The following is a 137,634-nucleotide window of genomic DNA, read 5'->3' as shown; positions in this document are numbered from 1 at the left end:
TAGTTTTTCCACCCTGGAGGGTGATTCCAGCCCCCAGAAGTGACGCTGGTGGGCACCCATGTGTGGGATTTCAGCTGAGAACAGTGGCCAGGTCCAACATCACCCAAGTGGGGCCTGGAACTGGAGTTGTAGAAATGCATGATCTGACACCCTGTGAACCCTGGAAATGATGATGGTGCCTCTTACCTTGCGTCCTCTGCCTTGAGGGAGGTGAGGTAGGCAGGGTAAATCAAGAGCTGATACGCTTCACTTGCCCTAAATCATCAACTCACCCGCCTCCAAAGTTTTAGGGCCAGGAATACAGAGCAAAGGTCAAGCTTTACTCTACTTGTAGTTGTCTGTTGGGCATCTGCAAACCCAGGAAGAGTCACAGGTTTTAGCAAAAGCTACTTTTAAGCCCCTGTTTATCCCCCAGAGAAAATACAAAACAGGTTTTTAATGAGTTACAGGGCCAGGCCCAGGAATTTGTCCTTTGTTCCCGCAGGAGTCCTGAAGAACAAGCACCTAGCTCTGTGGAGGGGGCCTGCAATGCAGCCACTGTGGAGAACAGGCTGGGAGCCCCTGTGCCCTCCCAGCTCCCCTCCGTCTGTGCTGTCCAAATCACGTGCTGCTGGCAGCAGCTCCCAAAGCCCTCCCCAAACAATCTAGGGAGGAGAGAGCCCACAGACTAGGGGGACACATGCCCAGAGGCCTCCTAGGAATCTGAGCTGAGTCTCCTTTCAGGGTCCAGGAAAAGCCTGAGCCCCAAGGGGCCTTCTGGAAGCTTCTATCTGGCAATGAACGGCCACTCCAGGGAACACCTCAGAATTCCCAGGTCGTAGCTTGGGGCACTCATCTGATCAGAGTCCACATGGCTGAGTGGGTCACAAACACTCCAAGGCAGCATCTATACAGAGAGAAACGCTCACAGACAAGAAGAAAGTGTGTGACCTGTGCTTTTGTGGCCATGTGCCCTTGAACCCTGGGGCAAGCTGCCACCCCCAGGATGAGACCCCTTCACCTCAACAGGAAGTCAGCACCTCAAGCCACGGATGGGTCCAGGGAACTCACCCACCTGGCCTAGAGCCCCTCTGGTGGACAGACTTTGGGATAGGGGTGGAGTCTTGTTTCTCCCACCTCTGACCCCAGCACTCCCAGGAAGATGACCAGGCTAAGAGCACAGCTTCCCCAGGGGGTCATGGCTTCCTCCTTGTAGTCCCTTCCTCCTGCCCCAGGCTACCTGTCAAGGCCCCGAAGTCAGGCAGGTGGCAGGGAGGGGACAGGTTCTTCCCCTCACCTGGGAAAGAGTCTTAATGCTGGTGAGGCCATCACTATGACCTGCAGGGAACACAGAGGCCGAGTATGTCCCCCACCTCCGGGTCCTCTGATCAACCCTGGAGAGTGTCAACCCAGCACCCACCCTAGATGCAGGGTGCTGTGTACTACGGAGCAGGTAGCACCTCACCTACGGCCCTCCCCATGCTGCCTGAATGTGCCAGACCCCCGCCCACAGCCCTGGACTGGGACCTGGTACAGGAAGACAGCTCAATACACCTCATCCTGGGCATCTTTCCTGCTTTTGCTGATAATTTTTAAAAATACATGAAACTAAATTACAAAAACATAAATCACAGAGATAATGTTAAAAGCCTCTGTAAATTTCTCCCAATAACAGTTGAAATATCTGAAATGATTCTAATTAAAAACAAAATTTGCCAAGCATGGCACACGCCTATAATCCCAGCACTTGGGAAACTTGGGCAGGAGGATTACAGTGAGTTCAAGACCAGCCTGGGCTAAATAAACGAGTTCCAGGGCAGCCTGAACTACATAGTGAAGACAGTCTCAAATAAATAAATAGATAAATAAATAAATAAATAAATAAATAAAATGCTGAGTAGTTTTCCTCCCCTCTGGTCTCTGGCCTTTCTTCTCTGTCCCTGTCTGTCCTCAGTGACTTGCTGTCTCTGGGTACCAGCTGTTCCCTGACCCACATCTGCGAGCTCCTGGGGTGGCCACAGGAACTGCAGTCCACCCCCAGGGTCAGCAGCTCTGGATTCTGCCAACGTCCTCCGACAACGTCCCTGGGACTCACAGGCTTCAGGATGATAGATACCCTCACTGCCCTGGCCACTTCCTGCTCTACTTCCTGCTGACTCCAGAAGTTCCCCAGAAACCCTAAACCACAGGGTTTCAGGGTGACCGCAGGGACACATGGGGACGTGAGACTTGGCATCGAAGAGGGGAGACCCTCCTGCCAAACCTTATTCACTGGATCTGGGACTATATTTTCTGGCTCTTCCCAAAGTCAAAACGACCATGAAAAATTTTGAATCCATTCAGGACCTCGAGGCAGCATTGCTAAGGATGCTCAGGAAAGAGGACTTCAGAGCAGGAAATGCCAGCCCCCTAGCCCGTCCCTTCCACCTCCCCACCTGTCAGGGACCAGCTGTTTGCAACTGGAATGACCCACAAAGGGTGAACATGAGGACAGAAACCAAATGTTGCTTCTCCAGCCAGGCACGGAAGGCTGAGTCAGGCCAGATGCCCAGGCAAAGCAGTCACTGGGTGCTGGCCCTTTCTTGCCCAAGGCCGTCCAGCTGTGTCCTCAGTTCCCCGCCCTCTCAGGTGAAGTCTGGGGCCTGGAGTGTGGCTCAGTGGTAGCCACCTATGTAGCATACACAGGGCCCTGAGTTCCATTCCCAGCACCAAAAACTGTTTTAAAGATTTTAAAAAGTACCACAGGAACATGGGGTAAGGAAAATGGCCTCAGTATCCAGAAGCCACATCCGGAAGGTGAGGGGCAACCAGGCCCTCCTGAACAGGGACACAGGCGCCCCCAGTGTGAGGGGTGAGGCAGGCTTGGCAGTCAGGTGTGGCAGCCAGGCTCCAGCAAGTCTGTGACACTGAGACCCCATTGCCATTGCCCTGTGACACCTGACAGCTGCTTCATGGACTGAGGAGAAAGGAGCCCAGGCTCCCACCCGAGGCCTCGACACTATTTTCCATGACTGGCTTCCCTTTGCTGGCCTCAGTTTCTCCATTTGAGAGTCAGAGGCCCTGAGATCAAAGGAGAGATGTGCCCGAAGGGAAGAGGACTGGCAGGTGGCCTGACTTGGTCCCCACCACTGCCCTGAGGGACCTGCAACCTGGGAAGTAGGGCTCCAACAGGGCCAGCCAGGGATGGGACGGGACATCAAAGGACAGGCTGGAGCAGGGCCACCTCTTCCCAGCGTCTGCCTGTTGGGCGGCCAAGAGGGAGGGCTGACCCCATCCGTCAGGGGACACACAGGCCCAGGGAGGCACAGAGGCCTCTGGGAAGGCCCCGAGTGGGATACGGACTGCTGCTGGCATGTTTGCAGGCTGTCCTCTCCAGCGTATTCAAAGGGAGCGGCTGGGGAGCTGCACAGCTCTCTACACCCCGTCCTTGGGATGCCCTGAACCCCAGCCCTGACTGTGCACACTGTGCACACCCAAGACAATCAAGGGTCAACTGTGAAACTCTGACCCCAGACCTCAAGTGCCTAAGTTTGAGCCACATCCTGGGGCAAGGGAGAGGACCCAAAGGAGTCCAGCTGGGAGCAGGGGGACAGGGGACTTGGCAGCAGTTCCCTACAGGCATCCCGCCTCCTCCCTGGGAGAATGCTTGGGCAGCCCCTGAACAGATGTCCCTTGGCTTGAGACATCCCTTACCAGGAGGAGGGTCTGAGCCAGAGGAGGCCCTGCTATATTGGGAGCAAAGGACAGAATCAAGAGGCCTGGCCAGGGACAGCTGGACACAGAAAGCAAGGAAGGCCAGGCTATGGCCACCACCTCCACGTTAGGCCTCCTGCCATCCACAACCATGAGAAACAGACTCATGAGGCTGTGATCCACTAGCTTGGGGGTGACAGGTTACTGCAGCCCCAGAGACTGAGACTCAGACGATGACCACGGAGGACGACCAAGCCCCATCAGGCTAGTGGAGAGCATCCACTTCTCAGGGACAGGTGGCGCCAGCCACACATATGGGGGACACAGAGGCCCGTCCTGGGAATCCACAGGGCTGGGCCAGGCATCCTGACTCCGAGTGCCCACCACAGAGACACACATACTCTTTGGGCTTAAATCCACAGAGCTGCACAGAGGCATCTCCATGCTGTTGGAATTTGCTATTAATCACTAGAAAAAGCAACACGAATTTCGCCTTAAAAGAAAAAGGCTGTGGGGGCCCAAGGACCCAGCACTTTATCATATCTTTATTCATACCTGCCTGCTAGGACACTGTGGCCTGTACCATAAGAAGCTGAACTCTCATTTTTTGTGGCTTCATGAAACTGTCATCTGCACCCCACAAAGCTCACCTGTGGAAGTGCTCAGCTCAGCGATTTCTGACCCATCTGCAGAGTGATGCAGCCACTTGCCCAGTCCGACCTCGGATTATTGTCAGCATCTGGTGAAGGAGCTTGGAGACAGTAGCACCCGTGCTTGTGCCTGGTGCTGAGCACCCAATGCTCCAGGCTGAGCCCCAGCTTTGTCTGATCGGGATGCGTCACAGGACTCTGTGGCTGCCTTACCCCACACTTGGCCTGCTGAGGCCCTGCCAAGTCGTGCTGGTGCTATGCTCCCGGTCACACCTGCCAGCAGCGTCTGCACACCAGACAAGCATGCTCCAGGATCTCAGCCCCAAGTGCCAGCGGCTCTACTGTCAGACCCATTACCTACCTCAGTGGCCATGAAAGTGCTTGGCACAAGCAGGTAAGACATTATCTACTGACAGAGCAGTAATGGAAACCGAACAACCTTTCATTTGCTCTCACCCAGTGTCTTCTGGTCCCGGCCCTCACCACCCAGCACCAGGCAGAGGCCACGCCACCGGGGAGGCTGAGAAGGCAGATGGGGCCTTGCTGAGGCACTGAGGCCACAGCTCGGCAGAGCCTCCTGTGAAAGGGAAGATCTGCCCACAGAGACTGGGTAACACTCAAGGGCAGTGTGCCAGGCTGGGGCTACAGACCAAGAGCAGCAGGAGAGAAGACACCACCCAAATACAAGCAGCTCAAGTCTCGGCTGTGCCCACAGACCCTGGGGGACACTGCCATCAGCACGACAGTGACACTCATCTCTAGTTACCACTGTCACAAAACAGATAGAATCCTGCCAAGACCTGGCCCTCCTGGAAAACTCACAAAGGTGGATGGTGCACTGAGCTGCCTAGGAAGCTCCAGCAAATCCCTGAGGCAGGAAGTTGTGCGGAGAACTTTGTGCTCTTGAGTCCTAAACTGGAAATCACCGACAGCACCAAAAATCAGAACCACCTCCCCTGGGAAGAGACTCCTTCCCCATTGAGTCCAGGAGAGAGGCCATGACTTAGAGTCTAAAAATAAGTAGTGAGCAAATAATACATATAATGAAAGCAAAAAAGTAGCAAAATCTCTGCTTTTTGAGTCTATAGGGTACATTTAAAGCTGTTCTTACAAAAAGAGTAGACTTCAATGTTAATTTTAAAACAGTCAGAGTTAATTATAAATAAAGGCAAATTAGTGTGACATGTACTCAATTCAGGAATTTTAAAAGAACAAACATGCTAGAGGGAAGCAAGAAAAATACAACTTTTAACTTCCTAAGTGGAATTAATGATATCTTAAATGGTAGAAAAAAATTAGGAAACAGATCAAAAGCTAGCAATGCATAAAAGGAAATATGGAGAACTAATAGAAATAAGAAAACATAAGGTGATAACAAGAGTAATTTAGGGGGCTGGGGATTTAGCTCAGCACCATAAGCGCCTGCCTTGCAAGCAGACAGTCGTGAGTTCAATCCCCAGTACCAATAAAAAGGAAAAAGACAAAAAAAAAAAACCAAGAGTAATTTAGAAGAAACTTAAGTAACTGAGAAACTGAATTCTGTCTTCAACCTTATGCAAATAAATGTGAAACCCCGGATGAAATGGATATTCTCCTAGGAAACATAATTTACCAAGACTAACTAGAGAGAGAGATCCAGAAAGAACAATTACCAGAGAAAAAATAGAGAAACTTGACAAGCAGCCAACTTCCCAAAGGGACCAGGCTCCGACACGGTAACAAAGGAATTCACCCAAACCCTCAAAGAACAGATCATTCCAAAGGCTTCCAAAGTTCTTTCACGAGGTAAGCGCAAGACTGACACCAAAACCCAACAAATGTTGTAGAAGATCAGTGTCTTCTGGGAAACCCCATGCAGAGCTCCTGAGCAAAAACAGCAGCAGCTTGGGGAAATCACCTCCCGGGGCTGCCTGGCCTCCTGAGCCACTCCCAGCGGGTGAAGGGAGGAGCTGATGAAGCTCAATCCTTTTCCTCCCTGAAAAGTAGAAAGGCTTGCAGATCAGAAGCAGATAGGGAGCACCCTTGTGGGATACAGAGGCCAACATGGCCCCAAACCAGCATTGTATTTAATCGAGGAGCCCACCTTCAGTCCCACAAGACATAAGCAAAACCATGCATGATGGCACAAGCCTGTGGTCCCTATCACTCAGGAGGCTGAGGCAGGAGGATCATCTCAGTCGAGGATTCTGAGGCCAGCCTGGGCAACACAGTAGGAAAAAAACAACAGAACAAGATGAGGAACGGATGTCAGCACTACTATTTCACTTTGTGGCCAAGGGGCATGAGAAAATCATCAGAGTTGATGTACCCATGACAGGGCTTTGTGTAAAGACTGAGTGTAGAAGGGCTGGGGATTTAGCTCAGCAGCAATAAGCGCCTGCCTTGCAAGCAAGCAGTTGTGAGTTCAATCCCCGATAAAAAGGAAAAAGACAAAAACAAAAACAAAAAAGACTGAGTGCAGAAAGCACATGAGCAAAGACCGTCGCTTTCATAAACACGACAGAAAACATGGCACAGGGTGGACTGGAAGTCCCCTCGTGAGTCGGCAGTAAGACCATAAAATCCCAAGCAATAAAACAAAAAGAAAGGTGAAAATTCTGCTTGGAGAAATTTGTGGACTGCCTCTTCAAGACACAGACGGACCTTGAAGGAAACAGAAAACAAGTCTCACAGATCTGATCCCATGATGATGTCCCCTCTCCACAGCCTGGTGGACAGCACTGCACGAGACTACAGTAGAAATGCCAGTGAGACACTGAAGGTGGAAGGAGAGAAGTTTAACAACTCAGCAGGAAGCACCATGGGTTCCCCGAGAGCACTCAGCCCCGAGCCAGGATCGCAGCCCTGAGGCCAAGCCAAGCGCACGAAAGGAGTGTGGACATAGAGCATCTCAGAGATGGGAAAGGAAGTGTCCAGCAGGAATGGGGTGGGGATACCCACAAGGCCAGAGCAGAACTACGACAGCCCTCCAGAGAGAGGGGAGGTAGGGTGCAGCCCACACCCGCCCAGAAGAGCAGAGAAAGAAAGGCGCAGACACATCTGCCCTAATCACACCTCTGATTGACAGGGCCCTGTGTGGGGCGTAGGGGAGGGGGGGACCCCAACCCTGCTGGACCAATGATCTGGGAAGATAACATGCCCAGGGGTAAAAGCAACCTCATCTCTGCCTTCCGGAGCTCTGGGGCCTGGGGAGCAAAACCCAGAGGAGCTCTGGGTGAGAGCAGACACCAGAGTCCTCTTGGCCGAGCGCAAAGCAGCTACACAGAAAGCTCAGCAGCAAGCTCAGTCCAGCAAAGTCTGTGCCACCCGTCGTGGGTGACAGAAAGAGCATCCCCAATCGGGAGGCACAAGCATTGGCTAGGAGGCAAGGGTAACCCCCCCATGGAGGTCCATGCTAAAAGAGGGCAGCAGAGCCCCACGTCTGCACCTGTGGTCAGCTCAGGGCCCATGAGAACATGGGCCTGGGATGGCTCTGTCCCTGGACCCACAGGGACCCTGCCCCAGACCACATCACCCACCCATAGGAGAAATCTCCCCTCCGCATCCCCCTCTGCCCTGCAGGCCCCCAGTGGGCAGCTGCACTTGGGGTCCAAGGCCTGTCCCCTCCCCACGCATGCCTCCCAGGCACCCTCAGGTCAGCTCCACAGGGTGTGGCAGGCCCTGCCCCTGTGCCAAGGCAAGTAGGTGTTCCCTAGGGGCAAGTACCTGCCCAGGGAAACCTCCGAAGGCAATGGCACCCCAAGACCTGTCCCCATATCCATCAGGACCCAGAATGCCCCTGCCCCCCGCTGCCCAGCTCAGGCTGGGTTGGGCCAGGGCCATTGAGGGAGGGGTAGAGAGGCAGGAACAGGGCGGAACCAGACAGGGAGGGAGAGACCCTGCAGCTGCTCTGGCCCCAGTGAGTGGCTGCTGAGCTCAGGAATCCAGGCCCAGGCAGGGGTGGGCAGATTTGGAGCAACTGCAGAAGTGCTGAACCCCAGGCCCAAAGCCCATGTGTAGCCCCACTTGGGGCAGGGATTGGGGCTGATGGGGAGGCCTGACAGGAAGGCAGAGGGGCAAGTTTGAGCCAGAGAGAATGCCCCAGCCTGTGCTCTGCAACTCCGGGCCAGGACAGCAGGGTCCACTGGAGGATACCCGTCCTCCCGCAGTCCCAGGATCCCCACACCCAGATACAGAGGCCTCCTCACCCCAGCACCACTCAGCACAGCCGTAGAACCACATCAAACCCAGTGGGATGGGTGGGACACGGACCCTGCAGCTCTCAGTTGGGCTGGGCCATGGGAAGGGCACTGTGAAAGGGAAGAGTCCTGAGGGATTACACTGGGGCTATAGGTGGTCACATCATCACGCCCACCAAGCTCGCTGTAGGACCCACAGTGCCAACCTCAGACTTCAGGCCGAATCAAAGCCTTTTGAGAGACTCTGCAAAAATCCTCTGATTTTTTTTTTCAAATAGTTGGGGCTTGGCAAGTCCCACTCAGTGCCCTGCCAAGCCCTCCATCCTCCTGTAATTTATAGGAGCAGAAGCACAAGAAGCAAAACCACTACACATTCCGAGGAGATGTGTCTGCTGCTGCGCCCGCTGCCCAGTCACCGGACGGCCCAGCAGCCTCAAGGGCCGGCTCCAGATTTGTCAGCTCCAATTCTATCTTAGTTCAAGTTGTCCCTGCCAATGAGGGGGCCAATGAAGGAAATCAGCATCAGTCTGGCCCCAGAGAGGTCTGCAGAGACCCCGAGCCACTGGCTGGGGTTTGTGTGGCCAGCACACCCTGCTGAGCCTCACGGTGCCTGCGCCTGGACCTTAGACCCCCAGAACCCTGGGCACATGGGGAGGAGCTGAGCATGAAGAGGCCTTGAGAGCATGGCCGAGGCTTGGCCTGGGCTGGCTCAGAGGAGGTGGGATACAGGAGGAAGGGATGGAGGGGTCAGCAGAGAAGCAGATGGTAAACAGTGCAGGGCAGTGGGCTGTGAGTTGGCCGGGCCTGGGGGCGCCCCGTTGGGCTCTCAGGCACACAGGGTTGACCACCCTCCCGAGATGTACAGGCCTCAGCCTGGGCACTTCCTGCAGCCTGCAGTGGGGCCGGGCTGCTGCGGATGAGTACCACACCCTGTGCGGCTGCTGAACCGCACACCCACATGTAATGACAAGGCTGTCCGTCCTGTTCCCAGGGCCAGCAGCCAAGCGTCAACAATCCTGGGCAGCGGTTCATGCTCAGTTTCTGAGAGGCTCGCGGGGTGGGCGTCTGCTTCCGCTGCCTGTGCTGCCCAGCAGCAGAGCCACGGGACCAAGGCCCGCGGGGCTTACAGGCCTGGAGAGGCAGCACCGTACCTGCGCCTGCACACTAAGCACAGGCTGCCAAGGATGCCACAGGGCTCGATGCAGGTCTCTGGACCTCGACAGCTGGGTGTGGCAGGACAGGATGAAGAGGGAGATGCTCGGGATACTTCGTAGGGTCACAAGTCCCCAGTGTGGGAGCCTTCCTCCCACGTAGGCCAGGATGCACTGTCCACCGAAGTAGCCCACATCCAGGAAACCCCAGGGAGGCCGTGGCCAGCAGGTGTCCAGACAAAAAGGCAGAGCTGACCAGGGTGGCCAAGCTGCCCAAGGACTCTGAGCACCTCGGCACCAGGGCACAAGCAGGCTGAGCATGTCCAGGCTAGAAGGAGCCGCTGGCCATGCTGAGCTGCAGCCAGAGCAGGGCAGGGCAACCTACAGTGTGTGGGCGGGTGGGGCCTTGGGACATGGTGCAGGAAGGCCTGGGCTCACCCAAGTGAGCTGCCCAGTGAGAGCTAGAAAATCATTCCCAAGGGGTCAGAAGCTAGCTCAACCACAGCGAACCCCGAGTAACTCCCCACTCCGAGGTGTGCAGGGCTGAGCACAGGAAAAGGGCATTGAGAGACTCGAGTTTTTCTACCCTGGAAAACTTTGGCCAAGCAGCTCATGGCAGGGAAGGGGTCGAAGGTTCTCCAACCCTACAAAGGCTTTCCCTGGAAACCATCTGTCACAGCACACCGAATGGTAAAATTTCAAAAGGTCAAGAGAAAAGACAATGGCAGGTGTCATCATTACCAGTGCTAGAAATTTTTTTGCTAGATAAATTTTGCTAGCTAAATAGATTTTGCTAGAAATCCTAGTGGAAGCAATCATGTTATGAAAGAAAGAAAGAAAGAAAGAAAGAAAGAAAGAAAGAAAGAAAGAAAGAAAGAAAGAAAGAAAAGAAAGACAGAGGGATAGGCAAGGCAAGGCAAAAATATTGGGAGATAAAAAGATCAAGTTAGAATCAGTGTGGTGCTGTGACCCTCCACCCAACCACCAGAAAGCGTCAACTGGGAAACTATTAGAAAGAATTTTAAAAGGTACTGACATTGTGAGGTGAAAAAAGACTCAATAGCGAATAATCTTCCTGTTCACAGCAGTGACCAATGAACACGTCAGAAACACTTCTCATCACAGCTAAAATCTTTTTTAAAACACTGAACATAAACTGGGAAAATGTAGACAGGCCGAGATGATGAAAACTGTTAGACTGCATAAAGCAACAAAAAGCACAAGGAGAGACTTGAAATGCAGTCAGGACTCATTCTGAGATCAGCCCTCTCAGCACACATCTGCAGATTCAGGGTTACCCTCGCCCGTTCTTTATGGGTCTGGACAGATTGAATCTAACTTTGAGACAGAGGGAAACATTTAAAGAACAGCCAAGACACTTTGAAAAATAAGAAATACATATCATCCGGAAAAAGTGGTAAAATGACCAGCGTGAGGGTGTGGGAAAAGGTCCTGGGGGCGGAATATTCATGGGTGACCCCCAGGAAGCAGGGAGGGGAGTATGGGCAGCACATTCCAGGCAAAGAACCTGATCTTTGATCCTTGAAGAGTTTCTCAAAAATCAGTACCAAAAAAACACAAAATGGCAAAGGGCGTGAGCACAGGGCGCCCTGGAACAGCCAAAAGTGGTGAGTAGGAAAACGCGTGACAGATATTCACTGTCGTGGTCAGCAGAGACAGCGGGGATACTCGGGAGGGGCCTGCTCATCCCTGGACTCCAGTGACCTTGACCATTGAGGGCACAGTGACAGCTTGGCCAAATCCACCTCGAGGGCTGAATATTCCAGCATCCCAGCAACCTCTCTCACCGATTCTGTGCACATACAGGGGCCCCAGTGGAGCCTTCACACCATTTGGTTAGAGGTGAGGGTACCCTCAAACAGAGGTGAGGTGTGATCCAGGAGCTCAGCTCTTTCTGGAGATTAACGCAGAGAGGCTGGCGGGTGAGACAGAGACTCCAGGCCTGACCTGGGGTTCGTTTAGATTGGGAGTTCTTTTGTTTTGTTTTGCTTTGCTTTGCTTTGTTTTTTGGATTTTTGTACCAGGAATCAAACTCAGGACCTTGGGGCTTGCCAGGCAGGTGAGATTCAGTTAGGGGGGAGAAAAAAACCACTACCTAACAGTGTGTCTAATTCACCCCATTTTTCCAGAAGTAGTCTTTCCCTCACCTCTGCTAAAAGAGTAAGATGAGGCACTGTAGACTTTGGCCCATTTGAACAAATTGCCACTGCTGAACTGGGCAGCTCCAATCTTAAAGTGACTGAGGAACTCCAGCAAAGAAACCAAGGGCTGGCCACAGACGCTAAGCAAGGCAGGTCTACCTCCTAGGAAACTCCAGGTCACATAATTATGTTCATTTCTTGGCTACTTCTGATTGGTAAGTTTTAACTTCTGTTGTTCTTCAAAGTAGAGATTTTTCAGAACTAGCTCGAGTTTTGCTTCTGTGCGCAAGGTCGAGGCATCTTCAGCGGCCACCTGGCTTTGTCTGCTCAGGGGTTCCGCTGGCCCAGTCCCTTTGATCCATTCCTCCCTTTGGTCATCTTCTCGAGAATGTGACAAAACAAGATAGCACTGGTCTTGGTCACCACCACCAGCACTGCCACTGGGATAAAGAACTATGTAGATACTATCGGTATCACATGTGCATCGGTATGAAAGGTCTCATGGCCACCGCTCTAGGCGTCAGCTGTGGGTCCCCCAGCTGCCTCATGTCCAGGGCAGCTCTGTGATGTGAACTCTGCCAAGAGGCGAGAAAACTAACCATGTGCGGAATACAGGAGAACACTGGGGGCCCACAGGGGCCCAGGTCCACCCATCAGGTGAGCAATGGTGGAAGCAGCACCTATCCAGGAAGACTCTTGTGATGAGGGCAACCACTTCTCACACGTTATCATGGAGTGCTGGGATTACAGACATGTGCCACCATGCCCAGGGACCATATCTAGTTTACAGTGGAACTGCATTGCTTAAGAATTCTATGAAAATAAAGTAAAAAGGATGGTTGATATTCGAAACAAGTTGTGGTCTCAGCGTTTGAGTCTGGTGGACAGCAGGGCAGGATTTCCAGCTCTGAGTCTAAGAATTTACCAACAGTGGGACAGAAGCATCGACTAAGTCTCGGGGGTCAGGGGTACTGGCAAGCTCTCCAGACCCAATCAGTAGGAAGTGGAGAGACTGTCCACACCCCATCCAACCTCCTGCTTTTTCTGAGATGTAGACTCTCAGCTTCAACTCGAGGGATTGGGAAAACAGCAGTTTTCATTTTTAGTGAAACTAGAAAAACTCCAGCTTCCATCCAGTTTGCAGAAAGATAAAACCTCAGAGAAAATGCAAAGCAGCCATATTTGACAGAGGGTGAATGAAGGCCTCCCGGTAGAATACAATTTTTACATTCCTACATGTACCAGACATAATCTCAGAATCCCCTCCTTTAGGGGTAACTCACCGGCACCGACCAGAGTATGCAAAAGCACAGTGAGAAAAGGGATTCGACATTTGCCGCCTTGGCCTGAGCTGTGGAGACATCCATGGTGCTTTATTGACTCCATATCAATCAAGCTCAGCTTTCAGACACTAACTGGTGATAAGAAATCTCAGATCAGATCGCAGAAACCTCCCTCGGCTAAGAAGCCACACAGGGCCTCACCAAATCCCGTGCCATCACAGCATGGCTGGGACCTGTCAGCAGGCACCCAATGGTTCCTGCACTGCTGCCTGTGCCCACTATACAGATAAGGTTTAAAGAGGGCTTCCCAACTCTGGAGCTGCCAGGTAAGACGTGTTTAGAGAAATGTTTCATCATTGTTGTTAGATGTACATAGCTTAAATTTTAAAAAGACGGAGAGCTTTCTTAACTCTAAATAGCAAGATTTGACTTCAGATCCAGCAGTGTTCCAAATAAAAATGTCATAAAAATCACAATGATTCTCATCGTAAATTCATCTCGTAATACATTCGTTTTACCTGATACTTGGTTATCAGCACTAGGACTCCATCAGTTCCCCATTACAGTCTTGGAAATTCTTACTCAGACTAGTGGCATGATTTCCAAGTTACCACAAACATGTATTGGTCAAGGGTCTTTCTGTGACTATTTTGTAATTTTCTATCAGAGCTTCCTTCAAAGTGTTTCAGGAAGGAAATCCCTTTGTTTTTAGCCTTACAGCATTTTAAAGTAATAACACTTAGGACTGATAACATTGTATCGGAATGTATCAGCTTCCTGGGACTCATATACTTCCCCCAACACTCAAATCCACAGCACTGTAACCTAAGAAAGCTGAGCATTGCTTGTTACCAACAATGCTTCTCACGCATTTTGTACCTGAAATAAGTATCTTGGTTTAACAACTCTCTTTTTCTAACAAGAGGGAATAAAATGTTTTGAGGTACTCCAAGGGCCCTTCTGGAAACTTCAGGAGTTAATTCAAGGCTAAAAAGACATTATTTTGAATGTAACTTGAAGAAGCTATCAAAAATGTCAAAACGTTAAAAACCTTTTGTTAAACAGAATCACAACCAGAGACAAACCAAATGACAAAAGATTTCACAAGCAAATATAAAAAGCTATATACTGGTACAAAAAAACCCATAGTTTTTGTGTGTGCACACATAGGGAGGGGTACTAGGGATTGAACCAAGGACTTTTTCCCTTCATTTTTTTTTTTAGTTTTGTCACAGGGTCTTGCTAAGATGCCAAATTGTTCAGACTGTGCTTGAAGTTTTGATTTCCTACTTCAGCCTCTCGGAGGGCTGGGATTACAGGCATGTACCAATAAACCCATCTTTAATCCTTTTAATATAGAAAATATTCTCTCTCTCTCTCTCTCTCTCTCTCTCTCTCTCTCTCTCTCTCTCTCTCAATTTGAGAAAGTTCTTACTATGTAGCTCAGGCTGGCCTCAAACTCACAGCAATTCTCCTGCCTCGGTCTCCTGCCTCAGTCTCCAGAGTGCTGGGATTACTTTTCTTAAATGACCAAAGACCCAATAAGGAAATAACTTGGTAAAATAGAAAAATCTTAGGTCTCTAGGCTAATCACTTCATATTCAAAAACTGTCATTTTCAAGGTCAGACCAATACTCCAATAAATCTTTATCCTGTTATCAAATGGAGAGAAAACCCAATTCTCACTTTGTATCAGTAGATTCCTGAATTTACTTTTATAAAACATAAACACAATCTACCTAATTTTAGTACTTTGACCATAAATAAAATTCCCTCTTCATAGACGTAATACTTTGTGTATCTGTTCACGTTTTATCTTGCTTTTATTCTTTTATTTTGCTTTAAGATAAAAATGCATTGCTTGTACATATTCCCTTACTAAAAGCATGTCCTACTTTGTCTGTATGCTTTTTATATGCTGAATGCCACAGAATCTTAGCCCTAGTTTTGCTTTCCTTGGTTTCAGTTACCCACAGTACAAAAAATATTACAAGGGAAGTTCCAGAAATAAAAAAAAAAATCATAGTTCAAGATGCATGCCATTCTGGGTAATTCAAAGTAGTCCTTCTGTCTCACTCTGTCCACCCAGTACTTAAGTATCTACCTTTGCCAATGTATCTACACTGTATACACCACCCTCCCACTAGTCACACAGTAGCCATCTCAATTATCAGAACATCTGTCACGATGTGGAGATAGGGGAAGAAAGAGACCATATTTACAAAACTTTTATTATAGTACATTGTTATAATTGTTCTATTTTATTAGTAGTACTGTTATTAAACTCTTACTGGGACTAGTTAATAAATCATATTTTATCCTAGATACAAATTATGTTGTAGTCAGGAGTTTCAAGGAGAACAAGACAATATAGGACACACAATTTATAGTATTATTTATAATGGTCATTCAAGGAGTCAAATACAAAGAAAGTACAAGAAATCTGTCCACACACTAAAGAGCTAGAAAATCCAGCTGAGAGCCTAGATCCCATGGCAATGACCTGCATGAGTTCAGCTGAAAACCTAGAGCCCACGACAATGACTCATGCAAGTCATGGATCTGTGCTGGGAAAGCCCAAAGGTCAGCAGAGGAAGCTAGAAAGTCTGTGCCAGCAGCTAAGGGTTCTGCACTGGAGACAAGACTCAAAATAAAGACCAGGGCTCCCCTGAAAAGTACCACAGCCATCTTCAGCAACAGTGAGGTCTTGAGCTCCTCCGACAATAACAGCCCAGTTCTTATCAGGAAACCAATGCGACAAACTTCTCCAGAACCAATGGCTTTTTAAAACAATGATAACACTTAGGAGAACCTGCTTCTATTCCTTTCCAGGTCTCCTTTTGATGCTGGCAGCAGCACTCTGGTGGGCCATCCGCGCTCAGCAACATGATGCTTTGGTTCAGCTGGTGTTTAAGTTGACCACCAGTTACCAATCCACTACAATATGTATAGGAAAAACTATACCTAAATCTAATCATATATGCATTTTTGTTAGGTATTGATGGTTCAAGGCATGGGTTACTGTGTGATCATTTCCTTTCATCCCTATTATTTGAATGACATGTATTAATTAGAATTCTCAACCCCTAGTAAATTTACTGCCTAGTGAAAACTAGGATATGCATGATTTCATGGATTTAATCACTATTTGCTTTCCTGTAGCCCAGGACATGCTTTGCAGGCACTGGAATAGCATTAGTTCCTTTTCAACAAGCAGCAGGGAAGTTCTTTTTTAAAAGGACAGTCTTCAGGAGCCGGGGATATAGCTCAGCGGTATAAGCACATGCCTGACAAGGGCTAGGTCCTGAGTTTGATCTCTGGTACCAAAAAACAGGATAGTCACTGCACAGACATGGCCCAGGGACAATCACAAACAGCAGCACACCCTGATCAAATGCGCTTGAGTTCCTCGGTCTTCTACCTCGAGCACTGACACGCACGAGTTTAGCTTCTGTTTGCAAATTGCATGAGACTGGGCCATTGCTTGGCCTGACTGGTCAGGCCTGATCTACAGCACCATTCCTCACCGCTGTCCATGTCCAGCGCTGTCTGTGACCTCGAACCCCTAGTGCCCTGATGGAAGGCCATGCCTCAGCAATGTACAAAGCATGAGAGTGCACCTCCCACATGGTGCACAAACCGAAGCCCAGGCTCCAGCCACCCCCAGGCCTGGAATCTGCTGAGGGTTGAGGGCTGAAGGCTGTGTCTCCCTCAATGGTGGCTTGGACACTGCGTCCTCCAGTAGGCACAGTTCCGTGTCCTCACAAGACACAAAAAAGAGGACAAAGCCACTCTCACAAGCTCTTTGCAGAGCAGCACTGAGCCGGTTCCAACATGACTGCCGTGGGGATTGAGTTCTAAGGGGACACAAGCGTTCGAGCCACAGCTGAGCCTTGATGGCAATCTGACTCTGCTCCTTTTGCTGGTCATGAAAGTGTGGATTTACCCCCAGCAGAGCAGAAGCCAAACACAGCCTGGCCCTGTCCTGCAGCCTGGAAGGCTGTACCTGAGCTCAGCGCTCCTGTCTCCCTCTCCAAGAAGAAAGCTGCAGGAGCCCGCAGGGCTCATGCACAGCCTGGCCAAGTGTCCAAGGCAGACTCTGGCTAGGCGCCGAAGTCCACATATGGATACTCCCCACTGGATAGTGCCTCTCCACTGCCGCCCAGCAGGTTCACTACCCTGAGACACAGAAGGCAATACCACGGCACAAGTATTTATAAATGCAGAGCTTTACTGTAGGCAGACTGGCCAGAAGGCAGGAGGCAGGCTGACTCTGTCTCATGGATCCTCACCGACTCCCACAGCCAGGAGACTTAGTACCCGTGGAGGGGAGGAGAGACGCGGGGCCAGGTGGCGCCCAGTTAATTCTGGCCCAGTCTGCAGAGGTAGGCAGTGCCCTCACTTCTGATCCAAGCCCAGGGCCCCACTGTGCTCCCCAAGTGCCACTCTAAGGAGGCATTCTGCTGCCCTACACTCTTAGGGCATCTGAGGCCAGGCCCAGGGCTCCGTGCCTCAGTTCCCAAGAACAGCTCGCTCTGCAACATTTAGGAACAGGGAAACTGCCACTTCCTGACTCCAACTCACCTCTTTCTTTCCCTGTAGCTCCAGGATTCTGTGCCATGCCAGCTCTGGAGGGACAGGGCTGTCACCAAGGCTCCACACCAGGCTGTCTTGGGCACCATGCGAAATACCAGTCAGGCCTGATCATAGCACTACTTGTTAAGTTTTTATTGAGGAAAAATTCACACAATAAAAAGAGCCACTTGAAAGCCATTCATAAGACATCTTTGGGGGAACTATTTAAATATTCTATCTTTTCTAAAATAGGCTTTTTTTTTCCTGTTGTATTGCAAAAATTCTTTTCACAGCCTGCAAGCCAGACTTTTATCAGAGTTGATTTGTAAAATTCTTTTCCCCTCCTGTGGGCGGTCTTTCCACTCTCCTGACAGGACACCTTGCTGCAGATTTTAAGTGTGATGAAGTTCAACTCATCTACTTTTTCCTTTTGTTGCCGAGACTTTTGGAGTCACAGCCAAGGATGCTCTGCCAACTTCAGAGTCACAAAGGTTTCCTCACGAGTCTCCTGGCTTTCACTTTTGAAGCATTTGGTCCACCTTGAGTTAACCCATGGGGAGGGGCTGACTTCAGTTAGTTCATAGTCCCAGCATTATGTGTTGAAGAGACTCCCCCCGCCCACTAAATGGACTTGGCACCCTCATCGATGGCAACTGACCACAGATACGTGGGTTCTGTGTCCATGACCTCTATTTCATGGATCTCTATGTCTGACTCCATGCCAGTACCACACTGTTTTGATTACTATAGGTTTGTGGTGAGTTTTGAAATTAGGACATGTGAGTCCTCCAATGTTTTCTCTTTTTAAAGATTATTTGGTTATTCAGGGAACAGTCTGTCTGAAGATACCCTCCATCTGCCTGTGATCCATGAGATTCTCTGAAATGAAGCCCAAAGCCCTGCTGCTACCACCCCCAAGGCTCCCATCCCACCTCAGGGCAAAGCTGGCCCATCTGTAACTTCTGCCAGACTCTTGAGGGAGGGCAGGAGCCAGGTCCAGGCCCACCCCTGCGTGCTGTCGGCCCCTCTAGGATGACCCCTCCGTCTCCTGTGCTGGTTCGCCCCAGCAAAGGTGACCACAGCTCTTCCTACCCACACAGAACTGGGCCAGGGCTGGCCCATGTGGCTGGGCTTAGCCACAGGGCTGACCCAGAGCCAGGTCACAGTGACAGGCATGGCCCTCCCTTTTCCCTTCCTGCTGAATTCTTTGCTGTGCCTTCTTGCCCCAGCCCAGCTCCTCCCTCTGTCTGTCCATCCCTGCCCCTGCCTGGAGCCACTGTGACTGCCTGGGATGTGGGGGCTGGGCTCCCACCCTCCCCCACCCAACCCACTCCACAGCAGCTTGAGGACCCCCAGACCCCTTCAGGCACAGTGGTCAGGAAAGAACCTCTCTCGGGTCAGAGGCCACAGTCTTTACTCAGCCTCTCTGCACATGGTCCAGGGCTGCTGCCCACTCTGGGCTCAGTGTTCCTTGCCCAGCTGAGGACCTGCTCCCTGGTCCCTCAGAACACTCTTCCCTGATGCCTCACCCAGCCAGCATCATACGGATGCCACAGCCACCTCCCCAATGGTGCAGAACTGCTGGCCCCAGCCAGGAAGGATGGACTTCAGTCCTTGCTCCTTCATGGCTGGCTGACCAGGGTGTCTTCACCTGGCTCTGGGCTCTACCCTGCTCAGCTCCTTCCTTGGGGAAAAGGCTGGGAGTGACAGGCCCATACCCCATGACACCCTGTGAGGAGTAGCAACCTCTGGGCTGGCCATGGGTAGGGGCGACTCCCACCTCTCCCCGTGTGTTGTCATCCGTTTCAGCATCTCAGCCCAGAAGTATGGGGCTCAGAAAACTCTGGGGCTGGTCGGTCTGTGACACACGGTGAAATGACTGGCACGGTGGCACTATCTGGGCACCTCGGGGAAAATGTGGGCTCAGGTGTCACTGGTCGCCCAGCCTATAGCAGGGGCAGGGAGCCCCAAACAACCACAAGGACTGAGAAGGACTCAAGCTAACGTAACCTGCCAAACTGCAACAGCGTCACTCCCCACAGCCAGGTGGAAAATGGTGAGTGGAGCCCAGACTCTCTCTCAGCCATATGCTGGACACTGCTCACCACAGCGGGCATCCCACACCAGTCCTTTGTCACCAGCTCTAGCCAAGGCAGACCCTCCCGCCAAGGCATCATGGAGAAAAGTGGTCAGTCGGCCTCACCCTGGAAACTGCTTTGGGGACAAAGCCAGCCCCGAAGCCAGGCTGCTGACAGCCCTGTCCACTGCCTGGAAGTGAGGAAGGCTCCGGAAGCACCGAAAAGGTCCTACACAGGCTCTGAACCCACCACTGCACACCCCTGAGCTGGAGGCAGCAGCAGGCTTCCCAGGTTTCCCAGGGAAGCCAGAGCCTGAGCAGGGTCCAGCAGAGCTGGGTTAGTGGAATAGACACTCTGCACCCCAGCGGCACAGTCCTTGCCAGCCTCTGACCAATGCGGGTTGCAGGAGGCTCAGTCAGGAAAGGCCCGGAAGCTGGCAGCAGCCCAGGTGTAAAAGGTACAAGAGAACAGACAGCAGGAACCCACACACATCCGATCAGGCCCGAGGCTGCCTGCACACAGTCCGCAAGCACCCATCGGTGTGTGGAGCACTTTGTCCTGGCTCGCTAGGCCTGTCTGAGCACTTGAGTCCAGGCAGGTTTCTTTACAGAGACCAGAAGCAGGAAATCTGTCCCAAGCAGGCCTGGCCTGGCCACCCCAAAGCCAGGTGTTTGAGGTCAGCTCCTGTGGTGAGGGGCTTGGACCAGAGGGGTAGGGGCCAAAGGTGTGGCCACATGGGTGGCCCAGCTGGGCTCTGAGCAGGCCTGCCCGCCACTGGCCTGCTGAGGCAGCCTTGCTCAGACTTCCAGCGGATCAAAGGGACGTGCTGGGGAGAGTGGAGCAGCTGCCAACTCGCTCTGCCTTGAAGTTGAGCGCCCCAGGCAGGGGCTTTGGAGAGCGAGGGTGGATACAGATAGGACCACCCTTGATGAGGAGGGGGCTATGGTCTCTCTGCCTTGCAAACCCAGGTGTCCCCATGACTACTCCTAGTCTGGAGAAGCAGATTTGGGAAGTGTCAGAGCCCTCGTAAGTGCCACCAGAGACCAGCACCCTACTTCCCACAGCCCACACAGGGGCCACCCTGAGGGTAAGTGGCAGTTTCAGGCTGGGAGCCTCTCGAAGGACCTAACACCAGAATGAGACTTGATGTGTCTCCCCAAGCAGTGAAGGAGAGGCTGGGACCCTCACTGCATTCCCAGAAAGATCTCTGTCTCAGGAGGTAACCGCCCTGCCCCTGTGCTACCCAGGCTGCCAACCACTCCTTGGAACTCTTTTTCTCTCCATCAGGCTGCTACCAACCCCTGCAGAGGTGTGGGGACCTGACATGGCCCTCCTACTGCCCCAGGTCAGAGGGTTGAAGTCTGACCTCACAGCCATCTGCTCCAAGCCCAGCTCCCTGTACAGGTCCATGCAGCCTCTGTCCACAGAGGCTGGCGCTGCTGGTCACAAACAGTTCATCATGGGACTTAAACTGCTCGATCTCACTGGAAACATGCCCTTGCAGCTGCCAAAAAAGGAGCACAAAGAACAGACAGCGAAGCCCACCATGCTCAAACAGTGGGGGGGCTGTCCACAGACAAGGCTGCACTGACCCAAAGACTGGTCAGCAGGCCTGTGCCTGAGCCCAGGATCCCGACCCAAGCATCTCCCCTCCTCTGTGCTTTCCATGACTCCCAGAAGCCTGAACAGGGGGATTGCCCACTCAGAACATTGTGGTAGCACCTGTGACCCTTTCTTCCCAGTGCCTTACTCCATGGGGGCAGCAGGGCAGTACCCAGCTCTGCCCAGGGCAGTTTCTCCCTTCCACTTGCTTGCCACTTTGTGTCATACATCTGGGCCACCACTGCCTGGACAGCTAAGGGCTCCAAGGCAGGACAGGTGATCTCGGTTGGAGTCACATGGGTCACAGCATCAACCCACCCACATGTCCAGCATGTATACATACCTTCCCCGGGCAGCCACTTCAACTCCTGACCCAGGCTGCAACCCACCCCGGTAGAGTGCTAGCCTCAGTCCCATATCTCAGCAGTCCTGGTCTGGCTGGACACAGCCCTCATCCTAGACTGTCCCAAGTGGAGGCTGCAGCCAGTGGCCCATGGCAAGCAGCAGCTCCCATCACAGCCATGAGGACTGTCCTGCTCCATCCTGAGCTCCCTGTCAGTCATGCACTGGCAGTATGGCTGGACACCTCAGTGCTTCTCCCCAGTTAAGCAAGGCTTCTGTTCTCAGTGCCTCTCCTCTCTGGTCCTTATGGGATGGAGGACACGAGGCTGACAGCCAATCATTCCTGTGCTGGGGAGTGTGGCCACCACAAATGGGCCTGGGCTTCCTTTGCCCTGTGGACAGGAAGCAGTGAGCCCAGGAGCCCCGCCCCATGTTTGACACCTCATGGACAGAGCTTTCCCCTGTGGTCCCTCTCCAGCGCAAGCTCCTGCAGTGCCAGCCCGAGCCAGGCAAGGCAGGGTGGCAGTGGGAGCCTGAGCTGCCCATACACACACCCCAGAGGTCCCAGTACCACCTCCACAGGGGCCCTGTGTTCCTCAGACCTGGTCCACTTGATGTCACTGGACCTGGCAGAACACTTCCTCTCCAGAGTCCTGCAGACCAGGATGACAGGGATCATGTGGTCACCTGCAAGGTACAGCTCAGGCTTTCTGCAGGAGAGGCAGCCAAGGGCACAAGGGGTAACCTGGGCAGTGGCTGTCATGACTGCCATCACAAGCCCCAGGGACAGCCTAGGCTCTGAACAGAGGTCACACAGTCTTCCAGGCTGAAAACAGGCCTGGAGAGCCACCACCTCCTACAGCGGAAAGCCACAGCAACGACCCTACCCAGCCTCAGCCCAGGTCTGATTCCAAGTCAAGATTCGGAGCCCCCTGGCCCTGCCTGTGGTGCAGACGAGACTGCACAGGGGGAGCAGGCCAGGTGCAGCTGGCAGGACTGCAGGAGGCAGGGCCAGGCAGGCCCAGAACAGGTGCAAGCAGCCAGCAGGCCAGGCCCAGGCAAGAAGGAGCTAGCCCATCCCGAGCTGGGACACAGTGGAGGCGCATAAGGGAGGGAGGAGAGCCCAGCCCAGTCCTGTGCCTCAAAGAAGAGCCCAGCCCTCAGCGCCTGTGGCACCCGGATTATCAGTATGGACCTCTGCTCTCTTCCCATTCCAGCTATCGGCCATCCAGTGCTGAGTTCGTAGCTTGGCCAGCTGCGGTGGTCTCAGCTCTGCCCTCATGGCAGAAGGGGAGGGACCAGGGGACAGCTCTGTAATAGCCACCCGATGCCAGCGGCAGCGTGGAGCCCGCTCCCACACCTCCCCTCCCTCTCCACAGACCTCCCAGCAACACTGTAGGGTCGGGAGCTGAGAGGGCCCACTTCGCACCATGCCCTGCACCCTTCTCCTGCGCAGCATCTCCAGAGGTCACTGTTACTACCCGACCAGTGGCCAAACCCACAGCCCGCCTCTGACCCACACTCCTGTTTCTGAGCATCCACAGTCACGTGGAGTGAAGCAAACACGGCTAGCGATGCCAACTACTAAGCCGCTTGTCCGCCCAGCAGGGTTTGGGGGTCCAGAGATTTCCTGGCTAGTTTGCCGATACGGACTCACTCCTGGAGGGAGATCAGGTGCAGCCAGAGACACCAGGAAGGGCTCGGAATACAGGCGCAGTTCTGAGGCTGGGGGTACTAGAGGCTAAAGCTAGATGGAGGGTGCTCGGCTGGGGTGCGCACTGGGGCACAGAGGCGCGGGACCGTGCGGGCTCCGGCGGGGGGCGGGGAGGACCCGGATTGGCGCGAGCGGGGCGTGATGTCACGTCCGGCGGGGGAAGCCCTGCCTCAGCGGCCCCTGCCCCCGCCCCACAGGTGGCGCCGCCGCCCCGGGCGCTGGGCGTGTGGGTACCCCCTGGTGGACCCCGGACGCTGTCCTCGCGGTCCGGACTTCTACAGCTTCGCCGAGAGCGCGATCCTTAGCGCAGGCCGGGGGCCCTGCGCGCGCCCCGGCAGCCGGGCAGCACCCCCCTAGCGCCCCGCGCCGCCATCCTCCGCCCCGCCCCGGCTCCCGCCCCCTCCTCTGCCCCGCCCCGCCCCGCGCCGCGGCCTCCGAGGGGCCGGGCGGGCGCGGGGGAGGTGCCGAGCCGGGCTGCGCGCTCTGGGCGGCCCGACCAAGCGGCCGCACCTCGCGCCCCGCGCCGCCGCTTTGTTGTCTCCGCCGCTTGGCCGCGCCGCCCGCGCACCGCGCCCCGGGCCTGGGCGCTGCCCTCGGGCGGCGGCATCGGGGAGGCGCGGGCCGCCATGGAGCTCCGGGCCCGCGGCTGGTGGCTGCTGTGCGCGGCCACCGCGCTCGCCGCCTGCGCCCGCGGGGACGCTGCCAGCAAGAGTCGGAGCTGCGGCGAGGTCCGCCAGATCTACGGCGCCAAGGGCTTCAGCCTGAGCGACGTGCCCCAGGCGGAGATCTCGGGTGAGTGGGGCGCCGACCGCCTCTCGGCCGGGGTCTGCGTCTGCCCCGCGACCGCTCGTCTGCGCCCCGTCCCTGCGCGCGCCCCAGCCCCTTGGGCACGCAGAACGGCTGACTGGGTCCCGGGGCAGGGGCCTCTCCCGGAGGTCCTAAGGTCCTTCCCGAGTTTCCCTGTTCCCCAGCAGCGCCCATACGGGGTTCGTGGGTTGCTCTCACGCCTGCTGGTGGAGCACCGGGGACGAGCGGCCGCGCTTCTTCCGTGTGCCACGACCGTCCCTGCCCGGGAACTTGTGCCCGCACGCCCGCCCCCGGCCCGCCTGGCATTCGGGGCCGAGCTGCAGGTGGTCTGCGCCCTGGACCCCGCCTAGGGCCGAGTCATCTCTTTGTAAGCCGAGCGGCCCTCCTGGCGGCAGCCTCGGCCCTGCAGCTGCCTGAGAGCGCCCAGCCCCTCCCTTCCCCACCCGCGGAACCCGGAGGACAGAACCTCGTGAGCCTGGTCCCCGCACCTGTCCTGAGGACCCCCTCCCCGACGGCTTCTCCCTTAGGTGTGGGAGGAACGAGGGAGGCGTGCTACCCAGGCCAGATTCCGCTCCCCGGGTCTCCCTGCAGGAGGGTCGTGTAGGGTAGGGCGGGGCGGACGCACATGGTGGCCTGCGACTGTGGAGTGACTCTGAGGCATCACTGTGAAGGTTGTAGGGGTTGGCCAGGCTCAGAACTCTACCTCCAGGAGCCTGGACCTCTGCACAGGGCCACCTCAGGTGCCTGTGGGGTGATAGGGCTGGGACTTGGCCCCTAACTGTTGGCTCAGTGCCCTGCCCGTACCTCCTCCTCCGCCAGGCAAACAGGAGCTGGTGCCCAGGCTCCTGGCCTCTTTACTGCGTCCCTCTCCAGTGTCGGGGTGGCTGAGTAGCCAAGCCCGAGCAGCACACAGTCCCCCGGAGTGCTGGCTCTCCTGCGCTCTCCTGCACTAACACCTGCAGCCTGCTGTTCCCAGCTGGCAGAGTCAGAGTGGGCTGCACCAGAGCGCAATCTGCAGATGGAGAGGTCGAGACAGGGCCTGGCCAGAGTCCCGTCACCCTCAGGGTAGGAGCGCAGGGCTGGGGGACTCAGGACACACATGTCACCTTGGCATCTCAGCAGAGGGTGGAGGTACAGTCTGCCAGCTGGGTGTGTGGATGTCCCTGGCAGAGTGTCCTGCCGGCCACAGTCAGGTGCCACTCTCCCTGGGGCATGTGAGACTGAGAACAGGGCTGCCCCACACACAAAGTATCCCTATCAGAGATGCCACTTTCCCAGAGCCCCTTGGGCTGCACCCCAGGCCTCCAGAATGAAAGAGCAGCCTACGGAGCCCAGGTCATTGGTGAGAATGTGGGTACCACAGGGACTAGGGAAACAAGATGACCTCCCAGGGGAGCAGCGGCCCTAGGGGCAGCCAAGCAGGGCATCCTCTCTTGTTCTGACCAACCAGGACTGGCCGCCAAGCACTGGGCGCCCTCTGGTGGTCCTTGGAGGCACGGTCCTCCAGGAGCCATGGCTCTCCGTGCCTTGGAGCCACTACTGAAGACTCCTGTCCTGCAGGCACCTGTGGGGTACAGATTTTTAAAAGAGGTTCCCCTGAGAGGGCACCTGCACAGCCAGGTGGGGCGGACACCCAGTGCTTCTTTGGGGTTGAGAGGGCGGGAGGAAGCCCTAGATGGAGAGGTGGCCCTTCCACCTCAGCCTGCGTCAGTGTGTGTTCTGGACAGCTGGGCCAGGCAGTGGCAAAATGGGACAGTTGTCCCATTTTACAGGTGAGGGAACAGGCAGTGGTGAAGCCCTGGCTTGTGCAGCAGGCTGTCCCTTTCTCCGAGGTACTGCACATAGAGCTGCCTGTTAAGTCACAGCCTACCAGTCCCGGGGCTTCTGCCTCTGCCTGAGGGGCTGGTTAGGCCACAGGGGTGCCCTGGCCCCCCAGCCCGTGGTGCAGCTACCAGGTGCCCACCTATCCACGGGGTGCATGGGGACAAGGACCACTACTACCTGGTTCTGTGTCACCACAGATGGCCTGGCTGCTGGCCTGAAGTGGCTTCTCAGTGAACACCCATGGGTGGACCTATGCTTGCGCCACCTCATGACCACAATGCCAGGGTGGAGAGCAAGAGGCCCAGGGTAGGGGTTGGGTCGGGGCCCATGAAGCTCTGTCCTTGGAGACTTCCAGCCTGGGGCAGGGTTTGGGCATCTTGTGTGGGGAGTTGGAAGTCAGGGGGTCCAGAACCATGCCCTAACAGGAGTTGCCCAGCCACTCCTGAACTCTGAGCCCCAGCCTGCCAGGCAGGATGGGCACTGCAGGCACTGGAGCAGTGCCCTTAGCAAAAAAAAACAAAAAACAAAAAACAGAACCAGAGCAGAGTACTTGGAGGCCCATGTGCCCTGCCCATGTCCTGGAAAGGTTGTCCTGGCCCAGAACCACCATATGCAGACTATAGTTGAGGTCAACTACAAGGCCATGTGGGGCCTGCCCAGAGGGACTGTGGATCTGTCCTTTCCAGGAGGCAGAAGCCCCTGTGTGGCTCCATGCGGGTCCCCAGGGTGGTCCTCAGCCTCCGGCTAGTGATGAGAACCTGAGATTTCATCATCCCCAGCAGAAGACTGGGCTTTGGGTGCCCAAGGGAACTGTGATCCAACAGGGCCACCCAAGTGATGCAATGGCCTGGGGCCTGCTGTCACACGGTCTCCCTGCTAGACCCGCCACTCTCCTGCTCTGGGTGAGGAGCCTTTGCACACCTTCCTATGAGAATGGGAAAACCATGGCCTGGAGCTTGCTGGGAGAGGAGGGTACTGGCACTGCAAAGCGGCCTTGGGCCCTGCACTGCTCACCCTGGGTGCCCACTGTGATGCATGCACACCTCTTGGGTAGTAGTGTCCACAAACAGAGCACCAACCACATTTTTCTGTCACTCAAAAGAGGGAGTCTGTCGGATCTACTGGACAGATGAAGACACTGAGGCCCTGGAAAGATGCGTCATTTTCTTAGGGCCCAATCTAGTTGGTACCAGCTATCACTGCTGCCCCACAGAGCCAGCTCAGGCTGCCCCTTCCCAGGGCTGATGCCTTCATCTTGGTTTGGAGGCCTGAGACAGGATTTATAGCCCCCAGCTGCCTTGCGCCGTGCTCCCAGCCCTTACGCCCTGAGGTCCGTGCCTTAACATCAAGAATGTCTTAGGTGACACTCCTTGCCTTGCCTCCACCTGGCTCTGCCACCCTTGGGCTCTTTCCTGGCTCTAGGGCAGGAAGCAGTGGCCCCAGGGTGTGCTATGGAGCTGCTAGTTGGCCATGGAGCCCCCTGTGTATCTTCCGCTGAGAATACAAATGTCCCCCATTGGGCCAGGTTCTGCGGGATGGTGCCAAAGCATGCAGACAGGGACCAATCAGTCTGTCGGGCAGCAGTGTTCCATGCTGGTGCCCAGCACCCCACAGGCCTCCTTGGAGTGGGTTGGGGCATCCTAGCCTGGTGGCTGGGCAGCAGAGTTTAGCTCCAGAGCCAGGAGGAAGCATCTACAAGTAGGAAGCACCTGGTACCCATGCCACGTACCCACAGCACAGGTGTTACCACAAGCAAGTGCCACTAGGGGAGGTGACCAGGAGGGGGCTGATGACCTGGGCCCGCTGCCTGCCTGGGTAGGACCTCTTTCCTCACACCAGGCTGTCCACCACCTGGCTCTGTATAAACTCAAGTCAAGACTCAGGGCTGGAGGTGGTGCTCCTTTATGGAGGACTCTGTCCAGCCCAGATCTTGCCCTGTCACTGGCACAGCACACTAGTGTGTGGGCTGCTGCCCCAGCTCCACAAGGGGCCACCTGCCTGGAGTCCCACACCTGCCTTGCTGCCTGCTGTCCCTGCATGCGACCCGTCTCAGCAGCTGTGTCTCGGAACAGGCCTGGGCAGGTCATGGGCAGCTGGAAGGGCTGGTGGGGGTGTTGAGGCCTTCAGCCTCAGCTCTTGCTGTGCAGAGCACCGATGCGGCCCAGACCCAGCGACTGCTAGGAATACTGTGACGTGTCTTTTGCTTCCTAGCACAAACTCCCCTCCCTCCAAGCAGGTCTGCTCTGTGCCCACCCATCGTGGAAGCCTGGCACCATCCTTCTGGGTGCACAGTGTGGCCAGCATCCCAGGCTCACATCTCAGCGTCCACAGCTAGATAGCTTCAGCTCTGTCCCATACACTGGGCAAGGACTGGGTGGCAGAAGCAGGAATATGTTGAGTGCCATCACAGGTGCTGCAGACAGGCAAAGGAAGGCGTTTATTGTCCCGTGGTTGTGAGCTGGGACTCTGAGGCAAGGTGCCGGCGGGCCGTCCTTTGAGGCCGTAAAAGACGACTGCTCTGGTCCTCACCTAGCTTCTGCAGTTTGCTAGCGTCCTGGGCTTGTAAGTCTCTACCTTCATTTTCACACAGCTCTGGCCATCTCCAGGTTCCCCTTTTTATGGGGATGGCAGCCTTGGATGAGGGCCCACAGGATGGTCTCACTTGAGCCAGGTTCATCTGCAGACTCCACAAGGGGTCCCTTCTCGTCCTGGGCTGGGACTGCAGTGTGTGGGCTTGGGGACACCTTGGAGCTTGCAGCAGAAGCCATCCTGCCCTGGTATTCACCGTGTGACCCCCTGAGGACAGGCTGTGCTGTGCTGCTTCGTATTCCTGGTGATGACCTGGGGACTCCTCCCTGTCTGCTGGCCTCCCCTCCCCTTGGGCAGTGCAGCCGCAGCCTGAAGAACCTTGGTGGGCAGAGTCACAACTCACTGCACCAGTGCAACCTGAACAGCCTTAGGGTCCCCAGTGACAGCGGTACAGCCTCCAGGTGACAGCGAACCTGCTCCCAGGTGGACTTTTGGGGGAAGCAGTGGGGTGGGGAGGGCAGCAGAGGAGCCCCGGGTGCTGTGTAGCTGCCTCTGCTGAGCCCGGGCAGCCAGGTGAGCCACTGCTCATTTGCACGGAGGGCTTGGCCAGGTGACAGGGCAGCCCCCAGGAGCTCCATCAGCTCTGAATCCTCGACATCCAGCTCGGCCCCCAGAGGCCCAGCTGTCCCTCAGCTGCACCACATCTTGAACAAGGCATTTTCATGGGCTTGGCAGGGAGGAGACCAGCAGAGGGACCAAGCCAGGCTGGGGTAGGAGCAGACAGAAGAGTAGGACCCATGCTCGAAGCTGGGGCTCATTTAGTGCCAGGTCAGTCTTAAAGGGTATGCCATGCAGGGTGAGGCAGGGCCTGGCGGAGGCAGCTGAGATGCCCACAGCAGCATAAGTTGAGGCCCTGCCTTATCCCTCCTCCACCTACCGTGGAAGCTCCTACAGCCAGACTGGCCAAGTGCCATTTAGTATAGAGATGGAAAAGCTGAGTCCCAGAGATAGGTTCCCAGGGCTCAAGGCAGAGCTGCCCAGCCTAGACTTGCCTCTGGGCCTGTGTGGGCACCCCCTGAAGACACAGTACAGGCCTCCAAGTGGGTCTGTCCCACAGGCCTTGTGGTTAGATCAGGTCAGGAGGTGGACAGCTAAACCCCAGGTCAGTCTCTCCCCGTGCAGTGAGGGGACCAGGGGCTGAAGGGCCCCAAGGCTAGGAACAGGAGGGCATGGGGCCATGAGGACGGGGCCACCTGGAGACTCATGGGCAGGATGGCCTGGCCTCTGCCAGCCACACCCAGCTGGGACTCCTAAGGTCAGTGCTGGCCCTTCCACTGGCCACCCAGCACCTGAGCACTGTGCTGCCTCCTTGCATGGGTCAGGGAGAGCTGGCCAGGCAAGGAGCTTGGGGCCTTGGTCCTTCCTCTCTCGTCCTTCTTACTCTGGCAACCACTGAGAACTCCAGGGCTTAGCAGGCTCTGCCCACATCTTGACCCTCACCAGCCCAAGGGTACAGTTTGGGCCGACCCACATGTCTCCCTCCTGGGGGGCAGTTGGCGGACAGGTGGCTCCACCTAGCAAAGCCATTTCCTGGGCTCAGTCTCAGCACCTGAAATACCTCAGACTGCTGCAGTGTGGCCTGAGGGTGGCTGTTCCTCCTGTCCTCTGCTGTAGCCTCAGAGTCAGGGGCCACCTGTGTGGTCCTCTAAGCCGATCCCTGTGCAGAACCTCATGTGATGTTCAAGTGTGTCCCCAAGCTTCTCAGCCACAAGTGTTGGTCAGACCCTGGGCCGCAGGGAGCACATCCCATCCCCTCACCTGTGACCACTGCCTGCCCTGGGGAGAAAGCTGATGCCATCTGCCACAAGGATTGCTCAGTGTTCACACATCAGCTGTCACCATGGAGTTCAGGACACACTGGACTGTGTGGTGCTCTAAAGGGACGAGGCCATAGTGTAACTCAGTGCCAGTCCTGCCCCAGCCTCCTCCCATCCAGCAGCACCAACCCGTCTAGTGCACCTGCTGAGCCAGGCACAGAAGTCAGTGTGCAAACCTAATGGGAAGGGGCCTCACCTCCAGCCCACAGCATGTCCTCTACCATACACCCCAGCAGCCCGGGGCCTGGGGCTCAGCACCTGTGGGAGTCAATGGTATCTTGCGCCCTGTTTGTGGCCCAGCACTTGAGGTGCCAGGGTGCCCCCAACAACTCGGAAGCTCCAGTCAGTGCTTGACTGGCTACCACGTGCTGGGGCAGGGATGCCCATGGGCAGCTTTTCTCACAATGGCCTACTCGCTTCAAGGGCAGGTGGCGGACCCTGTCTGAGAAGGTCTGCAGCCTCCGCCAGGTGACAGAGTTGGCCTCTGGCATGTAGCATGACTTCTGCCTGGAGAGAGCCAGGGTGTAGTCTCCAGAGCCTCCCTGAGGGGTGCAGTTGGTGCCGACCAGAGATGGGGCAAATAGAGTAGCCTCGAAGGGCCACAGACCATGTGCTCTAGCCTCGTGTAAAGGTGAAGGGAAGTGGTGGGAAGTCTGCCCGCTTATCTCCCCAGCGGACCCCAGGCTGACCAGGCAGACCTGCCTGGCAAGACCACTTGTGGCTGTCTCTGAAGTCACAGCACAAAGGCTCTAGCTCCCGTGCTGCCCTTGTAGGGCCCTGCTGTGGGGACACTCGTGCTCCCTGCCAACAGAGCCACCACCACACTTCCTGCCACCACCAGCAGCCAAGACCAGGAGGGCACCACTTGCTGTTGTGAGGACCCAAGGGGACATGGGGCAGGATGGGGAGGGCTGGGTTCTTGAATGCCCCTTGGCAGCAGCAAACAGGGCCCAGCAGAGCTGGCTAAGGGCCAGTGGCTGGCACCAGCACCCCACTGCAAGGTCCTGTCCAGCTTGAAGGGTGTCTGCCCTCCTGCTGAGTCTGAAGCCCTCAGCGTGGCCAGCAGCCAGGCTGCCCTGAAGGGAGTGGCTACCACAGAGCAGGCAAGGATAGGCTGCTCTGGGGGTGGGCCTGACTTAAGAGCAGGGTGGGCAGGTGTAAGCCAGCTGTGGGGTGCCCTCAGGAGCCCCCATGTGTCTTCTTCCTTGGAGCAAAGACCCTGGAGCTGTCGTCCAAGATAGAGACTGCCCTGGGAACCACCGTGAGCCTCAGTATGGGACAACAGGGCAGCTCAGTGCTAGTCTGAAGCCTGCCAGGGTTTGGCATCTGCACAGTAGGCAATCAGGGCTAGACCTGGGGGTGACAGCTGATTTTCAGGAAAGGAACCAAGAACAGGCCCCTGGGAGAGAGGTAGGAGGGCACAGGAGACAGTGCCAGGGGACCAGCCTGTGCTGAGCCTATGGCTTTGCCACCAGGTGGGGCCTCATCCCCAGAACCCAGGGGCCAGCACTGTCACTGTGACCACTCTGAGAATGTGGCTGGCTCCTCTCCGAAGCCACAGACCTCTGGTGTTTCATTGTACCTGCCTTGGGCCATAGGGTATTCCCATCCCTGCCCAAAGCTGTCACTGAGTCCTGGTGTAGACAGGGGAGGCTGAAATTCCAGGAACCCAGGGCTAGCTCCCTTCCTCTGGGGAGATCCTGACATAACCACCTGACTCAGGACAGGATGGAGCCCACAGAGGCCATGTCCACAGCCTGCTCTCAGGGCAGAAAGGGTCCTGAAGGCCAGCGGCAGGTGTCCTTCCCCACAGGGTCTTCAGGCTGCCCCTGGCTGCCTGAGGTGCTCTAGGTCCCTGCAGCATCTGGCCAGGGGCAGGCTAGAGGGTGGCCACACTGGCTCCAGGGACAGTCCCCTGGGCCCTGACTTTTGCAAGAGGCTTCTCCACACCAGGGGCCACTGGACCTGAGTGGCTTGGGTACCTCGGTGCTGGCCAGACCTAGGTCATCTTCTCCCTTTTGGGGGAACCACAAAGACCTTGGGGTGTGGAGATCAGGGTCAGCTGGGAGGCCTGAGGCAGTCAGTGTCCAGGCCATCCACATTGGAAGCCTCAGTCTCCCACTGTCAGCAGGAATCCAGGAGAGTCATATTCACCTGCTGACTGTGGAGAGACCACAGCACACCAGGGCAAGGAAAACCCCCGGTGACAGGTGTGTGACCAGAGACCTTTGTGACCTTGGGCCCCACAAAGGAATGCAGGATGTGGCAGATAAAATATAGAATGCCTAGTTATGTGGGAAATTCTAACTCAGTCGGTCCGCAGTATTTTCATTTCAGATAAATCACAAGTTCTTGGTGTAAACACGCATGCATATTTAGTACAAGTGTGTTGCAAATATTTTTGAGGGAAGGGTGGTTTTGTTTTTATTTCTGTAGTGCATTACATGTAAAGCCTACTGTCCGCACTGTCTTAGCACATGGCCTGAAGGCGCTGAGCACACTCACTTTGCTGGGTATCTCCTCTGCCACCCTCCCCCAGTAGCCTGTCTGTCCTGTGCTATTCGAGCTCTGTCCCCTGCAGTGCCCAACCCCAGCAGCCACCATACGCCAGCAGGCCCGGACTGGACTCTGAGGGGACCTTGTGCATGCAGGAGGGCTGTGTAGGGTTCCTGCCGCAGGTTCACACCATAAGTCGGAGTCTCCCCACCGCTGGGTCCTGTGAGTGCCTGCTTTCCCATCTTCCAATAGCTGTGAATGTTGGGGACCCAGCAGCTCAGGTATCCGTTCCGGTTCCTGCGGTATCACCGTGTCTGCTGCCCTCACATGATGGCGCCTGCAGGACCAGCAGGGCACAGCTAGAAGCACCCCCTGGCTCCCAGGCAGGCAGGTGGGGGTGCTGTCTGGGCGAGGTGTGGCAGCAGGGACCCCAAAGACCACCCACTGAGCGCAGGACCTCAGCACACAGTGCAGGCTGGCTTCTGCTCAGCCTCTGCCCAGCTGCTGAGGAACTGTTCCAGGGGAACCCAGGGAGGCTGGGTGCTCCAGACTAAGGACTTTGGGCACGTCATATCCGCTCCTGCCTGTCCCTGTCAGTGACAATATGAGACAGTACAGCTGCCGCGAAGATTAAATGATTCTCAGCCCTGCAGAGGGCTCCAGCTCCGTGTGACACAGAGTGCTGGCGCTGTCACAAGGGGGCAGATTCTCCAGGCTGTAGACTCCCCTGCCTCCTGGAGAGCCCTAAGTCCACAATGGCAGTGGGCCTTGACCTCTCATCACTGGACCACCGAGGTCCTGCCCGCTATCTGGATTGGTACCCGCTGTGTACTCAGCACCTGGTCTGCCTGGGTGCTTGGCAGAAGTGACAGAAAGCAGTGCTTCCCCGGCAGAGTTGCCCGCCACCTGGTAGGGAAGGTGGCCACTTGTGACTCAGGAAGCCCCAAAGCCAGACAGTGGCTGTGCCAAGGGGACTGGGGAGCTTCCTGGGAAGGCAAAATGAGTGGGTGCTGAGGGCAGGCCAGGAGGCGGGGCAGAGGGAACAAGTCGCAGGCCTGAGGGGCAGAGAAGGTCCCACAGGTGCAGCCTGGGGAGGTGGTCCCCACACAGTTCTGGGTCTGCCTTTGTGCTGGCCCAGCGTTACATGTCTATGCCACCTGTGTGATGGGCACTTGGCTTGCAGTGTGTCCCCTTCACAAGTCCAGGGCATAGTATAGATACGGCAGAGAGAGCGGGACCCCTCAATCTCATGGGCCTCATCAGCTCACCATGACTCCAGAGATAGGAGGGCCATGTAGACCCTCAGGAGGACAGCAGGGTCCCCTGCGCAGCTGTTGGACATGAATGTGGGTGGACCCCAGGTGAATGTTCACAGCAGCCAATGTGCTGGGGATGGGAAGTCAGGATTGAGCTTGGCTAGTGGTCAGGGTTGCTGGGAGTGAGCTAGGTGTGAGCCCTGCCCCACAGCCAGGATACAAGGCCAAGGACACAGCATACACAACTCGAGGTCCTATTCATCCCCGTGGGTGCACCACGGCCACAGCACGAGCTTGGGACACTGAAGCAGGCTGTCGTGGGGAAGGCCGGCTTGGGGGACCCAGCCATCAGGATGCCATCAGGACTCTCACAGTGCCAAGACATCCCCAGACGGGCATTTACGGCAGAGCTGCCGGCTCCAGCATCCCCAAACAGAGCGGCCAGCTAAAAGAGCACCTCTCACCTCACCCCTTAGGGCCTCCCAGCCGGAAAACCTGTGGGTGCTTTCCGTATGCAGCTGCAGACTGGCTAAGGACTGAGGAGGCCCAGACCTGCTGAGCTAAGACTGAGAAGGTGGTTTGGGGCAGGGCCGGCAGGGCAGAGTGAGGGTGTTACTGGGGAAGCTGCCTGTGCCCAGGAGGAGGGGCAGCCTTGACTTCAGGCTGGAGGGTGACCCCAGGAGGAGGTTAGGCCCAGTGCAGACTGAAGCTCCGCATGTCCTGAGGACCATGGGGACCTTGGGAACAGGTGGTTGTAGAGATGGAGTTCCAGGGGCTCAAGACTGGGAACTGGAGGGACAGGATGACCAAGGCAGCCTTTGAATGACCCAGACATCGGTGTGGATCTGACGTTAAGTGGGAGAGGGTTTTCCAGATCCGTGATCCGCAGCCCCTCTCTATTACCCACCTCCCCCATTACGTCTAAGACAGCTCTGCTACCCTGTGCGCCCCGCCCTGAGCTGGCTCAAGAGGAGGGATTGGTGGGGGTCTGCCGCTGCGGTTCCCATGGAGACGGGGGAGGGAAGGCGCGTGCGCGGCGCGGAAGCCGTCCTCTGCCATGCTACCCAGTGCGGCTGCAGTGTCTCCTCCTCCCGCCCGGTTCCCGTGGTCCGCGGTCCCTTCCGTCGGTGCAAAGGAGGCTCCGAAGGACCCGGAGCAGGCAGCCAAGCTGGATGAGCATCCCTTGCCCCGCGCTCGCCACGATCGCCTCGCCAGCCCCATCCGTTCAGCATCGGTTCCCTCTTTGGCCTGCTGTCCTGTGCCCTCTCCGCCCCTTGTGCCGCACCTCATCCGCTCCCCGCCCCCTCCCGCGTGCCGCAGCCCCCGCCTGCGCACCCCCCGCAGCCGCGCCCACTGCGGCAGCCCCTTCCCCGCCAATCGCGTCGCCTTCGCCCCGCCCCCGCCTGCCGCAGCCCCCCGCCCGCCCGCCGGGCCGCGCCCACTGCGCAGCGCCCCCTCCCCGCGCTGGGTGCGCGGCGGTGCGGACCCTGCGCGCTTCTCTGCAGCCTTTGTGCTGCCGCGAGCTGCACCGCGTCCCCTGCGGGCAGGCAGCGGCCTGAGCGGCGGACGGCTCCTTGGTGACGCTGTCACTTGGGTGAAGTGGAGGCAGGGGCTCGGGTGTCGTGAGGCTGGGGGTGCGAATCGGTAACGAGGCCTGCCTCGTGGGTGCTGGCTGATGCGTGAATGGGGAGCCGAGATGTTATGTGTCTTAGCGTGGGTCCGAGGCCCCCTTCCTGGCGAGCCATTAGGTGCTCAAGTGTGGTCCTGCTGCGGTCCCTGGCCTGGATGCAGGCTGCTTGGGAAGAGGGATGACCGCAGGAAGGAAGACCCCGGGAGTCTGGGCGGTGGACAGTGGTCTGTCCCCAGGAAAGCCGGGCAACCAGGTTTGTTCAGCAGGAGGACCCGGCGGCCACTGCAGCTTGCCGAAGCAGGCAGCAAGGTGGGCGCGGTTGGGGGTAGGGGGCACTGCTGCTGAGAGGGCCCCCATCGGCAGTGAGGCGGAGGGCCCTCCGGGAGTCCAGAGCGAGGTGGGGGGCGGGAGCGCCATCCTGCATCCCGCCGGTTGTTCTTACTTCGTTGTGGAGCTGTCTACGCTGAAGTGGGGTGATTTTGGGGCGGTGGGCCTGTTGGTACAGAGCACGTCCCAGGAGACTTAAGGGGGGTGCAGGCTTTCCAGTCTGCACCTCCCGCAAGCACAGAGGTTTGTGACGGGCCCCACGCAGCGCCGTCCCTGCACTCTCCTGAGGAGTCGCCGGATAAACAAGGTCTGTGCAGCGCTCCGGGAGAAGACACTGTCTGAATGCGGGTCTTGGCCAAGGATGGCTTTGGGATGCCTGCTGTGGGGGCGTTCATGCCCGAGGACAGGGGAGCTGCGGCTCTGTCAGCAGGTGGCAGGAGGGTGTGAACGCGAAGGTGACGCCACAGCTACTGAAGGACTCAGTGGGAAGCCATCAAGGCACCCCCAGGGAGATGCAGTGCCTGAGAGTTGGGGGAGGCTTTGGATGGTGACAGAGAAAGTACCCCAAGAAAACCTGAGAGCACCAGGACAGGGACGCGACCTAAGCCTGGGAGGGAACATTCTGGAAAGTGAAATCAGATCTAGGGAATTCAGCCAAGAGATCAGGAGAGAAGGGCACTTGAAGCGGGTGTGGCTGAGGGGCAGAGCGCTCCCCAGCAGCATGAGTTTGGCCCAGCACTGTGAGAAAAAGAAGAGGATGGGACAGACAAGTTCTGCAAGGGGCTGGTGGGGGGCACTGGCCAGTGCAGGAAGGAGGATGCTGGCACAGGGAGCTGCTGAGGGGATCACCCCCGTAGAACAGAAAAGCCCTCCCCAGGTTCCCTCCCTGGAGAAGGCAAAGGAAAGAGGAGAGCAGTGTGCACACTCGCACACACGCGTGCTGCAGGGCACAGGGACAGGCTCTCCAGGCACTGCTGGTTAAGGGCGGGGCTTGGGGCAGGAAGGTCCAGGTCAGTGGTGCCTCCAGCCCTGTCTAGGCAGCCCTCCCCCGCCTCGGGGCCCCTTTACTTTCCAGCACCGCAGTGCTGCCAGCCCAGCCAGCCCCGTGCCCCGGACAGCCAGCAAGCAGCACGGCACAGGCCTGCAGCAGGCCCCAGGGGGCAGCCTGACCCAGCCTGCCCGGTCCTCGGGCCGGTGCCCGGGCTCTGGCTCCGTGTCTTCACTCCCGTGTCTGTCCGAGGAGGGAGGGAGGGACGGGGGCTGTGCTGGGGCAGCCGGAAAGGCACAGGTCACCGGGCCGGCTGGGCGAGGCAGCCAGGCAGGGCGGGGTGGGCTGCAGGGAAGCTGGCGGAGGACCCCACCAAAATGAGCCTGCACGGCTTTGGGGACACACAGTTTCTAGTTTCCCCTAGCGACACACCCACCCCTGTCTCTTTCCTTTCAAAGGCCTGCAAGCGAAGGGGGAGTGGGGGGGGTGAAACAGTGCGCCCCCCACCGGTCGCCTCTTGCCTTTGCAGCTCAGAGGCTTAGACAGGGCCACAGGCTTCCCTCCCCCTGCTGCCCATGCCCAGCAAGCCTGGCCTGGGTCCCGCTGTCCCTGGTGAGCCATGGTGTCCCCTGCAGCCCTTCCCAGGACACACACCCAAGCACCCTCGAAACCTCAGCCATGGGTATGAGGAGGGAAGGCCACCCCCTGGGCAGCCCTGCAGGGCCCCCACTGCTGGACAGGTGTCTCCTGCTCCCATCACAGCCCTCCCCATCTGCAGCACCTGAGAGCCAAAAGTCCATCCTGCCAGGCTGCAGGGTCCACCCCTCACCCCCAGCAGGCCCTAGCCCCTAGCCTGTGTGTCCAGGGTCAACCCTGTCCAGCTGTGTACCCATAGCCTTGGGGAGGACAGGCACCCTGGGCAAGAGAAGGGACATCAGGCAGAGGGAGCAGGTGCTCAGGCTGGGCTTCCTGGGGATGAGGATGCCATGCTTGCCTCCAGCCTCCCCTTCTTCCCCTGTGCAACACTCAGGGCCCTTTGGGGAGACGCTCAAGCTTGAAAATGCCTGGGTGAGACCCAGCTTGAGACTGGAAAGCTGAAGTGTCCCCTCCCATCCCATGCCAAACCTGCTCCCTGCATGGGGTCCCTCCGTCCCTACATCTGGGCAGGTGTCCTCTGTGTCAGGCCCAAGGGCACTGAGGCTACAGCACCATCTTGAGCTCCCAGCCCAGACCGTGGGGTTCTGCCTCCCCAGGTGCTTGCATTTCTATTTCTGGGTGCTGAGAACACAGTTGCTTGGCTCTGACTGGCTCCATCCATCAGACTGTGGGCAAATTCAGCTCCAGACCTCTGTATCCCACCGAGGCCCATTTCTAGGGCCTGCATATCACCATGCAGTGCTGTCTGGAGCCAGTGACTGAGCAGAGCAGCCTGTGAGTGGCACAGAGGAGGGGACACGGTGTGTCCCATTGGGTGGGGTCACAGGTCACTGCCAGGGCCTGTGGTCAACAGCTGAGCATGTACCCCAATTTATGCCCCCAGGACTTGGACTAAGTGCTGGGTTCCTAGCATGGGCCTGGTCAGGGACACTGGTGTCCAGTGGCACCCAGCCCCCACATGCAGCACCCATGGCCATTCTACTCTGGGTCCCAGGCCAGGGCTAAGTCAGGACAGTTATGCAACACCCTCCCCTGAGCTCAGCCCTCTGCCTGCCCCACACTGGGGCTCTGCCTCTTTTCAGGCCCTGACCCCCAGGGCCCTGCCCTCTCTCACACTGTACTCCCCACAGGTGAGCACCTGCGCATCTGCCCCCAGGGCTACACCTGCTGCACCAGTGAGATGGAGGAGAACCTGGCCAACCGCAGCCGTGCTGAGCTGGAGAGCGCACTTCGAGACAGCAGCCGTGCTCTGCAGGCCGTGCTGGCCGCCCAACTGCAGGGCGTAGATGGTGAGTCTGGGGCTGAGCACGGTGGACAGGGACCCCAACGCTGCAGAGCAACAGAAGGAAAACAGTGGGCAGGGAAAGTGGAGACCCCAAGACATCCAGCAGGTCACTGAGTCACAGGGCATCTGCCACCCATGGCCCAGCTCAGAAAGGGCTCTTGGAAGCCAGGCGTGGTGCACAAACCTGTAATTCTAGCACTTGGGAGGCCAACAGAAGATCACAGAACTTCAAGGCCAGCTTGAGCTACGTAAGCAGTTCAAAGCCAACCTGTCTCAAAAACAGTGAGATCAAAAAACAAACAAAAAAGAAAGAAATTAATGGGATGAAGGGCAGATTACTGGACCCCTGTTGACAACCTAAGGCCAGAGGGCCCTGTGACCTGAGAGGGAACCCACAATCTCTGGGCCTCTGCCTCCCATCAGGAGGCTGAGGTCTTAGGGTGCTGGTGGGGCCATGTAGGGCCCATCTAGCCTCTACTTCAGCTCTGCTGACCACAGGAGCAGACCTGTACAGAGCATGGGTCTCCCTACCCACTATCCTGGTCTGCTGCCCCAGTATCCAGGAGAAGGTGGAAAAATGGGGTCCCCCAGAGTCTCACACTGCTCCCTCTGTGCTCAGACTATTTCCAGCAGCTGCTGAACAACTCAGAGCGGGCCCTACAGGACACCTTCCCTGGCGCCTTTGGGGAGCTGTACACACAGAATGCCCGGGCCTTCCGGGACCTGTACAGTGAGCTACGCCTCTACTACCATGGGGCCAACCTGCATCTGGAGGAGACTTTGGCAGAGTTCTGGGCTCGTCTATTGGAGCGCCTCTTCCGGCAGCTGCAACCCCAGCTGCTGCTGCCAGATGACTATTTGGACTGCCTGGGCAAGCAGGCCGAGGCGCTTCGACCCTTTGGAGATGCCCCGAGGGAGCTGCGCCTGCGGGCCACCCGGGCTTTTGTGGCTGCCCGAGCCTTTGTGCAGGGCCTGGGTGTGGCTGGTGATGTGGTCCGGAAGGTGGCCCAGGTGTGATGGGAACAGCCAGGGGTGGGCTGCTGAGGCACACACGGACTGGAGACAAGGGAATGAGTGAAGTACTTGGGGCTGAAGCAAATTGGGGTTCCGGAGGCCTAGCAGGGCAAGGGGCACAGGGGGTGCTCCCCGGATATGAGCTTCAAGACCTTAGTAAGTCTCCTCTCTAGCCCCTGGGTCTCAGTTTCCTCATCTTCGTGGCGTGGCGTTCCTATGTCCTAGTGGGTGGTGGCTAAGACCCTCATGGTTGTAGAATGAGTGCCCAGGGTCAGCAGGCCATCTCCAGTATCCACTTCAAGCTCCACACTGGGGCTTCAGGTGGGCTGAGGCTGCCCTCACTCCCCAGGTGCCCCTGGGTGCGGAGTGCTCAAGGGCCGTCATGAAGCTGGTGTACTGTGCCCACTGTCTGGGGGTTCCCGGTGCCCGGCCCTGCCCCGACTACTGCCGGAATGTGCTCAAGGGCTGCCTTGCCAACCAGGCCGACCTGGACGCCGAGTGGAGAAACCTCCTGGGTGAGCCCAGACCCATGCCCGGGGAGCAGACCCTGGGGTCCTGGGAAGCAGGTGGTCTCGGGTTTAGGCCTGATGGGGCCTAAGCAGGGCCACCTGGACCAGGGCCACATCTGAGGGACTGCAAGGTTGGGATAGGTTTTTTTTAATGCCCTAGGCAGTATGTGGTTTGCTTGGGGTATGTGCCCCAGGGAGCCCTGTGGGATTCTAGTTCCTTGTCCTGCCCAAATAGCCAGAGCCCCAACATGTATACATGCTAACGCATGTGACATGGGCTGCCAGCACATGCATGAGCTAATACGCATGCATTGGCATGTGGACATGTGTTAGTTGACATGTGTGCCATGTACAGTGGCCAGCATGCGTTCACACTGATGTAAGTGCACCTACACATACAACTGGCATATATACATGCCAACCCATATGTATTAACATTTGTGTCTTTTGGCATGAGATCAGTGTGTATAGATGATAGGCATGTACTTAAGTACGGTGTGAGTCAGCATGCTTGTATGACAACATGTGAAAGTTACATGCTGACCCTGAGGGCCAATATATGCATACTAGCATTGTGTGCTAATATATATTCAATGGCATGATGTGAACTGGTGAGAAAATTTAAATGTGTGAGCTTCATATATGTGTGTACAACACATGCTGTGTTATCTACGTGTAGACACACGTATGTGTTCATGGGCTGGCAGATGCAAGCCAACATGCATTCCCTGGAGCTCACAGGGGCTGGCATGTAGATGAACAGTTCATAGAGGGTGATTGTGTGTCCACATCAACACTGCATGAGCTAATGTCTAACATACGTGTGTGGACATAAGACTACAGCATGCACACACGGGTGGGTGTGTACTGTGGCTACACACAGCATGAGCTGGGCTGGCTTGAATGTGTGCACTTGGGGCCCCCTATTGGCTGCATCTTTGACTGAGGCTGCAAGATCATGTTACTAACATGGACATGTGATGTGTTTGCATGTGCGCATGTTAACGCCCATGCCAGACTCCATGGTACTCATCACTGACAAGTTCTGGGGCCCATCGGGCGCAGAGAGCGTCATCGGCAGTGTACACATGTGGCTGGCAGAGGCCATCAACGCCCTGCAGGACAACCGGGACTCGCTCACAGCTAAGGTGCGGCTGGAGGTCCTGGTGGGCATGGAGGGGCTGCCCCAACACCATCCTGGCTGGCTTAAGGGGCCCTGCTGCCCCCCAGGATCCCTGTGGTATCTCCCCAGGTCATCCAGGGCTGCGGGAACCCCAAAGTCAACCCCCAGAGCCCAGGCCAAGATGAAAAGCCAAACAGGGGCAAGCTGGTGCTGCAGGAGAAGCCCTCCACAGGTGCCCTGGAGACACTGGTGAGTGCCTGCCACCGTCCTGCTGTCCACCCCATGCCTGCATGTGGGGAGGGCAGGTGGCCAGACCACCCAGGGCTCTGAACGCTGCCCACAGGTCTCTGAGGCCAAGACCCAGCTCCTCGACATGCAGGACTTCTGGATCAGCCTCCCTGGAACACTATGCAGTGAGAAGATGGCCATGAGTGCCTCCAGTGATGACCGCTGCTGGAATGGCATGGCCAAGGGCCGGTGGGTGCTGCTGCTGTGTCCCAGTGTCACTTGTAGTAGGACTGGGGAGTGGATATAGAGGTCACGCCCTCGCCTGGGCCAGCTCCCGAAATGTTCCCCACCATGGCAGGTGAAGCCTGCTATGCGGCCCGTGGGCTGCTGTGAGCCCCCTGCAAGGGCTAGCACAGTGACCAGCGCTGCCTGTCCCACCCCCAGGTACCTGCCCGAGGTGATGGGTGATGGCCTGGCCAACCAGATCAACAACCCCGAGGTAGAGGTGGACATCACCAAGCCAGACATGACCATTCGGCAGCAGATCATGCAGCTGAAGATTATGACCAACCGGCTCCGCGGAGCCTATGGTGGCAACGATGTGGACTTTCAGGATGCCAGTGAGCACCGCTAGGGCTGGGCTTGAGCGGGCACCTTGGTGCAGAGAACCATGGGGGCCCTGTGGGGCCCTCTGCTCCCCACCCAGGGCCTGCAGCCCTGCAACCTTCACAGGCCAAGCTGCTGCTGGGCAGTGTTACTGAGCTGTGTCTGGATGGCACAGAGGAGGCCCATGCAGGTTGCCCCTCTGGGGAACCCTGGGCCTCCTGCCTATCCAGGATGCAGCAGGACCAGGGCACAGGAAGGACCTTGGGGTCCTCCGCTGGGGATGAGCTGCTGGAACCTCTTGTCCTCCACAGGTGATGATGGCAGCGGCTCAGGCAGCGGTGGCGGCTGCCTGGACGACATCTGCGGCCGCAGGGTCAGCAAGAAGAGCTCCAGCTCTCGGACACCCTTGACCCATGCCCTCCCCGGCCTCTCAGAGCATGAGGGACAAAAGAACTCAGCCGCTGGCTGCCTCAGTGCCCACACCTTCCTCCTGCTCCTCCTTCTGGCCCTGGCCCTCGCAGTGGCTGGGCCTCGGTGGCGGTAACTACCCCCCAGCCCCAGGAACAGGCCAAGGACAGACTTTGCCAAAACTCATAACAGACGATCTTTAATCCCCCATGGCCTACAGAGGCTCAGGGCAGGATGGGGGACCATGGCTCTATGTGCTGGGCAGGGTGTGAGGGGGCCCTGGCCCCCTGGGGTGAGCCTCACCTGCCACCCTGGCTTTTTTGTAATGAGGTCCTCAGGTCAGCTGTGAGCCAGTGTCCCCAAAAGCCATGTATTTCAGAGACCTCAGGGGCACCTCCTGCTACCCACCCCTAGCTCCCTTCCCCACCAAGAGCCAGCCCACCTGAGGCCTGTGAGAAGGTAGCCCTTGGCAGTGTCCCGCTGGAGACCTTGCACGAGCCTGTGCCTTCCTCTCCTGCTCCTCCTGGCTTCCGACGCCAGAAAGGGAGGCCCAGTCTCATTCTCCAGGAGCCTGCGAGCACCACTGGGATCATGCCTAGGGCTCTGGGCTTATGCATGCTGCCTTCCACTCGGCAGGGGCTCCACAGCCAGGCTGCCCCTCCTGGGTTCCCAGGGGGTGTACAGGGGTAGCACCTGGCCCAGCCATTCATGCTCTACCACTGCACTTCTGTTTGGGGTGGGGCACAATCCCCAGCACCCAGGGAAGCAGTGTGGCACTCTGCATTTGGGGGCTCACACAGGCAGGCTGGCAGTCTGCACCAGGGACCCCACTTTTGGGAAGCAGCCAGCCCCCTGACCCTATCCCACAAGACAGGGTGACCCAAACAAGGCTGTCACCCAGCCACAGGTCGGGGCTGGCTGGTGAAACTTCAGCTCAGGACTGGTGCTATCTGGCGTTGCAGGCCAGGGGACACCTGGGCTCTCCTGACCCTGCCCAGTGCAAGGGACATGGGAGTGTGACAGTCAAGGGCTTATAGATATGCGCACATGCACTCTCCCTGTCCCTATGCCCTCCTGCACAGCATCAGCAAGGCCTGAGCCCCCTGGGCTCCTGGTGCTATTTCAGGCTTTGGGACCTGGTACACCCAGCAGACCAAGGCTGTCAGGGACCTCCCCACACCCAGGCCAGCCTCCCTGCTCAGCCCAGCACTGTAGGCCCTGGGGAGGGGGTTGGAGTCAGAAGGACCTGGAGACCACTGAGCTGCTGTGGCCAGGAAACAGTGGTCTTGACCTCAAGAGGCCAGAAAGCCGCTTAGTGCTTTGCTTTGCTCGCCGTGTTGGAAAGGCCTTCCTTCAGGGGTGTCTGGCATAGCAGACCAGGGCTCTAGCCGCTCGTCAATCCCCAGCACAAGGCCGTGTTTGCTGAAATAGTTCTTAGACGTGCGGGGCCTAGACAGTTGGCTAGAGCCCTTGCTGGAGCCATGCAGGCTGGGGGCAGGAGCCAGCCGGTCACTGGTCAGAGCCCTGAGTGGACCCGCTGTATCCTTCCTCCACAACAGCTTGGCTGCCAGTGCCAGAGGTAATGTGTTGAATCCTTGTATCAATAAACAGCTGGAGACCTACAGCAGAAAGAGCTATGTGGCTGCTCTGACCCCAGCAGTATGTGTGCACGTATGTGAATGTGAGACATTCTATTTGGTGTTTGTGTGTCTGCACTGGACTGCTGAGGCCTAGCCAGGCTGCACCCTGGCTTCTCGGGGGTGGTGTAGGAGCCCAGCATAGGCTTCTTTGGGGACACCTACCCAAACCAGGCCCCCAGAGCAGCCATGGTGGCTGTTGTATCCTCATGCACATGCCCCTCCCTGAGTTCCAGGAAGCTGGTGGCCTGGCTTCTCTTGTGGGAGACAAGACAGGTGTGAGTAGGGTACCCATTCCTGGGGAGGCCCTGAGGAACAAGCAGCCTCGGGGACATAGCCGACCCCATGGGAACAGATGGGTGGCCAGGGACTCACTGTCAGGGCTTCTGGGAGGAACACGCTCAGCTGCTGAAAGTTCTTCCCAAGTAGGGATGTCTTTCCTGTCCAGGAAAGGCTGCTGCCTCGGTTCTGGCAGGATGCCAGGTCCTGTGCTTAGGCCCAACCCAGGTGGCCCCAGCCTTTAAGGGCAATCCAAGGGGCAGGCCAGGGCAAGCTGCTCCCCACGGTCACCAACTCTTCAGACCCTCATCCTCACAGGAATTTGGGAGCCACAGACCTGCTGGACAGATACCAGCCAGTTCAGCACTTTCCCAGAGCATCCCACGTTACTCGGTGGTCCTGGCTGCCCAGCACGGTGTCTGCAACACACATGCAAATGCATGGCTTGTTCATGGATGTGTGCAAACTTGCACACTCATTCACACATATGAGGTGTAGTGTTTGAATCTTTAGGGAAGTGCAAATCGAACCTTGACACCTGCTGGATGTTAGGGTGGCCACTGTACAGGGGTAGTGCAATGATCCAGGGTGACACAGGTGGGGAGGAAAGGGGACCTTGCACACTTATTGAGACTACAAACTGCCTTTGAGGCAAGTTCCTCAAAGTTTAAAACTAGCGCTGCCATGTGACCCACAACCCAACAGTGGAAGGACACGAGGTGGGCAGCCTAAGCACATGTCTACCGTCCTCTTAGGCTCACTGCAGAGTCCTTTCCTACGGCCAGATGCAGACTCCACCTACAGGTCTGTTGATGGATGAATGGCTGAGAGCATGCACTCTGTATCTGATGGAAATTTCCCAGAAGAAATTTCTCAGTTTGCAGCACAGATGAAGCTGGAGGGCGCAAAGGGAAGTCAGCCAGACACGGAGACGAGTGCTATGGGAGCTCACTCACTCACAGGCCCTAACCCACTAGTGCTCAGGAGCTGACAGGGTGGCTGCCAAGCCCGGGGGTGGTAGGAAGCAGATGTGCTGGGCGAAGGGGGCCAAACTTTCATTTCTAGTGGTCAGGTGCTGGGGATCTGGGATGCAGCGTGGGGACTCTGGTTGGTAACACATTAATATTCACTTGAAATTTGTTGAGAGAAGCCAGAGGTGGTGGCGCATGCCTGTAATCACAGCATTGGGGAGGCTGAGGCAGGTTGGAGGCCAGCCGGGGCTATGGAGTGAGTTCAAGTCCAGCTGAACTACATGGCGAGACCTTGTCTCTAGAAGACAGTGGAAAAAGTAGCAGCTGAGAGGAGGCTACACTGGTTTGCATGTGGTCACTGTGCCTCAGGCTCCCAGCAAACTAAGCACAAAGCAGGTGGGACTTCCCAAAAGATCTGGACCCTACTTGACAGGAAAGAGTCTCCCATGAGAAGAGCAGAGAAAGACAAAGACCACCTCAGCACATGCACAATGTGGAACCGTCACACGCACAGACGGATTCCCCTGCTTGGTGCTGTGCTGGCCACTAGAACTGCAAGACCTCCTGGGAGCGCCAGACATGGAATATAAAGCACAATGCGCTCAAGGACACACAGTTGACTTACTGGAATTTAACCAGAGGGATGGACAGGCCCTGTGTGTGCAGCCTCCTTTAGACCAAACCATTCAGCTGGGCCTCGACCTACAACACTGGAAGGTACACTTGGCCACCCCGAGGGGCACTCAGGCACTATGCACTGAGAGCAACAGGGCAGGTGGAGGGCATAGGGCTGTACCAACTGGATGTCAGGATCTCGGAGAAGGTGCAAGTATGTGCCATGCTGAGGCACACACGTGCAGATGTGGATGACAGCAGTATGTGCCCCAAGACACTCTGAGTGCCCATCCTCAAATACAGAGACAAAGATGATGTTCAGGATTATTTTTGCCTTCATGTACTTTCCCAGCACTGAGCACGTGTTCCATACATACTCGGAACACAAAGGAAGACAGCACTTTTCATCTGGGAGGTGTGATGCCACAGAACAGGGCACTGGAGGCTGCTCGCCGCCGCCTTTAGGGCCTGCGAAGCACATCTCCGAGTTTAGATTTACGCGTGGCTGTCTGCCCGTGTGCCTGTGAGCCAAGACAGGAGGGTGGCGATAGAGCACGTGGAGATGGGTGACTCAGGTCTGCGTCTGCTTGCTTTGCTGTGCACATATTCCTGGCTTTTAGTAAAAATGAAGGATAACCTGAAACTCGAAGCGCCGGGAGCAGGGCATGGGTGGACACAGCGGTGGCTCTGCAGCTGCGTCTCCGCCTGAGTCCTTGCCAGCATAGCCTGGCTGGGCAGCAGCTCTCCTATGGTGACGGCAGTTACACCAGGGCACAGGCTGGCTCCAGCTCTGCGTGGAGCCCCCATGTGAGGAAAGCCATCCAGCTCAGGGCGGCACCCTCTCCTGTGAGCAACTCCCTCTCCTTCTGGGGCCCTGCCCAGGGCACCCCAGCACTCACTGCCTGGGCTATACTCTGCCCTGGCCCACCTTCCTCTCAGGTGTGCTGTCCCCAACACACCCCTTGGTTGGGGGAACCCTACTGCCCCTCACTGCCTCCTCCCTCCTCCAAGGAAGGACTCTGAGTCTCTGTCTTCACAGCTCCGCCCCAGTCCTCTCCCCTCCCCATCCCAGCATTTCTGCATACCCAGTGCCCCCAGGACACATGAGGTACATGAGGAAAGGGACATGGACCCTGCGAGGAGCCAGGAGCCCGGGAAGGCACAGGACAGCAAGAAAGAAAAGGCACCCATGACGAGAGCCCCTGCATGGCTCTGGGAACATCCCGGAACCCACCCCAGTGGTCACCACGTGTGCACAGAGCCCTGATCCTTCATCTGCTTTTACCTGAAGGACAGTGCATAGCCAGGCCAATGGGAAGCCAGCGAGGTGGGCAGCCAGTGCTGGGCCTCAACCCCAGTAGGGACAGGATAGGGCACAGACCTTAGGGCACACACCATGACCACTTTATTTCATGGGAGGTGGGAGATCCTGCCATACAGCCACAGGGTGCAGAGGATTCCTGCCTAGGTCCTGCAAGGCCAGAGATGACCAGTGCACAGGTGAGACATGGACAGGGTTCAGGCCCTCCCTAGGCCCCAGCATCAGGCACTGCTCCTTCACTGAGAGTCTCCTGCCCTCCCGTTGGTATTCTCAGGAAAGCCGGGCACTGCACGAGAGAGGCACAGGGAGGAGGAGGGTCAGGCCTTGTTCTCTGTGCCCTGCACACCCCAGCACCCATGATGAGAGCCCCAAGGCTGGGCTAAGGGTGCACCCACGTGTGCAGTAGCCCCATCCTGGGGCACCTGGGAGAGCGCCATGGGCAGGTCCCCGGTACACAGGGCCTGTGTTAGAAGCTCACTTCCCAGAGGCTGAGGTGGAGGTGCATGGCCAGCAAACTCAGGTCAGGGCCTCCACCCACAGGGGGCTCTGAGGAGGCCCTGTGCCCCTCCACATTTCCATCCTCAGGCCACTCCCACTGCACAGGATGCCTGCTGTGGCTCAGGGTAGAGGAGGTCAAGGGGAGTCTGGGGCTCCACACACCAGCCCTGTCAACCCTGCACAATGGGGCCAAGAGTCAGGCTGTGGATGGTTCCCACATCAGCCATGGGGCCACAAGCTGCAGCCTGGGGACAGCAAAGCCCACAGGTGGCTGTAGAGCCTGTGGCACCTTCGCCCCAGTGGCCCAGCTGGAGCCTGAGAAGGACGTGTGTGCCCCCTGCCCCTGATGCCCCTTGCCTGACTCCTGCAGACCCATGCTCATCTTCTGCCGGCCCGGCCCACCCATGGCCATCATTTCATTGCAGTCCTTCTTGTGGAACTCTGTCCAGGCTCTGGACTTGCAGTTCTTGCTGCAGGTCAGGATGCCGTAGCAGCGGGCACAGGGAGTGAGGCGGACACCAATGGAGCGGCCACACTGGTAGCAGAACTTGAAGAAGGGCGCCCTGCATGTGACAGACAGGCAGTCATGTGGGGGCTCGACCAACTCTGCCCTGAGCTCCCAGAGGATCACTGCTGTCCCCAAGTCGGGCAGCCACCACATGTGGACAGAGGGCCAGTCGGTCAGCGTGGCCCCTGAGTCATGGAACAGTGGTCAGGGCTGGCCCTGGGACTGTATCTGTCCCTTTGGGACCACCATGGGGCACACTGGGGGGCTTAGAGGTTTCCCAAGCACATGGGGCAGCCACGTGGTTCTGGTGGGGAACCTGGTACTCATGACAGAAGAGCCCCAGTCTCCGCCCATCTGGCCCTGTCATCCTTCCTGTCCCTTCACTGGGTTCCCCAGAATGAATAGTTTGGATGTTCCCAGGAGACGGGCTCCCTCTGCCCCTCACATGTGGAGGCTACTCCCCAGCCAGACCCCAGGAGAAGCTCTGTTCTCCACGGGTTGCCCTCTCACATGGGTGTGAAGCCTGCCTGTGGGCCGTGCGTGGAACCACCTGGGTGAGAGAGCAGGACTGTCCCGGTAGGGGGTGCTGGACCAGACCCAACGGCACCATCCAAGCCACAAGTGGCCAGCACCACTGCATCACACCCCAAGGACCTGGCTGCACACTCACATCTCCTGTCCCTCTGTGTCCAGGGCCTTGGCCAGGCTGGAGCTTCTCTTCTTCATCCTCTGTCCAGGGTACAGCTCCGCTGCAGCAGAGGGAGGCAGCGTCAGCAGCCACAGCAGGGCCATGCACTTGGTCTGAGCCCCTGGGGATTCCTGCAGCCCCTTAGGGATCACCTTCACATCCCCAGGGCTCTCTACTGTCCCCCCAGGATTGCCAATGTCTCTCGCATCTCTCTGCTCCTTCCCCACTGCTCTCAGAGCTGGCCACATTGCTGCTGGCTCCAGTGTGCATCCTCCATCCTCCATGGGACTGGCCTTGGCTCCTGCTTGCTCCTGTTCACCTCCATCCCGAACAGCCGGGCCTCTCCCAAATGGCTTCCTTCCGGGACTATACTGAGTTTGCAATCCAGAATTAGATTTGGTGCTTTCCTGCTAACTTCTGCTCCCTCGTGGATATCTTCTGCGTGACAAGGCCTTGCCCTCCTGTCTTCCTTTTCTTCTCTAAGTGCTGGTTCCCTTCATTCTTTGAACACATTAACAGCTCCTCCACAGTCTCTTCCTCTCAAGCCTGGCCCCTGCTGTCCCTCGACAGATTGTCCTGCCCCCATCCTGCCACCCCACGCTTGGATCACACTCTCCTAAGATGCGTGGAAGTGACACTGGAGAAAGTCCACTGGGTGCTTCCGGTCCTGTCTCCTCGATGCCCCGGGCACTGGTGGAGTGCCACCTTTCCTCCCCACCCCAGTGTGGCCTCTGGGCGCTGTTCCCCAGGCCTGCAGCCTGGTCAGCCTGGACTACAGTGCTTGGGAGATCACTCTGTCTCTGCTCACAACCACAGGGGGATGCAGATATGATCTGCTGACCAAGGGCAGCCATTGCCATGGCTTTATAAACTGTTCTGGAACGCACACCCCTCCTCAGACAGAGCTGAACAAACCACACACTTTCAAGGGCAAAGTCCAACAGGTCATGTTTGCAATTTGTTCTGATCTTGGCCCTGCCCCACCTCACTCCTTCCCTGGTCCTCTCCAGCCATGCCTCCAACAGATCTACCATCTCTTCCCAACTGCTTGCACCAGTGAGCATGCACTATATTCACTATGTCAGAACAAAGCGTGTTTCTGTGTCAGACTCTCAATTCCATCAGGCGGCTGTCAGAGCAGAGGTTGTGGAGGTGGCAGGGATATGGTAGTGCCTCCAGGAGGGGTGGGGAGAAGGGGGCAGTCAGTACAAGTCTTCCCAGAGTGCCCACTTGGCCTGGACTTGAGCCACTGCAGGGAATACAAAGCCTGGTGCCCTTGGGCCCATCACACCCCAGCAGAGCCCAGGTCCCACCAGTGGGAACCGTGGGTGACACGGTTTAGAAAGTGGGTTAGAAAGTTCCTGTCTTGGCCACTTTCTTCATCACCAAGATATAAAACTAACACCCACGACTCCAGGAAGGAGAGGTTTATTTTGGCTCATGGATATAACTGCAATCAGCAGCTCTGAGGCAGGACAACACGGCAGAGGGTCTGGCGGAGGGGAGCCACTTGGGGCATGGTGAACAGGAAGCACAGAGCAGAGGGAGGAGCTGGGAGGGAGAGGACCCCTTCCAGGCCACACCCCCAGCAAGTCAGCTATGGGCCTCCCGTGATTCCCCGACTTCTGAGTTCCTGAGGTTTTGTAGGGGACACCCAGATAGAAACCCTAGCAATCCCCTGAAAGCACATGTGCCCAAGGCCTGGCACCAGTGTGGCAACATTCAGAGTGGGGCCTTGGGAAGGCAATGGGGTCATGAGGGCTGACTCAAAATATATTAATCCATTTAGGGAGCCACAATTTATGGGCTTGGGGCAGGGCGTGCATAAAAGGGATCTCCCTCTCCCTCTCCCTCTCCCTCTCTCTCCTCTCCCCTCCTCCACCCCTGCTCTCACCACTCCGTTCTTCTCCCTCCCCCTCCCCCCACTCCTTTCTCTCCCTGGACCCTCTCACCTCCCCTCCACTTTCCCCTCTCCTTCCCAAGCACAAGGTGAGCCCCTCAGCCTCACCAGTTGCTCCCCACCCACCGCCAGCCTCACCACAGAGCCAGTGACAGGGACTAAAGCCTCTGAAACCATGGGAATCTGTCTTCTAGGTTGGTTTCTCAGTGACAAGAAGTTACACAGAACCCCCACCTCTCAGCCAGCAGGGGATGCAGAAGGCCACACACCCCAGGATGCAGGGCATAGCTATGTGGAGCGGAGCAGGGTTTCCACAGGGAGGCAGAGGGGAAAAGTGTACCTGTGGTACAGTAGCACAGGGTGTGACATGGCTGCGGAGGATGTGGGGTAGGGGCAGCTGGGTGTGCAGGGAGGTGCATGTGGCCTATGCGAGTGGTGGGCACACAGATAGCTATGCATGGGCTAAGAGCAAGCATGCGTGTGCTTGTGTATGCATGCATGTGTGGCGGGCAGTGTACATGGGACCTGGGGCCCGCCTGTGGGGAGGGTGCCAGAAGAAGCACAGGTTTCTGCAGGGCATGCACATGGTGAGAGGGCTAGGGGAGAAAAGCGCTGTCCATGCAGATGTGAAGGGTGGCAGGTGATGCGATGGCAGGTGATGCCCACACGGGTGGATGTGCTCAGGGTGGGCAGTGGAGGTGGGGGTTTCGGGGGGGAAAGGAAGCAGAATTGGGTGCACTGTGGAGCGTGTAGGGGCTGCATGCTGGGGCACATGCCTGGAAGTGCACCCTGCACATATACGTACCTTTCCTGCTCTGGCACATCACCTTCCTGTCCCACTCCTGTTCCTTGGCAAGCACAGCACGCCGCAGCTGCAAGCCCATGTGCTCCAGGAGCCTCTTCCGGGCCAGGAGGGTCTCCCGTTCAGATGGCAGCAGCGCATGAAAGGGGAAGTGGGCAATCTTCCGGTCCTGTGGGGCACCACAGGGCCTCAGCACTGCCCCCAGCCCTGCGGGTGCATCCCCAGGGTCACCCCAGCCTGTACTGTGCTGTCTCCATCCTTGGTAACCATAAGGACACCATGAGACACATGCCCACAAGACATGTTTACCATGCCAGGGTGGCTGCAGGGCCCCCAGCTCTGCCCAAGAGAACTCCAGGTCCCCATAGGCCCCGCTCAGGACCAGGCCATACCTGGAAAAACTTGAAGTAGCCATAGTCCACTGCTGTGCCCACTGCGGTCTTGTCACCCTGTGTGAGCATCACTGGCTTCAGGATGTCGGCCCCGTGGTCCAGGAGCCGGTCAATCTGAGGGGACAGAGCCTGTCAAACAAACAGGGCCACCCAGGAAGCCAAGGAGTCACCCTAGTCATGGGGCTGGTGCACAGGTCACAAGGCTTATGGCTTCCAAGTCCTGAAGACAAAATCACTATAGAGGGCAGCCTGGGGCCCCGCCCCACTGGAAGCAGGATGTCCAGGAGGGGGTCTGCAGGAGTACATCTCTAGGAGTGTGGGACAGTTGGAGATAAACAGACTAAAGGGGTGAGAAACCAGGGCCCTCACCTTACCAGATAATCCCAAACCCATTGTCTGCCTCCGCCCAGTGCTGAGGTCCAGGCTCCCACCCTGCCCTCCTCATCTGTCAGCCATGAAGCAAAGGTCAGGGGAGTCCTAGGCTTCATCTTGCCTTGAAGGTGCTCAGAGAGCCCATGTATGCATGCATGTATGGGTTCATATATGCACCCACATCTGTGGGTGTGCACAAGTGGTGTGTCGACCATAAGCATGCATGTGTGTGCAGTCATATGGGTGTGACATCCAGCAAACTCTCCCCAGCAGTGGCGGAGCACTGACTGCACAGAGCACAGGGCACCACAGACACCCTGCTGGCAGCTGGCACGGCAGGAAGCAGGCTCTGCCCAGCCCAGTGCAAGAACTAAGCTGCATGGAGGACAGACACTGAGATTGCATCCCCCAGTGGGAGCCCCAACCCCAGAGAGAACAGTCATCACGGGGGACCAAGCTGCCCCTCAGAACGGAAGGAACCTGCAGGGCATGGAAGCACAATTAAGATACTGACCACCTGGTCCGCCCGCCTCGGCTAATCCTGAGACAGCCATGTGCTTCTGTGGGTGCAGTCAGAACCCGTATGCCATAGTGAACCCTGAGCCACTCCAGTGGGCTCAGCCCCTTTACCCTCTCTTCTGACCAGTGGCTCTGCCGGTGCCTCACCCCCAACACATTCTGGAATTTTTTTTCAATGACAGAGTCAAGAATCTACCTGAGGGCTGAGTTGAGGTCCCTGTCTCCTCTTTGGGGGCCCCCTCAGGCCCTGACTGGTGACAGTGTCATTGCTTAGTGTCCCTTAGGTGGGACAGGCTCCGTGGGTGGTCCAGCCTGCTGCCCCCAGCCCCATGGGCCCTGCTGTGCCCCTCACCAGGGTGATCTTGTTGTCTGTGCTCCTCTGATGCTCATAGGCCAGGTCGCAGACGACACATAGGGCAGTGCCCAAGCCTCTGGTCAAGGGCAGGTTGGGGTCAGCTCCGCAGGACAGAAGCTCCTTCACGATCTGGATAGGCAGGCTCCTCAGCAGCTGGCCTGTCACCTCCCTCACAGGTCTCCCTGAGGCCACCCCAGGCAATGATGCCCAGTGCTGCTGAGGACCACCCAAGGACAGGAGGGGTCATGCGGTCAGCCCCAAGGCAGACCCAGTTCCTGCACTTCCTCTGGGCATTTCCCAAGGGTGCAGTGCTCTGAGGGTCCTGGCCCCTCTTGCTCTTCAGCATGGGGCAGAGCCAGGTCCAAGGGCGGCTCCTCTCCTCACGGGATCAGGACATCCTCACTGGCCCCTTGGGCAACTCTGCTTCACTGAGCTCTTTTGTCTTCCTGACATCTCCTGCTGCCTGAGATTGCCTTGCACACTGGTTACTGGCTGGCTTCCTCAGCTAAGATGTGTAGGGCCTTGCTCTATTCCAAACCTGCCCACAGTGGTGCCTGCCTGACACAGGTGCACAGTGAGTGACAGTTAAACAAAAGGAGGGATGAGCGAGTGGAATGTGGGTGATGGGAATGGATGAGTGCAGCAGGTGGGAGGGTGGGTGGGTGATGGCTGAGGGGACCTGAGCCTGGGATGATGCCTACCTGCCCACATAGCTGCTTAACAGATAATTAAGTGAAAGGAAGGTTGGGCAAATGGATCACAGGTGGGTGGATGCGGAATGGATGAGTGAAAAGATGGTGGTGTTCCAGTGGCTGAACAGCTGGATGAAAGAACAGACGAGGGGAGGAAGGAGGGTGCAAACAAGGTTGGGCACATCTGTGGCTGGAAGGAGTGAGTGGATGAATGGATGGATAGATGGATGAATGGATGGATGGATGCCTGGACAGAGTAGATGCATGGATGGATAGAATGCAACCAAATGGGCAGACGGGCTAAAGGACAGGAGGGTGGCTGGGCAGATGAACAAGCCACACAGGCCCAGGTCCCTGGGCACAGAACACACTCACCAGGTCGTTCCCACTGGCGATGGACAGGGAGAGAGGGGAGTGGCCACTCCACAGCAAGTTGGGGTTCGCCCCGTGGGAGAGAAGGAGCTGCACGACATCTCTGGCACACTATGGGAGTGGGGGCAGAAATCTGTCAGGTTAGAGAGGCCCCGTGCTGAGGAATACTGAAGGGCAGTTAATGCAAAGGCCACGCAACCCACAGAGCCATGTCGATGCCTGCCAGGGCACGGAACTGTCCAGGTGTGGTGACCTCAGAAGAAGAAAGATGTCCCCTGAGGAGTGGAAGCCAGGAAGGAGGCCAGGGACAGGCAGGATTGCAGGGCTGCATCAGAACAGCTGACCCCGTAGGCGCCAAGGGGAGGAATGTCCCTCACCAGGGTCCGAGGTCCTGTGTGATGACCCCACCTGGGCTGCCAGGCACCGCCCACATGGGGTGGGGGTGTCCCCAGCCTCAACCCCAGTCCTGGCCTGGAAGTTTCTGCCTTCTCCTGCCCCCTCAGGACCACCCATCTTGCTGCCCTTTCCCCTTCCTCTTATCCCCTGAAGTACTCATGGCAAGTGGCCCCACCAGCTCTCCCGCTGCAGGGATACTCTCTAGGTTCCACCAGGAGCCCTCCACTGGGCCCACTCCCCCTGGAGAGCAGACACTGGGGCCCAGAGACCAGCCTGCATCTCACTCTTGTTCCCACAGCCTCACAGGAGAAAAGCTGCCCTTCTCCTCTCCTTGCTGAGATGCAAATGTGATGACTGGGCAGACTGCAGCCTCCCTACCTTCACAACCAGCATCTCATGTGGCTCCTGCACACATGTGCACACACATGTGGGCACTCATGCATCTCCCAGGCACACACACATACCCATGCTGCTGTGCACACAACAGCTCACACAGACACAGGACACCAGGCTTCACTTGCTGCCAGGCCAAGAATCCTCTGACCCAGGAACGCCTGGGGCTCAGCACATCAGTCCCCCTGGCCCGGCCCCTTTCACCCTCCTCACCCATACTGGCCATGGCTCAACTTTAACAGGAGAACACCCCTCCCTCCTGACAGGCAGCCCACCAGCCCAGCCCAGCCACTCACCTTATTATTGTCCTCCCGCTCGCAGGCCACGTGCAGGGCCGTCCTGCCGCCCTCTTCCACAACTTGAGTGCTTGCCGTGTAGTAGATGCTGGGTGGACCTGGCTCATTGCTGAGCTTCAGGCTTGAGGGCAGCAGCTCCATCTGTGGGCAGCGTAGAGCTCGTCAGCCACAGCCACAGGCCCTGCCACTTACATGCTTCCACCTCATGCTGCAGGGAGCTTCCCGAATTGTGGCCACTCTGTCCCTGCCCTGAACCACCCTGAGGCCACCCTGCGACCTCCTCTCAAGCCTCACACACGTGGGTGTTCCCAATACTGTGGCATACTCAGGGGGCTCCATGAGGCTCTGTGGCCAGAGTAGAAATAAGGTGTGGTTCACAGGACGGCACACAACTGGGACACAGCTGAGGGACTGGGAAGTCCCTGTCAGCACCAGAGCTGCCCTTGCAGGTGGCATGTGAATGAGGGGCACATGTTCCCCATGTGTACTTGTGCCAAAGCCCCACCTGTGGCCTCCCAGCAGCACCCAGGGAGCCTCGAGGCTGTGGTTGTCCTGCCTGAATCCTTCCCAGGCCACCTGCAGGCAGTGGGTATCAGCCCTACTGCAGTCTGCCTGCCCTACTGCCCAGTGACCACAGTTCTTGGGGTCTCTCCCCAATGACAGGGACCCAGGCTGAGGCTGTAGCAAGGTCCTGGCCACCGCTTCCCCTGCCCAGGGGCCCTTGAAGCTCAGGCCCCTCTTCTGAGAGCCACAGGTCAAGGACAGGGACAAAGTGGTGGCAAGAGGCCTGCCCCACTGCAAAGGGAGTCAGGAGCAGCAGCAGGGCTGGCCAGGACAACCCCACCCAGTGGACAGCAGGGCTTCTGCACAAGGCCAGTCTTGGGGACACGCTGGAAATGATCTAGCCATGATGGTCCCCTTCCAAGATATACTGTGGGACCCCCTAGCCCAGCAAGGACTCTCAAGCTCTGCTGAGCTGCCTGTTCCACAGATCCCTCGGCTGCTGGCTCCTGTCAGGTATCTCTGCCCTTGACTTCCCCACAGGCATGCAGCTAAGCTAAGCTCTCTCAGGCCTGCCCAGCCCAGACTGTTCCCCTACCCTCGAGCCACAGGAGCACACCTTGCCCAGCTTATACACCTCATCCTGGTCAGCCGCCTTGGCATCCACGTCGGTGATGGCATGGAGTAGCAGCTCTGTGATCTTGATGCCCTCTTCCCCTGGGAGGGCGGCAGCAATGTGGAGCGGGGTCAGGGCCCCCAGCTGCAGAGGAAGCACAGGTGGGTGAGGCAGGCAACCCTGGAGCAAGGCAGTTGAGAGCTCAGGACCCCAGATAAGGGCAGATGCCAGGGGCACTGCAGCACAGCCTGAAGGGGAGGATGCGGCCCTTCTAGCCCCTGTCTGAGGTTCCCACAGCACAGCCCCACAAAGTACAGGACAAGAAGCCTACAAGGAAGAGACAGGAGAATACCCTACTTGAGAATGATGGACCAAAAGTTCTCAACACACCATGCCAGCCACACATGCCCAGAGCCACATAGCCAAATGCTAGGCCTGAATCAGAATGACTTACACCTTCCACTAAGAAAAGTTCCCTCCGGTCCCTGCCAGAGCCTGGCTCAGACGCCACCACTGTGCCAGTCATGTAGGTCCTGACCTGCCCACTCTCACCCACAGCATCCTCTGGCCATCAGTTGGGCATCTGCAGGACCATGCCCAGGTCCATGTGACATTAGCTGTGGAAATGCTGAGACCTACAAGCTACCACACACCAGCCAGTGTGCAGGGGGGTGGCAGAGAGGAGCTGGGGTTCTTGTATGGCTTTAGGGGTTTTTTTCTCATTGTCTTAGAGTAAGTGCATAGTCAGTCTAGAAAACTCGTGCTCTGCCTCCATCTCTGCCAGCCAGAGCACTGACACTCAGCATGTCATCAGACAGACACACCACACTCCACTGCCACTTCAGGGGTCCGAGTAGAGGTCTGTACCCTCACAATTCTTTGGAATTCCTGCTCCACATAAATGGGAAGGAGCTCCCACCTTGCCACAACCAAGATCACCACCCTGCTGTCCAAAAGCCTGGCAAGGCACTGCAGGAGGAGTGGCCCCCTGCCACACCTACAAGAGCACAGTGGGTGGTATTTGGGCCTTCCACAAAAGGGGACATAGAGATGACCAGCAATGCTATGGTGTGAAGATAGGGTCCCCTGAAAGCCCATGTGATGAAGGCTGGTCCTCAGGGTGGTGCCACTGGGCGAGGTAGCCTTTGAGAAGTGAGGCCAGGAGAAGTCCTCAGGTTCTGCTGTGGGTGTGGGTAAACACCCTGCTGTGGGTGTTGTGGCACAGATCCACAGGCTTGTAGCCTGGATGGGTAGAAAGGGGAAAGGAAAGCAGGCTTGCTGCTGCTCGCTGCCTCCTTCCTGCCCTACCATAGACTATTTTCCCTCTTCGATGCCCCTCTCTCATGCCACCCTGCCTTGGAGCCAGTCAACAATGGACTGAGACCTCTACCAACTGTGATCTACAATAAACCTTTCCCCCTCTACCTCTGGATGTCAGCTATTTTGTCTCAGCAATGAGAAAAGTAACCAAGATAGTAAAACCTTCTCCCTTTACAGGTTAGTTCTATTATGAAGGTCTAACATGGTTGCTAACATGAAGGTCAAACAAGGAGCTCAACTTCACCACCACCAGAAGAAATACAAAATTAAGCCATACTGAGGTGCCAATCTCTGCCCCCAGGAGGGGATGGGCTGTGAGGAACAAAGGACACCTGCCTTGCTGGGGGGTGGGTAACAAACACAAGTCCCAGCAGGGATACACTCAGCCAACAGGACCACTGGGAACTTGCTCACCTAGCAGTAACTGCCAGTGGGCTAGGTCTCAGTTGGTTTATTCATGACAATTTTACTTCAGCAAAGATGCAGGCAATGTCAGATACCACCCAGGCGGAGGAACTGCCCAAAACTGTGGGGTGACTTTCTATGCTCTGCCACAAAAAGTTCCCCTAGAACAGTTACATAAAGAAATAAATGCTGGAGGTACAGGTCGCCAGCATACCGGGGAGATGGGACACGGCACAGCCTGCACAAGCAGCCCTGGCCTGCTCCATGGGCAGAGTCCCAAGGTTCTCAGCCTGAGATTTTCTCTCCAACATTTTTCAAGTTGGGTTCCGACAAGCCCTAGTCTAGCAGTCAGTGAACCGACACAAGGCCTTCTTGCTTATCCTACAGGGACCTGCAGGGGATCTTGCTCCAGCCTAGATGTTTCTCCTCCAGACTTCAAACAGCCAACTACTATCAGGATTCGGGCAAATGGTAAAACGCTAAAGTGAATGAAGACCATCAGTGCGAGCCTTTACTTGTCGGCACACCTGTTTCCTCTCCCCACCACCAGAGCAGCTAACAAGGGACCTGGGGACAGACACCAAAGCTCAGCCTCCGCTACTTCTCTCCAGAAGGAAAAAGGAGCCGGGCCAGGGCTGCACACACCCCACCCCAGAGCAGGGAAATTCAAGGGAGCCAGGCCCTGTGCCCAACGTAGGTGCTTGCAGAGCCACATCCCAGAAGATGGAAAAGACATGGGCCAGGCAGGAGGTGCTGCTGCCCCAGGGGACAGCGCAGGAGCCGGAAGAAGTTTGAACAAGCAAAGTCCACAGAGTCAGGAGACCACAAAAAAAGCCTATGGAACCGAACTTCCTCCTTTAGGGGGCACTTTCTCTAAGCGTGAATCACCACGTAGCAGCGCCCATATGGGGCAAGTCCACCAGGAGGTGGGTGCTGAAGCAGCCCTGCCAGACACAGTCTCCAGGCTGGGCAGGAGCAACAGAGGACAGTGTGGAGGAACCGCAGAGATGTCCCCAAAGGAAGCGTAAGTCAGACACACACAGTTCCCTTGACAGTAGGAAATCTGTGGCTTTTCTCAACTAAGGGTGTTACTGGCTGCATCTGCCAGGTCAAAGACAGAACCTTCAGGCTGAGAATTGTGCTCAGCAACACCTGTCTCTCCACCTGCTAAGCCAGAGCCCTTGCTCCCCTGTGTGAGGCTCCTTAGGAAGCTCCTCCCTGAGCCTGCCTCAAGTCCTCAGAAGTCACTGACACCTTCCCACCAAGAAGTCCTAGTGCATGGGCCCTGCAGGCTGAGTGGGAAGGGCCCGGGGCCTCGTCAGTCCTGGATGACTGTGCCTCCCAGGGTGAGTGCCTACGTGGGGTGGGTACCGGATGTCAGTCCTGGCCCCTCTCTCCAGCAGCAACTGCACCCCATCCACATCCCCGGCCTTCACAGCGAAGAACAGGGCTCGCATGGGCACTTGGCACAGGTTGGGGTCCGCGCCTCGGTGCAGAAGCAGCTTGATGGTCAGCCACCGGCATCTGTGTCTGTGGAGATGGGGTGGGGGATGCTATCATCTCCTTGCATGGCCCAGGGCAGGTGCTTTCCGAGGGGAAGGTTGACCAGGAAGAGCACTGGCCCTACAAACAGCTGAACTCAGCACTCACAGCATTGTCTGGAAATGCCTAGGTCACCTCCTTCCAGAGGCCCTGGTTCCTACCCCAGGGGAAACAGCAAAACTGCTGTTACCAGCCAGTCCCTGCTGTGCTCCAGACCTGGAAGGGGGGGATCACTCATGAGCAGGGGCACAGGGTGAGTGCCCTATGTGAGACCATGATCATCCAGTGCGGAGTAGCACCCAGCCCCATCTGGGAAGTCACACCCCATATGCTCCACATACACATCATGCACACATCCGCACACCCCACATGCCACACACATGCCTGAACACACTGCCCGGTTGTTGCAGGGCAAGGAAGGGTGTCCACCAAGCTCAGACTGCCCTCGGGCTGCAGTGGCTTACTCGACCATGGACCACGCCATCCTCCTCACAGTCCCCTGGTCTGGGGTGGTGGGGCCTTGCAGTGTGCTATAAGTCTGGGCACTCTTCTCCAGCAGGCCCCTGGTCAGCTGAATGGAGTAGTTGTGCACACAGACATTGGAGTCAAAGCGCATCTCGCTGCATGTGGGGGACGTGTCCAGGCCTTCTGGCACAGCCTCCAGCCTTCTCTCCCTGTCACTGACGATGCCTTGCCCTGAAGGGAAACTGGACTCTGAAGACTGCAGAGTGCCCAGGGCCGGCTCATCCTCCTGGCTGCCAGAGGTGTGTGACAGCAGCTTCTGCTCCCTGCTGTCTGGGCCAAGTTCCACCACCTCGTAGGTGGACTCCACATTTGTCTCCACAACCAGAGGTGAAGGTTTGGGAATGAGGAAGGGCTTCAGGTTTTCCTTGAAAAATACCCAAAAGAGTACCATTAGGAGAAAGAAGAAATGGTAGTAGCTCATCCAACAACTGTCATCAGCAGCCCCAGCACCGTCTTGGAAGGGGATGGAAGTGGCTTTGAGGTGTGCCTCTCTCACCCTCAGAGAGGAAAGGGAAACCTGGGCAGCCACCACCCAAAACCTGAGGCTCAGCCAGTCACAGGCTTTGGACTGAGGTGCCCCCACTCTTTCCCTGGCCCCTGGCACAGCCCATCCAGTACCAAGCAGTGCTGTCCCTGTCACAGAGAGCCCCGGGCAAACATCTCACTAGCATTCTTCTTATACTGATTACCAGAAGACAGGACCTTATTTTGGATTCTTTAAGCTGAATAAAACACACTATTAAAATTATTGTCAGCTGATTTACTTTTTAGTGTAGCTTCAGGAAACGGCTGAGGGGGGGGGCTCGTGTTGTGGTTTGTGCAGCGTTTCTTTCAAATGCACAGTGCTCGGGGTGCTGTTGCTGTGAGCCACCACCCTCAGAGCTCAGTCCTGTTAAATGGTATCAGTGCCACCAAGGACTTGTGAGAAGGCACATTCCAAGGACCTGCTTGGGGATCATCATGGATACTGCACCTTCTGGCACGCTGTGGCCCCCAAGGTGCCGTGCCAGAAGCTTTAAGAGACACAAGTGGCTCAGCCGGTGGCATGGCACATGGGATGCTATGACCAGTGCTCTTAACCCTCCCCACCAGCCTGGCCTTTTCACTCACCCTGTGTGAGCCTGGTTCTCAGGAGGAGGTGACTGGTGGACATTAGAGTCCAAAGGACAGGTAGGGGCAGCGAGTGGACCAGTGGCCGAGGAGGACTTACCTGGGTCATGGTCCTCTCAGCAACATTGAGCTTGAAGGACTCGCTGGGGTAGTAGAGGATGAAGCACATGTTGAGTGCTGTGAGGCCCTCATCTGTGAACTTGTTCACATTGGCCCCGTGGTCCAGGAGAAGGCTGACGATGTCATTGTGACAATGTACCTAGAGGGAGACAGGCCAGGCTCAGGGGACAGCAGCTGGCTCTCACTGAGGGCTGAGGAGATGCTTATGCTGGTGAGGACCTGCCACCACGGCCTGCCTGCAGGGCAGACACAGCACTCCCACTGGAGCAGAGGGGGACAAGGGCAGAGAGCAGCAGCACATAGAGAGCGACATGCCCAGCTCTTCTCCTCCGTAGGACCTTGTCAGTGCTCAGGAGGGAGGACAGTGTGGACCCCTCAGCACCCCAGGGACTGAGGACCCCCACCACGAGCAGGGATTTCCCCCCCCCCCCCAGTTCAGCATTCCTTAGCTCCCGACACGTGGGGCTAGGAGCTTACAGCAGCTGCAGCAAGCGCAGTGTAACCCTTTGCATCAGCCACGTCAGCACAGGCGAGATTGTCCTTCAGAACCCCATAAATCCAGCCGTAGTCCCCTTCCTCAGCCTTCAGGATCATCTCCTGGGAATACTGCTCCTTGGGCCCACTGCACGCAAAGCCACTGCGGTTCCCCTCCAGGATGGCGCCCATGTTCCAGCTGGTATGAGCTTTCTTATTCCTGGCAACACAGCAGGCCTCAGTGGTGGTGAAGCCTCCAGGCTGTGCAACATCTTCCAAGGGCCCAAGGAGAGCACCCCCTTGGCCCCGTGACATCACTCCTGAGGCCCCTACATTGCCCAGGGCCCTCTTTGCTCCAAGAGTCCACTCCTTGGGCACCCTGAGCCCTGGCAGCTGCATCACCAGCAAGTCACAATCAGCATGGAGTGCATAGTGGTGGGGACTGGGTAAGAAGGACTGGGCCAAGTGCCTGCCCCAGCAGGAAGTGCTGGCTACACACAGACCCTATGCATCTCCGACTTGTCTGAATCACATCATGTCTGCTGGAAAATGGGCTCTCAGAGCAGGAGGCCTGTGGAGGGATGGGGCCAAGACACGCCTCAGTGCACTACTCAACACCAAATACCCACATCCTACCCTCTGCTCATTCACTTTTCTGTTTGAACACATATTTTTCATGGTTTCTAGGCTATTCACCAAACAACACTGATGCCTCCTCTGTACACAGAAGTTTCACTCACCATCAAGAGCTCATAGATTTATGACAATTTCTGTACCCAGCAGTTGTCAGTAAGGTTCAGGTAATGTTCGCAGGACAAATGGATGGATGGATGGGTTGCTGGGTCCTGGCTTGGATGAGTAGGCGAGTAGATGAGAGTGTGTGAATGGCTGGAATGATGTTACAAGGATGGATAATGGATGAAATGTTGATTGCATGGATGGATGCAGCCTATCAGGGGGTGGCTGAATGATGAATGGCTAGATAAATGGAATGATGGTTTGTTTCATGGATGGATGCATGGCTGTATCAATGGATGGATGACTAGATGGATGAAGGGATAGATGGATGGATGACTATCTAGATACAAGAAATGATGGCTGCTTGGATGGCTGAAAAAGTAACCACCTGCAGTCATAAAATATCTATTCTTTTTTTTTTTTTTTTTTTTGTCTTTTTCCTTTTTATCGGTACCAGGGATCGAACTCACCACTGCCTGCTTGCAAGGCAGGCACTTATGCCACTGAGCTAAATCCCCAGCCCCAAAATATCTATTCTTAACAGTTTAATCTTGCCTAAGGCCAATGTTTAGAAAATGGATTAGGAATTTCCTGATTCTCTTAACTTATGGGAGGAAAAACAAGAGATGGAGGGACAGGGGCTAGAGGAAGGGAAAATGGGAAGTAAAAAAATTAAGATGTGTTATGCTCATGTGCCAACTCCCTACAATAAATGTAATCATTATGCATGGCATATGCTAGTAAAAATTTTAAAGAAAAAGTTACCACACCTGTAATCCCAGCACTTGGAGAGGCTAAGGCAGGAGGATTGTTACAAGTTTGAGACCAGTCTGGGCTACAAAGTGAGCTCAAGGCAGTCTGAACAGGATAGTGACACCGTTCTTCAAAAAGACATAATAAATACATACATACAAAATATAAAATTTTTTAAAAGGAAGAAAGAAAAACAAAACAAAAAGTAAACAGTTTCCCTTAAGTGGGTACAGATTTTCCTACAGACTCTGTGTGTCACTGCCATCCTTGGGGGCCAGGGTTCCAGTCAGCCTGCACATCCATCTTCCCTGGACCTCAGATCCCTCCTTTTGCTCTTGGTCAGATCCTGCACTAACATAACGATAATAACCTTCTCTCCATGTCCATCCTGACCAAGGCCTTGACCCATGGCACACCTAATCACCACTCAGAGTGGGGTCAGGGCGCACTGGCTTAGACTTAGAGTAAATGTCCACAGGTCCAAAAACCAGCATCTGCCCTCACGAGTATATCCTTCCAAGGGTCCACACCAGCTTTTGAACTGCCCTAGCTGCCAGTTCACCACATTACCTCCCAACCACACCTTTCCTAGAATGGGGACACACAGGGCCTGGGAAGCCCATTCCTCTGTGCAGATCGCCAGCCCTCTCCACTCAGGGCACCCAATCACAAGCACGGTGGGGGCCATGTCTCTCCCCACTCCTGGACTGCATCTGTCACTGCAGCAAGAGCTCACATCCATGTCCTGATGTGCAAGGCTGCTAACCGGTCAGTCAGCCTCAGGGACAGCCCAGCACTAAGGACCCTGGGAACCTGCCTGAAAGGGACGTCTGTCCCCTGAGGGACAAAGGCACAGAGGAGCAAGACCAGACCAATCACCTGAACTTGTAAGCCTGCTTCTGGATTTTGACCAATAAAGGAGTTTCATTCGTTATAAACCAGGGTTCTCCATCGTCGACAAATGGCGGGATTTCATTGGCAAAAATCTGGGCATCCAACTCTCTGCGGAAAGAACCTGTCATGGGCAGGTGGCAGTAGTCTGTTGAATAGAGCTGTATGTCCGGGGGCAGTGTGAGGTTCTCGTTCAGGAGGAACCTCTTGTACTCATAGAAGAAGGGGTCCTGTGCCTCAGATGGGCCCTTTGCCGTGCTCTCTGGCTCTACGAGGCTGATTCTGTCCCTCGAGCATGAGAGGAAGGCCGAGAACTCCGGGTAGCTGAGCACTGAGAAGCTGCCGGGGGTCTTTGTGGCCAGCTTGATGAGGTGCTCACGAAACCAGAGCCCCACGTCCTGGCTACCATCAGGGTAGGTCTCCACACCCGGTCCAAACCGCACGTCTGCCTTGTATAGGCCCTGGGGAGAACCATGAGAGGCAGCTCAGCGCAGCTGCACACCTATGACCAGACAGACCCCTGCAGGTAGAGGAGAGAGCCCCCCGCCGCAGGGGACACAGGATCACAAGGGGGTCCTCAGAGAGGCTGGGAGGGCAGGAAAGGTGACAAGGCAGGGTGCTGGGAGGTGCACTTCTGGAAGCCTCTGCAGCTGGCTCAGGCTCCAGCACTTTCAGGGACAACTGGAGAGTTAGGGAGGAAGAGAGTAAGAGGGAGGAGAGGAGAGGAGTCCAGCCCAGCTCCTGATCTTCCTTGATCCTAACAGAGAGGACAGTTCCCAGGTTTTTCCAGATGCTTCCACTCCTTGGAGCAGCCCTTCTCTCACACTCTCTCCCTGTGTCTGTCCATCTCTCTCTTCCCTCCCTCCCTCCTTCCTTCCAGTCATTCCTCCCCTATCTATCCATCCATCTATCTATCATCTATCTCTGTGTCTATTATCTATCAATCTCTGTATCTATCATCTATCAATCTATCATCTATTTAGCTGTGTATCTATCATCTATCTGTCTTTATCATCTACCTGTCGCTATATCTACCATTTGTCTGTCGATCTATCTCCTTTTCTTCTCTGTATCTCTCTGAGAAGAAAGAATAGTCCAGGAAGTTCTCAGACAAGAAACTGGGCACTCAGGGAAGTGCCCAGCTCCCCGAGAAAGTGACTCTCCTGAGATGGCACTGAAGGAAGCCTAGAGGTCAAGGAGAGGGCGGAGAGGACAGCACAGTGCAGGTGCAGGGGCCTGAAAGCAGCGGGACCTTGGCTCCCTCACCGGGAAGAAGACAACTGCTGTCTCAGTTCTGCACCCGACCCGCACACTCCTCTAGGGAGAGTAGCTTGGGCCAGGTGGCACTGAGAACAGAAGCGTGGGGAGGCTCGCACAGGCGGAGCCTTACTGGGGTGCGCCAGCTCTCCAGAGGAGCTGAGTAGGGCAGCACGGAGTTTCTAGCAAACCCGGGGAGGCTGAGGTGCAAAACCCCGGAAGGCTGGGGTGCAGCGGAAGGGCAGTGGGCATGGAAAGAGACATAGGAATCAGGGGAGGCCAAACCTTTGCTTTGCCTGGCAGCCATGGAGGCCGGGACCTGATTGGCAGCTTCCCCGGGGCGGTCTGGGACTGTGAGCCCAGGGGCCTCCTCCAGGCCCTAACTGCAGGGCCTCTGCCTGGCTGGCAGCTGCACCACCCTCCCCACGCCGAAGAAACTGCGCCTGATAGCGTAAGGGCCAGGAAGGGACCGGGGTCTGCTACTGATGCCCCCAAACCGCTAAACCGCAGCTGAGCCCATGACACCCAGCCCCGCCCCGCAGGTGGGCGCTCGCTGCCCCGCCCCTCCCCTGAACCCATGATCCCGCCCTGCACATGGTGCCCGCTCACCTGGAAGAGCCTCTTCTTCAGGTTCATGCTGCCATAGCCTTCCCGCTGGCTAAGGTAAAACGTGCCAGTGAAGCTGCAGCCGTCCGGCCACACGTAGGTGCCCAGGCCGTGGCAATGGTCATGGCAGAACTGCCCGCAGTAGGCCTGTGGGCAGCAGGTGGGTGAGGCGTCGCACCTGCGAGTGGTCTGTGGAAGCGGCGCTCAGGGGTCTCGGGACCTCCCTTGGGCCCAACGCCCCGCCACCCTGCTTCCTGCCCTGCCTCAGCACCCCAAATCCAGCAGCAGAGATTCCCGAGGTCCTGGGCACGCCCGAGCAGAGCACACAGGAGTTTCTGTTTGTTTTTAAGGAAAGCCTTTGCTATCTGTTCAATCTCAAACTCAAGGCAGTTTCACCAGTGTCTGTTATTTCACTGCAATAATTCACAATTCTATTTTTATTTATTTTTGGATTTTTGGGACACAGTCTAGCTATGCAAATCAGGCTGGCCTCCACCTCACATAGATTCTCCTGCCTCAGCCTCCTGAGTGCTGGGGCTACAGGGGTGCACATCACGCCTGGCATCTGATTCACAATTTTTAAACATTTGTCCAGAATACGGATTTATCTTCCATCTCACAGTTTCACAAACCTTGTCCCAGGTGCTCTGCTGGAAGTCCCAGTCATTCTGGCAGGCAGCAGCCTAGTGGTTCCCAGCACCAGATTCTCAGGAGAGGCCCGGGCCAGGACCTGGGGGAGGGAGTGGGGTGGCAGTAGAAGCCACTTACCTCCCCTGTGGGCCAAGAGAACTCGCCGTACCCAAACTTCACTCCAAGCCCAAACTCCCCTTGGTAGACACAGCCGTCATGCCATGTCTGCACACTATGGACCAGCTGGATGGGGGCCGCCTTCAGGTGCCTCTTGCTCAGACACCCCTCAGGCTCCTCCTCCTCCTCCTCCGGGGACACCAGTCTGTCCCTAGAAGACACAGCATGGGGCAAGGGCTGAATGCCGTCAGAGTGACTTCCTGAGGGGTAAGGAACACCCTCCACTCAGAGGTTTCACTCTCACTGTGACGCTAGGGCAGGTGCTGTTGTCACAGAAAAGGAAACTGAGGCATAGAGGATACAGTGATTGCAGAGGGGCACTCAGGAAGTGGAAGGTACAGAAAGGATGCAAACTGACAAGGCCAGAGGCTGCTGGACCCTGATGCAAGGACAATTGCCCCCCCCCCCAGCTGGAGAGACAGATACTGACCCACAGGGGGACACAAGGACAGGCATGGGTGGGTGGCGCAAGGCTGCGGGGAGATGTGTGTGCCACATCACTACTTCCTGGCATGAAGGCCCAGCCCCCTGCACCCACCAAACCCTAGCCTGTCTACCTGCCTCTCGGCTCTGGGGGATGCGGGGTGTGGCTGTCACTGGCCTAGAGACGAGGCTCAGTGTCTAGCTGGTCACCTGGCCAACCCTAGGGACCCTCAGGCTCAGCCCCTCCAGGGGTTGCCCCACCAGGCAGCCTCAGCTGCCGGCCATGGACCATGGGGCTGAGCCCCCCATCTGCTGATGAGCAAGGGGTTCCATTGTGAGATGGCAGATCCAGGGGACAGACATCCAACCACAGCAGCAATCAATGCAGAAGGGCATTGGTTTGGTTGACTTTTTCCCATTGGTTTCCTGAATATGGGCTGAATTTTATCCCCCTCAGAATTGTGTTGGAGCCTTAAACCCCAGTAGCCTAGCACTTACTCCAACCTAGAGATTGGTCGTTATGGAGGGACCATCAGGGATCAACTCAGAGGGACTCAATTCAGGCCCTAGGTCAGTCAGCCCATGTCTTCATAGGTCAGGAACATCTGGACAGGAAATGCACAGAGGGGTGATGCTGTGCTAAGGCAGAGGGACCAGCTGGCACCACACAAGAAGTGCCAGCCAAACCTGCAGCCCCTGCCAGACCTGTGGCCCCCAAAGCTGTGAGACAGGTAGTGACTTTGCTGTTTATGCTGCACATCTGTAGTGTTGTGTCACAGCAGCCTTGGAAAACTAACAAACTTAGAAGTCCCTGTTTTTCTACATAGGATAGATATTAACTGGTTTTTTAAAAAATAACATTAACAAAGGCAAAAGACACCACACAATGGGAATGGAGAAATGGATTTCTTGTTTTGTTTTAGGGCTTTTGTTTTTGAAGACAGGGTCTTGCTCTGCTGCAGAGGCTGGCCTTGAACTCACTATGTGACCTTTGCGGTTACACTGTTACCAATGAACCTGAGGTACATGAACAGCCCAGGAAGTGCTACACAGAACACCTAACCCAAAGTAGCGCTGATTTTTTTTTTTTTTTTTTGGTGGGGGGAACAGTCTCACTCTGTAGTCCAGGCTGGCCTTAAGCTCACTATGCAGCCCAGAGTGGCCTTGAACTCAAATTCACGGCTCTCCTCCTACCTCAGCCTCCCAAGTGCTGGCTTTGCAGGTGTGCCCCACCAAGCCCAGCAGTAGCATTTACTCTCAATCCCACAGCAGTGAAGGAGATGTGCCAACTCGGGGGGCACCTCTAAGAGTTACTCTTGTCCCCACTATGAGGTTTATGAGGTGGAAGGGCAGTGTGGCAGGCTACAAAGGCCACAAGATGAGGCGCTATCACCTCCTGTCCTGCCCTCAGTGGAGGCTGGCAGAGTATGTAGGCTTTTCAAGCCCTCCAGGGTCTAGGATTACTAGGGGGCAGGGGTAAGTAACTTGTAGTGCTCTTTCAGCTTGCCCCAAGGGAGCGCCCTAGCCACTCTGGGCCTCTGGTCAGGGTGACATCCTTGCCACAGGGGCCCCTGCACCTTGCAGTGACGAGGTCGTAACTTTCCAGGAGCCCAGGGTCCTCCACGGCATGGGGCTGGCCATCTGGCTCCTCCAGCGGGCCCCTGGAGCTGTGGTCTAGGGTGGCAGAGGACCCATCTCTTTCCATGTCTGTCCTCTTCCAACCTGGACGCAAAGCCCGGGACCCTCGCGCGTCCTCAGAAATCCTGTGAAGGATCCAGGCCCCTGAGGACCGTCCCCAATTCACCCGGCTCAGGCTTCAGGCCTTGGTTTCAGCAGACGGCAACACCTGGGTCGGGAAGCACAAGCCCCAGCTGCTAAGGCGGAGACCAGGCCCAGGCCCAGGTCAGTATACCAGCGGGTTTCCCTGGAGACGCCTCGGCACCGCCCACACCCCGCCCTCACCGCGCCCTGCTCCATCTGCGCACGCGCACGCGCAGAGCGGTGGGGGGTGGGCGCCTTTCTGCTGGCCTCTTAGTCTGCCTTGCACCGCCACTCAGGCATTGGGCTAGTACTGCAGGCACCTCAAGGAGCCAGCAAGGCGGTGGCTGAGGTCAACGCTGAGACACCTGGCTAAGGCTTGCTCAAGCCCCGCCTGACCGCAAAGCTAGGCTTCATAGACTGGGTAAATGTGTGCATCAAGTAGGGCGGGAGAGAGGGCATTTCAAGCAGGGCTGCGGTGTTTGCCCAGGAGTCTGTCTCCAGACGCACAATGCAAAGCTGGGCCAAGGCATGCTGCAGCACTAGCAGAGGGGCCCCTCCGCAGTCTGAGGCAGACATTCGGCCTTACCGAGCCAGCAGCACAAGGGGCCCACACCCAGGTCGTCCCCAACCTGGTAAGCACCCCGGGGACTAAGGCAGTTGCACCAGGACTCCTGTCCTGGCGGTACCTCCAACACACCTTGTTCCTGTCTCCCAGTTTACAGCTCTCCTCCCCTGGCCTCTCAGCTCCCTGGGGCCAACTGATTCCTGGATGCCACTTTAGAGCATGACAAGGCCCAACTGCAACTCAGAAGTTCCTTGAAAAGTTCATCGTACATTCGTGCAGCCTTTTATTACCACCATAATAAAGCTGGAACTGCGACTAAATGTAATTTAGTTATGAAAACAGTCGCTATTCCCTGAAAAACACTATATGAGAAAGTCGTCTTCTTAAACCAGAACTTCATGAATGTTGACTCTAAGTAGCTTTTTTTTACAGTGCTAAAAATGTTAAAAGTATAGCGCTAAACCCAAGAAATTAAGATTAACAAACAGCAAATAAATCCTGGTCTATGAAGAAGTGATGAAAACGGTCGCTTTATTTTATATGAACCGTATTTTACTGTAGGGATTCTGTATGCAAAGGGAAATAAAGGGACACACACCACGGTCATCAGAAATGGCTGCCGTCTGGCACCAGTGCAAGCAGGCAGCTTTTATTGAGATAAAGAACTTGTATTGCACATTCTTAGATTATGTGACTTGTTTGCTCTTGTACTTATGGACCCTCACACTTTTATCTTGGGCTGCTTCACGGCCTGTACTTTCTACCAAGACAGTCAACAGGATGTGTCCAGAACAAAATGGGAATCAGTGTGGCCTCTACATCTTCCCTTTTTTTTTTTTTCTTTAGGTTTTCTTACCATGTAGGAAGCCAGCATTTTAGGCATGATCATCGTATATAGGGATGGGATGCATTGTACAAGGCATTCTATCCTGATTAAACAGACAAGGACAAGGACACCATAAAGAAACCTTTGTTTTAGCCAACTGCTATCTGGTAACCATCCCGTAAGGAAATTCCAGCACAATCCAGCATTGAGTCCTCAGACACATGTATCTGCTTGGTAAGTTTTCATAATCCTGAAGCTTCTTATTAGTGGATTTATTAATCTGGGGACTAAGGCAGCTGCACCATCTTTTTAGGAGTTGGTTCCTCTTCAGAAGTGTGGAGCTGGCCAATGATTTAGCTCCGCGGCATTAGCGCCTGTCTGGCAAGCACAAGTTTGATCCCCAGTACAAAAAAAAAACCCTTAAAACTAGAAGCGTGGAGCAAGTCTTGGGCAGACTGCATCAGACAAATTAAAACTGCACATTCAAGTAATTTTATTGCAACCATGATGATGTAACAGAAGTAGATAATCAGCTGCAGTGTGGTTATCCAAAATTGCTTGGTGCTCAGTATGTTCTCTGTTTAATAATGCCAAAGCTGTGGAAGTGTGATTGATTTGTTTTGCCATGAGACAGGGTAGCGTATTAACACTTCAAATGACCCTGGCTACCAGGGCAGGCACATCAATCAAAGAAACAGCTAAAGCATAAATTTCTGCTTTGGTTAACAGGCTAAAAGAAAAGTCCCCACACAGGTTGGACTAGTTGTAGACCATCTGAGGCAAGACAGTGTAGATTAAGGGGAAGGCAACACTTTATGTTATAAACTTTCAAGGAGGTAACTGAAGGTGTACTCTTCACATGAAAAGACCCATCCAGCAGGGAGAAGAACCAGTCTGTTCCCAGACAATATTGGTTCATAACCAGAACGATTCCAAGTGTATTAGGAGGGTAAAAACATCGAGTGGTACAATTTTCAATATGAGAACATGAGGCATTTGAAGTTGTCATACATGAAGTGAACATTGTAACAGCATCATCAGGTTTTTTAAAGGTGGGAAAATCAGTTTGGAAAATCAGGACATGTTACCATTTTGTTTGGAATAGTGGAGAAAATGGTGTAGTTACTTGAGAGAGGCAGGGTCCTTGCATAGTGGAATCAGACAGGACCCGAGAATGTATTTCATTTCTATTTTTTGAGAGACAGAAATGAGAGATATTAGCTATTTTTGCCAGTGGAAGCCAAATATTGTATTCCAATCTTTCCTGGAGGTTATGGGATGCTAAGGTCCCTGTAGTGGGCTATAAAACACACAGGCACAAAACACAAATAAGGATTAAAGATCAGTGTCGATTTGGTAAGTACCGCCACAAGAAGCTTTTTAGGAGTTAGTTACTCTTGAAAAGCACAGAGCAGTTCTTGTGCAGACTGGATCAGCACCTTTACTTCACCCCAGGTCACTGGCTGAGCAGTCATTGTCCTGGGTCCCTTCTGAGGTGGCCGGGCTTAATTCAGGGAGAGGTGAAACTGTGGAATTGGGTTGTGCAGCCCATGGTGCCAACTCATTGCACGCAGGGTGAATACAAAGAGCAAGAACCCACACAGGGCCCATTAGGAATAACACTGAAGCATCACCTCCTTCCCAGGTCAGCAGGGGCGCCAGCCCCCGCCAGCCTGGGTCTGGTGGTGGTGTGTACAATACAAAAGGCTTTGGCACAGGTTCATCCTGGTGAAATGTATTTGAACCAGGAAAGAAGAAAGCCTTGTGGGAAAGACAAGAAATTCTAAGTAAATAACACTGTGGACAGAATACAAGAAACCTGTGCAGGGGGTGTATCCCCCGCCCCAGTTGTTTATAAAGAAAAGAGTTTTGAGTGCACGATGGGCTTGTTCAATGATAGCTTGACCTGTGGGACTAGAGGAGATGCTGGTAACATGGCAAATTTGCCATGTGAAACAAAAGCAGCAAAAACCTGAGGTAAAAGCTAGACCACTGTCAGTTTTAAAGGAGGAAGGTACACCCATGATTGCAAATGCAGCCAGGAGACGTTGAATTACGTGTCAGGTGGACTCAACACTGCATGGTGAAGCCCAAATGAAACCAGGAAACATCAACAGAAATGTGAAGGAATAAAAAAGGTTTTAAGGAGGACCAGTGTGTGACATCTGTTTGCCAGAAGTTGTCACAAGCGTTGAGAGCATCAAAGGGAGAGGAGTGAGGCCTGGCAGCACAACGTGAACAGGAGGAAACAATAGCTTTAGCTTCAGAGTGGCATATGAAACAATTTATGTAAAGAAAGAGCAGACTGATGAAAAAAGGCATGGCTTTCTTCAGCATTATCAAAAGAGAGGCCGGAGAATGCACAGGGCTTGATTAGCAATAGCATTAGCTTGTTGTAAGAACCGGGGCAGGGGTTGATGACTGTGAATATGTAAAAGAAAGAGAGGGGCACAAGGAGCACAAAGAAAAGCCTGTAAATGTGAAAAAAGAAACATTAAGTATGCATCTACTGCTGTGGGGGAGATAACAGCAGACGCTAAGTGTAGGACAACATTATGTACATATAGAGTCACTAAGTAAGCTAAGGGCTTGGGATGAAAAAACTTGCAAAGCAAGGATAACACCAGACAGCTCACTGCATTGAGCAGAGGTTTAAGGCAGACAATACTAGTGTTCCAAAAGTAACTATCAAAGTATGTTACAACTCCACAACAGGCAGATCCATCAGTGAAGGCAGTGAGGGTACCCTTTAAAGGGGTATGAACCAAACAAGTTTGAAGAAAAAGGGAAATGGGGTAAACAGAGACAAACAAGGATCATGTGGCATATGGAAAGAAATGGAACCAACATAGCCAGCCAGAGCTACTTGAAAAGAAACAGTAGAGGACAGCAGAAAGGAGAAGTCAGCCTTGGTGAGTGGCAAGAGATACCATCGGATCAATTCCAAGGAGTGTGCGTGAGTAGTCCCCCAGAGATAAAAGTGGAAATAGCATTGAGGATGGGAAGCATGGAGTGGGGTAAATGTAACCAATAAACACTTCGTTGCTCTGGAGGGCAACAAGAGCCCCTCTGGGCAAATGGGCTGAATGAAAACTGAGTAAGGAGAGAGGGCAGTTCCTCCAGACTTGATCCACCACAACTGTGATGAGTGTGTGAGCAATGCTCGGAAGGGCCTGCCATAGAGGACAGTCAGAGATCACGTCAGCTGGATCTGTGTGGCCCCATAAACCATCAAATAGAGGAGCTAATTATTGAGTGGTCAAAGGAAAATAGGGCCTTGTCCAGTTAAGGTAACCCAGAAATTGTTGTAATTTAGAAAGTGTAGCTGGAAAGCAGAAGCATAAGGTAGGTAAGGCAGGCATCGAAAAAGAACAAAGTCGATGCCCTAAGTAAAAAAATGGTTCTGAGTACTGGACGTTTTCTGGGGAGATATGGAACCCAAATTCTGCTAAAGAGGAGAAATCATGAAGAATAAAAGGGATCCATCAGTAAAGAAAGTGTGCGGAAACAAATTTATCCTAAGGGCTCCACCGCCCCAATTTATAGATCCTGTAAATTAGGAAAACATTTTTTTAAAGGTAAGCAGCGCAGTATTAACAAAATATTGACAGAGGGCTGGATTATTTATAGTAACATACATCAATGGTACCTGCATGCAGGCTTATGGTTGTTATAAACTGGAACAGTGAATGCAAATCAGGGGTGATCCTGTGGATGTAAAGGAATAGTAAAGAAACAATCTTTTAATCAATAATAAAGAGTTGAAATTCATGAGGAGTAAGGTTAGGATTAAGAAGAACACATTGTAAGAGGTCCATAGGGGCTATACACATTAATTTCCCAGAAGTCATGAAATAACCTCCACTTACCTGATTTCTTTTGTATAGTGAAGATAGATGTATTTCAGGGGCTAGCAGTGGGCTCAATATGACCTGCAGCCAATTGTTCTTGAACTAAGGCCTCCACTGCTGACAACTTATATTTAGGTAAGGGGCACTGTTTAATTCAAAACGGACTGTCAGTTTTCCATTTGAGAGGTAGGGAATGTGGGGCGGTGGAGGCCCTCAAGATAAATTTGTTTCCACATAAGCATGGAGTTGAGAAAGAACATCACAGTCCCATATCACAAAAGAAATGTTCATAATATATGGGAGAATGGAGGTCTTTTTAGTCCATTGAGAGCACAAGCAACAGAGGTGTCACTGCAGAACACATTTTGGGAAGGGCCCCCAAATGCCCCAGAAGGGATGAACAGGTGGAAAAGACAAATGAGAAAGCCAGTGTAAGCGAGGAAAGACAGAGACATCCAGTATCTAGCAAACCTGAAAAGGAAATGTTGTCAATAGTTGAAGAGAGGCTTGGGTATTCATTTCCCAAGGGAACAGCTACAGCCACCACAATAGAGCCATATCCTTGCTTTCCATGAGTAACATTACGAGCTTTAGAAGAGACATAAGGCAAGACAATTAGTTGAGCTGTAGATTCAGAAGCATTTAATTGAATGGGCAAGAGACCACAATTGAAGCAACATAACCCAGTATAATCTGCATCAATGACACAGGGAATCACAAAAATGCCTCTTTTTGATTCATATGAGCGGGGAAGAACTAGGCCAGTTGTCCTGGGAGGTAAAGGACCATGAAAAGTACTAGGAACTTTATAAATAGTACCAGGCATTTCCAAATTGATAGTTTCAGCTGACAGTAAATCTATGCCAGAGCTCCCCCTGGTGGCACGAACAGATTTGGAATGAAATGACAGGGAGGAAGTGCCCTGTTTTCCTGGGCAGGGAACATACTGGGTCTTCTTATTGACCATGTTTATTATTTATTTCTATTTTTACTTTGCGGGTTTTGACTACATTGACTGACCCAATGATATCCATGTTTCAAATGCGACACGGGGTATCTGGTCTGTTATTTTTAGCTTTTGCCTTACAATTTTTGCGTACACATCCGGGTTTTGTACAATTAAAACAAGTAACAGGGGGCAGTAAAGCAGCAGCCAACAATTGCATTTTATGTGTTTGAGTTCCTCAAGCCAAAATCATTTGAGCCAAAGTAGTAGCAGGTTTCATATAAATATTTTTAAAGCATTTTTGCAGTCTAGGTTTGCATTTTCTTATGCTAATTGCTTTAACAAAATAGAGGTTGCTGTCATACTGTCCAGCTGGCATTCAATAGTTTTACTTAAACTATCTATAAAGGTAAAGAAAGATTCAGTGGCCTCCTGTTTAATAGCAATAAAGGAACTTTGAGCATCAAACGCTTTGGGGATTCTTTTCCAAACTTTTAAAGCAATTTGTACCATTTGAGGATAAGCTTGGAGGTGGCAACGAACTTGTTGGCAAGTATCTGAAAAGGCTCCTTCACCCCGTAATTCAGTAGCTCCCATAGGAATATTGTGACCCAAGTTATCTATGGCTTGTGTCTCTGCAGCATATTCTAGGAGCCACACCTGATACTGGGTTGGAGTGACAACAGTGCGCACAAAGGCTTTCCAATAGAAAGGGGTAACTTCATAACCTTGACCAATGCCTTCAATAATGCCAATTACAAAAGTACTTTTAAGTCCATATTCTTTGACAGCGTTTTTTAATTCCTTAATAACAGAATATTGTAAGTTTTCAAAGCAGGGCTGTCCTTCCTGTTGACGAAAACCAAAACAAGCAATTAGTTCCCCGGGCTAGCTTCTACATGGGAGTCAGGACTGGTGGTAAGTCTCCCAGAAGTTTTTGGGGGTTCGCATTTTGTAGCAGTGGCGGGGGGGGGGGGGCAGAAGCGTATGGTGTAGGTGTAGAGACAGCAGAAGCAGCACACCCGGGAAGTTCTGGAAGTCAGCCACACAGTGTTGTCTCTGCTTGCTTGCCAAATGTTGCAACAGCACCGCCGCAAAGATGCCAGGTGTGCAGGACAGAGCAGGAGCACGAGCCTCACGCAGCAGTTTGCCTATCTTTCCCCAAACCTCCATAATGAGAGTTCTTCCCTCAGGATACCAAGGACAATAATCATGAATTTCTCGCAAAAGTTGTACTAAATTACATCAGAGGCTGCATCGCCCGCCTTCTTAAGGAGAAAGAGCAGTTCTCCCTTATGTTTCTGTTGCACTTTAGACGGGGAATTCCCTATGACCTACCTGAGGATTTTCCAAAGCAAATACAGTAGACTCCTCGAGGCCGTGTTTCACTCCAGGAACACAGCGAAGTCAAGTCACCTTTGGAGGGCCGGGAGCCTGGAGCCAGGGTCTCACGGATCAGGCAAGGAGCAGACGCACTTCCGGCCATAGGTATCGCGTTAGGGGTGCGGCCCAGCCGCAGCCAATCCGGTCCTCCCCGGCGCAAGAGCCCAGCCAATGGGGCGGCGGCCCAGCGGAGCCCCCGCAACCCGCCCCCAGATTCCCCGCAGAGTCTCTGGTAGGGGGCCGCGCGCGATGGGCCCGGGAGGAGCCGATGAGCTCAGGGCCGCAGAGGCTGTGCCACTGCCGTTCGTGCGCGTTGCCCCTAAGCTCTTTCTCGGAAGCGCGCGCGCCGCGGGCGCCACGGAGCAGCTGACGCATGAGGGCGTCACTCTGTGCGTCAACGTCTCCCGTCAGCAGCCGGGCCCGCGCGCGCCTGGAGTGGCCGAGCTGCGCGTGCCCGTGTTCGACGACCCGGCTGAGGACCTGTTGGCGCACTTGGAGCCCACCTGTGCCGCCATGGAGGCTGCGGTACGAGCAGGCGGCGCCTGCCTCGTGTACTGCAAGAACGGCCGCAGCCGCTCCGCTGCCGTCTGCACCGCCTACCTTATGCGGCACCGCGGCCTCAGTCTGGAGCTTGCGTTCCAGGTAGGCACTTCGGAGGCAGGGCCCACACTTGGGGGCGGGACTTCTGGGCGGCGTGTCACACCCACAGGAGGACTTCCAGGAGGGGCGGGGCCAGAGCGCTAGCGTTGCCTTCCTTTTGAGCTCTCTTGCAGACAGTGAAGGGTGCCCGCCCGGTAGCCGAACCCAATCCAGGTTTCTGGTCTCAACTTCAGAAGTACGAGCAGATCCTGCAGGCCAAGGCGCGGATGCCCCGAGAGCCAACCGACCCCAGTAGCGGGGTCCCACGACCCCAGTGAGCCGCACCGTTCAGCCTTCGGCGTCTCCAACGGTCCTTGCGGCGGCGACGGAGGCTTGCCGGCACGACTGGAGGGACATCTGCCCCTCCGTCTTCGCTGTCACACCAAGGCCCTGCTTCTCCCCCAAGTCTCCTCTTGCAGCAGCGCAGCTTGGCAGCGTCTCATCCCCCTTCAGCTGGCAGTGCAGCATCGTGTTCCTCTAGGAGGCCCTTGTTGCCTAGACAGCTTATTTGGCAGGCTTTGGTCACATAAACCACAGAAGAAAGTTTGTACAGGGAGCGAAAGCGGGGAGAGCCAGAGACAGGAGATGAGGCCCGGCCATCTACCTGGGAACAGCGGGCAGCTGCTGCAGCCACCCAAACTTCATCCTGGGCCCCTTCCCAAAACTGAGCGAGGGAACGAAGCTGCTGCAGTCGAGTAGCAGGTCGCAGGTCCATCTCCCACTATACCTTACCTCTCCCATCATGCCAGCTCTGTGCTGGGCTTCCCTCGATGTGGAGAGTGGAGCCCAGCGCCTCTCTAGTTCACACACAGCTTGACTTGGACATCTGTGGCCTTCAGACTCCTAGAAAATTAGCCACCATCCACACCCCTTGAGTAAGACAATAAGAAAACAGCAAAGGAAAATGTGGGTGATGTGTGTGAATTGCAGATAATGTAGTCATGGGTTAATATACTCAATGTATTTAAGGCAATGAATGAATAAAGCACTTTAGTTGGTTTCTGCTATTTCCCATCAGACAACATAAAGTCCCACTGCCCCTTGAAAGTCAGGTCAGTCACTGGGTACTGTCAGTCTCCTGCCAGGGGGACATGAAGGCTCCCCAGCAGAGCCCAAAGCTGGGGAGATGGGAAGCACAGCATGAGTGTATCGTTGGGGTAACAGCAAAAGTGGCCAGCCTGCCTGCCCCTTGGACTCCTGGACCTCAGTTTCTGGCTGCATCAGGAACAGTTCAGAGCACTCACCAGGCCTTGGGTAGTTCCAGCCCTGCTTCATGAGGCCAGTGGGCAGCCTGACAATGCCAGGCTTGCACCCCAGGTCCCTCCTAATCCAGGCATCATTCTCAACCCCCTTAGGGAGTTGCTGCCCTCACCCTGCTCAACTAGAGGGTAGGGTAAGTTACAGGGGAGGATCAGGGATCCAAGCCCAGGTTGTACTCAGTGTGTAGAGCTGATCCCTGCACATGACACATCCAAGGGGCTTCCAATGCCCTCCCCTTAGAGCAGGGCACATCCTTGGCCTGCTGATCTAGCTCTAGATGAGGGTGCAAGGGCCAGAGGGCCTGCACCAGTTTGAAAGAATCTGGGTCACATCAAATATGTTTTCTCTATCTCTGTTCTGGAAACCTGTCTATCAGTAGCTCCCACCAGAGGCCAGTTCTACATGGAACTTGTCCCAGGGATGACATAGCACTGGACAGAACCTCACTTACTTCTGAACCCTCTGCTGTCCTCCCAGCACACTGGAGTACTGTCCATCTCAGTGCCTACCTTCTAGGAGTTGAGGCTACAGTTCCATTGCATCCCCTTAGCTTCAGTGCAAGTGAATGGGGGTTGTCCCCTCCATGTATTAGAAATCTGGGGAGCAGGTTACTGTCAGAGCTGCTTCTCAGCCCTGATCATGAAAAGGCTGGACAGAAAATTCCTTTGGAAGAAATAAGAGAAGTTGGGCAACCTCGGACTCCGGGTGCAGCGCAGACTACCACCACCAGGGGGGTGTAGCATACAGGTCACAGGGCTGAGCACTGTAGGGGCTGAGGTAATCTTTGGGGTTTGCAAGTTGCCCTGTGCTGGGGTCTTCTGGCACTGCGAGGGTGCCCAGGTGGGCTGTCTCCAGAGGAAGCGCAAGCATCACTTTAGGCCTCCAGTTTTTTTGTTTGTTTGTTTGTTTTTGTCTTTTTCATTTTTATCGGTACCAGGGATTGAACTCACGACTGCCTGCTTGCAAGGCAGGTGCTTATGCCGCTGAGCTAAATCCCCAGCCCCGTGGCCTCCAGTTTTTGTGCTATCTGCAGATGCTATGCTGATGCCTGTGTAGGTACTGCCCTCAGGGTGATAGGGGACAAGCTGCAACTCACCCCTGCAGCTGCAGTGGCCATAGGGAGGTGCCCAGGGGCCTCCAGCAGGGATCCCAACCCCCGCCCCCTGAATCTAACTGGGAGGCCAGGTGACAAAACTCCCACACTCCACAACAGGAAGGCCAGCAAGGGCCAACTGGCCACCAGCAGGACAGCATGCTGGGTCACCAGGTCGCTGGCCACCTAAAGGCAACACATGGGATCCCAGCCCAGTTCTCTTTCCTCTTGAGTCTCAGATGCTGGACTGTGTGACCCTTGGGGTTGCTGGAACCTGGACTCCACAAGGGAGGCCATGTTCCCCTGCTAAGAGGGCATGCAGGGGCTTTAAGTGATGCTCACACCTGCTCTAGACTGGTTCCTTTCTTGGCCTTGCTTTCCACCTCCCGTTGAGGATGGAGGGCAGAACCACTGGTTACTGTGGGGAGACTGAGTCCAGACAGCTGCATGCCACCCAGGGACAACACTGCTGTGACGCCACTGCCTCCTTCTGCAGTGCCAAGGGCAGGACTTCATTCCACAGTCTGGGCTGGTACGTTGGGCAGGCCCTGCAAGGTGACAGAGGCCCTGCCAAGTGCAAAAGGTCTCGGTGCTCTGCAGCCCATCAGCCCTTGTCTACCTGAACAGGTACAGTGTTGGGCAGCTTGGTCTGCCAGCTCAGCATGCAGCTCCAAAACAGTATGCCCCAAGCCCTCTTGGTAGCGTGGCCAGCAGAACTTCCTATGATGGAAGAAGTTCCCTGTCTGTTCTGTCCATTAGCACCCTGCCCCCACCACAGAGGACAAGCAGACCTGAAATACAGGTGAGCAACTGACAACTGAACTTTATGAGACCTAAATGGGAAGCATGCAAGGAGATGCTGGGTCTGATAGGACAGCCTCAAGTTTCTGTACCCCATCACTCCATCAGGGACCCCGAGAATCATTCCCGGAAACAGGCCTGAACAGAGGGATAGCGCCGCGCTCCCACACTTTCGACGCCCAGCCCTCCCGATGCTCTGCCCTCCCAGTGTTGCCAGATCACAGTGTAGGAGGAAGCGCAGGACGCAAGGCTGGGGACGGTGCCAAGCCCTGACCCCCAGCCCAACAGCATTTCAGCCTCTTGTACAGCGCCTCTGTCTCAGGGTGCCCCTGATCACCAACTCACAGCCTCGCAGCATAGCGCCGGCCCTGACGATGGGCGCGGAGCCTTGACGCAGCGCACAGCACCCTGATCACAGCGCCGCGATTCAGAGCGCTCGCGCACGGCCCCAAACCCCGCCCGCAGCGCCCCCAATCACAGTGCCCCAGCTCAGAACGTCCTAGCCCCGATCCGCCCCGCGGGCTCACAAGTTCTGGCTGCGCGCACAGCGCCCCGGTGCCCTGAGTCCCGGCTCGGCCCGGGCTCTCATCACACAGGCGCGGCCCTCCCCGCGGGCGCACAGCCCGGCCCGCGCACAGCGCCCCCGGCGGCCACAGCCCAGCCCGAGCGGGGCGGCGCACGGCGCAGGGCCGGGCCGGGCGGCTCCCGGCACGACTTCCTGTTGTGCCCGCGCCCCGCCGCCGCCGCCGCCGCCACCGCTGCTCGGCGCCCCTCGCCCGCGGCCCCGCGCGGCCGCCTCCCATGGATTTCACCTAGCGCTCGGCCATGGCGGGGCAGTGCTGCTGCCGCAAGGCGCCGGGCGCCGAAACCGCGCCCGCCCGGCCGCCACCCGAGCCGCCGCCCGCCCTGGACGTGGCCTCGGCCTCCAGCGCGCAGCTCTTCCGCCTCCGCCACCTGCAACTGGGCCTGGAGCTGCGGCCCGAGGCGCGTGAGCTGGCGGGCTGCCTGGTGCTCGAGCTGTGCGCGCTGCGGCCCGCGCCCCGCGCGCTCGTGCTCGATGCGCACCCGGCCCTGCGCCTGCACTCGGCCGCCTTCCGCCGCGCCCCCGCCGCAGAGACCCCCTGCGCCTTTGCCTTCCCCACCCCCGGGCCGGGGCCTCAGCCGCCCCCACTGCCCGCCTTCCCCGAGACACCCGAGGCTGAGCCCCCTTGCTGCCCGCTGGCCTTCAGATTGGACCCGTTTACGGACTACGGCTCGTCGCTCACGGTCACGCTGCCGCCTGAGCTGCAGGCGCACCAGCCCTTCCAGGTCATCCTGCGCTACACCTCGACCGACGCCCCCGCGGTAAGTCTCGCCTGTGTGGGCGGGGGGCTGACCGCGCTGCCAGGCCAGGAAATAGTCACCTACAGCCTCACCTGGGGCACCTGTAGAGGTCGTGGGGGGGCAGCCTGGCCCTGGAGTCCTGCCCAGGTGCCCTTGTGCTTCGCAGCTGTCACCTGTGCACCCTTAGGAACTTTGGTTAGAGCCCTGAGTACATCTGTGGGCGGAAGGGCAAGGGGCAGCATGCCACACAGGGAGCCCTTGCATTGAGACGTTCTGCCCCTATCTGGATGCAGGAGCATTTTCTGGTGGGCACCTGCCCAGTCATACATCTGCTGGAGTTGGCAGCTGACAGGTGGGCCAAGGCCATCTGTCAGCTGCATCAGGGCCTCATTGTGCCCTCGGCTCCAGAGGGCTGCGGGCAGCCAGGTTTGTTTTCCAGAAAGGAATCAAGAACAGGGAGTTTGGTGGAAGGTAGGAGAGGGAACATATAGGCAAGGGCTTGGTTTCGCGCTCCTCCAGATGGACTGGCAGGTGTTTGGGTCATAAGCCTTACAGTAACAGCACAGAGACAATGGGCTCTGCAGGGTTCTGCACCCACCATCTCAAAGGCCCCACCAGAGAGCCAGGTGGCCCACAGCAGCGACAGCAGCTCCCAGCCATGCAGTAGCCTGCAAGACAGAACAGGACCTTTTGTTGCTCAAGCATGGGAATCCGAGCTGGGTCCTTAGCAGCATGGATAGCACACATATGACACCCAGCATGTGCATAGGAGCACGTACGCAGCTCTGGACCCCTGTGAGGGACACTGCCCGAGTTACTCAAATTGACAAGCCAGGGCCCACCAAGGGCCAAGGGGACATCTGGACAGGAAGAGGCCAGGCTAGGTTCACACTTTTCTTAGGAGCCATGGGCAGGGCTTGCTGCCTCACTTTTTCCCAGAGCCCCCATGGGAATACCAGCTGCTGGGGCCCTGTGCTGGGGTCCAGCACACCAAATGAGGATTGACAGGGGCCCTCCCTGACCTCTGCTGTGAACTTGGACCTGTATATCTGTTCTGCCCGCAGCCAGCAGCATGGTGGGACCAAGGTCGGAAGCAGGCTACTGCAGCCTGCTGCAAACAGGGCCAGGGATTGAGAGTGGCCATTGCTCCTGGGCTTTTCATGGCTGGCTCAGTGATCCTGTCAGGGAAGGCTGTAGGCTGTGATGCTCCACTTTGGGCTCGGCGGACCCACCTCCTAGTGTTCCAGCCCCAGTCCCTACAGAGTGGCTGTGGAATTAGTAGATAGGGAACAAGGGGCCTGGCTGTGAGCTCATCACTTGCAGAAAGTGACCTCTGACCTCAGATGCCCCCAACACATTGTGAGCACTGCAAAGTTTGGAGCATAGCCCTAGACCAAAAATCAAGTGGGAGCTGCCTGGGTCTCCTGGGGTCTGCCACAAGCAGTTAGAGTGCTAAAGACTCCAGGGCCCACTCGTCTTCACCCTAGTCCTGCACCCCCACCTCAGCAAGCGCAGCTTTCTTCCTGCCCTGCAGTGTCCACCATCGCTGTACCTGTTCCTTCTCCTCTGGCTATCGGTGTTCCCCCCGCCCATGCCCTGCCAGGGGCTGGTGATGCCCTCTGGGGTAGGCTCAGTGCGTTTCACTAAGGGGGAGACTGCGAGCTTTACTGGTCCAACAAGTCAGCCAATCTCCGGAGGCTGAGGGGTGGCTGTGAGGCAGTGGGAGACCCTGAGAGGTGCCATGTTGGGAAAAGGATGCCAGACTTTGTGGGCTCCAGGCTTATCCTCCCCATGTGGGCCTGGGAACAACTGCTGCAGGTCCATTCCCCCACACAGATTCATGGGTCCTAAGCTCACGGTGCTCATGTGCGGGGGTAGGCAGGCATGGAGAAGCTCCCAGGCTGTTCTGGGGCCATGCAGAAAAGAGGCACATTTGTGGTCAGGGGCCAGGGACAAGGCAGCCAGCAAGAAGTTTGGAAGAGATCCACGAATGCTGGCAGGCGTCTGTCTGGCAAGATGTAGGGGAGGCCAGGGTTGGGGTCCATCTGGGAGGTGAATCTGTAGGGCAGGGGCCCTCTGTGTCTCAGGCCCCCCACATGGCAGCTCTCTGACCCTGGCTCTGTCGCCTCCCGGTGGTGTTCAGACCTGCTCACTCTTAAAAGAGGGCTGGGGATATTGGGATGACTTCCCTCTGTGTCCTGTGTGCTGTGTCCTGTCACCAGGATGGCCAGGAACAACTCAGTTTGTTTCAGCAATCATGTCATCCTGGCAGAGGGAAGGTGGGCAGGGACAGTTTCCAGTCTGCAGCGAGGGTGGGGCCTACCCTGACATCTGGAGGCACAAGTCTCAGCAGCCATTGCTTTAGGTCAGGAGCTGCCCAGGCAGGTCAGTGGTGGGTAACTGCTGCCAGGGACACCCAGGTCACCAGGCTCTGTGGCAGCCCGTGGCTCAAGCCCTTTCCAGGTCCTCCAGGCCTGTGCACTCGGCTGCCTGCGGCCCTGGCTGGAGGCAGGCCCTGGGTGTGGGCTGACTCACTTGCAGCTCTGGTTCCCATGTTTCCATGCTCCCAGCTCCTTTTCCTGACAGACCAGCTGCAGTCTGGGACTGTGCATGCCATGTGTTCAGCTGGTACCTCAGTTTTCCTTTGGAACCTCAGTGGACATTTTCCTCTTGTCCCCAGCCCGGCTAAACAGTGCCGTGGGGTGGCCCCGGCGCTGGCCAGGCCACAGTCGGTTGGCAGTGCTTGCTATCTCCCCAAAGATGCCAGGCAGGCAGAGGAAACAGGCAGCTGTGGGACATGGTGAGCCCGATGTGGGTGGCCAGGTCAGCATCCCTTCTAGAACCCCGCAGCCTTTCTCTGCCACTGCTGCCCCAGGTTCTGGGCTAAGAGCCCTGAGCCAGGTGACCACTGCTGACACTACTCCCTGCCCACAGATCTGGTGGCTGGACCCAGAGCTGACGTATGGCAACGCCAAGCCCTTCGTCTTCACCCAGGGCCACTCAGTGTGCAACCGCTCCTTCTTCCCCTGCTTTGATACGCCTGCCGTCAAATGCACCTATTCTGCTGTGGTCAAGGTCGGGGCTGCCACCTCCTACCCTGCCATGTGCACAGGCCACTCGGGAGGGCACTGATGCCTGCTAGGGCTGGGGCTCAGGGGTGACCTAGCAGGGGGTTCCTGGTCTTCAAAGTGCGGGATTCCTGGTGGGGACCCTGGGAATTTGAAATTTCTGTGTGGGGCTCTTTGACTGGATGACTCATCTTATGGGCCTCAGGTCCCCTGATCTGAGTTTCGGGAGATTCCTGAAGGGAGCATGAGGTCACCCCTAAAAACGTGTTAGTGCCCCTGGAGGTGGCACCCAGCTCCTAGGCCTCAGCCCCACTCCCTTGTAGGCCCCCTCAGGGGTACAGGTGCTGATGAGTGCCACCCAAAGCACGTATGTGGAGGAAGAAGGCGTCTACCACTTCCACATGGAGCACCCCGTGCCTGCCTACCTCGTGGCCCTCGTGGCCGGAGACCTCAAGCCAGCAGACATCGGGCCCAGGTAAGGCCTCCAGCATCTGGCCAAGACTGCCTTGCAACCCAGGCCATGGGAGCCCATGCAGCTGTCCTGCCCAGGATGCCTGTGGCTGTTGCCAGGGCCTTTACCCTGCCCAGTGTTGGCTGCCCTTCACTTCCAGGCCATGGTCAGCCCAGAGGCCAAATAGGCAAAGTCCACTCAGCACAGCTTCCTCTGCCTTGGGAAGGGCCAGTGCAGCCCTGTTGGGGTGATGGGCAGGGGTGGACAGCCAGGCCAGACGAGAAAGGGGAAGATCTGGTGGGGAGAGAAAAGCCTGGCTGGTCAGCCATATCCCCCTACCCTGTGACAGGAGCCGTGTGTGGGCCGAGCCGTGCCTCCTGCCTACAGCCACCAACAAGCTGTCAGGTGCCGTGGAGCAGTGGCTGAGCGCAGCTGAGCGGCTGTATGGGCCATACATGTGGGGCAGGTACGCTTTATCCCAGGCAGCCCTCAGAGGGTGTGTACCTCCCTCCAGAGGAGGAAGTGGGGCCACAGGGAAGCCTATTGTCTGACCCCTGGGTGCCCTGTACGCCATCCCACGGGGAGGAAGCGATACTCACTGTAGGAGGAGGCTACAGCCCAGGCGAGGGTGCAGGTAGGGGGCAGGTACCTGTCAGTCTGCCCTGACTCTGCTCTTCAACTCACTCGCACTCATGGGCACAGGTATGACATTGTCTTCCTGCCGCCCTCCTTCCCCATCGTGGCCATGGAGAACCCCTGCCTCACCTTCATCATCTCCTCCATTCTGGAGAGCGACGAGTTCCTGGTCATTGATGTCATCCATGAGGTCGCCCACAGCTGGTTTGGCAACGCCGTCACCAATGCCACGTGGGAAGAGATGTGGCTGAGTGAGGGCCTGGCCACCTACGCACAGCGCCGCATCACCACGGAGACCTATGGTATAGTAGGCGAGGTGTCCACAACCACGAGGGGCACAGAGCCACTCCAGCCCTCTGGGGGACACTGGGATCCCAGCTGGCACCACTCACTCAACCCCCAACAGGCGCTGCCTTCACCTGCCTGGAGACGGCCTTCCGCCTGGATGCCCTACACAGACAGATGAGGCTTCTTGGGGAGGACAGCCCAGTCAGCAAGCTGCAAGTCAAGCTGGAGCCAGGTACACTGTGGGCCTGGGACACCATGGGCGTCACCCCTGGCCACCTTGCCTGCCTTTGGCCAATTCTGGCTAGGTTCTGTCAAGGCCAGGCTAGATGTTCCTGACCAGAAAAAGGTGTCACAGGCTCCCAACCTGTGCTACCTTGTGGGCTCTGAGTACCGCCAGCCTGGCATAGAGGTCACTGCTCACGCAGCCATGTGAGGGCAGAGGCCCCTTACCCTGCCTATCACTCCCCTGGGTTGGGCCACCCTGCAGGACTGGGTGGGAGGCAGACAGGCTGTTTGCCAACAGGAGTGAATCCCAGTCACCTGATGAACCTGTTCACGTATGAGAAGGGCTACTGCTTCGTGTACTACCTGTCACAGCTCTGCGGAGACCCCCAGCGCTTTGATGAATTTCTCCGAGTGAGCACACAGCCTCTGGGCCTCCTGCCCTTCTCTCCCAGGGTGGGGGAAAAAGTTGGAAGGGGCCCAGGAGCCCAGCTCGAACCCAGGCTGCTGGGGTGCCACCTCCTCCCTCTCCCACCTCTTTGTCTGGGCCCCACAGCAGTGCCCAGCCCTCTAGGCCAGCTGAGGTCCTTCCCTCTCACACAGGCCTACGTGGAGAAGTACAAGTTCACCAGTGTGGTGGCGCAGGACCTGCTGGATTCCTTCCTCAGCTTCTTCCCAGAGCTGAAGGAGCAGAGTGTGGACTGCCGGGCAGGTAAGACCAGCCCTGCCGATGCCTCTGCTGCCAGGATTCCTGCTGCCCCTGGAAGACAAGACAAGCCCCTTCCACACTGCTCTGCAGCCAAGCCTGGTGGAACCCGGTGGGCCTAGACTGGGTTGTGTGGTAGCAGAGCAGAGCACAGTGCCAAGCCCAGTGAGGGTACTTTGCTTGCTGTGCAAGTTGAGTGGTATGGGCAGTGGAAGAGGGCAGTGAAGATAGTGTGCAGAGGGCTTGGAGCCAGGTCGCCAGGGAGGACAGCTTTGTCCCAGAGCGGGCTATAGCCTGCTGGCCCTGCTCATACCCCTGAGGGCTGGGGGTTGGTGGCCTCTCGCCCAGGGAAAAACACTTCTCTGCAGATGGACAGTGAGGTGGGGCTGGGCGTATACCTAGGGTTTTGGAAGATAGGTAATGCAAGATGTCTCAGGAGGTGGCAGAATCTGCACCCATAGCTGCCAGGCATCTCCACTGAAAGCAGGGATGTATTTCTCTGTGTGTGTGTCGCTCCCCCCACCCAGTAAGGCTGGGGTAAGGATCCTCACTGACGGCCAGGAGAGGATGGAAGGGTGGGGATCCCTAGGTCATCAGCTCACCCCTGGCTTCCTGAGTCCTTCCCATGAGCCCCTCCAGTGGCTCCAAGTGACAGATACTAGCTGGATCTAAACCCAGCCTCCCTGAAACTCAGGTTTCTGGGGTCCTGGGCCCTGGGAACCAGAACTGCCCAGCGACACCTTGGGGCCCTTTAATCACCAGGGCAGGCTGCTGCTCCCAGTCATGACCACCTCTGTCTGCAGGGCTGGAGTTTGAGCGCTGGCTCAATGCCACTGGCCCCCCGTTGGCTGAGCCAGACCTGTCTCAGGGGTCCAGCCTGACCCGACCCGTGGAGGCCCTGTTCCAGCTATGGACTGCAGAGCCTCTGGACCAGGCAGCCGCATTGGCCAGTGCCATCGACATCTCTAAGTGGAGGACCTTCCAGACTGCACTCTTCCTGGACCGGCTTCTGGACGGGTCTCCACTGCCCCAGGGTGGGTCCCACAGCCCCCAGGGTGGGTCCCACAGCTCCCAGGATGGACTGGGGAGGGAATGTGGGCTGGCCCAGCCCTGACCGGCCCACTGCCCCACAGAGGTGGTGATGAGCCTGTCCAAGTGCTACTCGTCTCTACTGGACTCAATGAATGCAGAGATCCGCATCCGCTGGCTGCAGATTGTTGTCCGAAACTACTACTATCCTGACCTCCACAGAGTCCGGCGCTTCCTGGAGAGTCAGGTACAGCTACCTGCCTGCTGCCCCTCCCTCCCACACTCCCCTGAGAGGTGGCTCGAGTGAATGGGGAGCTCAGTCAAGGCCAACAGTGGGCCCCATAGCCATGTACCTCTGGGTGGAGCAGCTGCAGTAGGGGCAGGCACAGATGGGCCTGAGGCTGCTGAGTGACCAGGCCCTGCCCTGCCCCACAGATGTCTCGCATGTACACCATCCCGCTGTATGAGGACCTCTGCACTGGTGCCCTCAAGTCCTTTGCGCTGGAGGTCTTCTACCAGACACAGGGCCGGCTGCACCCCAACCTGCGCAGAACTATCCAGCAGATCCTGTCCCAGGGTCTGGGGCCCAGCGCAGAGCCTAGCACGGAGCCCAGCGCAGAGCTGGTCAATGCAGGGGAAGACAGGGACTCAGACTCGCCAGCGCTGCTGCTTGGGGACGAGGCTCCCAGCAGCACCATCTCTCTCAGGGACGTCAATGTGTCTGCCTAGCCCTGACAGTGGGCCGACCTTCGACCTCCCAGACACCGTGATTGTGCCTTCTGTGGTCCGGGCCGCCATGACTGTGCCTCGGCTCTGGCCACGAGCTCTGCCCGGGCCCATGAGCCCCTGCTGTGGGCCCTCCCAGGCCAAGGGCTGGAGGAGATGGACCCTGTGTCCAGCGGAGGCCCCTGCACCTGGGCCACCCCACCCCAGCCCTCTTACACTGCAGGCCCCAGGCTGGCCAGCACCTGCCACACCTCCTGTCTCAACACTGTCAGCCGTGCCTCACCCTGGATGCCAGCACCTGCTGGATGCTGCCCCTGGGGACAGCAGCCACTGTAGCCAGTCCCCTGGCAGCCACCACACTGTGCCTTACATCTGCTGGAGGCCCGGGCCACGCCGTCCCTGAAGTGCACCTCCCCGCAGAGCCCTGCCCCTGGGCTTGGCAGCCTGTTGGGCCCTGGCAGAGGGACGAGGACACAGATTCTCCCTCAGCACAGGGCAGGGGATGGAAGAAAAGGATGGGCATTCCCAGAGAGGGCCTTCCTGCTGCTGGAAGCCTGGGGTGCAGGCCCTCGAGGCAGGTGAGGTTGGATGGCCTGTCCTGGAGGCTGCCAAGTGGCAGCACAGCCACCCAGGGAAGGTGGTGCTGGTGCTATCAGGGCCCCGCGCACTGGAAGAGGTAACAGGCCTGGGCTCTGGCCTGGGACCCCTGCACAGGGCACGAGGGGACTACCCCATTAAACCTCCACTTTGCAGACCTGACCTCCGCCTGTCCATCCCTGTGCCTGTCCCCTGCCCTGCTTGTCTACCTAGTCCTGATCATGGCTGGTTACCCCCTGGTCTGCAGGCCCTGTTCTAGAGGAGGCCAGGAGGCCATCAGCAGGTGTCCCCACTGTCCTGGACCCTTCAGCCACACCTGGGCCTGAGCAGTCTCCTGGGCACCTTCAAAGAGGCCACTTGTCAGCGGGCACTGTGGCACAGGCCTGTAATTCAACCTTGCTCAGACAACTTAGGGAGACCCCTGACTCAAAGCAAACAGGGCTGGGGATGTAGTTTGGGGAGAATGCCTATGTTCCATTCCCAGAGGGGTCAGCACTACTTGTCATGTCCTTGCTGTGGACTTTATCTCTGCAACCTGGTCCACACCATGGCCCAGCTGGTGGTCTCACTGTCAGCTGAGTAGAGGAGGAAGCCAGGAGGCAGAGATGAGTCTTGCATGGCTGACCATGGGACTGGGGTGTCCACCAGGCAGGTCACTGCTGGGTTGCAGGCTGTGGGGTGGACAGAGACCGTGACAGGTAGCTCTGTTCACAGGGCCATCCAGGGACTCATGCAAGGAGAGGGCCATCCTCTGGGACTGCACAACACCCTGAGGTCTCCCACCTGGAGTGCCATGGCAAATCCACTGGCCAGACATGGTCACTCCACACACACACTGGCCCAAGTCACCTGCCCCATCACCAAGTGTCCCTTCACCCTCCTTCTACTCAGGATGCACCCCTGCCCTGAGGCAGCCCAGCACCTCAGTTGTGGCTTAAGAGCATGAGGCCAGGGTTTGGGGACCTCTGTGTGATGGTTCTTAATCTTCACCTCAGCACCTGAGTGGGTCCAGTGACAGGAACCAAGCAGTCCCTACCCCTCATACCCAGCAGGGGACAGGGAGGGGAAGGCTTCAGGGACACTGTGAGAGGGTAAGTTGGTGCCATGTGGCCTCAATCCTGCCAGGGCTTCTATCGTCCCACTCAGCCGTCCTCCATGGCCACCTTTTCCTCCTCGCCATGGAAGCCTCTTCCGCCTAGACTGCCTTCAGGTGTCAGTGATCTCAAGCTGGGATCCTAGTGGCTCCCAGCACCTCGATTCCAGCACAGCTGTGACCTCAGAAGCCACCACCATGGCACACGGGTGCTGGCGGGTGGTTGTCCCGGAAACCAGCCTGTCATCCTGGCTCTGTGCACTGCTGGGGGTGCCAGGGAATACACATCCAGTGGGGTCCTATGTTCTATCTTCTTGGTGCCTTTTGTCTGGCATGAAAACCTGGGATATCTCGATCCATCTTTTTCTGTAGTGTCTTGTGAAGGGCAGCTCGTGACCAAGGCTCCCTGCCAAAGCAGTTTCCCAACTGCTTCCACCCAACTCACGTGCTGTCCCGTACTCCATCTGCTTTGTGAGTCATTGTGCTTGGCTCTTCCCATGTCTGGGCACTGTGTAACATGGGGTTCCCATAGCCCAAACCCCAGTTTGCTGACAGCCACAGCCCTGCGTTCTGTAAGGCAGCTCCCCTCTTCAGGGTGGCTTCTTCGTCCAGCTGAGTTATGCCTTGGCCACAGACGATGCCGAGATACCCATGTCTGGAACCAAGTTTATTTCTCATGTGTGCTGCAGGTCAGCCTGGGGAGCAACTTCCTCTCCTGGTAGCCTCTTGGGGTGACCTGTGCTACAAGTCCCATGCGGAGGGACTCACTGGCAGGATCAGCTCTGGAGGTCCTGTGCCACCCCTGTCACATAGCCCTACCCACCTACCTGAGGCACGGAAGTGGGGTGTCTGGCAGACAGCTCTGAAGCCCACAGGGAGCTGAGGCCCAAATGTGGGGAAATGTGTATTTTGGAACAGCCAGCACTGGCAGGCAGTGAGGAGGAAGGGTGTTTGTGGGGCCAGGGGTGAGGCTCACAAAGGGGGCTGGGCCTCAGTGGAAAAGACAGCTCAGAGCCAAAACTTGGGATAGGGTGTGTGTGGAACCCCCATGTGGCTGCAGCTGCCCTAAGCCCTGGGTCCAGATAGTGTCCAGAGCCACAGTCGTGCCCAGGGGTCTACACTGTCCAAGTTTCTCATCTACCTCCTCTCTCAGGACCCTACTGGGGGCTTCTTCCCTAAAACCAGAGGCTTTGGACAAAACTAGATGGAATTTCCATGTTAGACAACTGAGAATCACTTGCTAGGTTTCATGCCAGGGGTGAAGGATGAGGCACTCAGCAAACCAAGCTTACCCTTCAAGGACACTGCTGGAGAACAGTTGGGAGAGGACTTCAGCATAGGTAGGTAAAAATCTCAGACATGAGTGGACGGGAGGGGTGAAATAAACTAAGATAGGAATAGACCCCTGTGTAACAAGAACAGATGTCAAAAAAGAAGAAACAAGCCAGAGACCTGGGAAATTTTTAAAAAGGCGTCTATTTAAAAAATGGACACAGTGGAGTGCTTACAGTGATGAGGGTATCGGTGGGCTGGACCCTTCAGATGAAGAGTGCGCAGGGAGATGAGCAAAGCTTTTTTAAAAAAGGAAACTTTGAGTTCAGCAGTTAAGTTTACTTGAGACTTGAGAGGCACAGAGGGGTGTTAAAGCCACACAAAGGCCAGGCCTGCTCAACCTCAACTTTCCTCTTCTGTCCACACCAGGGGCCTTTTCCCAATCCCTTCAGCCCGAAAGAGTCCCAGCCTCGCCTTGTTAGCTGTTTTCTTCTCTGCCTCCCCTGCCAGCCTGAGCCAGGGGAGGTGGCCTTGCCCTTGAAAGCCACCTAACTTGGCTCCCACAGGGCCAGTGTCCCTACCAAAGATTGTTCTTTTCTTTTTCTTTCTTTTTTTTTTAATCGGTCCTGGGGATCGAACTCACGACCACCTGCTTGCAAGGCAGGTGGTTATGCTGCTGAGCTAAATCCCCAGCCCTTCTTTTTTGTTTTTTGAGACAGAGTTTTACTAGGTAGCCCAGGCCAGCCTCAAAATTACAGCAATCCTCCTGCCTCAGCCTCCTAAGGGCTGGAATTGCAAATGTGCCACCATGTGCAGCATGAACACTGTTACTTGTACCAGGAAGATCTGATGTCAGCTACTAAGGCTACTTCCCCTGCTCCTACTGACTCTTTTTAAATAATCACCTGATCAGACACTGAGAGCATTAAAACCCAGATGAAATGACAGCAGGACCTGCCAGCTCTACATGGAGCATGGCCAGGGTGTGGGCAGAGCTGCCAGGCTGGCAAGGATCGGAGCTGGCCCTTAGCAGTCTGGGCCAAGTGCTCTGGAGACCTTGGCCACTCCCCCAGACCCAGAAAGTCCTCTGCACGTTCACAGTCAGAGCAAACAGACCTCACAAGCCGATGCAGGGAACAGCCCGCCTCTGGACACGCCCCACTCTGGAAGAGGAGGCCGCTCTACATTCGTAGTGAAATCCAAAGCCACATTACAGCTCCAGAAGAGTTAGGCTAAAAATTCCCACGAGGACCACGTGGTCTTTCTATAATGGGGAAGAGATCCCATGTTTAAACTGTCCCCCAAAGAGCCCTTCCTCTGCCGCTGCAGGTGAAGTGCGGCCCCTCGTTCTCCCTGCCCCATGCAGCCCTGAGCCATCGCCTGCTCTCCCAGGCACTCCCAGGAGACCTGCTTCTGGGGACAACAGCAACTCACTGTGACATTTCAAGCATGGCTTGACCCTTGAGCCTTTGGGGACTGCCCCGGGGGAGCCCCTTTTGCTTTCCCTGGAGAACTGACCCAGACAGCCCTGTCACTGCCTTCCTACAAAGATCACTTCAGGTGGAACCAGTGGGCTGGGAAGGGGAGACAGCTGAGCGTCCAGGACCCCCCTCCACTACACCCACCACAGGGCTCCTCAGGACAGGCTGTGCTGGCAGAACTGACCACACCCAGAATTCCAGGAGTGTGATTGTCCGGACTGCCCCCACGGCCCTGCACTGCTGTCCCGCAGACACAACCATGGGCGCTGCAGACCAGGAAACAGGCTCAGCACACTTGCTGGGCAGGGCCAGGTGACCTTTGCTTCAAAGCACTGGGACTCTGTGGAGTCTGGGCTGCCTCAGCAAAGGTTCCTCTTAGACCTGCTGGGTCATCAGGCTCCTGCCCAGATGTGTGTGGCAGCAGCTGGTCCTATGAAGCCAGGACCTCCTAAGAAGTGAGGTCCCTTATGGTGAAGACAGCTCCTCCCACTACCACCCCTTCACCTCATAAAAATAAGAGAGACAGAGACAGAGACAGAGAGACAAAGAGATCTTAGACATGAGGCCTTTCTGAGGGACAGGGCCAGATATCACATCCATTCAGGAACCAGCCAACACCGGCTGGGACTGGGTAGCTTTTACCATTGTGTGGGCCTAAACTGCCACATGTGCCAGGCCTGCAAATGTAACTGTGATCATGCCCAATGCATTGACATGGCAGAGTTTTTCTGCTGCTTTGTCCCCTATGCGTCTTCAATAGGCCAGGGGCCAGGGAAGGCCTGTCTTCCAGTCCTGCTGGGCTTCTGGGGTTCTACGTCCACCAGCACCTCTCCAGCACCCACAACTCTGTCCTTTGTGACTCGTAAGACATCACCAAGCATCTTCTAAAAACCAAATCTCTCTCCACCTCCACTGCCTCAGACTCAGGACTTCTGGGCTTCCTCACTGAGACCAGCCTCCAGGCTTATCTCTGCTGAGCTCTCTGGGGATACCCGCCCCCTTCACTCGCTCTAAAGCCATCAGGGCCTGGAGGATGTGGCTGCCTGCTCCTTCCGGAAAGGGCCTACTGCTCCCTGTACATGTCTAGTCCTGTCTCACCCCTGGGGCCTGCAGGGCTCCTACAGTGCAGCCACAAGTACTCTGGTACTCCTGGGCAAAAGGCATGGCTACCTTGGAGCGTAAGTAAATTTTATCATCAAGGTGCATAAATGAATTTTGTCATCAAGGAGCATAAATGTGGGTCTATCAGATCCTTGTGTATTTTTTAGAATATTTCTATTGTTGAATTATTAATTTTAATTTCATGAGTTCTATTATATTAGACAATGAATACTTAAGAGGAAACAAATCACAAAAATAAACTACTGAGTTTTCAATATTTATTGAGTTTATTAAAAAAGCATTAAAATTTCTGCACCAACTGGTATTTGGTATACAAAATCTAAAAAAGAACATCAGAAATAAATTTCCATATGAATTACAATTAAAATACCAATAGCACTCTACAAAAAAAATCATCTTAGAGCCAGGGGTTTAGCTCAGTGGTACAAGTGCCTGCTTGGCAAGTACAAAGTCGTGAGTTCAATCCCTGGTACCAAAAAATATATAAATAAAAATTTAAAAAAAATTTTTTTAAATCATCTTTTCTTCAGAAATCACACCTAAGGCAACTGCACATGTGACAACAGCATGATCCATACACACACGTGGCTTACACTGCCAGCACATGTGGCCTTGTGGGAGGACATACTTGACACCTTGGTGATCCTGCTGTTTTGTCAGGAGGTTCTTATTATATCACACAGTGGACAGTTAACAGTAACATAAAATATCAATAAAAATCATTAAATTCTTAGTATGTACTGTGCATTTAGAATGGACAACAACATTTCCCTATCAACTGTGTACTTGCTTACAAAACCTAAAAAATAACATCAGAAATAAATTCCTATATGAACTACGATGAAAATACCAATATAACTCTATCACAAAAATAAGCTTCGCTTCAACTGTTACTCTCAGGGCAGTCTTCACACATCACACCTGCCTGTCCCATGCAGGCGTCTCAGTTACACTGACAGCACGTGTGCTTGGCCTTCTTTTCCTACATAACAGTCTTGCACCTCTCTTCTCTTCCTGCTTTGTCAGGAGCGTCCTACTCTATTTATGGTACAACATGCTTAAAAACCTAAAAGATAACATCAAAGATAAAGTCCTATGTGAACTATAATGCAAATGCAAACAAAAGTCTACCATAGAAATAAGCTTTGTTTCAACTGTCACATCCAAGGCATCTTCACACATGACAACTGCATGTTCCATGCATAAGTATTGCTTACACTGACAGAACTATATGTTTTGTTTTCCTGCACATTCTTGTAGGGCACAGTTGACATCTTTTTTGTCTTCCTGTTGTCATAGCAGGTCTTCGTGATGCTGCACCTGCCTGTTCACCTGTCAGCTCACCAGTGTGCTACACAATTTTATTGCATAGTTTTGTGGGCAGAAACATTGTTTTTCTCTGCTGTAAATGATCTCTTGTGAGCTCCTATCCAATCCTCTTAGAAAATGTCTCTATGATATTTTGCACTTATTTTCTTTGTAAGCTATCACACTTTTTTATGCCACACATATTTAGGATCAAGTAAAACACAACCATTGGACAATGCTTTGTGTTTCAAGTGATATCACAGTTGCTGCATAACTCATCATCTGTTCCACATTTAGTTTTGTTGCTGAAAGTTTCCATCTTAGGCTCCCATTTTGCCAAAGTTTCCCTGTTGATATTTTTATCATGGTGAAATGTACACATCAGCAGTAGCAGTTTGCTTTTCTTTGCTATATAGGAGGCCAGTGTTTCTGAAATTCAAAGACTGAACTATACAATTCTCTGTTTTGAAATTGCAATACTTCATTGGTAATTTCTGCTTTGTTCCTGTGTACAGTTCCTGCACTGGTCAACTTGTGCTGTTGTCATATGTAACACCAGTTGGAAACGAGTAAACCAACTGTTCAATGTCACATTCTGTTTAGTTTGGGAGATGGGAACAACAAGTTTGTTCACAACATTATTCATTTTATTTGTATATGAATAAGGACCTGATAGCTGTGCTCCAGGATAAATGTCTAAATTGAAAGCATAATAAGTCTTTGCATCTACAAGGGCATACATTTTTTGGCCATATTTTGACCCATCAGTTTTCCATACATCATTTACATTCTTGTGATTATCATAAGAAATCCTTGCTAAATACAGCAGACCCACAAACAGTTGTTCTATCTAGTGAGGTGTCATAATAAACATATATTTGAATATGGAATTTGGTGCATACAGAAAGCTTTACTTGCATTTCAGCCACTATGTATTTCATAGCATCTTGTGGTATTTTCTCTATTACAATTTCCAACACTGAATGGCAGTGCTGGCATTCTGCCCAATATGTTCCACCCCTGCCAAAGCCTTCACTATATTTTTGGACCTAGTTCTAACACTGGATCATTTTATTTGGTTGTGTGACCATTATGTAACATTTCAACTAGTTAAATACATACTCTCGTAACTAATTTCTTCATCATCTGAATCAAGGAGATCTGAATTCTCTGTGTATCAGTCAATTCTTGTCCCATTTCACATAAAGTTAGTCATATGGCCAATGTCAAAGTCATCATTATCCACTCACACACTCGTTATGAAAGCATGTATTTTACCATAATTGATCATCATCATCATCATCATCCATGCATGAGTAATAATGATTCACTTTTGACCTCCAAAATTTTGCAAATCTAGTTTTTCATGTCATTGTACTGAATTGGGTTACTTCTACCAGAAAAAATCAAAAGAAAACTTTTTTTTAAACAAATCCTGGAGTGTTGTGATTCTATTGGACCCTCTGCGATGGTCAGATAAACATATGCAAAAACTGTGCCACAGAGCATAAGGTTAGGTCCAAATCCTGTTTTGGCAGTTCTGTACACGTGCATACTACTTGACATTTATCACATCCAGTGGGTAAACATATATATTGCTTCCACTATCCTTCAGGGAAAGGTACTTAGACACACAGCTGTCTAGTATAACACTAAAGTACAAATTTACAGTACAAAATTAAGGGATGGGTCTGCTGGATCCAGGATTAACCCTCAAAAGTTTAAGTGAGCATTGGCCTTGGTGACTTTCTTCCAAGAATAGAATGTGGTGGGAACAGCTTATGGTCTGAGGGAGCTCATAAAACATACTTTCCCTTCCTCTTGCATACCTACCTCAGGAGAGTCCCATTGCCATGTGAAATCACTCACACAGCCTCATGGGAGTCCAGCCTTCATGGAAGGCTTCATGTCAGTTTGGAATGGATCTTCCAGCTGCAATCAAGCTTCCAGATAAATTTGTGGCTGGCTTGACATCCTAGAGACCTTAAGCCAAAGCTACCCATAAGCTATTCCCAATCTCCTGGTCAACAGAAGCCGTGAGATGCTGCTGGCAGTTTTAAGCCACTAAGTTTTGGGGTGACTTGTTATAATATGGGATGTCCACCAGCCTGTCTTACTAAATGATAGATTCAAAGTTACTCGAACAGCAAGTCCCAGCTACAGGATCCAGAGATGAGCTACATGGCCTGATCAACTCAAGGCTCAGTGGTATAACCGGAAATGCACATTCTTCCTATCTTCTGTCCTTAGTTCTCAGCCTCTGGCTTCTCCCCATATGGTCATAAGGCAATTGCATCAGTTACTAGCATTCCATCTGCACATGCAGAGACTTACCCTTAGTCTTCTGCAGACTGGGGAGCCTTCCCTAAAATCTCCAGGTTGCTTATGCTTCACTGCCCAGAGCTAGGGCACATGATCCTTTCTGAACTTCTGACCTTGGAGCCAGGATGATGTCAGACTCCTAGGATGGAACATGGCAGCCTGCCAAATGAGGGTTTTGCTCTTGGACTGGTGCATATCCCCTCTTCACCACCAGCTGTTGCTGCCCTCCCTTCCTTGATGGGGAGACCTTGGCTCTCTCCTCCCTAAGGGTGGCTTTGCCACTTATTTCCCCCTCCTCACTCTCATCTAAATGCAATGTGCAAACAGGACAACAGTTTCCAGTCTCTGTGGCCCCATGAGAATACAACAAGCAGCACAAAGAAGTGCCCAGTTATTGCTCACTGATCAGTGGAGATATGGGAGTTCAGATGAGGAACCCCTGAGTGGAGAAGTCACAGAACACTCCCTTGAAAAACAATGACAGCCCTCCAGGCAGAACAAGTAGGGTTAATATGCCACAGGAAGTGGTCAAATGTGTTTCAGACACACTTCTTTGTTGGGAGTACAAATGCCATGGAGACTGATACAGCCTGAACTACTCTCATTTTGCAACCCTCAAGCAACACCATCCCATGGCTGTGCTGTTCTTTTCATGAAGGTGTAATGTTTTTAGACTTTAAATAGCTACCTTGACCCTGGAACCCACCACTGTGCTAACTTATCAAGAACAGGATGCTTCTGTATCCCTTATCTCACTACCCTAGGGCTTCCTATCCATTCCCCACACTTCAGAAGCTAGGACCCCATTGTACGCATTGCTGGAGGGGAGCCCTGGAAAGCAGTGGGGATGCCCTTCAAATTGAGTGAGGAGGCATTTCTGCAACCTGGAGTAGCAGATGGGCCCACAGGGCTATAGGGTAATAGGGAAGGTGAATGCGAGATGCCATAACATCTTCTCTGGCTGAAGTACAACCAGTGCTGGCTCTCACACCAGGTTGTCTCTAAAATACCCCACAACTCTCATGTGTTTGGATAATATAGATATTCATCAATGAATCCATCGACAAGTTCACAGCCGAACGTGTTATTAGGTGGGGCTTGGTTGGAGTTGGGTCACTAGGGCATGAGGAGGGTGTGTTCTTGTTTATGGCTCCTGGATTTGGTCTTCCTGGCTGCCTTGACATGACCACCTTTCCTCTGCCAGGTCCTTCCATCAGGCCATTTCTGCCTTGCAGATAGCTAAGCTTGGGCTAAATCCCCTCAATTTGTAAGCCAAATAAGCCTCTACTACTTTAGATTGTGCCAGGTATTTTTTCTCTGCAATGGAAAACTAATACTTACCCATCTTGTAGGTATGAGCTGCTGCCTAGCTAACACCTGACAAACAGCTGATTTAGTTCTGGGGATGCGCCCAGTCCTGAACATGGATGTTGCCACAGGAAGCTGCTTGCTCTCCTGAGCTTGTTAGTATGAGTGTGTGTGTGGCACATTAAAAGCCCTGATGAGTCTGGATCCCAGGCTAGTACCACCTGCTGCTAGCGAACCCTACTTGTTCCCGGTTGTGAACAACCAGCAGCCAACAAGAACAAATTTGTCTTAATCATCAGGACCCTCAAAGCAAAGTGCAGGCCCTAACAAATTCCTCACGGTTATAGTGTGGCTGCCAGCCTGTCAAGGAGTCAGAATTATTTTCTGGAAGAGTTAGCACCATGGAGTGCTCAGGACAAAACATCCTAGAACGAGGCGTCAGACTGTGCAATCATTTCCTTTCTAGAACCTCAGCAAGGAGTATCCTTTGCTCAAACTGGGGAACTAAGGCCTAGTGGGGTCAAAGCGGCACAGCATCATGCCACCTGGACCAAATGTGACTAAAGCAGACCCTGCCCAAGCACGCACAAGGTTAAGAGGAGAGGCTTCTGGACCAGGTTCAGTTTTTTTTCTAGAAGTAAGGACTTGCCTACCTAACTGTAGAAAATAGTTTCGTTCTGAGCACTCTTCATATCCCAAGGCCAAGTAAAAGTGGCCTGATGAGAAATAGCTGAGCAGCATTAACGGGTGGCAAGCAGCTGTCACTAGAAGGGTGGGCCCCTTTTCCTTCCCGCTTCAAAGAAGCAGGCTTGGAAGTGCAGGTAGAAAACATGCCTCGGGCTGGTCAGGCTCCTTTCTGAAAACGGGTAAGGACTGCTTCCCGCAGCTACAGTGAATCCTCTAGCAGATCCTGATGTTAGCGTCGTCACCGCCTTGTGGCCATGGCGACAAAACGCACGCTCTGGCTTAACCCTGCTTTCATTTAGGATCCACAGCAGCCGACCAAAAATTGCCTGGGGAGAAATGCCTAGGCCGGCAGGGCCCAACCCAGCGTCCCCGTTCCTTAGATTTCTCTCCTGAGGCAGGCCTATTCCTCAAACTCCAACACAAGCATATGAGTGGGAGGGGGGCAGCCCTTAATAACTAGCAAGTAAATATTTCATAGCGAATCTCTCGTCATTTCCTCCCCAACATGGCCGAGAAAGCAGCTTCCTAACGCTGGAAAAGAGAAGCATTCTGGGAGGAGAGATGCGTTCTGGGAGCGACGCTGCATACTGGGATATGTAGTTCAAGGTGCCACCGCGCTCCAGGGGCCTTTTTAGGCCTCTGCAGCTGCAAAAACTGGACTTCCTAGAGCGGTTCTATTTCAACCGTCCAGAGGACAATAATATCCTAGGACACTAGTAGGCCCTACCATCCCCACAAGGAGAAATATAGTGCACGGGGGAGGGGGACATTGGAGACGATGCAGCCTCGCGAGAGCCGAGCCAGGAAGTCCCGCCTCAGACCCGGAAGGCGGTCTCAGACTGATGTGTTATTGGGCCGCTGTGTCGTGTGACAGGAACGACGGGCCTGGTTGGCTGCGCTACGGGGTGGGCGGGCTAGGTCGACAGTGGCTGCAGGTCTTTTAGACGAGGCTCCGAGACAGCGGCTTGCCGCGGCCTCGCCCTCCCTCCCCGCTGTAACCGAGTCCACGGGCTGCAGATGGGAGACCAGGACACCAACGATGCGGGCGGCCCGGGTCCAGGAGCCGGCGCGGGAGCTCTTCCGGGACGCCGCATTCCCCGCCTCGGAGTCCTCGCTGTTCTTCAATTTGTCCACGCCGCTGGCCCAGTTTCGGGAGGACATCACATGGAGGCGGCCCCAGGTGGGGCCGAGCGCGGGTCTCCTCGCCGAGCCGGGTGGGCAGGCGGGTATTCGGAATTCGAGGCCTGCAGCCAGGCCTTCAGGTGGGCTTCCGGGAACCCAGGCACCCCGCCCCCTCGCATAGCTCAAGTTTAGTTGCCTATCCTAAGGCTGCAGACCAGAGGGGCTCTTTCAGGAGATAGCTCGTTTCCCTGAGGTGTGCAGTTGAAGAATTTGTCCCGGATTATTTGTAGTAAAATATCCTAAGACCAAAGTAAGAACATTAATTAGTAGGAAATTGTTCTTTTATGCAGTGGAGGAGAATAATCCAAGACCTGATTCCTGGATTGACCCTGCCACATTAGTTTGGGCGCATATAAGTTCAGTGTATTGGGACCAATTCTTTTCATGGTCTTTGATTTTGCTGTAAATTTGTCCCAAAAGGACTCAACGTTTTGAGCGCTCACTAGAGATGACACAGAACAGAAGTTGGAATCATTATGGTTAACTGGACCATGTTGAAAAGTGGAGTGGCTGACCTTACACGTGGCCGGGGAGCTGAGTAGGCTGAACTGCATGTTAGAAAATAGGTAGAAAAGTTGGGATCACCAACAGTTTCCAGATCACGTGACTAATTAGACTCAGATGTATTGAATTGAGGATTTGTTTGATACAGAGGCTCAAGGCACTTAACAGGCACAAATCAGCCCCACTTGACTGCTCTGTGAAAAGTGTCTGCACCTGGCTTCCAGTCTGGCTCCCTCTTCTGGCCACAAGTAGTTCCGATGCATTGTTTTGTTCCTTGTGTGCGGTCTTCAATGCCGGTGAGGTTCCCCAGCTCTTCCTGTAGGCCAGGCTGAGCCTGCAAAGCTAAGCAGTGGTACAAGTTCAGTACCGAACCTTGTGTACCTGATTCATTGAAAATTTAAATGACAAAGAGATTCCCGGGCTTAGTGCTTTCTTGATATTTTTAGATGTGGTGTATTTGCAGAATGAGACCGCCCAGGGAGTGTGTTACGGTGTAGTCCTGGATGGCCACCCACCTTTAAAACAGCCAGAAGTGCTTGACTCTGGCAGCTGGGGGGGCTTTGTGAAGCTTCCTGGTTTCCCTGGACAACACTGCAGGGCCTGAAAGGAGGCATAGGGTAGAGCTTGAAAAGCCCTGTAGACCATGCCGTTGCCATTGGGTTTTATTTACTTAAAAATGAGTTTTAGGTGCAGTAAGAGTGCAGTCAGTTTTTGATAGAAAGCTGATTCTGTTGGAATTAATGTTTTAAAACTCTCACTTAGGGATCTGAGCAGAGAACGACAGCAATGACGTTAAATATTTGTAACTTTTTATTCAGTGAATATTCTTTAGTATTTTAACCTGTGAGTGCATCATCTACTTATAATAACAGTAGGAAACAAGGAAAGGACAGTGGGAGAGGAAGAAGCTCACACATGTTAGTAGGTGTCGAACAGGTGTGCAGGTGGCCCTTGCACTGGCCCTGGGGAAGGGCAATGGCTCTGGTCAGCATAACTGCTGTCGGGCTCGGCTTTGGAGGAGACTGGTCGGAGAACATCCTGAGGGGGTAACCGGCCTTAGTGCTGATAGGAAAAATGAAGATAAAGGTGGAATCAAGAGTGACACTTCCATCCATTGCCTAGTGCCAGCTGTGCCATGGTCCCAGGGTGGTGCCCTGTGCTTTGAAGTCAAATTTGCCCCCAACCCGTATGTTCAGGTAGACCTGTTAGGCAGGAAGAGCCAGGCTAGAGGCCTTTCTCTGGGCATTGGAGTCTTATCCTGAGAGAGCATCTCAGGGACGGAGGGTGGGTAGAGAGGGAGCTGGGGCTGATGCCGGAGGAGCCCTAAGGTGTGTGAGGCAAGCAGATTCCCTGACAGGTAGGCTTGAGAAACCACTACTAGTGAGAGGAGAGGACAGAAGGAACACGCAAATCATGGAAACTGAGATGCCCATTGGAATTGTGTGTGTGTGTGTGTGTGTGTGTGTGTGTGTGTGTGTGTGTGTGAGATGCTGATATGGATCCCAGGGCGGCATGCATGCCAGGCAAGTGCTCCACCACTAGGCCACATTCCCAGCCTTTTAAAGTTTTTATTTTGACACAGCTCTCACCAAGTTGCCTGGGCTAAGATTGAATGTGCAGCCCTCCTGCCTCAGCTTTCGTGGATCACAGGGGTGTGCTGCCGCACCTGGCTCCTGCTTGGTTTTATGCCATGGAGGAGACACTAGTGGAGCCTGCTTGAGGCCTGATGGATCCAAAGCTCAGGGGCCTATGTGGAGAGTGGAGGGAGGGCAGAAATGGGGGCAGTGGTTCTTCCGATAAGGTCATCAGCAAAGGGCAATTTAGAAGGGACGTGGTACCCGTTAGTGACGTCTTCAGCAGGTGAGAAGAGTCACTCTTCTGCCCTTATGCTGGGATCTGCTCTGGGTGTTATGGAGGAACCCAGTTCTAGGCCTAGTGAAGGTCTGGTCCAGGAGTTCCTGGTGGAGCAGGAGTCGAAGTTGGTAGCCCAGGGGAGCACAGTGTTCTGCGGGGATCCGGAAAGAGGAAAAGCTGAGATAGCTGCAGGGTATGGGAAACTGACCCTCAAAGAAGGACAGTGAGATTTCCAGCAGGCTCCACAGGACCCATTTGAGGTTTGCCATCCTGTATTTATAAAATGAGACTGTTTCAAGAGGAGGACACATTAGGCTTTGTCTAGAGATGGGGGCTTTGCCTCTAGGGGACCCCTGACTGGGCAGGTGGGGCTGAAGGGTACCAGCCTTGGAGGCCTGCTCCTTCCCCTCCTCCCTTGGGTTAGGAAGCTCAGGTGACCAGAAAGCTCCTCCCAGCTCATGGCCTGGGTTTCACATCCTTATCTTGCAGGTTAGTCATCGGGCCTGGTCTGATGCTGAGTGATTTTCTTTATCTCAGGAAATTTGTACGGCGCCCAGGCTGTTTCCAGATAACCAACGGGAAGGACAGGTGAAACAAGGGCTGCTGGGTGACTGCTGGTTCCTGTGTGCCTGCGCTGCCCTGCAGAAGAGTCGGCACCTCTTAGACCGGGTAAGGAGTAACCTTCGCCCAAGATACTGGGGTGGGGGGCTGCTTCTTTTACCTGTAGAGTATAGTCAGTGCTTTTTGCACTGAGGGTCTGGGACTGCTATAGCCGCACAGCCTGCTCAGTGTGAAGCTTGAGAACTCCAGGACAGCAGCTGAGACCCCCTGTCCTGCCTGTGGAGGGGCCTGTGAGAGGCTCTCTGCCCTGTTTGACTTTCCTATGAGCCTTGGCTTCTCCAAGTGCGCAGAGCCATGCATTTGGGAAAAATAGGCAAGCTCGCGAGGTGTCCCTGTTGCTGGTTTCACATGTGTCCTTAGCTACTTTTTGAGGTTGTTCTGTTTGCAAGTTTTAAATATAAGTAGGCAGAAGGTAGTTGAAACTGCTGATGCAGGCAGCCACTTCAGAGAGACGCCTCCATGCCTTCTCCCTCCCTAGCAGTGGCTGTTGTAGGTGTGACCTGTTGCAGGGTAGTCCCCTGCAGCACCTCTGCTGTGTCCTGGTCACTGCCTCACCTCACAGCCTTGCTAGCTGTGACCCTCTTTGCAAATGAGAATGCTGACCCTGTGGTTGTTATGTTCCCCGCTCTTGAGTGGTGGAGCCACCCCAAGTGACCCCTACTGGGTCAGAGTGAAACCCCCACAGGAATTCAGGTGGACACAGTGGCCCAGCAACTGACTGGTATGGGCAGCAGGCAGGGCTGCTAGACCATAGGATTCGCTGTTTGCAGCCAGCTCTATGGAGGATTGGGTGACTCCTGCCTTCCAAAGTCACCATGGTTTTGGTTTTGGGTCAAAAGGAAAAAAAAAGCTTTGGGAATCAAAGTGTGATATTAAAATACTTAAGTGAAATGCCTCTGAACTTTGGGTCCAGCTACTGCATTTGCTGTGAATCAGACAGTGAGAGCCTTTTGCACTCAACAGGGCCATGGAGTGCTTCCGTGGCTTTTCGGACTGTAAGTGACGTCTCACGCTCTCTTTCTGCCCCTTCCCTGTGCATGGTAGGTCTTCCCTCCAGGACAGCCAAGTTGGTCCGATCAGACGTACCGTGGCCTCTTCATCTGTCGGATCTGGCAGTTTGGACACTGGGAGGAGGTGACCATAGATGACCGTCTGCCTTGTCTTGCAGGGAGACTCTGCTTCTCCCGGTGCCAGAGAGAGGATGTGTTCTGGCTTCCCTTACTGGAAAAGGTCTATGCCAAGTACGTGTGCTGTGTGGTGGTGATGGAGCCAACCTGGGCAGTCTCTTGCCTTGGGCTGCCCTGACCCAGGGCCAGCTGCAATGCCACCTGTTCATCCTTGGACTGCGGCAGCCAGTCCTGAGGTGCAGATGCACCCCTCACCCCTTGCCCTCCCTCGTGTCACAGTCCAGCCCGAACATCAGCTCCATCAAAGAGGACACTCATGTCCTCCCTCACTTGATCCAGCCACCAGAAGACACTTCTGTGTCCATGTCCATAGACCTCTGGGACAGGCGGTCTGTGCCTACCTGGGGAGGTGGGAGCTCAGTGGGAACCCCCTCCTCGCTTCCTTGAGCTCCTACTGGGGACTCCAGAGCCATGGGTGCCCATGAGCTTGGGGGTGAGGGAGAGGGCTGTGCATAAAGAGCCTCTGCTCCCCTCTTGCCGTGCCTGCAGGCCACCCTGGAGACAGGCAGGCTGTTGAATGTGGCCTTTGCAGGGGAGGCTAAGTCTAGGTTGGTAAAGAACTTTATAGGGGACAGGGAGGGAACTTGAGGGCCCAGAAGCCAAGCTGGAGTAGGCACAGCTCACCATTTTGTGCTTGTGGCACTCCAGGGTACATGGGTCCTACGAACACCTGTGGGCAGGACAGGTGGCCGACGCTCTGGTGGACCTCACTGGGGGCCTGGCAGAAAGGTGGAACCTGAAGGACCTGGCCGGAACCAGTGGACGGCAGGACAGGCCTGTGAGCAGTCAGGAGCTCAGGACCTGTCGGCAGATGCTGCGCCTGAAAGACCGGTGTCTGATCAGCTGCTCAGTACTCAGCCCCAGAGCAGGTGAGGCGAGGCTGGGCCCGCACCTTGCCCTAGACTACCCACCACTCGATGTCTGGACAAAGGAGGGAGGAGGAAATCTGCCCTAGGCTGGGTGCTGGGGCTGTACCCTTCCTGTTTTGTTGTCCTTCACCTGAGGGCGCTGACCCTGCTGTCCTTTCTTAGAGGGAGGCAGGATGCATATACTGTGGTTGCTGTCACACAAGTGGCCTGGCAGCTGCTGGGCCTGAGACTGTTGAGATCTCTGTCCTGGCCGAGCTGGCAGAATCCAATCCCATGTTTCATTGTTGTGCAGTTCATAAACATCTGTGCAGAAAAGTTTGTTTACCAAAAAGAAAGGAAAAAAAATCACTCAACTGCATCCACTTTGGTTGTTTAGTGTATTTTCTCAGCTTTTTCATGAGGGCACGTGCGTTTTCCGTTTTCCTGTAAACTATCTCCTATGCAGTTATGTGAGCTTTGTTCATGCTTTATTTTGTGGGTTGAGCCACCTGAGTTTCCTTAGTCCTTCCTGTAATGTTAGATATTTAAAGTTTTGATAATTATAAATAATACTGCACTGAGGATTTTTATAAATTTTTTATAGTTAAGATTGTTTTCATAGTATCTTGGTGAAAAATGTGAACATCAAAATAAATGGGAACATGTTGGCTTTCACAGTGCCCTGCCAGTGTGTGTCACAGGCTGGCAAAGCTCTGGTGTGGGCTGTTACAGGCAGATTCTGCCACAGGAGGGGAGACCCACGGGGTGTATGTTCCCCACTGAGCCCTGATCATGCCTCCTGGCACACAGGGCCCCCTGTGTCTCTCCTGAGGAATGCAGAAAGTTGCCATTGAGCACCAGCTCCCAAAATTGTTGGTCCTGGGCCACTCCCATGCCCCTGTCCAGTCCCCACTGTGGTAATCAGGGCTGAGGATGTGGGGGACACCAGGCGTGGCTTCTGCATGAAACATCAAAGTCACCTCTGGGTTCCTACCCCTCTCTGGGCCCCCCTCCTTTGTCAAACCTGTGCTGTGGTGCATGCTGGCCCATGTCTACTTGTCTTGAAGTCTCTGGCCAGACCACACTGCCTCCCAGGTCCTAGTCCTCTGCCCCACCCAGCTCTACTTCAAAAGTCATTTAGTTCTTGGCAGTTGTAGGCACATCAGGGACAGCATTGGCCTGCGCCTGGACCCTGAACTGACATGGTGGCACCTGAGGCCTGAAAGAGAAGTGCCCAGCACAGTGCCAGGCCCCAGGGCAGAAATGAGGCCCTGGTCCTTGGCCTTTGGTATGGTGCAGTAGACTGACCCAGGATGCCACTAACCACCTGTACTTGGAAACGGAGCTGCCCCACTTGGGGACCAGTGGCCTCTGAGCCTCGCAGGGTGGGTTGGGTGTGTCCTGGGCAAGGAGACAGAAATCCACTGTCCTCTCAGTCTGCTTCATGCTGCTGTCCTTGTACAGGTGCCAGTGTGCTGGGGGAGTTCCACGCCTTCATTGTCTCTGACCTGCAGGAGCTTCAGGGTCGGGCCGGTCGGGCCATCCTCCTGCTGCGCATTCTGAACCCCTGGGGCCGGCAGTGCTGGCAGGGACTCTGGCGAGAAGGGTGAGTGCCCAGAGGCTGGGCATGGGTGAAGGATCCATCTGGACCCTGTGGGTGCCTGGGCTTCCGTATCCATCTGCCTATGCTGTGGTCACTTCTGGGTGCCTGGTTGTCGCAGCACTGCTCCCATTTGGGCCTTGGGCAGTCCTCAGAGGGCTGGAACTATGCACTCAAGGGGGCTCACAGAATGCTATGTGCCCCGCTGTGCTTTGGGGTGAGTGTGGACTTGGGGTGCTGCTGGATCCCTGTGAGGCCTGAGAACTCTACAGTTCTTGGTCTTTGCAGCCCCACAGAGCCCCAGCTCTTCAACATGAGCAACACAGTTGGGACAGGGCCTGTCGTGCAGGTGCCACTTGGAGCAGGGGGAGGTGGGCAGCAGATACACCAGTTTCTGGTCTCCTCTGCCCGTGTAGCTGTCAGATGCTGCCAGCTTTCGGAGAGGCTTTCAGTGCATGGCCCTGCACTGAGGTTCCTTGCAGGGGTGAAGGGTGGAGCCAGCTGGAGCCCACAGACAAGACCAGGCTCCTGTCCCAGCTCCAGGACGGGGAGTTCTGGGTGGAGGAGGAGGAGTTCCTCAGGGAGTTCGATGAGGTCACGATCAGCTACCCCTTCACGGAGGCCGGCCACCTGCAGAGCCTCTACACAGGTAGGCATCAGGTGGGCTCCACCTGCAAAGCTGGGAAACTGCTCAGGCCAATCGGCCACAGGGTGAGCCTGGCCCAGCCTTGGCTGTCCCGGGGCTCATGCATGTGCCCTTCTTCTAGAGAAGACACTGTGCCACGCACAGACCCTGCCTGGCGCCTGGGTCGAGGGGCAGTCAGCGGGAGGCTGCCGGAACAACAGCTGCTTTCCCTCCAACCCCAAGTTCTGGCTGTGGCTGTCGGAACCCAGTGAGGTGTGCGTGGCCGTCCTGCAGAGACCGCAGAGGTGCCTGGCAGGCCAGGCCCGGGTGCTGGGGGGTCACGGTCGTGCCCCTGCCTGTCCCCCAGACAAGGACTACCAGGCTGTGGGCCTACACATCTGGAAGGTAACTGCCCACTAGCCCTGCATCCATACCAGGGTAGTCTCATCCTGGTTGATGTCAGGCGCTCACCCTTGCAGCGCCCCACATAGCACCCCTGGGTCCAAGGTCTCAAACTCGTTTCCTGGAGTGTCATTGGCAGTCTGAGGCCATGGCTGGCAGGAGGCCACCCACAAGCCCCACTGGCTTCTCCCTGGACCATGAAGGTGGAGCCACTCTGGAGTGGAGCCCCTGTGACTTCAGAGGTCTCCCCACCTCTCCTAGCCCCATCCCCTGATCTTGGGAGGGCACTCTGAAGCTGGCCCTTGGCTCACAGTGTCAACTGTTCTTGGAAGAGCCAGTGGAGGTGCCAGAGCGGAGCAGGATCAGATGGCCAGGGCAGAGCTGCAATTACTGTGTATTGTATGTTATGGGGTGTGGTAACCCACACCTCTTTGTGCCTGGTCCTTTCAAGCCCATCCTTCCCATAACAGATGCTGGAAAATGCTTTGCTGGGCAGTTCCTGGGCTGCCCTGGCCCTGAGGTCAGCCGTCAGACACCCCTTTCCCGCAGACCTGGTGCCAGGGCTGTGGCCGCCTCTGAACCTCTGCCTCCCTCGGCAGGTGGAGAAGCGACGGGTCAGCCTGCCCAGGGTCCTATCTGCTCCACCAGTGGCTGGCACTGTGTGCCATGCCTATGATCGAGAGGTGCACCTGCGCTGTGAGCTGTCCCCAGGCCACTATCTGGCCGTTCCCAGCACCTTCCTGAAGGACGTATCAGCACAGTTCCTGCTTCGGGTCTTCTCCACTGGGAAAATGTCCCTCAGGTGAAGGGCCAGCAGGGAGGCAGAGCGGGGACCTTGGTGTGAGGCGAGATTTGTCTGTGCCAGCGCCCTCCTGTGCTTGTTCCTGTAGCAGTGCTGAGAGACCTGCGGCCAAGAGCACTGGCCCCAGAACAACCCTTCCTGCTGGGGAGGTGGAGACCGTGCAGTTGCGCGGCTGCTGGAAGGCTGGCCAGACTGCAGGGGGCAGCAGGAACTTCGCCTCCTATACCCGAAACCCCTGCCTCCCTTTCCTGGTCCCCGAGGGCGCTGGTCCCCGCCGAGTGCGCATCACCCTGCAGCAGCACTGCCAGCTTGGTGACAGCCAGCTTCACCCCATTGGCTTCCACGTCTTCCAGGCAGGCTCCGCAGCAGCAGGGCTGTGGGAGGTACTAGAGGCCAGAGGTCACAGGTGCTGGGTCCCATGACAACAGCGGTGTCCTGGGCTGGGGATCTGGAGGGACTTTCTGATGGAGATGGCTCTGTGCCTTTGGGAGCGTGGCCTGTGCATCCCAGAGCTGGGAGGAGACAGGATCTTGACCAGGCTGCCTGGCCAGGGAATTGGCACTGGTCCATCTGTGCTTGGGCGTGGCCTGACACCGTGATCACCTGACGGAGGCTACTTGGCCTTGTCAAGGAGCTGAGAACTGTGTTAGGGTCTGGGGTTCCCCTGAGATGTGGGTGGGCAGGCATCAGGACCATGGAACCCAGGCAGACCATGCCAGGCAGCTGTTGCCCAGAAGAAGAGCAGGCCATGCCACCCACCCCATATAGCTCCTCAGGCTGACCCACTCTTCCCCCAGGTCCCAGAGGGTGGCGAGAGTCAGGACATGAGGTCGCTGCTGCTCCAGGAGCCGCTGCTGAGCTGCGTGCCGCACCGCTATGCCCAGGAGGTGAGCCGGCTCTGCCTGCTGGCCGCTGGCACCTATAAGGTTGTGCCCTCTACCTACCTGCCTGATGCAGAAGGTGCCTTCACAGTTACCATCGCCACCAGAGTAGACAGGTACAGCCCAGGCCTGGGGCAGTCAGTGGGGGACCTCCCTGCCTCAGCGCTTCTCCCTTCCCCTTCGGCTCTCCCCATTCTGGGTACTCGGATATCCTGGTGGAGACCAGCAGTGGGCCCTGTGCCTTGGGGTCCTTGCAGGTTGCAGCCAAGGAGGGAGCATGGTGGGGGTGGCTGGAGGCATAGGCACTCTGCCCAGGACCGGCTGGGTGACCAGCACGCTGCTTCCCACAGGCGCTCCATCCACAGCCAGGAGGTGCTGGGCCACTTCCTCCAGGAGGTGCGTGTGCGGGCCCCACCTGCTTCCCCTGCTACTTCCCCATCCACCCTTCCTGTGGCCTGTGCCTGGCACGCATGTGCTGTGCTCTACCTTACGGCAGCCACGTGGCAGGGTTGAAGGGTGGCTTCTGGGAAGGCGCGTATGGCTGTGAACCAAGCCCTGGCTCTTCCCCTTCCCTCACAGGTCTCCGTTATGGCGGTGATGAAAGCCTGACGACGCCATGTGCCAGCCCGGTGGCCGGGGCAGCCATCTTAGGTCCCATGGCACTTGGTTCTGAGCCCAGCCCTCGGCTCTGTGGAGTGGCTAGTGACTGGGGCCAAGTGAGGGCCCTTCCTGCAGAGGTGTGACTCTGGGGTCAAGCAGGTACTACTCGAGGGCAAGGGCTCCAGGTAGCAGTACTGCCCGCTGCCCAAGACCAGCCAGACACAGAGCCCCTGGCCTGGTGCTCAAGGCTTCCAGAGCCTGCCCACCATGGCCTCCATTGCCTGCAGACAGAGGCTGTAACCGGGCAGGAACAGGTTGTGGCAGATACTGTTTTAAACTATTTATTACTTAAAATATTTCCAGGATGTGACTATAAATAAATTATGAGCAGTTTATGGAAAGGGCCTGTTCACCAGCCCTGAGGCTGAATCCACTCGGCAGATGTGGGAAGGGACAGTGGTGCAAAGATGGTGGGGCCAGCAGGGCTCCGGGATGGGAGGCCCCATGGGGCCTGTCAGACCTTGAGGGGGTGACAGAAGGCTGGGATGGTGAAGGCTGGCCATCGGGATAGACACCGGGTGGGCAGAGGACCCAGGTCTCCAGGCACATGGGCCTGCTGCAGCACCTATGAGTCCCTGGTCCCTGTCTCCCAGCCCGGTCCTGAGCTAAGGAGCCTTGTGGCAGCCTGGCTGGGTGGGAGGATGACACGAACTCCTCTCCAGCTTCTCTTCCTGCCATGTCCCTCAGTCACCATCCGGCTGATACTTTGAGCTGCAGTACCTGCTGTCCTCTGTGTGCCTGCAGCGAGAGAGGCTGGCCCTCTGCATCCTGGGCAGTGATTGCAGGCGGCAGGGCCTGGCCCAGGCTCTCCTGCTTGAGCCTTAAGCTGCTGCTTGCACCAGCACCAGCACCGCCTCACTGAGCCCAGCTCTCCTGAGTCCACTGGCTTCTGCCTGGCCGGAGTCCCTGCATGCTTGGTGCTGACCTGTCATAGGCTGTGCTGTGCTGATGGATCTGGTGTCACACCTGAAGCGACCAGGGACACATTTGGAGCCTGTGATGGTACCTGGATGTCCTTCAGGACACATGAGGCCTTGGGTCTCAGGCTTCTGGGGCCACATTGTCTACTCCTAGGACAAGGGCTCAGACCAGTGGTATGGAGCTCACTGGGCACAGATGAGGTGACTGGAGGGTTGTTGCAAGTACCCTGGAAGGCTGGACACAGTGGAGCAGGTCCTTGTGTGGCTGGGCTGAGCTGCCCCAGGAGGAAGCTTGGGTCATATGGATAGGGTTAGGAGTGATGGCTGGCGAACATCTACTTGTCTCTCCTCCTGGGGTGTGGCCGGTGGAGAGGCCTCAGTACCTGAAGCTCTGGTCACTTGCAGTCCTTCCTTGAAGGCTAGCCCCTTTCCATCAGTGGCTCAGGTGCTATGTGGTCCACAGTAGCTGTACTCTGTTGGTACAGCTACTCCCATGCCTCCAGCCTGCCTGGTGCCTTTTGGTCCCCCAACTCCTGGGATGCCTGTTGTAGTCAGGGTTTACAAGGAGAACAGTTACATACAGGACACAGAATTTATAAATGCAAGTTAAATGCAAGAAGGTGCAGAAAATCCACAGCACTAGAGATCTAGGAAATTCAGCTGAGGGCCTAACTCCCAAGTCCAACTGGAGGCCCAGAACGTGTGACTCACACCAGTCTGTTTTGCGTATCTGCTGGGAAAGCCCAAAGGTCAGGGTGGAAGCTAGAAAGTCTGTGCCAGTAAGTTGAGGGTTCTATGCTGGAGCCAAGAAGTGACACTGCAGGACCAGGGCTGCCCTAAAAAGTACCTTAGCCCCCTGAGCAACATTGAGATCCAGAGCTCCTCCAGCAGTGAGAACAGTTGAGTACATGCAAGGAAGCTAGCATGACAAGCTTCTGGAGATTAAACAGCACACATCTTCCCCTCTAGAACCAGGAAGTGATCAAAGGACCAGAACTCCCCCCAAAGTGAACCTCAGCCACTCTTAGTGACAAGATCCTGAGCTCCTTCGGTGTTAATGGCTAAATTCATATTGGGGAAGCCAGCATGATGAGCTTCTCCAGGAGGACCCACAGCTCCAAACAGCAACACTTAGGAGAACCCACAACACCCCACTGTTCTCCATATCTGTGTTTATGCTGGCATCTTTTCTCTGCCCACTGGGGCTCAGCACCATGCTGATTTGATTCAGCTGGTGTTAAGCTGACCAATTTTTAATCAACAGTGCTCTTTTGGGTCCCCAGCCTTGTCACTGTAGCTGATTCTGGCTTCTGGTGGGCAGAGGCCACCCCTGGCCTCTGCTCTTCAGGGGTCTGGACCCTACCACCCTGACTGTACTAATTCCTGCCATGGTGGTGCCCACTGTCAGCCAGCCTGCAGGACAGCCAGCACTCCTTGAGAGCTGGTGGCGTGACCAGGACTTACTATGAAGGTCACGTACAGCTGTTCTCTGCACCCCCAGCCTTCTGAGCCCTGGCCAGCAGCCCCTTGCTGCCACAAAGGCAGCTTGCTCATGACCGTCATCTGACCTATGTGTCTGAACCTCCAGCAAATTCCTGTCCCTGGCACATTTCAGCTCAATTTGGGAACAAATTAGCCATGGTCTGGACAGGAGCCCATGCCAGTCCACACCAGTGCAAGTCATTGCCAGCAGGCAGTAGGTGGCTCAGACCCAAAACTTTGCTAGAAGCACATGCTGGATCAGTAGGGGCAAGATACCTGGTCAGGAAGGAGGATGTGGGGTCCCCAACTACCCTGGGAGGGGCTATGGGGAGTGCATGGCCCACTGAGGGCTCCATGGAACTGAGGAGCCTGGGCCTAGGGCTTGGTTCTTACCCACTCCTCTATCTTGGCAGCATCTTCAACAACCACCCAGAACAGCTATAGCTGGTCAGGTACAGGCCTTGTGGCTGACACCTGGGCACTCTGGCTGTGCCCTCTGGCTCTTGCAAGATGAGCAGGTGTCCGCTGCAGGTGGCCCTGGGTGATGTTTCCCTCCCAGTATGCACCAGGGTGGAGGTGTACAGACCTGCAGCGGGCTGGAGACCCTGGGCAAGCCCCAGGCTTGCTGTGCCCCACCAGAGACACCACCAGCCCTGTTCCTACTGCATGAAGACCACATCCTCTCTTCCTGGGCCAGCAGGTGGTGCACTTGAGCTGTAGGCCCTAGTTTGCCTCCCCTGGGTAGGCCCAGCACTATCTGCTGGAAGCCTGCTTCTTTTCATGAAGGAGAAAGCAAAAGCATTTCCTCTCCTGGACCCCTAGCTCCATCTAGCTACTGTGCACACCAGGTGGCTTGTAAATTGGCGTAAGCTCAGCTTATCATAAGCTCAGCTTTGGGGCCTGGGCAGCTGGTGGCCTGACATCCTGTGTTCCTGCTGTGTCCTCCCATGGGATAGGGAATGACGGAGCTCTCCAGGATTCCTTCCTGCACTTCTGTCCTCTGACAGCCTGCAGGATCCCTAATAGCCTGCATCACTCTTCTACCCCAGGGCTGCTCTGGACCTTCCCCTGGGAAGGTGGCTTCCTGAGGAGGTTGGCTGTCTCCAAGCCCCTGTACCAGGCAAGGCGCTTGGAACTCTGCAGAACCCTGGAAGGCAGCCTGGCCTTTGTGGTGTTGGGACTGTTTCCAGAACCCAGCCCAGACAGGTTTCCCGGTGACAGCGGCCCTGTCGAGCACTGCAGTGGCGGGAAGTGACAGGGTGGCCAGGCAGGGCAGATCCAGCCTGGCAGGTTGGGTGTGTGTGGGAACACCTGTTTCCCGTCTTCCAGAGACTTTGACCTGCTCCACTGCTCCTACTAGGTGCTACTTCCTGCTTCGTGGAGCTTCGTTCTCCCAGCCTGGTCCATTCCTGCCCCTCTATCCCAGGCCAAGTTCAGCCTTAAAGGCACAGAGCTTCTAGGGTGAGTGTCTCCATCCTGTACCCTGAAAGCAGGAGGTCCCAGGGGGAGGCCAGGGCTGGGCATCGTGGGCAGGAGGTGGGACAGGCAGCAGTGCACAGGCCAGCCGGGTACGGGGATTTTTGATTCTCCACTTATCACTTGCCCAGTGTCCCGCAGTGCCTCATTGGTTTGCAGGAGGTTAACCCTCTGGAAAGCGAGCTGCCAGGGATGGAGTAGACAGCAGGCCCAGTGCCCTGGGGGCTCCCAGGGCTGGGAAGGTTCATACTGTGCGCAGGTGACTTTGCCTCATCGTCACCTTCCAGACCCAGTGGGGACCCTGAGCATGCGGGACCCTCTGGTTCCCCCATCTCACTTCCTACCCTCCCTTAACTGTGAAGACCCTCAGAGCACGTGTGCCACAGCAAGCACACTGTCTGGAGCTGTGGAAGTGGCTGAGACACCTGGTACCCTTGCGGTGGCCGCAGGATGGTCCGCTCACAGGTAATCCAGAGACCACAGGGGACAGGCAGGGAGGAGCAAGTGGGGCTGGGCACCCTGAGCACATACAGAGACATTGGAGGTGCAAGGCGTGGGTCAGTGTGGCCAGAGCCGAGATTGGCCATGCACAGCAGGTGGTGGAGCAGGAGGAGCAGCTTGGACCTACTAAGGGGAGTAGTGAGGACCAGCACTGGGAAGTCAGGTGGCAGGAGGCAGAGGGCACCCCACTTTCCACTTCTTCCTCGGTCTCAGCAGTGTTTCACAACTGTGAGAGCACACTGTACTCTTTCTGCTTTCCCAATGCTTGTAAATGCTGTTGTATTTTTAGTTTTATTGTCCAGGGATTTGTTGCTAGTGCATAAAATGCATTGTTTGGTCTGTCATCTAGTATCTTTTTCTTTTTTTTTCTTTAATTTTATTTAAGGAGGAAAAAAAAGCAGAGAAAGGGTACAAGTTATACAGATTTACAGAAAAAAATAAACAGTAGGAAATCACTAGTTAATGGATTACATATTGTCATCTTAGAAATAATTGTTCAAGTCACAAAGTTAAAGCCTGTAAAGTGGACATTCCAACAGTGAGACTGCAAACAGTTCTGTTCAATGATCCAATAAAACTCAGTGATATCATTTTCTATCTTATACACTTAAACATACATGCAGTTATATCATTTAGAGCACTTTCTTTTCCTCTCTTTTGTACAATGACAATTACACATTTTGGGTTTTGTTACTCCCACAGTTCTTATTACTTTTTTGGAAGGGAGTAAAACCAAATGTGACAGAACATAGTCAATCAAATCAAAAGGGTGGACATAATAGATAATGTAAAAGCATAATACAAGGTGATCAATAATGGTTACCATAATGCCTCCTGCTATCTCTAATAGAATTGCCTATATCATCAGTTATAATAAAATTGAACAAAACAGTAAAGAACAAAACCGACAAAACCAAAACATTGGAGACATTGTAGGTCTTCAAAAGTAGATAAAAGTCATCGAGAATGGGCGTCCTAATGAATCTCACTATCTTCACAGCTGTTGCCTAAACTTTCGAAGCTGGTACTATCAAGCAAAGCAGAATAGGGGGACATCAGTCAAAAACAAGATGGTGAGAGTAATACAGGGCTTTAAATCAAGATAATGGAAAGTCAAAGTGGGTTGCTATAATATATCCTGCTATTTTTATTTTTCCCTTAATTAAAAGGATAAAAATAAAAAAGTAAATAATGGAGTGGAGATTGAGATAAAAGAGGGCATAACAGCAAATCAGCGCAGATCAAAAACGTAACCATTTAAGCAGAATAGTGTTTCACCACAAGATAATCCTGACATAAACGTAGTTACCATATTGTCTCTTTCCTTGAAATCCTTGAGTACAACTTCGTATATTGTAGCATTAAATATATCAAAACAATGTAAAACCATTTAAGAGAATGATAGTATTACAGGGTATTTAGAATCAACTAACAGAAAATGAACAATGGTTTCTGTATAATCTCCTTGTCTTTAAAAGTTTTTGCTTATACTATCGTACATAATAAAATCCAATAAGATACAACTTGTTTAGACCAACGGAAACAGAAGAACAAAAGTTTGATGAGACTTCAAAACAAGATGATAGTAAATCAGTATTACCTATTAAGACGTCATTTTCTCCAAAATAGCTGTTCCTATCATCCAATCTTCTCTGCCTCATTTCTGTTGAGCTCTTTTTCTGTCAGTAGCTGTCAGTTTGTCTTCTTCATTTTGTTCTCTGCTCCATTCGTTGTGGCCTCCCCGCCACTATTTCTGGATTCTTTGTATTTTTCTTTTTAGAATATCCTGCAATACTCTCTGTAGAGTTGAATTGGTGGTTGCAAATTTCCCCAATTCCTCTTTATCCTGGAAGCACCTTGTTTTTCCATCAATTTCCAGGGACAGTTGTGCAGGATATCTCAATCTTGGCTGGAGATTATTATCTTTCAAAGCTTGAATTATTTCCCCCCATGCTCTTCGTGATTTGATGGTTTGTGCAGAGAAATCTGCTGTAATTCTGATGGGTGCTCCCTTGTAAGTGGTCTGTTTCTTGTCTCTGACAGCTTTTAATATTCTATTCTTGTATTGAATTTCTGGAATTTTTATTATTATATGCCTGGGTGTTGCTCTGTTTGGGTTGTAGGTGGCTGGGGTCCTGTATGCCTCATACATCTGAGTATCTTTACCTTTTGCTAAATTAGGAAAATTCTCCTGGATTATTTCTGTGAGTAGCTTTTGTAGTTCACTTGTTTGTGTCCACTTCTTCTTTTATGTTCTTAATTCTTAAGTTATGGATCCTCTTATCATCTTCTTGTCTTTGTATTATTGCTGTTTGTTTCTTTGTTACTTTTAAGAAGTTTTTCATTTCATTCTCCCATATTACAAATCTGCCCTCCAGTTCAGATAGTCTGTCCTTAGTTTCTTTCAAGCTGTTATGCCAGTTTTCGATAGACTTTTTAGTTTCCTGGTAGTCCCTTTGAACCTGCTTCACGTATTCTATGCTTTCTCTATTTTCTCCATCAAACAATTCTCCCCTTTTTCTGTTCTTCCATTCCACCATCTGTTTTTTCTTGGGTGGTGCTTAGCATTTCTCTAACTATTCTGCTTACTTCTAGCTTCAGGTCATTGATAACTTCATTCCTGAACTGATCTATGAGGCCCTCTAGATGGCGCTTTATGTCTATTGGTGCGGTGTCTGCTATTGCCAGTTTCTCAGGATTGGGGACTGAGGAGCCTTTCTTGTTGCTGCCTCTTCCCATATTCTTTGTTCCTTATATATGCAAGCTTATATAGAAGGCCCAGCTTCCCTCCCTGTCAGCCACAGCCTGATCGAATTGCGCTGGCTAGGTGTTCCCACCCACCGCAGCGCACCAGGGAGTTACGGACCAGGCAGCCTACGCAGGGCTTGCCCCTCCAGGCCACCCTCAGGCTCTGGGATCTGGGTTGTGTTAGGCTACTGGGTCCGCCAGCAGTGTCAAGTAGGCTAGGCACTGCTCACCAATCCCGCCTGAGAGGGGGATGTGTGGCTGAAGCCGCCACCGCGCCCTGCTCCCGCAGGACTGCCCGGTCCCAGAATGTCCTCCGCTGGAGTCAAACTGTGGTAGAGTGTCAGTTTCTCTCTCTCACCTCACCACAAGTCAGTGCACGGCTCCACGCCCGTCCCGCTCTCAACTCCGTTCACCAATTTCCGTTCTCAGAGCTTCCATGCGTCTCTCTCCCTGCCAAGCCGATGTAGACGGCAGCCACTGCGTGGCGGGAAACCCAAATCCAGGCTTCCAATGGCGCATGCTCCAGCCTCCACACTGTGGCTTTTCTGTTCCTGTTCTAGCACCAGGACTGCATTCCAAGTTGGTTTCTCTCAGCCCAGTTCATTCCTGGGTCAGCAGAGCATATCTCTACCTGCTTATGACTCTTTACTCCGCACCATTCCTGAATTATGAGCCGAGTCTTTCAGAGAGCCTCGGTAGCTGCTGTTATCTGTCCGCCATGTTCTCCCGGAAGTCCTCCTGTCATCTAGTATCTGATAATTTTGCTGAGTGATTTATTAGTTTATATTCTTTTTCTGGCAAATTCTGTAGGATTTTCTACTGCACAATTAGATTACATGTGAAATATTTTTACATCTCCTGTCCTCGCTGCATTTTTCCCCTTCTAGCATTGAAATGGACCTTATGTTCCTGGCTACTTGTTGATATATTATTGGATTCACACATTGTTTGATTTGTTAGTACTTTATTAAGGATGTTCATGTCTGTGCGTGGGTGACATTTGTTTTCTTTTCTTTCTTTCTTTCTTTCTTTCTTTCTTTTTTTTTTTTGGCGTGAGGAATCAAGCTTAGGGCCTTGTGCTTGCCAGGCAGGTGATGTGCCACTGAACTACATCCTCAGCCCCTCTTTTCTTGTAATATCTTTGTTCAGTTTTGGTGTGATGGTAAAGCTTGCCTTAAATGAGCTGGAAAATGTTTCTGTTTATTTTCTGAAAGAGGTTAAAATTGGTATTATTCTTATGTGTGTAATGTAGTTCACCCGTGACACTGTCAAGGAGAAGGATTTTCTTTGTCGAAAGTTTTAACTATGAATCAACAACTTTAGTAGATATAACGCTATTCAAATCTTGTGTTTCTAGTACCAATTTGGCAAGCTATGACTTTCAGGAAATTTGTCCATGTAAACTAAGGTGTCAAAAGTATTTATATAGTTATTAATGCTATTCCTCTGTTATTTTTCTAATGTGGTCTCTGAAATAAAGTCTTACCTTTCATTCTTCATATTAATAGTTGATGCATTTTTCATTGGCCAATCTAGCCAATTATCAGTTTATCAATCTTTTCAAATAATCTTCATTTTAAAATTTTTTTCTAGGGGCTGGGGATTTAGCTCAGCGGCATAAGTGCCTGCCTTGCAAGTGCACAGTTGTGAGTTTGATTCCCCGGTACCTAAAAAAAAATTTTTTTTCTAGTACATTAAATTTCCATTCTTTTTTGTTTCCTTCCTTCTACTGTTGTCTTTTTTCCTCTTGTTTCTATATTTGTTTTTTTTTTTTTTTTTTTTTTTTTTGAAAAAAGGTCTTGTCATGCTTGTAGTTTATACTGGCCTTGAATTCTCTGTGTAGTCCAGGCAGGGCTCCAACTCATAATGATCCTCCGGCCTCAGCCTCCTGAGTGCTGGAATTACGGGTGTGTGCCTCCTCACCTGGCTCCCTGTAGTGGAATCTTAGCTCAATGATTTCAAATCTTCTTTCTTTCCTAAAATAAACACGGAAGGCTACAGATTTTCCTCCATGCTTGGCATTAACTTTCTCTCACGAAGACTGGTAACTTATGTTTTCATTATCATTCAGTTCAAAATATGTTTTAATGTCCCTTTGATCACTTATTCAATATTGAACTATTTATGTTTACTATTACTATTATTGTTTACTTTGCAAGTATTAGGGCGTTCTCTAGATGGCTTGTCTTTCTTATTTAATTTAGCTCTACTCTGTGGAGGCACGTCCTGTGGCCTGGTGTCTCACCCACTCTGCAGAATGTTTGATGCTTCCTGGAAAAAACTATTTTGCTCTATGAATCTCAGTTGTTGTGGGTGTTCAAGTCTGATATGTTGTTTCTGACTTTTCGCTGGTTCTGTGAGACCCAGTGGGAGGCAATGTCATAACTAGCAGTTGTGGATCTTTCTCCTTCCAGTTCTGTTTATATCATTTTTAAAAATCTCTATAATCAAATACACTTACATTTAGAATATTAGTTTTTTTTGTGGGTTGGTTGGTTGATTGGTTGGTTTTTTTGATACTAGGGAGTAAACCCAAGGCCTTTGCACTGAGCTACATACATTCCCAGTCCTTTTTATTTTTGTTTTGTGAAAAGGCCTCACTGTTAGTTCTGCCTGCTTGGGTTGGACATTGGGATCCTCCTGCCTCAGCTTCTAAGTGCTGGAATTGCAAGTGTGTGCCACTATGCCCAGCTGAGAATGGTCAGGTATCTTAATGAACCGATCCTTTTATCATTACAAGATATCCCTTTCTTAGGATTACTGCTTGCATTTTGTAACTATTGTTCTCTGGTACTGGGAATTAAACCCAGAGCCTCACACATGCTAGGCCATTTCTCTACTGCTGAGTTACCTCCATTCCCAGTCTTTTTTATTTTTATTTTGAGACAGTCTTGCTAAGTTGCCTAGGGTAAGCTCTAACTTGTGCTCCTCCTGCCCCAGCCTCCTGAGTGACTGGGATTATAAGCACGTGACACCGTGCATAGCTCTAACTTTTCTTGAGATTTCAAGTGTGTATGAGGTAGAGAGCATACTGTCATTCTTGAGCTGAAGTGCAGCTTGATAATCTTTACCTTTTTTTTTTTTTTTGTCTTTTTTTTTTTTTTTTTGGTACCAGGGATTGAACTCACAACTGCCTGCTTGCAAGGCAGATGCTTATGCCGCTGAGCTAAACCCCCAGCCCCAATCTTTACCTTTTCATTGGATCATTTGCACCAGTTACATTTAGTGCAATGACTGATATAATTAGGGTTTGCATCTACCAGCTTGCTGTTTGTTTTTCCTATGTGTCTCATTTGTTATTTGTACTCCTCCTTTCTTCCTGTCCTGTTTTACATTGTTTTATATTTAATTTATCTTCTCTATTAGCTTATTGACTGTCTCTTTGTTTTATCTTTTATTTCTGTCTGTCTGTCTGTCTGTCTGTCTCTCTTTCTTTCTTTGTACTGGGGATTGAACTCAATGACTTCACACTTGCCAGGCAGGCGCCATGCTGCTGAACTACATCCCTAGCTCTGTTTTATTTTTTCAATGGCTGCTCACAGCAATGGTGAACATTTTAGAGATAGAGTGCCCAAATGTAGCTGAAAACCACTTATTAATTGTGAAGTGCCAACACTAAAATTGGACCTGAGCACTGAGGTTTTAGTCTAGAAAAACAGTTCACACGGTGCATGACGTCATCGCGGAGAGGGCTGCGTGCCCGCTGCAGCACCCATGCCGTGGGCTCTCTGCTGCTGCTTTCGGGTTTATCACATGTATACTTAACTCACTGATGTTGTTTGGAAGTGGAGTTTGGAATGATATTCGCACGCCTGGACAATGCGGAGGTCACTCTCTGAGAGGGGAGCTTTGGAGGATGATTAGGTCGGGGTGATGACAGTGGTTGATTTACTTCTGAGGTGTTGGGGAGAGGTCACTCAGCATGCAGGTCTGTTCGTGGCCGGGTACTCACCTAGAGACCTGGGTTGGAACTGGCTGTTTGGGGTCATGGGTGAGGGGTTGTCTTAGTCACTTCCCTATTGCGGGGGCTCAGCACCCAAGCCCGCAGAAGCAGTAGGAAGGGAGGCCGGGGCTGCTGTGTTGCTGCAGCAGCCAGGAAGCACAGAGGCTGAGGAGCACAGCGCCTGTGACCTGCTGAGCCCGCCTCCAAGAGCACGTGCATCTGGGGACATTCTTCCTGTCCACCACAGCAGGTGTCAGTGGCAGGGGCAGAGTCTGTTTACTGAGTGATGAGGGGACCCACAAGGACAGCAACAGGGCCGGGAAGAGAGGCCAGAGAAGGAGCAAACCAAGGTGACCGTCATAGGCAGCCACAAAAGGACATGGCCTCTAGGGTGTGGCATAAGAAGATCTCAGGGCAAATTGCAAGGAAATGTCAAAGATCAGCTTACATTCTGTCTCTGCACCCTGTGGTAGATGTGTCTGTTTATACTTATTCAACGTTTCGTTCAAACAGTTTATAAAAAGAACTGCACACGGCTCAGCCTTGCCACATCTGCTGGTAGATAGAATGAGGTGATTCTGCCTGGTCCAGCACTGGGGTCCAGTAACAGGGGACCTGTAGGTCCCGGTGGAGGTGTATTGGTGGTCTTGTCATGGTGGGACCCCAATATCTGTAGACTGAGCACAGAGGGGCACCTCTCAGGAGAATCACAGAGACCTTGGGGAGGCTTGGTGCTATGGGAGCTTCCCAAGGGCAAGGGCAGGGTGTCACTGGACTAGCAGCCATGGGTGAGGCCCACTTTCCCCCATAGAGGTCCCTCGGGATGGTGTTCATGGGTTTGCTGTGGGTGCTCAGGAAAGGGTTTCCATGGATCCGGAGCCTTCCCTAGGCCTGACCTCCGTGCCTCCTCTGGATGGCTTCCTGGAACTCACTCCTGCCCTGACCTGAATCACAGTCTGTCACTGACCTCACAGATGAGGGGGAGGAAGTTGCACATGGCTTGGAGCAGTGCTGAAGAAGCAAATCTGGAGGAAAAGAGCAAAGGGGAAAGGGTGGAGGGATGGCGCTGCTGGCAGAGAGCCACTGAGGAAGGACTGTGAGGGAAGAAGCAGAGGCTGGGAGCCTGCAAGGGGGAGCAGATCTGAGATGGGCCCTGCCCTGGAGTGTGCATGTGTGTGTGCACGTGCATGGACACAGGGGAAGGGATCCTGCATGCCTTCAAGTTACTGCAGTGAGTAAGCACCAAGAAACCAAAGCCACATTTCCTGAAGACTCGGGTCTAACCTGCATGCCTATCTCTAAGCCTGTCCCCATCCTGACCTGACCCTCACCCAGCACAGCCCTCACTCTGACCTCAGTGGTACCTGTGGCTTCCTCACCCTGCCCTCCTCCCTGCCTGTACCCTAGTTCCTGCCAGGCCTCCTCCCCATGTGTCTCTGTGGCCTCTGCAACCCCAACCTGGCAACCTGGGCCAGTCCTTTCCATGCTGTCTTCTGGGCTTCTCTGGGGCCTTGATCCTGGCCCTGGACCTCCTGGGCCCTGAATCCCATTGTGCAGCACGGGTTGCTGCTGGTGCAGAGACTGGCACCTACAAAGTTGGGGTCACCAGGCTCCTGGTTCTGAGGAGACCTCTGCCCCAGGTCCCTACTGCCCCCATAGACTGGGCTCCAACTCTCAGGCACCAGGTAGCTCTGGCTCAGCTGGATCCTTCTGGAACTGGACCACGTTGAAGCAGCCAGAATGGCAGCTCTACCCCCTTGGCTGGGGCTGGCCAAACCTGTTCTTTCCATGCATGTGCATATGTATGCACCTGTGTACTTGGCACATGTGTATATCAGGGGTACAGTATACATATGCACGTGTGTATGTGTGCAGGTATGTGCATGTCCATGCATATAATTGAATGTATGTGTCTGCATGTGTGCATGTGTGTGAATGTATAAGATGTGTAATGTGTACACGTGTGTACACGGTGTGTATACATATGTATGCATCTGTATAGATGCACGTATATGCATGTGTACTTACATGTATATACATGGTATATGCATATTGTATCTACTTACATGCAGCTGAGTGCACACATATACACCTATGTGCACACACATGCATGCATGTGCACATGAGTACATGTGTTTCTGGGTATGCACATGTATATGGGGGGGCATATTTCACCTGCTGCACCAGACCAGTGAGGCCCAGCATAGTCCCCCTGACCAGCACCTGCTGCCAGCACCCAGACCCTTCTTAGGCATCGTCCCCCCAGAACCCTCTTGAGGCCCAGCAGCAGCCCTGCTGAAGTAAAAAATGAGTCACACTGTGCTTCTGCATGTGCAATGGGTATGTAGTGGGGTGTCTGGCCATCTTTGCTTTTAACCTTTTCAGAAATTTCAGATGCATGCAAATAGACAGAGCGTAACTAATCCCAGTGCCCAGTGCCCCCTGCCCATCTGTGTTGCTTCCTCCCATCCATTGACTGATGCCAGGTGTCATGTTATTGAGTATGAGCGAAGATATTTGCTAAATAGATGACTACTGTTATCACTCTTTATCTGAGAGACCTGCCAGGAGGCTGCCCTGCTACCCTGGGAGAGGTTGGCCTGGATTCCCAGCCTACACTAAAAACAATTTCCTTGGTTGGACAGGATGGGAGGCAGATGGGTGATGTTTCAGGCCCAACCGTGGCTGCAGCAAGACTTGGCCACTCTGGGACAGTGGAGACAGCCTGGCACAGCCACCACCTGCCCTCTGTGGGCTGAGCCTTGTCCCCATCAACCGTGGCTCCTCCCTTTCTTCCCTTCCCTTTCTTTCTTTTTTTAAATTGTATTTTAAAGAAAAAACAACAATTAAGCAAACAAACCTAAAAAGCAACAAAAGCAAAATAACAACAAACAAAAAACACCAATAATAGATATATAGGTTTTCAAAACAAGATGATAAGAATTTAACAATGGTTGTTTTACTGCATATTGTTATCTTCAAAATAGTTGCTCAGATTACCAGATGCAGGAATAAAACAAAACAGTAAAACAGAACAAAACACTGGATTTAAGGCAAGACAGAAGGCGATCCCTCCCCCATAGTTGCCACAGTGCACCTTGCTGTCCTCCAAACCTCCTTCGTTTTTTTTTTTGTTTGTTTGTTTGTTTGTTTGTTTGTTTTGTTTGAGTCAGAGTCTCCCTCTGTACTGCAGGCTGGCCTTGAACTCACTGTGTGGCCCAGGCTAGCCCTGAACCTCTGGCAGTCCTGCCTCAGCACTGGGATTTCAATGCCACCATACCGAGCTTAACCATGGATCTTTCTACTCCAGCCTCTGCTCCTTCCCTGCAGCCCCCAGTGCAGACCTGGGCCTGGGTGTCCTCTAGCTCCTACCTGTGCCACTCTGGGACACTGGAGCCAGCAAGCTCCTTCCATCTAGCCCTCAACTGTGCTGCTGCGGTGCAGAGCAGGACTCTGCTCAGCTGTGACGCTCTGTTTGTGTCCCCAAAGCCTGTTCCATTCCCACAGATAATTGAGAGCCAGAGAAGCCTGTGTGTCCCACTGACAGGTCCCTGGCCTGTCTACATCTTCTTTTTTCATGTCCTCTGGCCTATACTGTGTTGCCCATGGACAGGACCCAATGCTTGCTCAGGTGTCAGCCCAGGCCTGGGCCCACAAGTCTCCCTTACTGCAGTCACCGCCAGCTGCTGGGCACCCCGGGTGGGTTTTGGTGTTGGTGAGACCGTGTCCAAAGTGTGAATTTCCACCAGAGTACACTTATTTGATGCTAGCGGCTGCCAGTGATTGTCAAGGTGACTGCAGCGTCTAGGAGGTCTCAGCATCCCTGCTGCCCAGGGTGTGCATAATCCCCATCTTTGGGAGGTAAAATAGAATGAGGCGAACAAACAAAAACCATTGGCATGCACTTGTCAGCCCAGCACTCTGGGAGAATCCAAATTTAGAGCCCAACTTGGGTAACCTGGAGATTTAGCAAGACATAGTCGTCAAATAGAAATTAAATGAGGGTTAGAGGTGTACCTCAGTGCAAAGACCCCCAGTTCATGAGTTTGATCCCCCATACCAAAAAAATTTATTAGAACTGAGCCCTACATGGTGGCACTTTCCCATAATCTCAGCCCTGGAGAGGCTGAGGCAGGAGGATCATTATGAGTTTGAGGCCAGCCTAAACTACACAGCAAAACCCTGACTTAAAAACATTTTTTCTTTATTAGAGTAAAAGGCACATTGCTGTTATTCCTCCTCAAGGTTTGTCCCAGTGTTGCTTTGAACACTGATCACATCACTCTTGACACTTTTGTTTTTTGGTTCTGGGGACCTAACTAATGACCTCATGCTTGCCAGGCAGGTGTTTATGCTACTGAGCTAAATGTCCAGCCCCTCTTGCCACTTTTTGAAGCAGTTCTGGAAATCCTCTTTCGTGACTGTCTTTATGAGGTGTGGTCAAAAATACAATGTGTGCTGCTCTTGTGAGCCATCCACCAGGGTCAACTTTGCAGAGACATGGCCATGTGTCTTCTGGCACTGTGAGACTTCTGCCTGTTCCCTAAAGTCAAAATGACCATGAAAGGAAAACATTTCTAATGGATTCAGGACGTTGAGGCAGCCAGGACAGCACAGCTAACGACGCTCAGGAAAGAAGACTCCAGAGCTGCTGCAGAAAGTGGCCAGGATGATGGAATGAGTATTCTAGGTGAAGTAGAATATTTTGTGCAGGATTATTACAATATGTCTTTTACTTTAATACTTTTTTTTAATACCAGGAATCAAACTCAGGAACTTGTGCTTGCCAGGCAGGCACTTGTGCCACTGAGCTACATCCCCAGCTTTGTAATAAACTTTTAAAAATTTAAACGATCACCGTGTCTTTATCACACCTTGTATTTTTTTTTTTATTGGTACCGGGGATCAAACTCACAACCATGCATTTGCAAGGCAGGCGCTTATGCCGCTGAGCTAAATCCCCAACCCCCACACCTTGTGTTTGTACAGACAGAACAGTGTCATGTAGCTAATTTAGATGGATTATATCAAGGTAGAGACAAAACAGTGTTTTAAAATTATTTGGAAAGTGATTACTAAAAATAAAGCAATATTTTGTCATTCTTTTTGGAAGAAGGCTAATATAAAACCCAAATAATTGGGTTTTATGATCACTTGGAAGGATCTGGTGATAGGGTTATATTGTCCCTTGAAAATGCAAATCAGTTAGATTCATTTGTTTTCAATGTTATGAAATCCCCTTAAAACTTAAGTTGGTAGTTGCCCAAATATTTCCATTGCTCTGAAGCCAACCCTACACACAAGGCATTGCAGGTGCCAGTGTCCCCTCGCTCTCAGCGCTACACATGCCGGGCCTCTGCCACCTGATGAGGAGAAGTGATGCTGCCAGTTTCCCAGAACTCACACTTCTCACTTCAGGATTGCAGCAAGTGTCTTTGGTCTGCAGGAAGTGGCTGGGGGGATGGGGTCCCCGAGAGCAGTGATGGTTCTTGCTCCTTTGCCCTGATCCACAGGGCAGCACAACATGGCTGAGCATGGGTGGAATGGGATGGGACTCGAGAGACCTCTGGGGTGCCTCATGGCCTTTGGCCTGGTCCTCGGACCCCTTCAGCACCATCTGGCCATATGCTTGCATTTCCCTCCTGAATTAATTCAGAGTGTGGCACTGGTGTGGAGAGTCCAGGGAACACAGAGGCCAAGCCCTGCCCGATCCCCGTCACCAGCCACGGGGGCCGAGATGCCCACCTGGCTTCTCCTGTGGTGGACTCCCTACCCAGGCAGCTCTGGTGCCTGCTCCCTGCTGGCTTCCCCTGGGGACCCTGAAAGCCCACTGGGATGCTGCCCAGCAGCAGGGCCTCTGACAGTCTTTGGCTGAGCCCCAGGTGCTGGAGGGGCTGTGGAAGGAGGGCGAAGTTGCCATGGGGCGGCTTGGGACACAAGAGGACCAAGATGTCCTGAGAGAGTCCTGGAGGAGGTCTTGGGGGTATTGAAGTTTGGAGGGCATGAGGGCTTCTGAGAGGGTCCCCAGGGTTTTGAGCGGGTCCTACCAGTATCCTGCTTTAGCTTTCCCACTGCAGGAGCCCACGGGGCCTGCAGGAACCATTCCAAAGGAGACCTGCAAGGGCAGGATCCACACTGGCTCCTTCCTGAGGGCACGGACTGGCTCCTCCTTGCCAGTGCTCTACACTGGCACTGGGGGGACACTGAAGCAGGGATGGGGGAGAGCCATTGGGGAGAGGGGCTCAGCCTGGAAAGCCCAGGTTGTGATGACAAGTGACACAGAGCTGGATAGGGCAGTAGCCTGGATGTTGCTCTCAGGAGGGAAGAGGCCACATCTGAACACCTGGGGCTCAGCTGATGGAGAACCCGCTTACTGGGGGACCAAGGAGAGGATATAGGAGGGGAGCCGGGGTGTGTGTGTGGGGGGGTGTGAGGGGTTTTCATCTGGGGGTCCTGGCTCCCTGTGGGGCTACAGGGACCCAGCTGGACTTGAGGAGGCCATGGCCGTGATGTGGAGGGGCTGAGAAGCCAGGGCTGCACGATGGGCCAGGGTTGAACAGTGGGCCTCATGTTGCCCCTGCACCCACCCTCTGTGGGACCCTGTCCCCGTCCCCACACGTCAGAGGCAGGCAGAGAGTGGGCTGGTGGGGGAGGGGAGTTCCCAGGAGGGCGTCACTTCCAGGCCTGGCTCTGAGAAGAGGAGAACTGAAAGTGTCCCAGGACGGGCAGCGGGTCACATCAGCATTGCACCCGCTTTCCCTTTGTGGTATCATGGGAGTGGCCGAGTCCCTGCTATCCCACCCTCCCCTGGGGCAGAGTCTCTTTTTTGTTTGTTTGTTTGTTTGTTTTTTGATACTGGGGATCGAACTCACGACTACCTGCTTGCAAGGCAGGCGCTTATGCCGCTGAGCTAAATCCCCAGCCCCGGGGCAGAGTCTCAAAGTGGACAAGTGGGCACTGGCACTGATGTGGACCTAAAACTGTTATCAAGATGGAACAACACTGAGTGCGTTAGTTAATAAAACCAGCACAAAAATCCATGCCAATTAAAGTGCCAACATTTCAGACAAATGCAGGGTCAGTCTTACTGGGCCACGTGGCCCTGGGCACCCAGGGGCCACCATGACCCAAAGCCTCAGGATGAGGCCCAGAATCCCTTTCTAGGCATGAGTGCTCAGGCGCTCTGCCCAGCACTCCTGGGGTCCCCAGTTCTGAGTTCCCAATGTGGGGGTATTGAGAACCCCATGGGGCAGAGAAACACTGGACACTACCCTGGTGTCCAGCTGCAGGTGACAGTGGAAGGGTGGGGATAGAGCCCAGGCCAGCGGAACCCAGAGGGTTGATTCTGAGGCTGGGAGCGGGGACAGATGAAAACCCAAGCCCTGGAAAGCACCTGGCATCTGTCCACCACTGAGCACCACTGCGCGGGGTGGGCTCCCGTGACCTGCCCATCATGGGGGCCTTAAGTGCCCCCCTGTGCCCTGGGTCTGCAGGGACCACTGGCAAGAGTCGGCTGGGTGTGGGGTCACAGCACAGGAAAGGTGGGAGCCAGGCCTAGAACTCAAGACTCAGACAGGGATCCAGGTCAGGGGCTACAGAGCAGGTCAGATCCGACACAAACTGTACCATGGCTGGCCAGTCACACCTGTCCTCAAGGCTTCAGTTTCCACCTCCATGGAGTGGGGAGAGGGTCTCTCCCAGCTCCTTGAAGTCTTTGAAGAGTGATAGATTGGAAGCCAGAGGAGCACAAACTGGGGTGAAGCCCTGCCTGCAGTGGTGGGCTTGGGGAGCCCCATAGCCTGGGACAGCTCCGAGGTGAGCCTCCCCCAGACCTTCGGAGTTTGGGGGTGCTCTGACTGGTGCTTTCCCGGGGTAGCTTCTGAGGAGATAGGCTTGGATTGCAGAGTGGTGGGAGGAAATGGTCTGGATTTCCCTTGCAGGCTGGGGTTTGCCTGTGTGAGTGAGGTCCAGTGTGCTGTGCTGCCCCTGCCAGGAAGCTGTGTGGGGTGCCGGCTCCTGACCACAGGCGGGGCTCACAGGCAAGGCCCTGTCTGGGCTCTGCACAGGCACGGGAGGGGAAGCCTGCGAGGGCGGGGCTGCACGCCCTGGCCCTGCCTCCTCTGGAACTGTGTTCAGAGCAAACACCAGCTCTGGGAGATGCTGGAGACTGCTAGGCTGGGGGTGCCCCACTTCCATCCAAGAGCTGCCACCCCAGCCTACCCTTCCCATTGGGCCTGCACACCCAAGGAGGGGCACAGCCTGGGGGTGACCGAGCCCACTGTGCCTTCAGGCCTCACAAGCAGCACAGCTCAATGGTTACAGGACTCAGCCTGGAGGCCTCTGGTAACAGCAGGTGGGTGCCAGGGTGTGGTTGGGGCCCAGGGGTGCAGGATCTCAGCAGTGAACCTCTGCTGGGTCTCTCTCAGAGTGGGCCAGGGCTCTGCCAGGCTCCCTCAGAGCTGGTCAGGGTTGGGGTCCCTCAGCATGGGTTGAGACCTGTGCTGGGAGCCTGGGTCCTTGGGGGTAGAGGCTTCTTGGAAAGGTAACAGGCTTCACAAGCTGAGTTCCAGTTTTGAGGTCCTTATGTGTCTACATGGGGTGGGTGCTGGGTGCTGGTCACCCTACCTGAGGCCCTGTGTCACTCAGGACCAGGCCTTTTCGCCCATACCGCCCCCATGGCTTGGCCTGTGCAGAGTTCTCAGGCCAGACAATCCCTGTGCGCCACCCCCGCCCCCCATGACGGGCAATGCCCAGCAAGGACAGCTTTTAGCTTCCCATGTTTACAGTGAGCCGGTCTCAGCATAGAGGAAGAAGGCCTAGAAGTGGACTCCTATGCCCACCTGGGCAAGAAGTCACAGTGACCAAAGCCACCATTTCCCAGCCCAGGGCTCTGGCAGCAGCTCCCTGAGTGCTGGCCGCATCAGACATTGCTGCTGAGTGCCTGATGGCAGGGACGAGGCCTGAGGTCCCTAGAGCCTGACCCCTGGACTCTTGGGACCCACCCTGAGGGACTAAGGCCAGAGCCTCAGACGGACCTTGAACTCCTCCAAAGTTTGCATTCTTCTCCTGCACAGCCCATTGTTTGTTTTATTCTGAATGGGAAATTTGAAAGACTATGGTCAGACTTTATATTCTCCCCTGAGAGGCCCTGGGCTGTGCTGGTGGATGGAGTCTCAGGCTCCAATGTGTGATGCGGACATCTCTATACAGCTGGGAGGATGGTGGACATTAAGGATTCTCCCTTCTCGAGGGCACCAGCGATTGGGGAGTGCCACACACAGGCACCCCCAGCCAAAGGCGGCCTCTCCCAGGCCAGGGGAGATCTTGGGGAAGATCATGGGGAATGGGTGCCGGGGTGCCCCACAAATAGCCGTGATTCTTTCCATTTCACTTTGCTTTTGTAGTATTGGGAGTGGAACCTGAAGCCTTGACCATGCTAGGCGAGGGCTCGACAGCCCCCACACCTGCAGGGCTCTGAGTAGGAGCTCAAGACTAGGGCCCTGGGGCAGCCAGGGCAGACAGGAAACAAAGCTGGAGAGATGCAGAGGCACATGGTGGCTGGTGGGGAGGGGCTCAGAGTCCCTCTGAGGGGCTTCAGAGCCAGGGTGGCAGAGGAGAGAAAGCAGAATCCTTCATAGGAAGGTGCAGCAGACCGCAGGGGACACATGGGGCTTGAGCTGCTGGGGAAGTCACTTTTTGTAGCACAGAGGTGGAGGCTGAAGAGATGAGATGGAGCAAGACAGCAAAAGGTCCACAGCCCATGTCCAAAGCCAGAGCTCTGGAGCTTTCTGGGGAGCAGTCCTGAACACCATCCTTGCTGTGCTGGGCCTTTGTGTTAGAGAAAGCCCAGATGGAGGGGAGGGTGATAGCTCACTGGGAACAGGTGTGATGGAACAGAGGTGTCTCCCAGCCAGGGCCACCAAGGGGCAGCAGGCAGTCTAGACTCTGCTCTGGACCTGTCTGGCACCCTTAGGCCAGAGTGGCACCACCTCCGAGCTCAAGCTATGGGCTGCAAGGTTTGCTGACCTGCCCAAGGCAACCACTGTGCTCTGGAGGGCTCAGGTGAGCATGAGGTGGTCCGGGAGAGGAGATCTGCCCCAGCTCCACAGCCATGGACTCACCTGGCCTCTCCGAAGTCCTCGGTTTCCCACCCATCTGTAGGGCAGCGCTGGCCTTGAGGGTGACCTCAGCTTTTTACAGTGTCTCTAATTGCTCTGGGAACTTGGGGTCTGTGTGCAGCAGTGGAGGCCAGTGCAGGCAGCCTTGGAGCAGGGGTAGGGCCACCCCACTGACCTTTCGCTTCTCACACAGCCTGGGGACCATGAACGTTACTTGCAAGACCTTCATGGAGCCATACGCACTCAAGATCTTCATCAAAATCTACTCAGTGATGCTGCTGGTGCTGGGCCTGCTGCTCAATGGCCTGGCACTCTGGGTGTTCTGCCGCCGCATGTCACAGTGGACGGAGACCCGCGTGTACATGACCAACCTGGCCGTGTCGGACTTCCTGCTGCTCTGCTCCCTGCCCTTCATGCTGTCCTTCGTGAAGGATACCCAGGACACACTGCGGTGCCAGCTCTCGCAGACCGTTTACATGGTCAACAGGTACATGAGTATCAGCCTGATCATGGCCATCTCGGTGGACCGCTACGTGGCTGTGCGTCACCCGCTACACGCCCTCAGACTCCGCTCCCCGAGGCGGGCCGTGGCCATCTGTCTGGTGCTCTGGGTCCTGGTGGTCGGCTCCATACTGCTCCGCCTGTACCTGGGGCAGCAGGAGGGTGGCTTCTGTTTCCGGAGCTACTCGAGGCACAACTTTAGCTCCACCACCTTCTCACTGCTCGGCTTCTACCTGCCTCTGGCCGTGCTGGTTTTCTGCTCCCTGCAGGTGGTGACAGCACTAGCCCAGAGGCCAACCGCTGAGACAGGGCAGGCCCGGGCCACCCGCAAGGCCACCCGCATGATCTGGGCCAACCTGATTGTGTTCATCGTCTGCTTCTTGCCACTGCATGTGGTGCTGACCATGCAGGTTGCCATGCGCCCAAGCTCCTGTGAGGCCCGCAAGGCGTTCAGCTTCGCCCTGTCCATCACCAGCCAGCTGTCCAATGCTAACTGCTGCCTGGATGCCATCTGCTACTACTACATGGCCAAAGAGTTCAAGGATGCGTCCACTCGGCCCTCGACCCACAGGAGCCAGGACTCCCAGAGCCTGACCTCTCCTAAGATTGCACTACCTGACAGCCTGGACATGTGACCAGGAGGAAGGGTTAAGATCAGCCCAGTGCCACTGGCTCTGGCCAGGCCTCTCTCCAAAGGCCCAGGTGGGAGGAGGCAGCTGGAGTATGGAGTCTGAGGACGAGGGCCCCTGTTTTCAGCCACTCCCATCACTGAGTCTCCACCCAAGCTCCCGAACTCTGCCTACTCCAGAGCAGCGCGGGGGTGCTGGATGCACAGGCTTGGAGCTGAATGGCTATGTGTGTGAGGGTCTGGCTGTGGCTCCTCTGAAGAGGCTCCTCCCAGAACCAGTCTGACCCCTGCCCCAGCCATAGACAAATCACCTTCCTCAAAGCCATCCCAGGTACCAAGGTGGGGGTCCCTGACCTGACCACCCTTCACCTCATCTCTTTCCCCTTGCCCAGCAGCAGTGCCCCCGGAAGGCTGGGGGTTGTACACCAGCTCCCAGCCCAGCATGTCCTCTCTGATGGGTATTCCCACCACACCCCTAAGGGTGCTACCCAGGCTTGGCACCTCCATCCAGTACCCTCTGCAGCAGCCCCGCCCTCTTCACCCTAACCCCCAGTGCTGAGCTGACCTGACCTCCCATCCATAGGTGTGTGTGTATCCAGGAGGCTCCTGTGTGAGAGCGCAGCGCCAGCAGCAGGTGTCCAGGGCTCAGCTTCCTGAAAACAGCCCACTCTGTTCCCACCCTGTGCTCCCGATGTGCTCCTTGCCTGCCAGCCCAGTCCTAGTCTTTAGGGCAACCCAGCTCTCTCAGAGCTCACTCTGTGGCTTGTGCCAGGGCATAGCTGCATAGGTAGTGTCCATGTCCCTGATGTCCACCATCATGACTGTCATTTTCTTTTTTAATTTTTATTTAATTTTTTTTTGAGACAAGGTCTCACTCTGCAGTTCAGGCTGGCCTTGAGCTCACTACATAGCCCAGGCTGCCTTGAACTCATGGTGATCCTTCTGCTTCAGCCTCCCAAGTGCTAGGATTACAGGTGTGTGCTGCTACACCTGGCTGGAATCTTCATCTCCAAGTGACAGGGAGTCCATAGGACCAGGGGAGTCCACAGAAGTTTCCCACCAGGGACGTGATTCCCTTCAGGCAGACCAGCTAGGCTGGGGCTGCATGCAGATCCGCAGTTTTGCCCTTGGCCAGATTTGGCGGTCATGGGGGGGGACAAGGCTGGCATCAAGGGGAAGGGAGGGCATGGGTTCCTGGTCACAGACCCTTCCCAGAACCCTTAGACAGCAGCCTGAGGAGAGAGCAGGGGCTGTTGGGACTCCCTGCTTGAGTGGCCTGAGAAACGCTTCTCCTGGCCCATTCTCCAGGGGCGTGGCACTGGCCTCTCTTGTTTCTGTGACAATCCAAATACAATTTATCATCACCCCAGTGTCACCAGTTCATGGCTGCCTCAGTCACTTACCCCACTGCTGAGGTCAAATAACTGACACCCACAGTGGAGAGCTGGGACTCATTCTGGTTCACAGTTTGGAAGTCTTCGTGCTCACACGGCCAGCAGCATGGCAGGTCTGGCAGAGGAGAGCTGCTCATGGCATGATGGACAGGAAGTAGAGAGGGAAAGCGGGGATCTAGGAGGGCAGTGCAGCCTTCCAGCCACGCCCTCAGTGATACCTCTCCTGTCCAGACCCCATGTCCCAGCCATGAGGCAGCTGTCAGCTCCAGGATCCAGCTGCCTTCCACACACTGAGGCCCAGGGGACCATTTCACCTCTAAACCATGATAGCAGTGCAGGTTTGGTCTTGGGTGATTCACTGGCTCGGGAGAGGGAGCCAGCAGTGAGGGTCTCAGGCCTCGGCTGACCTGGCCTCCTGGTTCTGGGGTCTGGGCCAGGTGGAGGACATGGTAGAGCCACACTGTGGCCAAGCATAGACACTCACTGGCTGGAGGAAAGTGGGCAGCTTGGAGAGACAGGCAGTAGCCATGGTAAAGCAAGCGGGAACTGGTGTGTCCTGATCTCAGGTCCTGCTGTGTCCTCTGCCTAGGAAATCAGGTGTGGGGCAGCTCGTGGTCAGGTTAGTGGAAGTAGACTCTGCCAAGGCTTCCCAAACCCTGGTTTATCACAGTCCTTCTTCCATGAGCGCCCCCATCCCTGCTCCTGCACAGCAAGTGCAGCAGAATGGGCAACAGGGAAGCAGGGCGACATGGGCCCTGAGTGACAGAGGCCAGTGTGAGAAGCCTCAGGCACTGGCCCAGCTGGGGAGCCCAGGGCCAAGCTCCCCACCACTTCCCAGAGCTCAAGAAGCTGAGCTCTGTGTCTCTTGCCAAAGAGAAGCCCAGCCTCACCAGGGCAGCTTCTATCTGGTGAGGGCTATGGGTTTCGGCCTCCAGACACCAGGCTCTGGATCATTTGCTGGTCAGGGCAGGGCCTGGAGTTCTCTCTGGACCGAACCTGTGGATGGAGTTGTAGGAGACAGCAGAGGAGCTGATGGTGCCCCAGCAGGGTGGACTCATGGCTGCATGAATGGTGCCAGCCCCACAAGCCACACTCGCCATGCAGGGAGCCACCTATGAATTCCAGGTGCAGAGAGTGAGTGATCACTTCTGAGGGCCACCTTCTTATAGGCTGGCCCAGGCCTTTGGAAGGAGGCCTGTGCTCTCTGGACTGCTGTGAACTTCAGGCCCTGCAGGAGGCAAGTTTCACTGCCCCTAGATGGGGACAGTGGAGTCAAGATTGAGCCCCCCTCTCTGCGGCCCTGCCTGGCAGCAGCATGGACAATAAACAGTTCCCCCGGCTGCAGTGGGAGGTTGGGTCCGAAGGCTACTCTCTCTGGGCTTCTGCCTCTGGGCTGCTGCCCCCTGCCTCCTGGTCCTAAACTACTCACCGTGGTCAACACAGCATTACTCGGTGTGGCCAGGCATGACTAAGGACAGGGTGAGTAGGTGAAAGGTGCCACACTGCTTGACCCCAATCCTTCCCAAATCCACAGCTGTCCACAGGTAGCACGCAGAGGGGAGTCAGGCTCCTGAAAGACCTGGTGTGGTCATCATTTGTCCTGGGCTGGACTGGCCAAAATGGGAGAGAGGCAGGAGGAAATGAGGAAAGCGCCAGTGCCAGCAGGCAAGGTACAGGGCCAGGCTCCTGGTCCACCAGACACACAGCTGTGGAGCATCCACTTGCATTACTGAGAAATCAGATGAGGCGAAAACCATTTGCTAATGAGGTTTGCATTTCCGTAATGCACACTATTTGAAATTATGATTCTATCTGTCTCCATTTGAAATGCGTAATTGCTCAGATCAGAACAATAAACCAAAGAGAAACATCAAGATCATTTCAGAAGACAAAAGAAGTTTCTTTCTGTGTTTTGGGATTACTTTATT

At 54.7% G+C, this 137,634-nt stretch overlaps 6 protein-coding genes across 29 annotated transcripts; 5 read left to right on the top strand and 1 right to left on the bottom strand.

Annotated features, from left to right (window-relative positions):
* The first annotated feature begins 23,878 nt into the window (after positions 1–23,878).
* Positions 23,879–44,602, top strand: Gpc1 (glypican 1). 2 transcript variants are annotated; one of them, XM_063237012.1, is made up of 9 exons: positions 23,879–24,199; positions 38,929–39,087; positions 39,703–40,094; positions 40,447–40,612; positions 41,624–41,754; positions 41,859–41,978; positions 42,073–42,206; positions 42,402–42,577; positions 42,875–44,602. In XM_063237012.1, exons 1-9 carry the CDS (start codon positions 24,034–24,036, stop codon positions 43,105–43,107), a joined length of 1,677 nt encoding a protein of 558 aa, XP_063093082.1. In that variant the 5' UTR covers positions 23,879–24,033; the 3' UTR covers positions 43,108–44,602. The 2 variants fall into 2 exon arrangements, with proteins under 2 accessions (XP_063093082.1, XP_063093081.1); XM_063237011.1 differs by lacking the exon at positions 23,879–24,199 and adding an exon at positions 35,711–36,079.
* Positions 44,603–47,855: 3,253 nt separating this feature from the next.
* Positions 47,856–77,539, bottom strand: Ankmy1 (ankyrin repeat and MYND domain containing 1). 13 transcript variants are annotated; one of them, XM_063237002.1, is made up of 18 exons: positions 77,353–77,539; positions 69,643–76,863; positions 67,604–67,793; positions 66,839–66,982; positions 64,961–65,433; positions 62,594–62,810; positions 62,097–62,255; positions 60,826–61,250; positions 60,178–60,349; positions 57,077–57,238; positions 55,978–56,118; positions 54,896–55,003; positions 53,826–54,044; positions 52,583–52,696; positions 52,194–52,359; positions 49,471–49,549; positions 48,650–48,855; positions 47,856–48,080 (listed from the first exon to the last, which is right to left on the bottom strand). In XM_063237002.1, exons 2-18 carry the CDS (start codon positions 69,768–69,770, stop codon positions 48,031–48,033), a joined length of 3,153 nt encoding a protein of 1,050 aa, XP_063093072.1. In that variant the 5' UTR covers positions 69,771–76,863; positions 77,353–77,539; the 3' UTR covers positions 47,856–48,030. The 13 variants fall into 13 exon arrangements, 11 of the variants coding, with proteins under 11 accessions (XP_063093072.1, XP_063093073.1, XP_023422626.1 ...); XM_063237003.1 differs by having other exon boundaries at positions 53,826–54,041; XM_023566858.2 differs by having other exon boundaries at positions 53,826–53,957.
* Positions 77,413–79,043, top strand: Dusp28 (dual specificity phosphatase 28). 2 transcript variants are annotated; one of them, XM_005005691.4, is made up of 2 exons: positions 77,413–78,039; positions 78,231–79,043. In XM_005005691.4, the coding sequence occupies exons 1-2, from the start codon at positions 77,569–77,571 to the stop codon at positions 78,312–78,314; spliced, it is 555 nt and encodes a 184-aa protein (XP_005005748.1). In that variant the 5' UTR covers positions 77,413–77,568; the 3' UTR covers positions 78,315–79,043. The 2 variants fall into 2 exon arrangements, with proteins under 2 accessions (XP_005005748.1, XP_003474420.2); XM_003474372.5 differs by having other exon boundaries at positions 77,422–78,039; positions 78,171–79,043.
* A 2,873-nt stretch (positions 79,044–81,916) lies between these two features.
* Rnpepl1 (arginyl aminopeptidase like 1) lies at positions 81,917–90,398 on the top strand. 2 transcript variants are annotated; one of them, XM_063237010.1, is made up of 11 exons: positions 81,917–82,534; positions 85,448–85,588; positions 85,905–86,056; positions 86,382–86,498; positions 86,735–86,970; positions 87,075–87,188; positions 87,480–87,592; positions 87,782–87,890; positions 88,688–88,939; positions 89,018–89,160; positions 89,349–90,398. In XM_063237010.1, exons 1-11 carry the CDS (start codon positions 82,016–82,018, stop codon positions 89,640–89,642), a joined length of 2,190 nt encoding a protein of 729 aa, XP_063093080.1. In that variant the 5' UTR covers positions 81,917–82,015; the 3' UTR covers positions 89,643–90,398. The 2 variants fall into 2 exon arrangements, with proteins under 2 accessions (XP_063093080.1, XP_013012757.2); XM_013157303.2 differs by having other exon boundaries at positions 81,919–82,534; positions 88,688–88,918.
* An 11,319-nt stretch (positions 90,399–101,717) lies between these two features.
* Positions 101,718–112,330, top strand: Capn10 (calpain 10). Of its 6 annotated transcripts, none has more exons than XM_005005687.4 (12): positions 101,719–102,009; positions 104,907–105,038; positions 106,035–106,231; positions 106,826–107,046; positions 108,490–108,631; positions 109,042–109,274; positions 109,393–109,655; positions 110,252–110,454; positions 110,546–110,837; positions 111,252–111,451; positions 111,686–111,731; positions 111,915–112,330. In XM_005005687.4, the coding sequence occupies exons 1-12, from the start codon at positions 101,869–101,871 to the stop codon at positions 111,942–111,944; spliced, it is 2,100 nt and encodes a 699-aa protein (XP_005005744.2). In that variant the 5' UTR covers positions 101,719–101,868; the 3' UTR covers positions 111,945–112,330. The 6 variants fall into 6 exon arrangements, with proteins under 6 accessions (XP_013013058.2, XP_005005744.2, XP_005005743.2 ...); XM_005005686.4 differs by having other exon boundaries at positions 110,543–110,837; XM_005005689.4 differs by having other exon boundaries at positions 101,720–102,009; positions 109,108–109,274; positions 110,543–110,837.
* Positions 111,957–135,676, top strand: Gpr35 (G protein-coupled receptor 35). Of its 4 annotated transcripts, none has more exons than XM_063237013.1 (4): positions 111,957–112,094; positions 115,758–115,858; positions 116,236–116,338; positions 133,377–135,676. In XM_063237013.1, exon 4 carries the CDS (start codon positions 133,387–133,389, stop codon positions 134,317–134,319), a length of 933 nt encoding a protein of 310 aa, XP_063093083.1. In that variant the 5' UTR covers positions 111,957–112,094; positions 115,758–115,858; positions 116,236–116,338; positions 133,377–133,386; the 3' UTR covers positions 134,320–135,676. The 4 variants fall into 4 exon arrangements, with proteins under 4 accessions (XP_063093083.1, XP_023422655.2, XP_023422656.2 ...); XM_023566887.2 differs by having other exon boundaries at positions 116,161–116,338; XM_023566888.2 differs by lacking the exon at positions 116,236–116,338.
* The last annotated feature ends 1,958 nt before the right edge of the window (positions 135,677–137,634 follow it).

Source organism: Cavia porcellus, unplaced genomic scaffold (genome assembly GCF_034190915.1).
Source record: "Cavia porcellus strain 051 isolate PalLab524CR breed Dunkin Hartley unplaced genomic scaffold, mCavPor4.1 scaffold_26, whole genome shotgun sequence".
Classification (NCBI taxonomy): Eukaryota; Metazoa; Chordata; class Mammalia; order Rodentia; family Caviidae; genus Cavia; species Cavia porcellus.
This window is presented reverse-complemented; position numbering and strand designations above follow the sequence as displayed.

Excerpts from the sequence above, each read along its gene's own strand:
- Gpc1 (XM_063237011.1), top strand. The coding sequence starts at position 35,872 with ATGCGTGAATGGGGAGCCGAGATGTTATGTGTCTTAGCGTGGGTCCGA. Across the intron at positions 36,080-38,928 it reads CAGGAAAGCCGGGCAACCAG|GTGAGCACCTGCGCATCTGC; the intron begins GTTTGTTCAGCA and ends TACTCCCCACAG. Across the intron at positions 42,207-42,401 it reads AATGGCATGGCCAAGGGCCG|GTACCTGCCCGAGGTGATGG; the intron begins GTGGGTGCTGCT and ends TCCCACCCCCAG.
- Ankmy1 (XM_063237002.1), bottom strand. The coding sequence starts at position 69,770 with ATGGAAAGAGATGGGTCCTCTGCCACCCTAGACCACAGCTCCAGGGGC. Across the intron at positions 57,239-60,177 it reads ACATCCGGTACCCACCCCAC|CTGGGGGCCCTGACCCCGCT; the intron begins GTAGGCACTCAC and ends CTTCCTCTGCAG. Across the intron at positions 48,856-49,470 it reads GACACAGAGGGACAGGAGAT|GGCGCCCTTCTTCAAGTTCT; the intron begins GTGAGTGTGCAG and ends TGTCACATGCAG.
- Dusp28 (XM_003474372.5), top strand. The coding sequence starts at position 77,569 with ATGGGGCGGCGGCCCAGCGGAGCCCCCGCAACCCGCCCCCAGATTCCC. Across the intron at positions 78,040-78,170 it reads GTCTGGAGCTTGCGTTCCAG|ACAGTGAAGGGTGCCCGCCC; the intron begins GTAGGCACTTCG and ends GCTCTCTTGCAG.
- Rnpepl1 (XM_063237010.1), top strand. The coding sequence starts at position 82,016 with ATGGCGGGGCAGTGCTGCTGCCGCAAGGCGCCGGGCGCCGAAACCGCG. Across the intron at positions 82,535-85,447 it reads CCTCGACCGACGCCCCCGCG|ATCTGGTGGCTGGACCCAGA; the intron begins GTAAGTCTCGCC and ends CCCTGCCCACAG. Across the intron at positions 86,057-86,381 it reads CCAGCAGACATCGGGCCCAG|GAGCCGTGTGTGGGCCGAGC; the intron begins GTAAGGCCTCCA and ends ACCCTGTGACAG.
- Capn10 (XM_005005686.4), top strand. The coding sequence starts at position 101,869 with ATGCGGGCGGCCCGGGTCCAGGAGCCGGCGCGGGAGCTCTTCCGGGAC. Across the intron at positions 110,455-110,542 it reads ACTGGGAAAATGTCCCTCAG|CAGTGCTGAGAGACCTGCGG; the intron begins GTGAAGGGCCAG and ends TTGTTCCTGTAG. Across the intron at positions 111,452-111,685 it reads ATCGCCACCAGAGTAGACAG|GCGCTCCATCCACAGCCAGG; the intron begins GTACAGCCCAGG and ends TGCTTCCCACAG.
- Gpr35 (XM_023566887.2), top strand. The coding sequence starts at position 116,181 with ATGCGGGACCCTCTGGTTCCCCCATCTCACTTCCTACCCTCCCTTAAC. Across the intron at positions 116,339-133,376 it reads GCAGGATGGTCCGCTCACAG|CCTGGGGACCATGAACGTTA; the intron begins GTAATCCAGAGA and ends CTTCTCACACAG.